Below are 122805 nucleotides of genomic sequence, written 5' to 3'. Positions count from 1 at the left end.
CACACATCACCATTTACCCACCTAGTAAATTCGGGGCAATTTTATCGTCACATACCAGGCAAAACCTGGGATAGTATACAAAACATATGCAATATAATAATCATGTTGTTGCAAGTTTGAAGTCATATATTCTCGTTTTTCATGCACACGTCTTGAACTATTAATCTATTTATTTTTCACAAAAGTTTATATATATAAGTTTATCGTCTCATATTCGCATAGTAGTTTTTTTTAATTTTATAGTAGTTAATTTTATCTTTTTATATGATTAAATAGCTATTAATAAATCAGATAATATTTTATCAGCTAAAAAACACCACCCTAGTATGCTCAGTTTTCCCGCTAGGAGCTGGATGAACATGTGGTATATATAGTGCACTATTATTAACGATAACTGCAAAAAATATTATACCTATGATTCAAATTAGGGAGATCATCAACTGGTCAGATGTGTCCAAAAGACACAGAATCATGTCTGGCTTTGCAAAAAAGGATGCCTTTTACATCAGGTCAGCCTTTGCCATCAAGGGCACTGTGTGGTGAGAATTATCCTAAAACATGTAAGATAATACACTGTTCCTAGGTCCAGCCTGCCACTTTTTAACTGTCACTGCGCCAGCTGAATGCCAACTATATATAAATATAATTAAATATATGCATAGACAAAAAGTGTCACAAACGTCAGCCTTCACCAAACCAAATTATCTGCACATATTGTGTGAACTGAATTAAATTAAACCTAGATTAGTATTCAACATAGTGTAACTTCTACCTATAGTTGTATTAAGTATACAACTGTATATCTAAATATGGTAGACATCAATTTCTACGGTTATATAAAATAGACGTGGTATGATTAAATCTATCTACCAGCTCGCTTATAAACCAAAATTTAAATTTTATAACTTAATTTTAGAGTTAATATTATGGTTTTTTATTACTCCATCCATTTCACATTATAAATCATTTTGGCTATTTTATATTCATCTTTATATATCCATGTATATTGTTTATATGTCTAGATTCACTAGCATTTACTGCTATATGATATAATAAATACTAAAAAGTCTCACGTTATGAATGAGGTAGTATAATTTATTTTACATCATTTATTTTAAATCATCAAGAAAATATCTATAAAAGTTTACCTGCAAGATTTTTTTGCTATTAACTGGTAAAACATAGACATAAGCAAATCAATAAAGCATTGTAATATTTTTTTCTCAGATTAATGTTGTAATTTTCTCTGTAACCAGTATGTGATGATATATATTTTTTTGCTTTTTTTCTCAGCATATATAACAATATAACTACAACCCCTCTCTCCCATCACATAGAAGCAAACAAAGAGAGCAAAAATAAGCACAGACGGAAGATAGAGAGATCGGGAGTGGAGAAGGAGAGATGTTCCCATCGCCAGGGAGGGCGGTGATGGCGCTAGGCCAACACGGCGCCATGGCGGCGGCCGTGGCGTCCTCGTCGACGACCTCCCCCGCCGCGGCCCCAGCCACCGTAGCCTTCACCTTCCAGCCCTCGCCGACGGCGCCTCACACGGGCGCTGCTGCTCCTGCTGCTGCTCTCCCCCATCACCACCACCACCATCACCATGGCATCCTAGGGTACAGCCCGCTCGTCCTAGACCACCCAACCACCGCCGCCACCTCCTCCTCCCCGCACGCGGCGCCCTGTCCCACCACCCTCCGCCACGGCCTCCACGCCGCTCCTCCTCCTCCCACCCTCCCTTCCCATCCTCCGAGATCGTCGCCGGCGACGCATCCATGGTAACAAGCCCCTCTCTCCCTCCCGGCCTCCCCGACACACCCGTGTATGTGCGATTGCGAGCGATACACATGACGCCGCCGCTGTTAATCTGTCATCCGTGTTGTGCGTGCGCTAGGTCTTGCGAGGAAGGCGATCGAGGGAGGCAGAGGGGGAAGGGTGCCGCCGCCGTGATGGGCACCGGGAGGATCATCGACGACGACGACCCCGGCGGGAGCTACGCGGCGGCGGCGGGGCCGCAGCAGCATCCTCCCCATCACCAGCTAGCGGTTGGCGCGGTGAGGATGAAGAAGGCGGCGGCCGGAGGGAAGGCGCGGCGGAAGGTGCGGGAGCCGAGGTTCTGCTTCAAGACGATGAGCGACGTCGACGTGCTCGACGACGGCTACAAGTGGCGCAAGTACGGCCAGAAGGTCGTCAAGAACACCCAGCACCCAAGGTATACTATACTACTAACACATCTGCATCATGGAATCCATCGCTGAATCATAGCATAGCATAGCATGCATCTGAATCTCGATCTCGTCATATGCAAATCGATCGATTGATTAACTTCGATTCTTCGCATATCAACAAAAAGATTAAGAAATTACGGTCGTTGCATGATCGTTCATTCGTTTGCCGGATGTTTTGTGAGGTCTTAAATGGCTTCAGCTAACTTCAAAGCTGTTCCCCAACATAATATACTAAACTTTTCGATTGAAATAAAAAAAATCCTCTTAGTTTTATTATCTTCCGAGCTAATAATATAAAGAGAGAACTGTATAGCTAGGGGTGAAGTGTCAAAGTATGTATATTGGAACTGTCATTCTTCACCCTGGAATGTGTGGTCTGTGTGTTTTGCTAGCTTGATCTACTAGTCCTGCGATCAACGGTTCATCTTAGGAATATCTCATGAGCTAGCTCCTTAATTACTACGATCGATATGGTTTGCCACACAAGAGTGTTCTAACGTGCATGTTAATAAAGTGCAAATAATGATTATGGCAATAGTCATTGTGCTCAAATGTGTTCTCTGCCAGTACTAGTAGGTTTTATTGGGTGGATTACTATATTGTTTTGAATATGTTACTGTTTAATTTTATCCAATAATCCTGCAGATTATCTGCATGCCAGTTTCACTTGTACGTTAGTATAATGAGCTTTTATTCAAGCTGAATATGTTTATTTATATATCATATAAACAAATCAAAGTAATATCCATTAATTTCTGCGGTTTTGTGGTTCAAAGTTTTGTGTGCAAACTAGAATCAGATTAATTTACTTTTGTCATGTGCATGTGATTCTCTAAGGGAAAAATAATGGAGTGAAACTAATTAAAAAGCCAAGCATATTCTCCCTTTGACTTTCATTGATCGAGGTGTTCAAGGTCGCTATTTTCTACTGAGGTGAATTCAATAGATATATTAATTCTTCTCTTGCAATATGCATGAACTGTCAGAGCTCTCAGAAGTATCGTATCTTTATGTCTTTTCACCCAAGCTGATTCAAATATGCACGTACATAGAAATTATTGTGATTCCCAATGATGATATCTCTAACATTTCTTGGAGTATAATGTGCATTGCGTTAGCTCATTGCGTTAGCTAGCTCTGCATGCTGCTAAAATAGATGCATGCATGTAGTTTAATCAAAACAACTATGCATATAGAGAACCGATAAAAAGAAGCAGCTAATTTGTACTCCGTTTTTTATGCAATGGAAATATAACGATTAGGCTGAATTGTTTGTTGCAAAACTACTAATTAATTAACAATAGCAGATCAGATCGACATGTGAAATTACTCATGGTTATTTTGCATAAAATTACATTAGTTAGAAGCAGTCATCCTCTTTGTTAACTTGTGTATTCTTGTGTTCTACTTCATTATTTAACAACCAAGGATATATCAAGCTTGGAATGGACTATTAAGTGTAATTTATACTCCTAGATGACGCTGTTAATTTTTTTATACATGTATGTTTAACCATTCGTCTTATTCAAAAATATTATGCAAATTTTAAAAAATATAAGTTATAATTAAAATATATGTTGTAATAAATCTAATCACAACAAAATAAATGATAATCATGTAATTTTTTGAATAAGACGAATGATCAAACATACGTTAAAAAGTCAACGACGTTATCTATTAAATTAAATTATGAAAGGAATATATATTAATAGTGAAAATTATATGCTAATAATAAGTAAACATATTCACGACATCATATCAAGTAGTTAATTAATTGTATTTTGTAGGTTACCTGCAATTCAACTGTTGAGGTCTTATTTTGTAACTTAGTAGTAACTGATAAACGTAAATTTCATAATTTCAATGCAGTTGATTAAACATGAACAAAGAATGAAATTCTGAGACTGGCATATCCTCTCTATAGACTCACTAGTTTTACAAAAGAGAATTTTATTATCATTAAAAATTATCTTGATGTAAACTTTCCGTATCAAATTTTGATACCTCGAGTTATATCCAGTGTTAATAATTTTTTATGCTATAAAATAAGATTACCTTAAAGTATCGGATATCAAAAGGCTCTCAAGGAAAACATTTGTGGTAGTGCGCTTTCGTCGTAAGTATATATAGCCAAGCAACCAGAGCTAAGTCTATCACAACCTTTCTACACTCCTACAGGTTACCTTTTCCTAAAGTGCTAGTCATTGGATCTCAAAAGGGTAAAGGGTTTGCAAAGCTGGTCCTGAGATGGCTTTGTTATGTTAATTTTGTCCCCTTGCTGTCTACACCTCTTAAATATAATCATAGAAACACTAGTTAATGTCATGTAATCTTGTCTATATCTACAGTACAAAACACATAAACAAGATATATATGTAGTTTGCTTAATTATGGATCTTGCTCGCCCAGATTTGTGGTTGTCAGTATATATCCATGCATGCTCCATTTTTTTCCTGTATATTTGCTAACTAGCTTCTTCTTTAGCTTTGGCATTGCCTGCTTGATTTTCTACAGTATGCAACTACACACAACAAATAATTATCTTTTATTGTGTGTGTGATTACTATTTTTCCCTCTAACCACTAGCAAATGATATTTCTTTTGCTTCAACTAAATGATTAGGTCGCTCCAGAAAAGCTAGATTGGGTGAGGGTTGCGCTAGGTTTGTTTTGTTCTGTTCGAGAATGAAATTGATCGACTAGTCCATTTCACGTAGGACCAACCGAGCTCCCATGTTAGAGAACGACGTGCATCCTAACCTAGTAGGTTGAATGCTCATTGCACCATCTAACAGTTCCACTAACGTCGTCCACTCATTCCATGTGTAGACAGCAACTGTCGCAAAAGAAGGAAAAAAAACAATTATCTTGATTTCTAACCTCAAGTAATACTACTGTCGAATAATTCTACAATCTTTGATAAGGTAAATACTGAGGCGACACTTGATCTTTTCCTAACTTTACTCCCTCGATTTTCGTCGGTACGCATTATTTTAAAAAACAATTAGAATGCTATTATAAAAATAATATTAATTTACTTTAAAGTTTTTTATTAATGCTCTTTCACTCCGCTTCGTGTGCATGTGGATGGGTTCCGAACTCGTAGTTTTTAATGTAGTCTAAGGAGTTGCGCTAATAAGATAGCAAAGCATTTCTTCGGAGTTTATGATACTCTCCATATCTACCTCTTCCCCGATATATCTTGTACATTTATTAGTGCATGTTAGATATTATTTATGCAATTGGATTTAAATTAAAGAGAAGTGTATCGTTGTACCGTTATATGTTATCATCATTTTCGTGTATATCTCCTCTTGATTGCTCCTTAGATTTCTCACAAGCATATAGGGCTTTGACGTTGTATTGTCATTTTTCCTTTCAAATAAATGGAGTTGGCGGAGTTTGGTTAACATGTGGACTCTATTGGTATTTTTCCTTAAAAAAAAAATGGGGAGTCACATGTAGATTGGTATTAGATTTATGGTTGACCAATATCACTGCTCTATTTTAAATGAGTATATATTTTGGTATCTCGTTGTAGCAATAATTTTTTTTTAAAAATACGGATACATATTTTTTTCTGCTGCTGCAATAGTTCGAATTTGAATGAAATAGAAAATTCATATAAATGACATGACAAGATCTATATCATCTCCTGGCAGACCACCTAGGAGCCTCTGCGTTTGTGTGAACATCTGTCTATGCGTGATGGCGATCATGACAGGTAGTGCCAAAGCATTGACCCACACAGCAGCAGACATGAGCCCAGCATCCAGTCCAATCTGATTAGCCCCCTTGCAATGATGCCACTCAGAAAAACCCTCTTCCTATCCGGTCCTCTGCTGGCTCACACCACTATAACAACACCCATGACTTTTCCAATCAATTTGCAATCTTGGCAATCATGCTCTTTTATTCTACAACTTTCTCTTAATTAGCAAACTAATTAATTAATATAGCAGGGTTTGAGCAAGTACAATATCAGACTATAAACTAACTATAAGCATATTTTAAAGAGATAAGAGGGGAGAGAGAAGAGCACACTGGCTACAAATTAGTAGCAGAAGATAGGTGTGCTACTAATTTGTAGCCAACTGCACATAGACTCAAAGACAAAATTATGTATGACAGGTGAGCTCTAAGAGCAAGTTCAATAGTATAGCCAACTACTAGCTCTAATTCATCTATAGTTAATCTAATAGCCAATTCATACCATATTTATCTACAAAACATCAATACATAGTCTCACATGTTATACATATATTTTGTCTTAGAGTCCATGTTCAGCTGGCTATAAATTAGTAGCTCACTTTTCTTCTCTCTTATCTTTTTAAAATATGAGGCTTACATTCTGCTATTGTACCTGCACTTATGGGTAATCAGGTGTGCCGTATCAAATTAGCGCATATAGGGTGTCAACATTGATAGTGAAAATAAAGAGGATGACTTCTTGTCTTGGCTGCGGCCGTACTATTACCAGTAGCTACAATGTAATGTGTTGGTTGTATCTAGCAAAGTCTCACAAATATATATGCCTATAGACAACTTGGCCGTGAAAATATATATTATCTACGTAGACGAGGGGCGGGGTTATGCATATTGTGGGTCAAGTTGGAATGAATGCAGATTTGGGAAATTAAAATAGTGTACGTCCATATATCGAATGCTGAAATTTATTCTTGAATTTTGCGAAATTCTACCCAAAAATATGAGTTTTTGTCGTGCAACCTAAAGGAGAGTCTCAACCAATTTACCAATAATTAATAGCTTTAAAAATAATTTTCCTGGAGCGTGATAATATATCTGCTTTTTGGTGGCTGTGGGAGCTAGCTGATGGGAGAATCTTTACTGTTGGGTAAAGGGCCATGAGATGATGAAAAGGTGGATTTGAGCTTTGCAAAGGGCCCAAGTTTTTTGTACCCTGTAATTATTACCACATCTTTCTCAATCTATGCCCCCATCCTTAGGTTTGAGATGAGGAATGATGCTACCAGCTGGGTAGCCTGGAATATTATCTTCCTAGTTGGTGTGTGTCAGGCCATGATTGAGAATTTCCAATATCTTTTTGTGTCTCTCCTTGTACTTTACCTACCAAAATTCCTAGAATACTTGAATATACTTCTGCCTCTCTATGACATGCCGGGAAAACTGAGTATAATTGAGCTATACATATACTATATGTGTACAATAGTGTAGCACGAGCAGGACTCGGTAGAAAGGTGTTTTAGAGCTTGTAGGATGTGGATAGAAAGGAGGGTAGCAAAGCATCGGTTACCATAAAGCTAAACTATCCTATATATGTAGCTGTCCTTTTTTGTTGACAAAAAATAAAAAAAATCTGATTTTTTATCTATTTAATGATATAAGTAATTAATTACTACTAAATTAAAATCAACTTTAAAAGGTTGAGATGATGTACTTATGTATAGAAAATAATTAAAAATATATTTTTAATAGTTCAGTAAACGTGCACATATAATAATATGAGAAAAATTGATGTAAAAAAAAACAACCATATATATGTTGAAAAAAGTAATTTGTCACCCAAACAACTAGTGATTGAGGCGGCATGCACGTACTAACAGAAGAGACTATAACAAAAGTCACTGCTTTATTCTAAATTCTAAAATGGAGGTAATATCCTCTATTAGTACGAGCATGTATCTTAACTTATATGTTGGGACACAGCTAGTCATAAACCGTTAGTATATATTACCACATATAAGCACTGATCAGTGTTGACAAATGGCATGCTAATTGTGCACTAATTATTTTGTATCATGTGGACGTGGACGTGGATGCAGGAGCTACTACCGGTGCACGCAGGACAACTGCCGCGTGAAGAAGCGGGTGGAGCGGCTGGCGGAGGACCCCCGCATGGTGATCACCACCTACGAGGGCCGCCACGTCCACTCCCCCTCCCGCGACGACGACGACGCCGCCCGCGCCACCGCCGAGATGACCTTCATCTGGTAGCCGCCTCCCTCCCGCCGCCGACCGTACGTCCGTCCCTCCTCCTCCTCCCTCCGCCGGCGGCGACCGGCCCCAGCCATGCGTGCATCCACGTACCTAGCTAGATCGATTAATTAAGCTCCTCTCGCTCCTTCAGCTAGTCATCACAGTTGCAGTACTGCCTTAATCAATCGATCCCCTTTGCGATCGATATCACATGCGTCTGTGTAGTGTGTAGTGTGCATTATTTGTTGTTACTGTTGGTTTTTGTCATCATAATCTGATAATCATACAGTTATTAATTAATTAGCTAGCTATCTAGGTTTGCTTGTGATATAACTACTACATATATATATCGATCGGTTGTTGTAACCGATCGCGCGATCGAGTAGTTAAGATCAAGTACAGTGTTGTGTAGTCCGGAGAGCAAGCAGCCTGGGATCCGGCGAAACAGTGACGAAAAGGGTTGGGCGCCTGCACCGAATGGAAGACGACAGTGCAGTGCAGGCGTCTCTCATGTCTCTTTCTCTCTCGATCCATGTCGATCTGTCTGTATGGAGTACTGGGTCTCTTTGCATCCAAACCCTTTATTCTTTTTTTTGCATGATAGATCGATCCCTTTATGTATGGTCACTCGATCATGCATGTGAGTATGTAATGTCAAAAGATAATCATTATACAGTACTTTAGTAATTTACCCGTGCGTTATATCGGGTTAGACATACGAGGCCAGGCTCATACAATTGGAAATGGACCGAGACAATGGATTGAGAACGAAAGATTAGTTACGGACGCTAAGTGGGACATTACGTGGGAACATGCTGACCATGGTGGGCGGGAGGAAGAATAAACGACTTCGTTTTTAAATAGCAGAGATGAGATAATATAGATAAATGTCATATTCTCTGAAGGTCAAAGATATTGTCGGTTCAAGCTTACAGCAAAGTTGAACAAACTTTTTTTTCTGGCTCATTTAGTTCGTAAAAACATCACATCAAATTTTTGGACACCTAAATAGAGCGTTAAATATCCATGATATTAAAACTAATTACGCAGTTATGCGGAAAATCGTGAGACGAATCTTTTAAGCCTAATTAGGACATGATTAGCCATAAGTGCTAAAGTAAACAATATGGACTAATGACGGATTAATTACACTCAAAAGATTCGTCTCGCAGTTTCCAGGCAAAATCTGAAATTTATTTTAAAATTAGAGTACGTTTAATACTTTAAATGAGTATCCAAAAATTTAATTTGATGTTTTTGCAAAAACTTTTTGCAAAGCCCTCTGTTTCACTCGGCTCCAACAAAGCATGTAGATTCTTGAATCGGGGAAAGGGAAATCCTTCTCAAAAAGAGAGAGAGAGGTGGAGAGTTTTGGGCTGGGCCCAATGGATGCACGCTGCAATCCGTATTTTGGGCCGAGCAATGCCAACTGGAATGTCAGCTCCAATATCTCATCCTACCGGGCCAGATAGCCGGCCCACTGACACCATACTAGAGCAAAATCTCACGCGTTGCTGCAGGAAACTTGTACTGTACCATGATATAAGTAAACAGGATACTTGCTTTGTTGCTAAATCATTCAACAGTATATCTTCATAAGTGATCAAAGGTACAAATAAGATGACTTGTTAAAAAAATGCTACGAGTAAACAAAATAACATGGCGTGCATGCGTGCATAACTAAATAATAGAGATAATTTGCACCCTAGATAAACGACCTAGAGGTTACAAGAAAGTAGGGGCATACCCCATTTTTTTCATTTTTGTTTGTGTTTATAAATCAAAAATTAATTTTTCAACCTTGAATTTTGAGTTAATTTTGGATTTTTTTTATTGAAATTTATTTTCTAGTCTTATCTTTTAGATCGCTAAGAATATATATATAAAAGTTTAACTCCCGAATTACTTTTCATTTGTAAATATGTCGTTTGGCTTCTTCTATAACAAAACTAAACAATCATCCATGTGGCGTCGTGAGAGAAGAGATAATTAATACTAGATACACTTAATAGTGATGAACTTTACATACACTCCCTCCATTTCTTTTACGAGGTTAACTTTTTTTAATCTATGCTTGACAGTTGTCTTGATTAATAATTTTGTGCAAAAATACAAAACTTATGTTATTTTTAAGTTTATTTAGTAATATATCAAATCAAAATAATTGATAATATATATTTTTAATAAGCTGAATAGTTAAACAAAAAAAATAATTGTGCTAGATAATGAAAATGGAGGGAGTAAACAGGTTTAGCCCAGCCAGTCAGCCGCAGGTCGTGAAACGAATAAGTTGGATAATGCAAGATCGATCGTGACATATGATTAGCATCATGGTGTCCAGCAGTTTGTGATTCATGTAATCATGCTGATCAACTTTTTTGTTGAGCTGACAGCTACACCTGTCTGTTCGTGCTGGCCAATCTGCAGCTGCTATCACTGACTGGATCGGTAATGACAGGGGTTCATATCCGTGTTTACCTTGGGAGTAATTCTACTCGGATTAACTGCATGGTTTAGAGCAGGTACAATAGAGATAAGAGAAGAGAGAGAAGAGAGATGAGCTACTAATTTGTAGCCAGCTGCACATGGGCTTCAAGACAAAATATGTGTATGATATGTGGGACCATGTATTGATATTTTGTAGGTAACTATTGTATGAGTTGGCTATTAAATTAGCTATAGTAAAATTGGAGCTAGTAGTTGGCTATACTATTGAACTTTGCTCTTAAAGTGTACTAGTAGTGCTCAGTAAATTTGTTGACAGGATTCATTCATCACTTCAGGGTGTGCTTGGTTCTCAGTTAAAGATGGATGGAATCTTATATTATCATGTTTTGTTGGATACGATAATCTTGCTTGATTGAATAGATGGGGTGGGTCAATTTTTTATTTGGTTGAATGTACAAGGGTTGATGGAATGAAATAATGAATTATTAATACATAGCAAAATATATTCATTATCAAATAAGCATAGAAGAATTAATATTAATTAACAACAAAATACTGACTATACCCACTCAACACTAATTTTAAAATGATAATCACTAATCAACAGTAAAATGCACCAATTATCGTTAATTATTTACTAATGATCCATGTTGACTAAGGTGGGTAGTCTCATCCGGTCATATTGGCCAGATTCATTCATCTAATATTCTTAGACGACCACTCCATATCCATCCCTGTACATGAAACAAATACTACTAAAAACCTGACAATAATCCCATATTTCCAATATTCCCTCGTCTTTCGAACCAAAGGTTCAGGATTAACTTCCATCCGAGCTCCACGGCTGGCACCCGGTACAATTCTGTCGTATTAGCACTACTGCAATAAAAGTAATTGAGGTATAGTTGGAAAGTCACCACTATTTTGGGTTTTGATTACCCTGTTTCTACTACACCAATTTAAGAATATAAATAACTAAATTAATTATTAAAGTATAAAATATTTATATATATATTTTTTATAAAATACATCGTACCTGGTTGAAAAATGTTCCAGCGCAAAGCCCAAAATCAACCTGAGTCGGTCAAGGCACCTGAGCCGAGCATACTGCTACTGTCTAGCGCCCACCCGGCAGCCCATGTCTTCTTTGCTGTGGTAGTACTAATCTGCTGGTTTTTCTCGCCGGCGCCCATGTTTTTTCTCCTCTTCTTTGGACTGTTCTTGCACGTCGGAGAAAAACATTTTTTTGTTCCATCGACAGTTCACTAGTACTGTAGTACAGAGGAGAGCATACCAATACTTTCCAGATGTCAAAAACCGAGACATGTTGACAAAATTTCGATTGAATTCAAACGGATTTACTGTATTAACTTTGAATTTCTTGAAAAAGACACTCGAATTCCTACTCAACGATGACTTTTGAGCCGGATTATTTTTACGGTTTTCAATAGAATTACAAACCCGACCTGCCAGTAGGGTAGCTAGGTGGAGTAGTTCTTTATGGGCACATTACTATCCTAAATTTTATCATAGAGACCTTAATCTCTATCAAGATAAATATATTCTCAACAAATTTTGTAAATGTGTGGTGATATAAATATTTTATAGTATAAATAGGCACAACTAACAAAATATTTGTACTTCTGAAATTTAAGGTGTGCTCATGAATTTTACAGCATTTTTTTGTGCAGGTGTGTTTTTTATGCAGCTCTGCTCATACGTGTGTCTGAAACAAAGTTAAAGCAATGCATATGGGTAATAATAAACTAAGAAAAACTTTTAGAGCAAGTTTAATAGTAAAGCCAACTTACTGGCTATAAGTTTATATAATAATCAATATATATAATAGATTGACTATAAGGTTGGCTATAATTTTTATCTTTTATCTCTTTCTATTACCTTTGCATTTAATGTATTTTTTTAAGTTGGTGTATAGCTGGCTCTTGCATGAGAGTCAACCTTACTCTTTTTTATTATCTCTTTCCTCCACATCAGCTTATAGCTAACTTATAGTCTACTATTATACTTGCTCTTATAGGGTAAAAGAAAATTGTACTGGATTAGTGATGCCAATTTGATAGGGTTAAAGAGATTGGATTTTTCACATTTTTGATTTTTTAATATTGTACTACCTCCGTCCTGAAATAGAACCATTCTTCAGTTTTTTGATACAATGTTTTGACTATTCATCTTATTTGAAATTTTTTTGCGATTAATATTTTTATTCTTACTAAATGATAAAATATGAATAGTACTTTATACGTGGCTATTTTTTTAAGTTTTTGTGCAAATCTTCCAAATAAGACGAATGATCAAACGTTGGACATGGAAAAACGAAAAATAAAATTATTATAGGACGGAGGTAGTACTAACTTACTTTAGAGAATCATCTCAGCACTGAAAACACATTATCGAAGAATCAATTTATAGAATAAGTCTTTTATAAGAGTGTATTTGGTTGGTGGGATATGCCTGGATGGGAGATGGTCGTTCAGGTTTTTGATGTGTTTGTTTTGTGGGCGAAACTGGATATGGTGGCCCAGAAAGGGAATATTTCACGAAGATGCTGGATGGGTGTATCCGGCCAAATTGGCCGGATTAGCTTATCCACCTTCGCGAACCATGATCATTAGTGATCGTTTAGTGATAATTAGCTTGTTTTGACATTAATCAGTAAAGTTCAAATTAGTGTTAATTAATGATGATAGATATTTTTAATTGATAATTTATATTAATTACGATAAAATCTATAATGATTAATTTATATTATTATTTATTAGTAATTCAATATGTCCATTCTATCCATCCAATCAAACAAAAAATTGGATCATCCTATCCATCTAACCAATCATAAAACTGGATCACCGTATCCCTAAAAATATGAATGGTCATATCTCATCCCACCTTGACCACCAACCAAACGCACCCTAAATAGATTCTTGGTCCGACCCTCTTTATGTTAGCGGTCATGGGAACGAAATGTATTGACACTAATAACGTTGACGCTGAGAAAAAATATATATATTTCTAAAATCCTATAATAAGTTTTTAGGGCTGTATTTACGAAATAAGTTTTTTTAAAAGAGCTAAAAAGTAAAGCAAACGTGGTATAGTCTCGCAGGGGCCAACATGACATGTTGACACCTCGTGGGCCGCACGCGCATGCCCCCAGGCGGCATCCGTAGTTCCATACCATCCATCCATCCATCCATGCATCCTTCCATCTGCGATGACAGATGGGGCCCGCCCCACTCTTGCTTGGCTTGATAAAAAAAAGGGGGGGAAATTATTCGCGCGGGCCCGTGTCGACACGTCGACACGCCCCGGGGTGGAGGGGAGAAAATATCCTTTGCTCCTCTCCCATTGGCCGGCCTTCCCCCCATCGAAGTGAAGGCGGTTTTGGTTTCCTCCAGACAGCAGCGTCGCCGGCCGCCGTGTCGCCCGCTCCGCTCGCTTCGCCGGCTGTGGCCACCTGGCCGGGGGACTTTGGATCTGCCTTTGAATAATGAATCGCCTCTTGCGTCTGGGCCTCACGGTGTGGCTGAGATTAGCCCTTGCTCGATCACCTCGGAGCAAGTACTGCTGGCACTAATTTATTTATATTTAATCTAATAATTAATTTATATAATAGGTAATTATAAAACATATGCTATCATGTCTCACCTGTCATATACACACTGCGTCTTGAAGTTTGTGCTACAACTGACTTTTATAGTCTACTGCTCTTCTCTCACATATCTCATCTAATTAAAATATATTTACAGCTGCCTTATATCCTACTACTATTGTACTTGCTCTCATGATATTAAAAGGGTTATTGTTTGTCTTTTAAGTTAAACATCATATTTGTAAAAGTAAATAACTAAATACAATTTTGCATATATGTGTTCCGGGTGATAAAAAGTAAAAGGTAAATAATAAATTATTATAAAATTAATTTCAGGATTCATAGTTTGACTTTGCCGGGGCAAGCCGCCAAGACCGTTGTCTCTTCTAGTAGTCCATTCTTATTGACAGATTGTTCTCGCCTTGTTCTCAGCCCCGGTCATTCCGTCATTCACTCATTCATCTTGCGTGTCGAAATTCAATTAAAGATATAAATATTCACTTATTTTCGATGAAGATTTAACAGTGTAATCAAATCCTAAATAAGTTGCCTCTTCTGTCGTTATATCGTCACACGTTGATTAACTGTTCGCTTGAGTTTAGTTTATCATAAACTTCATAATAAGATTGCGCTCATTACCTGAATTATTCCCAGTTTTTTCTTCATTTTCTGCATGCACTATTTCCAAAATACTAAACGGTGTTTTTTAAAAAATTTTGGAAATACATTATCCTAACTTTCTAAATTAAATTTATTTAAAACTGTATCGTTTATATCACTTAATAGCTATGGCATAAATCAAATAGTTTTCGTTTTTTTTATCTTTACCGGTCCCAGTTTCTACCGTAGTAAAGGTCCAATGATATCCATTGCCTCGAAAAGAAACTATTCTCACAGTATTGGCCGAATGGTATACGACATCAAGTGTGATGTCACCCCCTCCCACAGCGGCGACCTGGGCCATGCTTCTCGCGACACGTAGCACCGCCCGTGGGTCCCACTTCACCGGCCGTCGCCATCCCCGCCCAGCCCACTCCCGCCGCGCGCGAGGGTCAACTCGTGGACGCCTGTGGGCCGTCCGATGGGGATCGGACGCTGGGTTCTCGGGTCGGACGAGGTCCACGCCCACCGCCGCCACGCGAATCAGTCCCCCGGTTAAGTAGCTCCGCCGCGGTAATTAGGCTGCTAATTAAATACTGATTAGTTTTAATCACTTGGAGGGAGCAGGCTTAAGCTAGATGTTTCTGGAGAGTTCTAAAGCAGAGAAGGTGCTGGGATATTTGACCAGATCCAGAGATTCTTAGAGTCTAGTACGTAAGAGCAAGATCAATAGTAGCCTCCGTTGTCACTCCAATTTCATTTTACGTCATATACAATTAATTTTGTAGCTCACACATATACATATAATAAGAGACTCTAATTTTTAACTTATTCTATCATGACAATAATATTATGTTCTTTATGTACCGTATCATCTCTTTTTTTTATTTTGTAAATGGTACTTTTTCTTGGTTTGCGTGTACAAACTAGCTCTAAATTAAGCATCCACCCATCTCCTTTCTCCTTTTTTGTTTTTGCCAACTCAGCAATAGTTTTTTTAGTCGGCTTAGCACCTCTATTATACTGCTCTAAGTTAATTTGGTGTGATGCGTGTTTGTTTAATTTAATTGACTTGTCATTAGTGGAAGTGTTATTAATTAAGGTGCCTGCCAGTCAGTCATAAATGGGTGCAACTTTGGAATTTGGCGCTCTGCAGACGTGTGGAGAGGAGCGAGATGCATCGAACAAAAAGCTTGGAGTACTGCATGCATCTGTGAATTTATACGGCTTCTTCAGAGTGATTTAATTAGAACGAATTAGCTCAATTCGAAGATGTCAGCCATTTTTAAGCCATGTATGTTAGAGTGTAGCTTCGAATTTATCTCTTTATTTCAGCAAGTTTTGTACCTAAGTCGTGTATGTATTGTTTTTCCAAGCAGTGGGAAATCTTGCTCGGTGTAGTTACATATATGTGCAATATAGTCAATCTCTAAAAAAAGAACAAAACTGCTACAAAAGATATACTCTTGAAACGGTGTAGATTGATAATTGGTATCGAACCTGAAACAAATGTGCATCAGATATAATATTGTTATATATGACACTATGTTACTATGCATTAGTCATCCTCTAAACCGAAACATTACGTTATCATATACCGTTGAAACGGTATAATTAATCTGATACTTGGGTTCAAATTCATGTGTATCATACTTGATACCTAGGGATTAGATATATACCGTTGCGTAGTCCCATCTAAATAATAGTTAAATGTTATATCAGATACAAACTGCGTATTTTCATACAATTTACAGCTGTGTAGATGTAAAATAAATAACACATTTTTCTGCCTCTATGATTGAATGTCACGAGAAAAAAAAAATCAATTCCAGCGATCTGATGGATCTATCAGCCAGTAAAGTAGCCATTGCATTTCCACGGTAGCGTGGGGGCCTCACGAGAAAGAAGACACACACATGCATGCATATCAACCTTTTGTTAATTAATTACTCCATTATACTATACTAGTACTACTACTACGCTTCCCATTAAGACCTAATCGCACCAATCTAAAGCGCGATTAGCCAAAGGTGGCGTGGGGCCCACCACGATAAGAATGGACGAGGACGAGCGAACGATAGAATATCAAAAACGGCAACGTCGTCGCGCCACCGTCCATGATCGCCATGCCCGTGATCCACAGCCGTCCAGCTCGCCAGCGGTGACGTCAACCCCCACGATTGCCAGAATGTCAAGGCAGCGCACGCGGGCTCATGGGAGCCGTCGGGAATTTAGGATTTTACGAGTATATGATATGTAAGTGTAATAGTAAATCTGTTATCGGTGTATTTCCATCCGATGATTCGCAGGCTAGCCCGGTCAAATATCAGGCTGTCCTGTCATTAACGGTTATTACAACCAAGTCCTTGTTTTGCTAGGGGTTAGAGTAAGGTTATTAGTACCCCAGCTAATAACTTTACCGTATTACAATTTTGATACATCATTAATATAATAATCATTAATCAATAATAGTTGATCATATACATATATGCAACATTAGTGTATGACATCTTTCTCTTACACATAGTTTGTTGGAGTTTGCGGTACAACCGACGATAGATTTATAATATTTGTTTCTTTTATCCAGCTAAGCATCATAATTATATTTACGGTGATTTGGCTAGAATTACATGGTAGTGTAGTATTATGGACCTTGTCGGCTTTGCTTGTCGCTAACATTTATTAAGGACTACCTGTACAGTTGTACGCTTATACTCCACTAATTAGTGTGGAAACAGGACATAATCTTAGGACTCATTCTGATTTTAAAATTTTAGTCGTTTCGAATTTGAATAATAAACAATTTGGATTACCTTGTTGCTCTTCATTATACTAACTATAAAATATCAAATAATTTATCTGTGAGACGGGTGACATTTATTTGACAATACCATACATGAAAAAATATTGAAATGGATTTATAATTCAAATAGGAAGCAGTAACATTAATAAAATTCTCAAAAAGATAAAAAAGTCCAAATGTTGAAACTCAGAACTTGGAAAAATATCTCAAAACATCAACAAGTATATTGGTGTTACACTCGAAAGATAACACCATAAAAATGCCGATTATATTTTTGTTGAAGTACTCTATTACATTTTACAAAACAAAACAAGAAATTGAAAAGAACGTCGAGAATGTGTTTTGCGTGTCAGCCACACATTTATTTCCGTGACAAAATACTTGCGATATAATTTTTTACTAGCGGAGCTATAACAAAATACAAAGGGATGTCCTAACTTATTATTTTTTTAATGCTTTAAATAAAATTTAGACTATTACGGGTGACTTAATTTAGATTGAAGAAGTGTATATATGGTGAAAATAGATAAATTCTACCTAAAAAAATTTCTGAACCATGTGCTTGGGAACCCACCAGGTACCATATAGCTTCGCCCCTGTTTACGAGTCACAGTTTCGTTAAAACTAATTCAAACATCTTCAAATTTAACTTAACTTATATAAAAATATATAAACATTTACCCACAAAACAAGTGTGATATAAAAGTATATTCAACTGTGGAACTAATGAAACTGTCTTGGTTTTGCAAATGCTAGTGTATTTGTAGTCAAACTTGAAGGTGTTTGATATAATATAAACCTAGGGTGATTTATAATATGAAATAGGTAAATATAATACAATGATCTTCTTACTGCATACATGAATAATAGTGCACTCTTTCGGTTCCTTTTTACTTGTCACCGACCATTGTTCCTCCATCATCCATCTATTTCTAAAAATGAAATTCTAAATACATAATTAGTTGTCATATTATTGAAGTCTATCACATACCGAATATAAACATTAAACTTCCATTCATCATAATATAATAATCTACCACTATAATTATTTATTTGAAACCGTTGATTTTTGAATATTCGTTTGGTCATTCATTGTGTTAAAAAAAGACTTAATTATTAATTATTTTATTGTGATTTTTTTGCTATTAAAAATATTTAGGCATGACATATAATTCTACATCTATACTGTTCTTAGAAAAGTTAATGGTGTTGATGGTGAATTTGCTGTCCACTAGCTCTATTATGTATGCTGTCTTTACCAATTACTCATTTATATATAAAATAGTACAAAATAGTTGTTCTATACAATACAACACGCATACAATCCATATACATCCATAACAAATCATAAATAATTAGCTAGTATTCTTAAAAGTTGAATAAAATAAATGATCAAACATATATTTAAAATTTAATGGTATCAATGAAAAAACCAGAGAGAGTAAGACGTTGTTTAGATTGTAATTTTTTTTTTGCAAAAACATCACATCAAGTTTTTAAACACATATTTGAAGTATTAAACGTAGTCTAATTATAAAACAAATTTTAGATTCAGTCTTGAAACCGCGAGACGAATCTTTTGAGTCTAATTAATCTGCCATTCGCACATGTTGATTACTGTAGCACTTATGGCTAATCATGTCATAATTAGGCTCAAAAGATTTATCTCATGATTTCTCACATAACTGTGTAATTGTTTTTAATGTTCATGTATATTTAATGTTTCATTTAGATGTCCAAAGATTTGATGGGATGTTTTTTGGAAAAATTTTTGGAACTAACCAGGCCTAAATGTTACAAGCAGTCATAGTTGCAAGGGTATAAGTCAAATAGCTCTACAAAGAAAGGACTAAACTGAAAAAAACCCATGGCATGTATGTATGCATGCACGACGACCACCATACATACATGCCATGCGCCCACCCCCATGACCCCCGAAAATATCAAGGCCATGTCAGCAGCAGCTTGCCAGGAGGCGATCCCCTCCTCCCCCAACCCAACCCCGCGCGCCCACGGCGCCGTCTTCCCCACCCGCCCCCACCGACACGTGGGCCCCGCCTCCGCCTCCCCCCACGTGTCAGTGACCCAGCTCCTCCGCGTGGGCCGCCACCTGCGCGTGACAAGTGACGCGGCCCGCTGCGACTACCGGTCTACCACCACCACCACCACCCCCCTCCCGTCCCGGAAAAAATCTTTTTCTCGCCTCTCCTCGCTTCGAGCTCTATCTCTCTCTCTCTACTCCTCTCTCTCTCTCTCTTCCTCCCCTGCGCCTCCACCGCCGCCGCGTTAATCCCCCCGCCGCCGGCGAGCCGCGTGAGGCCCGGATTGGCTGAGCGGCTGATCGAGGTAATGCTCCGGTGATTTCTATCTCTGTTTTTTTTTTTGGGGGGGGGGGGGAGGGGGGGTGCGGTTTTGGGTTCTATGTGGTGCGTTTGTGTGGTGCTTTCCGGTTGCCTGCGAGCTGGGTCGGGAGGGGATTCGTGATGGTGTGTAGATGAGATTTTGTTTGGGAGATGGTTTGGCGGTAGATGCGCTGGGGATGGTGTGGATGGGAAGGGAGAATAGTTCGGAATTTGGCGGCGAGGTCGAGCTAATGAATTGTTGTAGTAATTCGTGACATCGGGGTAGATCAACGCGAGATGGTTGCTTGCTGCTGCGAATTTTAGGACGATTTTGTGGTTTTTTTGGCGAGTGGTGTTGATTTTGGGTTGGGTTTTCAGGTTTCATGGGGCGTTTAGATGTGGTGCATACGGCGGTGGAACCGTGGAAGTAATTGGAACGGAGATGATTTCTGAAAAGTAATTCGCAGTGAGCTAGCTATGCTTTTGTTTACATCGAAACAGTAACAAGGGATCGATTTCTCATTTCGTTAGCAGTACGAGCGAATACAAACACCAACCAAAGAGCTTAGTACGCCTGTTGAACACCGAAAGGCATATGTTTCGTTCTTATATGGTTTCCATTTCTCTGCTTTAGCTAATCTGGCTCGTGGTTCGCCGTCATAGTATCGGAAATAGAAGCTTTACTTGCCAAAAAAGAAAGAGGAACAAGAGGGAGCAACTTCATTTTATTCTGTCTTAGACAAATATGTGTATATTTATAGTTGACAAAAATGGGACCGGTGAGTGACATGGAACAATAACAAGTGAAGTATAAATGTTGCTTCATAACCCTTTCTTTTGGCTGGGCACAAAAAAAAACACATTCATTGATTTATATTGTGTGATAAGCCATATGAGCCTATCAGGATCCAAGTGAATGTCCTTAAACACATTAACATAAATTTGCCTGTTTGTATATTTATTGATGTGTGAGGATCCAAGTGATCTTGACTTTTACATGAGCTTGCATAGTAACTACAGGTTATGGTGAACTTTACCTTAATAAATGATAAGTGAGATGTGCCTTTTCATTGCGATACTTATGAAATGAGTAAATCCACCTTTTTCCTAGATATTTTATTTTTCTTTGATTATGCATTACTTTCCATTTTGATAATAAAACAATACGTTATTAAGATTATGCAATTTTTGTTCCATCACCTACCTCTGTTTTCATTTCTCAGTTTTTTTACTATATCTTTGTTGTTGCAATAATTAAAGCGTACATGTTTTCCTCCCTTTTGGCTTTCGTTGTGTGATATTCTACAGTGTAGAGACTCTGAAGCACATATGGTTGGCATTGGTTGATATGATAATCGGTCACGTTGTGAGATGCAAACCCCCGCTATGGGGGTTGATTGAATGAAGTGGATAGTACTCTTATAACTTTGTTGCTTGAAGATTCTTGAACCCAAGGCAAGTAGCTTATAAGAAGATTTGGACTTTGGTGGCATAAATGGATGAACTGACTGGCGGCTTCATCGTGGTGTTGATTACAGGTGCTTTTATTGCTAACTGGAGCAGTTTGTGTAGTTTCTTTCTTTCTCTTTGAGAATTCTTTCAGTTTCTTGGGCAGGCTCTTGAGCTACCAAGTATGTCAGCTTCAAATGAGAAGTGGATTGATGGGCTCCAGTTCTCATCACTGTTCTGGCCCCCACCACAGGATGTGCAACAAAAACAGGTAACTTTATTTCTATCTGCTTCTTGTTACAAATCCTATATATTGAAGATACCTGATGCTGAATGGCACACTTGGTTGCATGTCCTCTCCAAAGGCACAAATTCTGGCCTATGTTGAATATTTTGGCCAGTTTACAGCTGACAGTGAGCAGTTCCCTGAAGATATAGCTCAGGTATTGTATCTCTAAGCATATTTTAGTATCTTTGGTGATAATATCTTTCTCCAGTATGTTAACTTTGGCAACCTTTTTCTGGCTTGCTTGCAGCTAATTCAAAGTTGCTACCCATCAAAAGAAAAGCGCCTGGTAGATGAAGTATTAGGTAAATTTTATATAGTGATAAATGCATGTTCCACAACAGCAATTAAAGAAAGAGTTTGACTCACTTTTCTTATATTTCCAGCAACTTTTGTTCTTCATCATCCTGAACATGGCCACGCAGTTGTGCATCCAATTCTCTCACGCATCATAGATGGGACAATGAGTTATGATAGAAATGGTTTCCCGTTCAAGTCCTTCATCTCTTTATTTAGTCATACTTCTGAGGTAAGGCTCCTACTGCAATGGTTAACTTTATTTTGTTCATGTCTCTCTCTTTTTTCTGAACTGATGTTCATTTCTCTGTGTTGACAAGATTCTGCCACTGCTGTGCATTTCAATATTATTTCCAACTGTGCTGCTTATAGCTGATCAAAGTACTCTTGCTCATAAAGATGCAACTTTTATGCAGAAAGAATACTCGGAGCAGTGGGCCTTGGCCTGTGGAGAAATTCTTAGAGTCCTAACTCACTACAACAGGCCAATCTTCAAAGCTGAACACCAACATTGTGAGGCAGAATGTAGCAGCACATCTGATCAGGCCTCATCATGTGAGTCTATAGAGAAAAGGGCTAATGGTTCTCCAAGAAATGAACCTGACCGGAAGCCATTGAGGCCACTATCTCCTTGGATCACAGACATATTGCTCGCTGCACCTTTGGGTATCAGAAGTGACTATTTTAGATGGTGAGTGATAATAAATATTAGCATCTGATTATTCTATGAACTGAAAATCTGAAATTCCCCCTTTTCTTTAAGAAATTCGATTTTATTGTGATATTGACAAGAAGGAAGAGTACATATAATTTATTAAGTTAAAAAATGGAATGGAATAGAAGTCTGTGAGCAAATCAGAGGAGCAAGGGAAGACACTCATAATAAGTTCAAACTGAATGCATGTTCAATGTCCCACAATGCAAGGTGGTGGTGGAGGCACCATTGTAACTTTTGCAAATTACCCCTTGAACGTCTTAATATTAAGTAACAACCAAATCTAAATGGATATCCATATATAGAATCAAATTATGGTGAATATTCCCTATAGAGAAAAAACGGGTAACACATTACATTGAAAATATATTTTATTTATTTAGGCAATATTATAATATTTTTTCTATCCGTGGCAAAACATGGGCATTCAGCTAGTGGCAGGAATAAAATGCTAGTACTTTTATAATGCAGTATGCTAATGGGATTGCATATATTGTGTACGCTTGCTTTTGTTAAGCTTGTTGGAACATATACATTTACTGATGATGATGAAAAGTGTGCTGGAATGCTCTTCTATTGCTAATAGATGCTGACTACTACCTGTTTTGTTTACAATCATATCAGGTGTGGTGGAGTCATGGGAAAATACGCAGCTGGTGGAGAATTGAAGCCTCCAACAACTGGTTGGTAAAATCTGCAATAAAGTTTTCTTTCCTGAAAATTGCATAATTACTGTAACATTAATTGTGTCTTTTTATTCTGTTGAGATGCCTTGTGAGAATGTCTGCAATTGCATATTTTGGATTCTATTGTAGATCTGGTTCCTTCTTAAAATCCCCAAAAGGAAACTGGAGTATTGAAACTTCTTCAAATAAAGCATGGAAAAATTATATAGTGAAGAATGTACTTTCTGGGACAAATATACTCGTCCTTTTTGTATTGTTGATCTAAATGCTCATAGAGATATTGATCAGACCAAAAATTTGTTTTTGACAGTTGGGAGTATAGATTATAATAGGCAATTATTTGATTGCAAATGCTATTAAAGTGAACATTTTGAATTTGTTTATTAGCATTTGGTGATGTAGTAAATGATTGTCAAAGTATAACATGTCCCGTGGCAACAAACATAACCTACAAAGTAAAATTATCCCTGAGTCCCTGACCGGTATATTTTCCTGGGAGCACATGTTTACCGTATTCTAAAGTACAGATTATTAGAAAAGAAGGTGACATGTTTACAAATTTCTGTCTGAATGGAAGTTTGTAAATTAACTTGAAACTTGCATCCAACTCTTTGCCTCCATGTTACAAGATAAAACAAAATGCATATGGGTTTTCTGAGCTTGACATACTGTACAAGTTTTTCTGCGTTGAGTGTGGGATACTTTCCTTTTTTCTTAGGACAGATTGTAATGCTTATTATAAACACAAGTTACTAACACATTCTTTGGTCATTCAGCTTACAGCCGAGGATCTGGGAAGCACCCACAACTTATGCCATCCACACCAAGATGGGCTGTTGCCAATGGAGCTGGAGTTATATTAAGTGTCTGTGATGAGGAAGTGACTCGTTATGAGACAGCAAATTTGACCGCGGCAGCTGTTCCTGCACTTTTATTACCGCCACCGACCACACCCTTGGATGAACATTTGGTTGCAGGGCTCCCTCCTCTTGAACCATATGCTCGCTTATTTCATAGGTAAGCCATAAGCTCCTATGATCCTGTCCATAATTATACTATGTTTACTTTCCAAATGTTTGCCAATGTGGTATCTCCTGTCAGATACTATGCAATTGCCACTCCAAGTGCTACACAAAGGTTGCTTTTTGGTCTTCTTGAAGCACCACCATCATGGGCCCCAGATGCACTTGATGCAGCAGTACAGCTTGTTGAACTCCTTAGAGCAGCTGAAGATTATGACTCTGGCATGCGGGTATAACATACTACTCTCTGGCTGTTGTTTCAGTGCTATCAGATGGCAAATCATGCAAGATAATTATAACAGAATGTTGTGGATTTTTAATATTTTATTGATTATTGACTGTCATAGCTTTGTTTTATGTTTTAGCTTCCAAAGAATTGGATGCATCTCCATTTCCTGCGTGCTATTGGAACTGCGATGTCAATGAGAGCTGGTATCGCTGCTGATACGGCTGCTGCTTTACTTTTCCGAATACTCTCTCAACCGACTTTACTTTTTCCTCCACTGAGACATGCTGAAGGAGTTGAACTCCATCATGAACCACTAGGTGGCTATGTATCATCATACAAAAGACAGGTATGGAATGTTTCTTGCACCTACCTTGCTATCTGTTGTGTATTTGATGTATTTGATTTCCTTCCAAGGTTTGTCTAGCGAAGTCCTTCCCATTCCTACATTTTCCAGAGATTGTTCTGGAGCTAAATCCAGGAAGCCATATTTTATTTTATTAAGCACTGGTAGCTGCCAGATCGCATGATCATGACTAATGTAGTTTAGCTACAAAATTGCAACATATAGATAATATTTTTAGCATCTGTGTTCTTTTGAATAGAAAATTTATCCTTTTTGTCATTTTTTTATCCTTTTAAGGGGAGTCTTAGCATGCCTGTCACTAACATGCTATGATAAGTTTATATCATTTCTTTTGAAACCTATGTTGTATTCTCGTATATTCTTGACTGCTAGAATATTGCATCAAAACTGCTTCAAGATTATCATCAAACAATTTAAATATTGACACTGCTACTTACCAAAGTTGGAATTTGATTCCATTAAAATATATGCACCCTACCACGCAGGACTACATGTTTTAGCTTCACATGAACTAGTTGCTGCCTTTTCTCTGCGTAACTTGTTTTCTAATGCATGCTTCTTCAACTGCACAAAGCTTGAAGTTCCTGCATCTGAAGCCACTATTGATGCCACTGCACAAGGCATTGCTTCCATGCTATGTGCTCATGGTCCTGATGTTGAGTGGAGAATATGTACCATCTGGGAGGCTGCCTATGGCTTGCTACCTCTGAGTTCATCAGCAGTTGATTTGCCTGAAATTGTTGTAGCTGCTCCACTTCAGCCACCTACTTTGTCATGGAGCCTATACTTGCCATTGTTGAAAGTGTTCGAGTACCTACCTCGTGGGAGTCCATCTGAAGCATGTCTTATGAGAATTTTTGTGGCAACAGTTGAAGCTATACTAAGAAGAACTTTTCCTTCAGAAACCTCTGAACAATCCAGGAAACCAAGAAGTCAATCTAAGAACCTTGCTGTTGCTGAACTCCGAACAATGATACATTCACTCTTTGTGGAGTCATGTGCTTCAATGGACCTTGCCTCCAGATTGCTATTTGTAGTGTTAACTGTTTGTGTCAGTCATCAAGCTTTGCCTGGGGGTAGTAAAAGACCAACTGGTAGTGATAATCATTCCACTGAAGAGGTCACAGATGATTCGAGATTAACCAATGGAAGAAACAGATGTAAGAAGAAACAAGGACCAGTTGCTACATTTGACTCGTATGTTCTAGCAGCCGTTTGTGCCTTATCTTGTGAGCTCCAGCTGTTCCCTTTTATTTCCAAGAATGGGAATCATTCAAATTTGAAGGACAGCATAAAGATAGTCATACCTGGAAAAACTAATGGTATCAGTAATGAGCTACACAATAGCATTAGCTCAGCGATTCTTCATACTCGCAGAATACTTGGCATCTTGGAAGCTCTGTTCTCGTTGAAGCCATCATCTGTTGGTACGTCATGGAGTTATAGTTCAAATGAGATTGTTGCGGCAGCTATGGTTGCTGCTCATGTTTCTGAGTTATTTCGCCGATCCAGGCCATGCTTAAATGCACTATCTGCACTGAAGCAATGCAAATGGGATGCTGAGATTTCTACCAGGGCATCATCCCTTTACCATTTGATTGACTTGCATGGTAAAACAGTGACCTCCATTGTGAACAAAGCTGAGCCTCTAGAAGCTCACTTGACCCTTACACCAGTAAAAAAGGATGAACCTCCCATTGAGGAAAATAACACCAGCTCATCAGATGGTGGTGCGCTGGAAAAAAAGGACGCATCAAGATCACATAGGAAGAATGATTTTGCAAGACCGCTCTTGAAATGTGCAGAAGATGCTCTACTAAATGGTGATGTCGCAAGTACTTCTGGGAAAGTCATTGCAAGTTTACAGGTGGAAGCTTCTGACTTGGCAAACTTCCTCACCATGGATCGAAATGGGGGTTACAGAGGTTCTCAAACTCTACTAAGATCTGTACTGTCAGAGAAGCAGGAGCTATGTTTCTCTGTTGTCTCATTGCTCTGGCAGAAGCTCATTGCATCTCCCGAAATGCAGATGTCTGCAGAAAGTACATCAGCTCATCAGGGTTGGAGAAAGGTACAGAAATGCTGGCCTGTAGGATTTAGCACAGTAGTGCTATGTTGACCGTTCTTTGTTGTCAGCGTTCTCATAGACTGCAACTGACAATGTTTTTCATGTGTAGGTTGTGGATGCTCTTTGTGACGTTGTTTCAGCCTCACCAACCAAGGCTTCAGCTGCTATTGTTCTGCAGGTCAAGATATTGTTATTGTTGTATCTGCGCATTTTCATATTTTAGAAGTTTCATATTGCAACTTTTTTTCTTCTCATCATCATTGCTTTGTTTGATACCATCAACATCATTACCTATATAAAATATACCCATTTCCTCAGTCATCTTCCTGGACTTTTGTATCTTTCACAGGCTGATAAGGACTTGCAGCCCTGGATTGCTCGAGATGATGAGCAAGGTCAGAAGATGTGGAGAGTCAACCAGCGAATAGTTAAGCTGATAGCTGAGCTTATGAGGAATCACGACAGCCCAGAAGCATTGGTGATTCTTGCTAGTGCTTCGGACCTCCTCCTTCGGGCAACTGATGGAATGCTCGTTGACGGTGAAGCTTGTACTTTGCCACAATTAGAGGTAACATCTCCTCCGTTCATGACGTTCCTTTGTGCAATGCCAGTAACGATTAATCAGTTCTACTTTGTACGATTCATCTCGCTTACTGACCGATTCATCCTGCAATCCAATATAAAAAGCTTTTGGAAGTAACCGCCAGAGCAGTCCATCTCATCGTCGAATGGGGAGATTCAGGTGTAGCAGTTGCTGATGGCCTCTCCAATCTGCTGAAGGCATGCCCTCCTCTCTGACCTCAACTCTCATTCCACACACTTCATCATCCGTAATGCTAACTGAATCTTGATATGCAGTGCCGTCTATCAACCACCATCCGCTGCCTTTCGCACCCCAGCGCGCATGTCCGTGCACTCAGCATGTCGGTCCTTCGTGACATCTTGAACAGCGGACAAATACACTCCAGTAAGCTCATCCAGATCCAAGGGGAGCACCGGAACGGCATCCAGAGCCCAACCTACCAATGCCTGGCAGCAAGCATCATCAACTGGCAAGCCGATGTGGAGAGATGCATAGAGTGGGAAGCCCGCAGCCGCCGCGCCACCGGGCTGACGCTCGCCTTCCTCACCGCGGCGGCGAAGGAGCTCGGCTGCCCACTCACTTGCTGACGGAAGGCCACACCATGACTGTCACTGCAGGCAACTGCTGTAGTAGGGTCACCGAGTAGGAATGCTAATCTCTGGCTCAGGGATGACCCTGCCGGTCTGTTTATTCCCAAAGATATGTGATTTAAGACTGATAAATTAGCTGATGTTCCCAATCATACGGGGCTTGCTCCCAAGATGTGATTTTTTACTTTTGGTTAAATGTGCTACTGCTGACAATTAGATGTTCAAGCATATGAAAACTGCTTGTGCTGTAACTTGTATGTCTGTAACGTAAAAAATCTTTCCATACCGGAGAAGCAGAGGTATCCTTTTCTTCTGCTGTTGTATCTACTTCGGTTTCATCCTGAATCCACAAATTACTATGCGTAATCCTACGGTGGATTGTGATTTTCAGAAATGGTTGGTCAGGCACTTACTCCTATCCTAGAAAGCACAACTTCCGAGTTTGAATCTGGACATCTAACCCAGAACTTTTATTCTCCGGGATAGATGGATAATGCCCCTTGCATGTAGATGCTGCATTTTATTCGTCAAGTTCGTATCTCACCAACTTGATCGTACAAATTGTAAGGCACTCATTTATTGTCGTGTCATGTCACAAAGTTTAAAGGTTTCGATGACAAGAATGCCTTTGGACCACTGTCAAATTTCACGCGGTAATCCTAGGCCTTGGAGAGCAATAATTTTATCAATATTTTATTCAAAGCCATTTCCTTTTTTTCTCTGGAAAGTAGGTTATAAATATTTTTTCTGGATCATTACAGAAATTAATCTGTTTACATAAAAAAATCGGTAAAATTCCTATGAAATTGACGTATTCTAGATGGGGGCAGTTTTTATCTTGCTTAATAACTAACATCATATTTTGGCTTCACAAAGAACTACTGTCATCTTTTGCATGTTCTGAAGCTACCAAGGCTTGTTCAGATTTGGGGTTCGAGGTGTTCAATTCTTGAGAATTTGATTGAAAAACTCACTGTAGCAGGCAAGGACCAAAGATACAAGACTTTTCTGTTTACATTACATATCTATTGAAGAAAAATACAATTTCCTGCTAACCAATGTATGTTTTGAATCTTTAAGGCTACAACATTCAAACAACAAAAAAGAGAGTGCAAAAATGGTGAAACAATGCTCTCAGGCTGTCTGAACCAATGCAGCTTTTAACAGATGCATATGTAGAACATAGCAGTAAATTCATCAACAACTATGCACCATCCTCATCTCCTAATCTCGTTGATCCATGTTAACCAGAACATGGTTTTGCAAGCAGCAGAAAAGAACTAATATTGCAAGAACTATTATGCTGAAGCAGAATGCAGCTTCCAATCTTTTAATCAACACAAGCGACCTGAAGCGGAGTTTGGCTATAATGTACAAGATGTCAGACGAGTGAATATGATATCCACGTTGCAGAAGCTTTGCACTGTGATACTCAGATGGAGACATGGGGAAGCACATCTGTCACCAATTGATGGGGGCTTCTCCAGCAAATAAGGATCATATCTTGAAGGCTCCGATGAAACTAAGCAAACAACTTATTGTTTTTTATGGCTTGCACCCTCAAGAAGCATCATGATTCATATCCATGGAGGGCTCATATGAGTTGCATTGCATGAAATTCTGGTTTTGGGGAGAATGGTTGCTCTGAGCTGCATTTCCATTTGGTATGGAGTTGACAGGGCCAAATGCCGAAGAATGAACCGGATGATTTGAGTACAAATTTTGCCTCGATGGGTTGGGCAGAGCATTTAGCATGCCCACAATTTGTGTTTGCTCAGTTTGCGCTGTATGGGAGTTAAGTGCAGCCGTGACATTCCCAAAAGAGAACGGATTATTTTGAACATTTGCAGAAGGAAAATGGTGTGCTGGCTGTGCACTTGTATGCTGAGGCCCTGGTATGCCCCCTTCTCGGTGCTCAATCTCAGTCTGTGTGCAAAAGGGAGGCATCATGAAGGATTTGCCCAATATACGCATACTGAAATAACAAAAGAAGCAGCAAAAAGGAAAATAAATAGAAGGGAGTACTTTGGTCTGTTTTACTGAATGAAGCCTAAATGCAATGCGGTTTTGATCTCAACACCTTTGGTGCTTCATTGAACATTTTCATGGCTTTTATGTCTGTACTGAACTACTACCGCTTTTCATATTGTAAGACTTTCTAGTCTTGCCTAGATTCATCTATTGATAAATGTATATAATTTATATATATGTCTAAATTTATTAGCATCCATATGAATTTAGTCAAGGCTAAAAGGTCTTATATTATGAAACGGAGGAAGTAACATTTAGTAGTATAATGGTTTCACAGTACAATCTCCTAGGACTCCATCTATACAATGAATCATCATTGAACATAAAGGTTCTGCTCATCATACAATTCTATTAGAGTAACATTTGGTAGTATTGGTTAGCCAGCAATGTGAGGCATGATCCACACATAATAGTTCTTTCAAGTTCAACTAACGTTTCCTAGCACTCATTCTATAAATTGGATGATGGAAAGCCAGCCTGACCACCAATCTTTGCATATTACAGATTCATCATTATACAAACTGTAAAGGTTATACCCATTCTACAAACTGTTGAAATCGGATCATCATTACACATTCATAAAGATTATACCCATTATACAGTTCACAGCTGTAGTACAGTCAGTTAACAGTTGTAGTAGAGTTGCATCTGATACTAGTATCTGTTAGCCAGCAATGAATGACATGATCCACATATCATAGTTCTTCCAAGTTCAAGTCACGTTTTCTAGCAACCATTCTAAAAATTTACAAAAGGTATTAAATTAAACAAAAGAAGAAAAAGAAGATTATTCATGATACCTGCAGGAAAGCAAGTAGATCAGCAACAGACACCTCCAAACCTTCATCACGCTTGCCGCAAATCCATCGATAGACATTCTCCTGCCAAAATTCCAGGAACAGGATTGAATCAAATCAATAAAATCATTAGCTCGTAATATGTAAGCACATCCAAGAACTCAAATGGATGATTCCCAACAGTTTACCAACTACGGAAGCTGATTTCAAGATCAGGTGGCGCATTTCGCGCAAGAAACTCTCCATCACACAACACCAGCACACCCATAATTCTCAGCTAAAATCCGTCTAGATTTCCCTATCCTAACGCAACAGCAACTCGAAAGAAGTTGAAACAGGATCGTATCTCGCTCGCATGATCGCATCCCCAAAACTAACCGGACTCAAAGACTCAGGCCAAGAACGCAGTCCACTGATCGGGGGAAAGGAAAGGAAAGGAGAGGAAGGAGCAGGACGTACCATGGCGTGGCGCTCGCCGGAGAGGAGCGACGCCTCCTGCGCAGCCACGGCCTGCGCGTACACCTGCGACAGCGCGTTGGCGGCGCCCCTGAACGCCAGGTGCATCTCCTCCTCCTCCTCCTCCTCCGGCCTCCGCTTCTTCGCCGCCATCCGCCCCCCGTGGTGCCCCCCAGAGGAGTCCACCCTGTCTCCAGAAGAAGCTTCCACCCCCTCCCCTCCCCACGGCGGCGCGTGGCGCGGCGACGGGGAGGGCGAGGAAGCAGCTCGCGTGCCCCGCGTGCGAGGCGTCTCGTCGTCCATATGGCGCCGCGGGGTGCACGAGGCCTCCGTGGACCGGGTGCAGGTACGCCGGTGAAGCCGTACGTGGGCCGAGTTGGGCATCCAAATGTCGGCCCAAATACTTCTGGCCTCGTAGGAGTCGCAGCCCGGCCCAGCCCAGCCCAGCACGTCTGTACCGTATACGGGTATAAATATCGCGTACCATTTGGGAGGCGGCGGCAGCGTTCAAAATTTCCCCCAAATTTTTCTTCCCTTCCGCGCGTCGTCTCCTCCTCCTCCGCCGGCGATTCGCGCGCCTCTTCCTTCGCCGCCGCGGCGCTGCGAAGCCTGCCGGTGATCTCCGGAGACGGACGGGTGGGGTGGTTTCGCGGCCTGAAGGGTTCGGGCTCGGTTCTGACTCCTCTCTCTCTCTCTCTCTCTCGGCGCCTGCGGAGGTCGGGGGCTTTGCCGGCGGTGGGCTAGGGTTTCGCCGCCTCGAGCTCCGGGGTACATGAGATCTAGGGTTCTGAGATCAGGTATGCCTCTTACAGACGCTAGTGGTGGGAACTTGCGGTGTGCGGCGTGATTGTTTCGTTTCGTGTGAAATGTTAGGCTACGGGATAATTCGGGGATTAGGTTTAGGGTGGGGGGCGACTCGAGAAACTCAAACTGGGTGGGTCGGTTTCTGAAAGTAACTCTTTACATCTGAACGAATGCTAGAAATAATAAGGTGTATCCGTTGAATTCCATTAGGAAATGACCGTGCGTAAGAGTGAATTTGTTACATTTCACGATTTGGGACCAGAAGAATTATGGCCTAGAAACATCAGAACTTCTCTTCAATGCCGAATTGAGCTTTGTAATTTGAGCTAGAAATTTGTTTCATTGAAATCCATAGCTCATTTTCATCGTAAGAGTATCGGTGGGATTTTCCATTGTGTATAAGAACTTTAGCGGTGCTTCACTATAGTAATGCTTGCATGATATGTATAGAACTTTTTCTAATTGGATAAAAGGTTTTAGTTCTGTTGCTTGAATTATACTATTTTTATGTGTTGTCCGATTAGCTATTGCTGCAAACTAAGGAATAATCTCAGAGCTGTAGAAGCTTGGTGCTAACTCTTCCCATTCGTCTCGTGCCCTTTTTAGACAACTAGTGGAATAATCTAATGTTGCTTACCACTTTTCAGGAGGAGGGTTAAATTTTTCTGGAGAAAATCAATACTGTACACCAGATAGATATTGCTGCTGAATATTAAAAAAAAACATGAAGCCTCCTCAGCAGCGCTATGAACCAGCTGATACAGGAACTATTGCAAAATTTGGCTGCAGCAAGATGCAAAGCCTGAAGCCTGGCAAATATATCAATAAATCATCAGGTAATGTGTTGGAATCTTATTCCCGACTTTCTATAGTGCAGGGCATACCTGCTGCACTAGCCGAGACAGTTGCATCGTCTTGTTAGATGCTTGGCCATAAGCCATAACGTAAAGTATATTTATGAGTAAACCTGTCAAACACATTCTTCCATTTTCAGGCAATGCTAGCACAAAACACAGAAGAGCTGGTATCTCAGCACCTCAATTGTGTACTGAAAAACAAATTGCACTTAAGGATGGCAACTTTATGGAAGCACCGTTCCATGTTTCTATCTCTTCTCGACCACCCACCCATTCTGGAAAGATCAAGCTTCAACTGTTCCCAATAGATGAGGAAATTCAGAAGGTTTTACAGCAGGTAAATACCTCAGCTTTTGCACGATTTCCATATGAGTATTATATATAGTCTTGCTTATTGCTCCATATCATTAACAGGAAAACCGCAATCCTTACCTGGAATTGATTCTGGCTCCTCGAAAGAAAATATCCTCAGTTGTGCAGCATCTGAACGCAAAATGGGGCAATTCTCAGTGTGCAAGAGGCGAACTCATGCTATTCCCTAATGATGCTAAACTGGATAACATAACTGTTAGTGAAAAATGGACTCATAGTGATTCTTGCACGGCTGCTGATGTGCATGCTGCTGTCGGCAGCCCTTCAATATTTCGCTTAAGGTTCAGTTTTTTCTCCAGACCTGGTTACTTTACTTCTGTTTGCACCTAAGCATATTGTATTCTAAGCTAAATATCACTTTCCGTTTCTTAAGGTATGGTTGGTTTGAAACCAATTTTGGGCAACGAAGCAGTGCACCATCTTTAGGATCAGTGCATTCGGCAGGCAAGATAATCAGAAATGAGCCTTTAGATCCTGTTTTCAGGGAGCAGAAACAGATGGCTTGTTTGAGTGAGTTCCCGAGTAACTTTGCTGCACCGTCCATTGAGGCCAGTACCGTAAATACTCTGGTAAGTATCTAATGTTATCTGTTTCTTCCAGAATCATCAATTGTATTTGAACCAAGTCCTGACTTTTTACATGCTTTCAGAAACAGGATAATCAAAGCAAAGGGACACCTCTTTCATGGATTGATTGCATATCTAATATAAGTTTTGGAGCACTATTAGCTGAATCAGCACCTTCTCGAGACAGCAAGCAGTTACTTTCACAAAATAACTCAAGTCTCCAACAGATACCTCCTACTGCTGATTCATTTGATGCTGCTATTGCTTCCCTGATTGCTCGCCAACAAGCAAGTAGCCAGCCGAAGGTGTCAAATCCATCCCTTTGGGACGCAGAAGAAACGTGCCATGCATTTCCTTCCCAGAATCGATTGAGATCCTGATTCATTAAGAGATCTAATTACTTTGAGATCCTGAAGGCTCTCGTGTAAATACGTAAGAGAAATGACCGCCTTTGTTATCTAAACCTTTGGACTAACAATAAACATAATCATCATACTGTCTGTTATTATTATGATTACTGTACTATGACTCTTTGGGCCGCTGCTATGATTCTTTTCAATGAAGCCCTTTTCCTTTGATTGTTACTCTTACTACATTTATTTCCTTTTTTAAAATTTGAACTAGAAAGATAAAGATGTTTTGGTATGTAAATGAATTAGAAAGATAAAATTGTTTGGGATAGAGGAAATAGTTGTTAATGTTGACTGAAACGCCTAAAATTGTTTCAACTTTAACAACTAATTATTAATTAGCCTATATAATGAATAAGAACGTCATGTTTACATTATTAGCCATAAATTAACACAAGATGCCATCCTTAGTATTCGTAATTTATTTTTGTAAAAAGACAAATGGTTAAATTTTGGAAGGAATAGTGCCTTATTTGAAAACTGAGGTACTAGTTTTTTAATCTCCAAATCCAACCTATTTTAGTATTTCCATTTTATTCCTTTGCTCAATCGCTCTTTTCATCTGCACCTACGTCCATCTGACCTTAGTTAAGGGTGGAGCTGCGCACGGTGCGGAGGGAACTTAAAACTGAACCTTAAGCGAAATACAATTTAAGATTAAAAAATTGTTTTGCCTAGTTTTGTAGGATTATAGCTATACAAGATCGTTTATCTTGATAATAATTATTTTTTAATTGTTAATTTGAATTTAAAATTTTATAATTATATTTTTACATGGAAACCATTTACCTATATTCTAAATTGTACTTGTTCATAAACTCTTTTCTACATAATATTTAATTTATAATCAAATTCCAGATACTTCTAAATTGTATTTATATATTAAAAATTATTACAAATAAAACAATTGATATTAAAATTGATATTGAGGAAAGAGTCTATCTATAAATACAATTTGTAAACAACTAAAATTTTAGTGAATCAGATTAGAAATACAATTTAAGATTAAAAAATAAAAAAGGGTCCATGTGTAAATTAAGAGAAAAGGTCAATATATAAATACAATTTAGAAGTATCTGGAATTTGAATTATAAATTAAATATTATGTAGAAAAGAGTTTATGAACAAGTAATATAGGTAAATGGTTTTCATGTAAAAATATAATTATAAAATTTTAAATTCAAATTAACAATTAGAAAATAATTATTATCAAGATAAGAGATCTTATATAGCTATAATCCTACAAAAACTACGCAAAGGTGACACTGAATCAATAAACCTATAGGACGAGTAGCAAATAGTTAAAGTTCACGAAGAGAACTGCATTTAGGAATGCACCATCTGGGAGGATGGCAAATCATCCAAAGACCCATTCCCAACATGCATTGCTAATTTTTGTGTACATGGTATAATTTATCATTTCATTCTGTCAACTAAACTCGACCGAAGTTCTATGGAGTTGGAGATATGCGTGTGCTGATCTGTGCACTTCTGCAGAAGTCGCGATCTGGAATTAACGTCTTGATGTCGTCAAGATCAGAGCTTTTCTGGTTGGATATTAATGGATATTGCTCGAAGTTGCAGATTCTTTTCAAGTTTTTCTTTAGAAAGGAGAACTCAACAGAAAATGCATTGAAAGGTTAGTGCCACCAGTTTAGCAGTTTAGCCTTTCCTGTTTGACAAAGGAATTCTTCTGACTATGAAGTCTGAACAACCACATGAACTCGGCAATACTTTAATTTTTTTTTTGTTCTTCTCTTGTGAATCCATGAGTTATGAGATCCTGGAAACTTGAAATTTCAAGTCAGAGAAGTTTGAAAGGCTTTGTGCAGATCCATGGACCTGGTTTGCTTTGTTTGACCATCTGATTCTTTCATTTATTGGATATATGCATGCAGACAGAACTAACTTCAAAGAGGGAGAGGTGCACTGCACACAGCAACCTGCCTGGAGATCTGCATGCAACATGCTGATATCAATAGTCAAATTTGGTGTTCTCAACAACATGCTGATATCAATACTCCATCTCCTGCAGCTGCTGATGCCCTTCACACACTCACACATGCCCTCATTCAGCTCATCAAACTCCAAATCAAGAGCCATCACAAACTCAGTAAGCAATCCTTGACAGATTAACAGAGTTGCTGAACAGATTAATTTCACAAAGAAAGTTCATTTCGTATAAAAAAATATTCTTTTATGCATAATTTGTGCTTGTATGGCTCCAGCTACGTGAGTAGCTCGGCTAAACTGCCAAATGGTAGGCATAACAGAAGGGCTTATACTAAGCCATTTGGCAATAGGAAGATTAGCTAGAGAATTAAGAACTGCCGGCACATATATAAACAAACATGTATGTTAACGGACGAGGCTTTGGTTTTATGATCAACAGCACTTTTGGTAGGATTGGTGTTAGCTAGCAATCATGATCAATGTCTTGATTCCAAAGTAATGGAACTCGATTAGCAATGATGAACATCAAGACAAACCGCCAATCGTGCCTAAGCATGCGCCAAAATGTGTTTTTTGTTGTTTAACAAAAGAGTAATGAGCACCATAGTAATAAACTTATTTTCAAGAAAAGCCTACTAATTTGACCCATTGATCCATCTCAATTCTCAACACTGGAGTTTAAGCATATGGCTACATTACTTGATACGATTTATTTCAATTCGATTTTATTTCATTTATGCAACTAAATCCAAATATTTTCTCAAGAAAAAAATGTGAATGCAATTTTTTGGCCTTGAAATTGACTAGCTCTTTAATTTGTTCCCACAGTTTTTTTAGATGGTTTTGATACAGTTGGTGGCACCTCCACATCGACTATGTAGGGTCTTCGACATTTCATCATGTCAACTTCCAACATATGGCCGTCGTACCAAATCAACTCATAGTATTTTCTTTTTAAAATTTATTCATAATGTAATGGAAAAAAGGCTACATAATTTGTATTGGATTCTGTTTGATTATACATGGCTCCAAGCCTTCAACCATAAGTGATCGGCTCTCTATAATGTTTTTAAAGTTCTTCTTACAGGGAAATTTTCTTGCTTGGAGACTAGAAATTTCAACAGAGCAACCAAGATTAGGAAATTTGGCATATGAAGCAGATAAAATAAATAAATAAAGACAGATTGAATTGTACATGTGCGTTTGCTGCAACTTTAGAATTGGACTCTCCACTTTGTGAATTTGCGATTCACTTTACACGACGACATGAAACCATTACCTACCCTACTTCTTCACGCGCTTACATCTAGAAGCACTAAGGGATTTTGATCCAGACATCCAGCAGCACTGGAAGGTGTTCCATTCGTTTTAAAATATAAACACATCTGTTTGGTAGCTCTAACTATTTTATATTTTGGAATGGATGATTAATTAGATAATAGTTGGGTAAAGAAAAGATTGATTGAGGTGAGAGGGTAGGATGAAGAAAATTCTAAAAGAGAAATGATTAATTAGGCAAAATAGCCTTTAATACTTATATTGTGTAACAAGAATCCTAGCTGTATTTATATTTTGGAACAAAACAGGGGACTTTATAAATCATAATTTCTTTATGAGGAAATCAATTTTTTGGCGGTGATTAAAGCTTGCTAAACATAACTTAAGGTCTCAAAAAGTGGGAAACTTGTTGAGCAAAAAAAGTATTTCTAAAATGTCTAATGGGCGTACTAAGTCAACGAGAGTACGTAGCTGTGTACAGGTGACAACTGTATCCTTAAAGATCAGGATCAGTACAGACTACGGAGATGCTTTTTTTTCAGGTACAACCGGCCCACAATATGTATCATCATTTACTTTAAAATATTATTTCGAGGATCGCAAAAGGTAAACTCATGTTTCATTAGAAAATAAAGACACCTTTATAACCTTTTAGCTGGTGCTCATTATTTGGATAATTACGGTTTTGTTCCCTCACTTATCTATTTATTTTATTCAATAGAGTATATTTCAGAAACTCTAATTATTTTGTCAAACTATCACTTTAATTGATATTTCGCAAATCTAAAATAATAACAAATAATTTTATCATAAATCTACAATAAAGTTATACAAGCATGTGTGTTGACATATGAGCCTAAGCTTTTCAAACAAATAAAGTTACAATTATAAATCACAAATCATTTTTGTAGTTTTTTAAATGTCTAGCTAAAGTTATAGCAAAACGATAATTTTGAAAAAAAAAGTTGGATCAGTCTGAAATATACTCTAGTCAAATAATGTTACAGTACAAACCGAGGCTTATATTGTTTCGCTTTTTGGATGAAAAAATGTTGATTAACAACTGAAAAATAATTTATGAGTAAAACTTGTATACACATATTCATAGCAATTTAAAAGAAAATGATATAAATAATTTTTGATGAACTATAAAATCAACTTTAAAATTAAGTTTTGCAATTCAAATTTTGGGTTACAAGCGTAACCATACGTGAAACAATGAGTTAGAGAATGTGTACCATTTTTATTATCTTAAAAAGTTAATAAAAATCATGTTTTGGTGTGAGGGAATACACTCAAATTATCCACTCAACTTGAAGAAAAAACTATTAGAAAAGCGAATGGGGCACCAGGTGTTAATCCCTTGGCTTATTTTCTCTAACAAAAAATAAAATATTTTTTCTTGAGAAAAGAAAAAAGAGACACCCACTCGCCGCTTCGTCTCGCTCGCCTACAAATACGCGACCGCGACGCCGCGACGCCACTCCTCCCTTCTTCCTCCACACCCCTCTCCGCTCACTCCGATCGCTCTCGCCATGGACGGCGGCGGCGGCTACAGCCCGCGCTTCCAGCGGCAGGCGTCCTGCTCCTGCGCGCCATCCATCTCCATGTCCCGCCGATACGTGCGCGGCGGCTTCGACCTCGCGGGCGACGGCGACGACGACGACGAGTACGACTACGACTACCTCGGCGGCGCCGGCGCGTTCGACAAGTCCGACCGGTACGGCGCCGGCGCCGGCGCCTCGGACGCGTCCCGCGGCGCGAGGGCGCCGCCGGCGTCGGCGTCGGCGGGGCGCGGGTGCGGGACGAGGCTGAGGGGCCTGTGGCGGCGGATCATGCGGGAGAACAAGAAGCGGATCCTGCTCTGCGCCACCGGCTGCGTTCCGGCGTCGGCCGCGGCGGCGGCGGCGGCGCGGGTGCCGTACGACGCCTACAGCTACGCGCAGAACTTCGACGACGGCGCGGCGTGGGTAGAGCCGGAGAACCTCTCGCGCTCCTTCTCCGCGCGCTTCGCCGTCCCGTCGAGGGTGCTGCAGCGGGTCGCCGTGTAGACGACGACGGCGACCATCCAAGAGAAAACCGGTGGCTTTCTCTTCTTCATTTTTTTTCCTCAATTTCTCTCTCTTTTTTTGTTTCTCCCTTTCTCCTCCCAATTTTGGAGTCAAAAACTGTGAAAAGAGAAATTGTCCTCATCTGTAAATGTCAACTCTTCATGCGTGATCAGTAATTGCAGCAAAATTTATGAACGCCTGCCAAATTTATCTCACATACCAGCTATCAAAGCATCTGTGTAGATATGATCAGAAGCAATCTTCAATAAAATTTGCCTGCAGCGGATAGCATTTCTTACACATTGTCTAAAAAAGATTCCTTTTTTTTTTGTAAAACATGATGATTAGTTTGCTAATATCATCTGATTACTTTGCTGTGACAATTACCAGAAGATGGCTATCATTTTTGTGTCTTCTTTAGTGTTTTTTTCAACTAGATCGTCCAATTCAAAGTGAACACATAATAGTTGTGCAATAAATAATGCAATTATTAGGTATAAGAGGCCAGCATGGTCAACACATGTTTCTTAAAGATTAGGAGATGTGCCCTTGCATGTGAAGTTGATTGGAGTTCTCCCCTTTTCATTTTTCAATTGTACCAAATGCTTGTGAATTTGACCTCAGAAAGTAATATTTCACAAAGAGAGTGACAGTGAGAGATCCAAAATTTTCAGAAGTAACTTTTATAGAGACTATCTAAGCTATTGATTTAAAATGGGAAAAAAAACATGCTTTTCAATTGTCAAAACCTAGTTTTCCTAGAAATCAAGGCATAAAATGGAAAAGGAGGCAATTGTAAAACAAATTATGCGGAAATGGATAACAAAAATGATATGAACTTGCGTGTGAAACATGAGGCTGATATCACACACTCACACTATAATTGCTGCCTAACCAATTGTTTTGGATGAAAGGGAAAGGTCCCAAAAATATATTCTTGAAGAAGCAATCTTGGTGTGCCCAAATGCCTGTCACCTTAAAAAAAAGGCAAGAGGAAGGAATCTTCAGCCTTGTGGTCTTTTGTGGTTCTTTTCGTATGCTCATCATCTTGGTACCGTTTACTCTTTTTTATTTTTTTTGTTCTTGAAGAGTTATTATTTGTTCTTGTTTCTTTGCAAGTTGGTCAATAATTCGTTGAGCAGATAATTGATGAGCAAATTTCTCTTATTCAAAACTATGGAGGTCATGCTTGGTGATGTCAATAATCGCATGGTCAATTGTGCATATCCAATGCCTCTTCATCTTCGTCCTGTGCTGTGTTCATCTGTCAGTAATCATCCTTTTATCCTGGCCTTTTATCCTGGAGCAAACGAACGGAGTGACAGAGCTCTACATGGATAAGTTCACCGTCACATCAACATATGTGTTCTTCAGGAAATTTGTTCTTATTACAGTTTCATTCACTAGGATAATGTAATCTTGTACAATGAACAACAATCAATAACATGTCATGTAATCTTGTCGCTAGAAAATTTGGTTTTTTTTTTAAAGTTTTTTTCAGTCTTATCTTTTATTACATCACTAGAAATATATACATAAAAATATTATTTATAAATTATTTTATATTTATAAATATATCAACAATCACCCCCTCAACCCTCACCATATAATTATATGAATAATCAATTTTATCCTAACTATAACAACAATAATATACTAATAGCTCGAGACTCGCGAGCTACTCGAGTTCTCGTTCACATGAATACCAACTACCCAAGCGCTCCTCTTCCATCATATTTATCTATACTATTTTTCTCCCTCTCAAGTTTATTTTATCGGATATTTGCAGGTTTCGGAAAAAAAATATTTTGTCCCTACCAGAATTCTACCTATCCTATCGTTTTATTTCTACTCGTACTTATTGCCAAAACTTAACTTTTTTAACTTTGAAATTAAAGTTAATTTCAAATTTTTTTATCATAGTTTACATTTTAATTTTTATTTTTAGATAATTAAAAACACATATAGAAAATTTCTATTTATAAATTATTTTTTATCAATAAATATGCTTTTTTTTTCCTCAGACACCCGAAAGATGATCACATGTGAGCCTGTGACTCGAGCCTGGACTCTCGTAGGCTCGAGCCGATGAGTTCTTTTCTTTTCGATGAAATGATAAGCACGAAAGCTTGGGTAGTTTTTATCTCTTTTAATTTATTTTTTAACTGAAAAAGGGGTAGGTTGTTAGCACTGTGGCGCGATAGATAGAGAGGGGCGGAGCGCGTGCTCCTCCTCCTCCTCCAATCCAATCCACTCCAATCCGAATCGGCGGCGATGGCGGTCGCGGCGGCGGTGCGGGCGGCGGCGGCGGACCTGGCGGTGACGTTCCTGTGGGTGCTGTGCGTGTCGACGCTGGGGGCGTCCACGGCGGCGGTGACCTCCTACCTGAGCATCCAGGAGGGGTTCCACTACGCGCTCCTCGTCACCGTCTCCCTCCTCTCCGTCCTCCTCTTCGCCTTCAACCTCCTCTGCGACGCGCTCGGCGGCGCCAGCTTCAACCCCACCGCCGTCGCCGCCTTCCACGCCGCCGGCCTCACCGGCCCCCGCGACTCCTCCCTCCTCACCGTCGCCCTCCGCTTCCCGGCCCAGGTTATCACCCCCTCTCTCCCCTTGCTTTTCTTCCTTCCTCGACCGTTCGTCCGATGTGCGGAACGGAGCTAAATCGCCTTCCCGGTTATGGGCGGCAGGCCGCCGGCGCGGTGGGTGGAGCGCTCGCGATATCGGAGCTGATGCCGGCGCAGTACAAGCACATGCTCGGGGGCCCCTCGCTCAAGGTGGATCTCCACACCGGCGCCGCCGCCGAAGGGGTGCTCACCTTCGTCATCACCTTGGCTGTCCTGTGGATCATCGTCAAGGGCCCGCGTAACCCCATCATCAAGACCTGGATGCTCTCCATCTCCACTGTCTGCCTCGTGCTCACCGGCGCTGCCTACACTGGCCCTTCCATGAACCCTGCCAATGTAACATTTCTTACTTTTTACTCTCTCTCTCTCCTCTGTCTCTATCTGTTTACCAATCTTGTTATCAAATCGCACTTTCAGGATGCTAGCATGCTACTGTAGTACTATGCAATTGGATTCTCAGAACAGCATTTAATTAGGAACAATTCAGGAGCACACACGATAGTTTGGCAGTTAAATGGATTGAACTAATGGAACAGTAACCGAGTTATTTGCGCCATATGAAACAGTTAAATATGCTGATTATGTATTATCCCATTAATGTGTTCATCTGCATTGCAGAGATCTGACCATCAAGCTAAGTTTTTTTTTTCTTCTGTCTTAAATTATTTAACAGCAAGCCATATGAAATAACTAAAATATGTTGCTTTTCAAAAAGTTACATTCTTCCCTAAATTCTGATACGATGGGAAGAGGCAGTATTACTATTTGACATCCATAATTTTGGTTGGAGTGTACAGAGTAAGGATAAAACCCTAACAGAGTCATTGCTTTGCTTGCTTTTTTTTATGGGGGGAAAACTATGGAAAAATAGTGCTTGTTTATGCTTCATATGCGAGTGGAAGGTAACTCAGTTAATTTCGTTCTGGTCACTCTTATGCACTTCAATGAGCTATTTCTTTATTGAAATCCCTTGTACACGTCTCAAATACAGATATTTGTGGAGTTGAGAATGCATCCTAAACTATTAGTTTAATTTGACTTCATTCTTCTGTATCCCATTAGATGATCCAACAAGTTCTGATATTAAGTTGCTGCGCCTTTTGATTACCATGGAAGTATTTTTCTTTGTTTTTGCCCTTTTTGGCTACAGTTCCTTGTTTTTGGTAGCTAATCTTTGTAAATATCATCCACTATCCTACAGGCATTTGGCTGGGCATATGTCAACAATCGCCACAACACATGGGAGCAGTTCTACGTCTACTGGATATGCCCTTTTGTTGGTGCTGTTCTTGCTGCCTGGGTCTTCAGGGCTGTGTTCCCACCACCGGCACCTAAGCCCAAGGCCAAGAAAGCATGATGAAACCAAGCACAAAACTCATCACCAGCAATTGGTTATAGATGTTGGATTTGAAGAACCCAACACTATTAGCCACAAGCAATAATGCATTACTGCTTTCCACCATAGTTAATTTGTACTTAGAGTAATTTAGGTCATTAGATTGGAACACCGACAACCCCAAGGGCATATATTTGATTGGAAATTCTTAGAACCTCAATGTAATTTCAATCATTTATTGGTGTTATTTACTCTTGAACCGGTGGATGGAATGAATGAATGTCATATATTGTCAGTAATTTAGGCTGTGTGCTCTTGTATCATCTACTCCAAGTGTCAGTACCGCTCAACGTCTACGCTTGCTCCGGGCTTGCTTTCCTTTTCCAGGTATAAGAAAGCAGGTTCTTCTTCTTATGAAGTTTTAGCCAGAGACAGCAAGTGTCAGTAATATGCTTCTCTTCTAGAATATCTAAAATCCGAATGGGGAATGATTATATTACTAAGGAAAGTTGTCCTGTAATTTACTGATTATCATAATGCCTGAGCACTAACAGAGTAACAGTACGCTGTTCAAATTTCAGACCAGCTACAGTATACAGGAGTAGTACCATCATGAGATTTTAAAATCAGTTGATTGTGTTAACCTGCAAGTAGAAGTATGCAAGTACTACATTATTGAAATGATACGTATGATGCATGTTTATAACCACTTCTATTAGAAGCTAAACAAAAGACTTGCATACTTGCTGGGAAGCTAGATTGAAGCACCATGTCACTAGCTAAGCACTTGCACTGCTGCCAGTTGACTGGCATGCATGTGGCACCAGTGATTAGAAAGGAAGAAACAGGAAATGCAGTGCATCTCTGTGTCACTAGGGAGGCATTGATTTGAACTTTGAGGAGGATAATGTGCATGATTAGTTTAGTGGTTGGTCACTGGTCAGTCAGGCTGTCACATGGGGGCCACTTTCTGCTATTATGCTGTTGATTGTTTTGCATCAGAGTATTGCTGGTGCTGGTACCACCCATGATACCCTTGGGTCCAAGTATCCATGTCATTTCCAACTTTCTGCTCCTTTTTTTTCTTTTGTTTATGTGGATATTTTTCTTCAACTGGCTAGCTAATGCACCATAATGATCAGAATTGCTAGCTTGATCTAGCAAGTAGAAGCATAGAAAAGACCAGGCACATTCAAGGTTATTATTTCCTGGAAGGTCTAGATGTATTTGGTGAAAATAGCAGAAAAAATCCGTTCCAGGATTGCTCTAAGATTCGTGCGACTTTCCGTATCTTCGAATTGTACATTGATCCACGATGCATCATGTATTGGCTAAAATTATTTATTCCCTCCGTTTCACAGTGTAAGACTTTCTAACCTTGTCTAGATTCATATGGATGCTAATGAATCTAAATATATATATAAATTATATACATTCATCAATTGATGAATTTAGATAATGCTAAAAATTCTTAGCATATGAAACGGAGGTAATATCATATATTCATATGGTGCAGTTCTGATCCAAAAGCCTCTAATCAGGTTGTTCTGTGTGGCCGGCTAAACTTTTGATGAATTGTCTGTCGTCAAACCAGCGAGGAGATGCAATTTGCATTAAAATTTCTGAAGGCGATGTTGCTGGAAGTGGTGCTCACAGGTTGTGATCTTAGCTTCTCATGTGATCATGTGAGAAGGCTTGTAATTAGTGGATCTCTGAATCATCATGATCATCTGCTGCTGCTGCTGCTGACGCTGCTTTGGATACCTTAAAATTGGCTGGCTTTGCTTACTCGTGGTCAAGTTGCCTCTCTTGATCTCTTCTCTGCACGTTAATTCGCAATCATTGGGCAGCTGCCTGTACACTTTGATTTGATTAGTTACAATCTAGTCTTCATAAATGAGTACTTTTTTTGTTGAATCAATCAGCACCTCTCCTGAAAAACTACACACAAATGAAAAAATATTTTCTTTGACTGATGAGCTGAACCACTCTTGCATGTACTCTGTTCTTTTTTTTTCCTTTTTTTTTCTCAAGAAAAGCAATCTGTTCATTTTTACCAGTACTCATGTGACAGCTGAACTGAAACTAATCTTCAACCTTTATACCACGACTTATAGTTTCTGAATTTTCCGACAAAACGTGTTTAGGCAGCAGCAGATTTCAGTTCTTCTGCATTGTTCAGAGATCGGGTACAGAATACAGATAGGAGATAATCCAATCACTAACTTTCAAATCAAATCAAATCCAAATAGTGAAATCTAAATCTGATGTTATGGCTGAACAGTTCTGAAAGCTGGACCAGTCGAAGAGTTTGTGTGATAGGAGTTCATAGATGCAGAGCTCTGATCTGAATCAGATCACAGTTGGCGAGGTTAGCCAGCTTAAGCTGCATCATTTGCATGCATTGCCGGGTCCAAACGCATCTGACAGGCCATGGCAGATGCATTTGTCCGTGGCATCTGAATCTCCTCGAGCCGACAAGGAGGTCGGCGACCTGCTACTGAACAGATAACTCATCGGATTATTATCACTGATTATTTTCTCCACGGTTCTAAAGATGTGATCTCTCTGAAAATTCTTTTCTTCTACTGCATTGTTTAGATCGTTTATTCCAAATTATTTTGTTACGTTTATGATATATAACATTATTTCGATAAACAAGTAGGATCATCCATCGGCTTTCATCCGAATTTCATCTAATTCAAACGCTATCTAACAGCTCATGGAGGCGACCTGGGAACAGGCGTGAAATGGCTGGCTGCCGCCATTAAATGCAGCCTTGTCAGCAGAAGCCGTCTGTTGGCTTGATGAGCAGGTTGTCAAAAAGAACAAAACTAATGAAAGGTTGTGTTTGGTCCATTTTCATAATTTGCCGCCACTTGGTTTGATCGAGCTCTACCTTTGAAAATTAATATTTGGTTTGATGTCAAACTTCTGGCGCAATTCTACCTCAAGTGCTTAGAACATTTCATGTTCTCGTTTTGAAAAAAAAAACAAAACTTTTTTTTTTTGGCGCACTACGAAGTCTTAGCATGGAGACCCAGTGGTCCACCCATAAGCACAAGTTCATGGCACCTTTTTTCTTTTGCATTGTCATGTGTGACATTTTTATTAGGGACAATTGTAAATTTACCACTGATTTGAAACTGCATTACAAAACTGCTACTAGAAAATTATAAAAATATCACTAGAACTATCATTCTAGCGGCATCATTGCAACTTAAAAAAACTAATGATAAATTTGCAAAAGCCCCTTTTTTTTTTACCAACAGAGACAATCGTCACGAGTTTTGCATGGAAGGTCTGGTGAATCATGGCTTACAATCCAAAATAGTGAAGGTGAAGCTGTGAAAGGTCCATTGTTGTTATTTTGAAGATAAAGGCTCAATTCAAAATTTTGATTTAAATCGAACTGGAAAGGTCAACAATCGAAGAACTACAAGATAATACTTGTAACCAGATAAAACAACAGGCCCATTAAATATATTATCAAGTATAACCAAAAAGCCCAATAAGAAAGCCCTTCCATTTTAATAGTATTGAACAAGCCCATTAGGGCCCAAGAAAATGTTTTCATAGAAAAGCCCACTTCCATCTCCACCCAAATCTGAGTCGCCCCGATTCCAATCCAAACCCACCTCTCGCCGCCGCCATGGCGGCCACCGACGATTCCGCAGCCGCCGCCGGCGAGGTCCGGCGCCTCCTCGCCCACCTCGACTCCCAGCAGCAGCTCCTCTCCGCCTGCCACGACGCCTGGTCGCGCTCGCTCGCGCACTTCGCCTCGCTCGACGAGGGCCTCGCCGCCCGCTCCGCGTCGCTCGACGAGGCCCTAGCCGCCGCGGACGCCTCCACCTCCGAGTCCCTCGCGGCGCTCGAGGCCCGCGAGGCGGCCGTCCCCGCGCGCCTCACCGAGGCCGAGGCGGCGCTTGCCGCGGCCGTGGCCGAGGCCGAGTCCGCGGAGCCGCCGCCCGCCGACGTCCGGGGCGCGCTCCGGTGGATGTGCGGCCGCATGGACGCCGCCGCGCTCTGGCGCTTCATGTCGGCGCGCAGGCGGGAGCTCGCCACCGTCCGGAAGGAGGTCGGCCCAGCCGTCGCCGCGTCGGTCGACCCGCCCCGCCTCGTGCTCGACGTCCTCAGCGACTTCCTGGGCGCGGAAGAAGGTGCCGGTGAGGACCAGTGCTGGGTGCTCGGCATACTGCTTCGCTCGTTGTTCGATTCCGATGACCGGAAGCCACCGGAGATAGGAGATACATTGGTTGAGAGGGCAGCCGCAGTCGCCAAGGATTGGTCAGAGCGGTTTGGGATCAAGATGGAATTGTTGGCACCGGATAGCCAGGAGGTGGAGATGACAGAAGCGCCTTGCGAGGAGAACCCCGCAGCAACAGAGAAGAGAGAAGAACATGCAGATGAGGAAGAAGAGGAGGAAGAGGAGGACCCGGAGGAAATTGTGCCTGCATCGGAGGATGAGGAAGAGGTAGATGAGGTAGAGAAGGAGGCAGAGGACCCCGAGGAAGTAGAGAAGGAAGGAGGAGAAGCGGAAGCCAAGGTGGATGATGCAGCGAAGGCCGGAGAAGTAGAAAAGAGAAAAGTCGAGGGAGATAAGAAGGCATCAGGAGGAGAGGCGAAGGAGGGGGAGAAGGGAAATGGAGGTGAGAAGGGTGAATTGGGGAAGGCGGAGGCGCAGATATTCCTGCAGATAGTTGCTGCATTTGGATTAAAAGATAGGTATGATGTAGATTTCTTGAGGAGGCTGTTTGTTGATAATGGACGGAGGAGGGAACTTGCCAGGATTGCTTGCATCCTTGGGTTCGAGGATAGCCTCAGAGGTAATCTGTTCCTTTTGTTTTCATTGATCTGATTTAAGAACCTACCTTAGATTCATTGAACTGAGATCATAGGGCAATTGCTGAATCATATCAATATGAATTAAAAAAGACTACTGCATATGAGGGTTATAGTAATCTTGAGTCATTTTTCTAAATTTAGAGAGGAACATTTGGGATATTCATTCGAATTGGCAACTTTAGTTGCAATTTCTTTCTATTTATATAGTATTTGTTCTGGTGATACTTCGGTGGGTTCTGCAATATGAACCTTGCTTATTTGTAGTGGCATAGTCAGAATATATTAGGACTTGAGGCGGGCATGGTTGTTCTTTTATGAGTTGCCATTTCAAGTATGGGTCCTATTGGTCTTCTTATGGGAGGATATAGTTCAAATAATAGGTACTCTTTCAGGTGGTGTACAATCTGTTGCTCGATCAATTAGTTATGAAACACCATTAACTTTTTCTGTGCCCGCATTATCTGTGTGTGGTTCATTAAATAGTAATTTGTTTCCTCTAAAATATGCCTTCATTCACCTACCATTCTCCTATGAAAGAATATGGACATATAAAAGACATCAACTCACCATGGTCTTGCTGAAACTACTCTTGTTTTGTGTTTCAGATGTTATTGAGGAATTGATAAAGTCAGGAAATGTGATAGAGGCTATATATATCATCCATGAGGCTGGTTTGCTTGAGCAATTTCCACCCGTACCTCTTCTTAAGTCTTATATAAGGACCTTAACTAACAAGGCTCAGGTTGCACTGAGAAGTGGAAGACATTCAACCTCTGTTATGGTAAGTCTCTCCATTTTTTTCCGTCCCAATATATCTGTCTTCCTACTGTTTTGTGCATGATTCTGTTTAGGCAGGGGCCTTTTTCCTTATTATTTATTACGCGATTCTATTTAATCAGTGATCTAATTTATTATTGTTCTGCACTTTTCTTTTTCAGTTGACATAACACACAACTCATTTAGGAAGGTCCCTTTTTCTCTGCTTGAATGCCTCCACCTTGACGAACAGTCACTTTTCATTTGGTCTATGAGTAATTTAATATTACTACCATCATTGTCAAGCCACCTGTGATTCTGTCACTTTGCGACTTACCATCAGCGGTTTAGCGTGCTAGCAATATCTGCCTAGAAAGTGTTGGGAAGCCAGTAGCCCAGTATACCTTCAGTTCTTAACAGCTTATTCAAAATGTATTTTTATCTGAGTCACCAGTCTTACAAGACTGTTGAGAATTTCGGAGAGCTGTTGGGCCATCTAGTCTACCCTGATCTCTAGTGTTTGATTTACTTGGCATTTCTTTTGCTGTACTTTCACTGTATTCTATCTCTTGCACCAAGTCTTTATTGTTCTTTGTTCTGCCCTACATCAGTAATTTTCTCATGCTAAAGAAGGGCTCATATTTTCTTTCTCAGGAAGAGGCAAACAACTCCGAGTGCAATGCCTACAAGTCCATCATCAGGTGCGTCGAGGCGTGCCAACTGACCTCGGTGTTTAACCTCGACGGCATAAGGAAGAAGGTTGCGAGGATGGAGAAAGAGAAGGCCGACAGGAGGAAACCAGGCATGAACAGATTCCAGAACAAGCGAGCACGGGCCACATCCGGGCCTCAGCCCTTCCCTCCCTCCAAGTACGCAAGGGGCTCGAGCTCGAGCTATGCATCGTCTTTCCGGAACCCAGCTTCCCATTCCTTCCCTTACACAGACCGTGCCGGGTTTGTCGGACCAGCGCCAGGAGCGCGGCCGCACTTCACACCGGGAAGCTCCATGGGAATGCGGCGGGGCAGGGGTAGGGGCGGGGGAGGGGGCGGGGTGCTGTATGGTGGACCTGGAGCGACATTTGGAGGCGGCCATGGTTATGGCGCTGGTGCTGCTGCTGGGCAGCAATCTTACCATCACTAAGATGTTTCTTTTAGACTGGATGTTGATGTTACTGAATGCTTACTCTTCCTGGCTAATGCAATGGATTACATGAAGTCACGGACTAGTAAATTTTGTAGAACACATGTCCTGTGTTATGGATTTGTCTGAATTTGCATGAACTGTGGTGATCGAGATGATGAGGGCCGAGTAGTGTAGCGTAATACTGTAATATGGTATGGTTAGTCTGGGTTCTGCATTACGTTATACGTATTGTCTAATGATCCGCTATCGCCTCAAATTTACCCCTCAATTATCTCAGCTCTATCGTTCTGCTTACATTTGTGCTTATTCACTCAGCTTATAACTGCTCAATTATCTCGGATTCAAAAGCAGTTGTTGTAAAACAAATTACGGTGAAAAAAAAATCGCAAACTCAACTTTAAAAATAAAGTTTTGAAACTCAACTTTTAGGCTTATAAGCATAAGCATAAAACAACGAGGTATACACGTTTCTATGACATTGTCCACAACCATAACATGGCAAATCAATGAACTAGATATATTAGTACAGCATTTTCCATTCAGTAAAAGGTATCATGTTCGTTTTATTGAAAACACGGTAGCAACTTCAATTAATTGTATAATACACCTAGTACATCTCCAATATACGGCGGCCGCCGGTACGTATGTAGTATCTGATTTGTTTGCGTTGTCAAAAGATTTCACATCATTATTACCTCCACCCCAAAAAAAAAATCTAGTAATCTTTATATAAAAAAAGTTTACATAGCGAAAAATCATGGTAAAATTAAAAAGGTTTGCATAAAAAAGGTTTCCTAAGAGATTTCTATAGAGAGTTTATGTACAAAACTTTAACAAGAACCAAATGTGTACTTAAGATGGAAGAGTTACTTAAATTAACTCCAAATCAAATAGATAAAAAAAAATATAGCACACCTAGGCATGTTCTCATGCAGGCCAAGCCAAGAAAAAATAGTGCTAAAAATCAAAATTACGCCCATGCCCGTGCAACTGCTGCTTGGTGCATGAGTGTGTGCACAATCTTTATGCCATGCATTGTTAACCAAATCACTACATATAACAAGGAAAAGGTAGGCTTATTTGGTTTGGAGGAATTTCAATCCTAAGGAATAGGAAAAGTGGAGTAATAGGGATGAATGCCAACACCAATACATAGAAATTTTTCTAAGAGATTTGAGTGGATAGAAATTTTCATATATTTTCTCTCTATGTCTTATAGGAAGGAAAATTTTATTTTGATTTTCCTATGGTGCATTCCTACAAACCAAATGGTTTTTAATGGAATTCAATCATGTTTTTCCTTCAAAACGAATAGGCCTAGTGCCTAAATGGCAAAGTGAAATATTTGTGCTAAAACGAAACGACGAATATTCGTGTATCAGATATTTTGTATAATTAGGTTATTGTGTTTGTTTTTTCTATCGAAAGATCGTATCATTTATTATTTGTCACTTATAAGTTATATAAGACATGCGACTTCTTTATATAGAGATATTAGTATCACGATATAACTATCTCATAAATATATATCCTCGATATATCCATAAATCAATAAGACGACAAAACCAACCCATAAATATGCGCCTTGTTTGTTTGTGCCATCAAAAAATTGCACCTACTTTTTGCCGCTTATAATTTAGGGCTCATATCATTTCTTGTAGCTGCAAAACTTTCAATAAACTATTATCCCTTCTCAAGATGGAAGGGGTTGCAGGGTTTCAGCCTCTCCAACTAAAACTAACCCATGAGAAATCAGATCAACAGCCTGAAAATTAGCCAAACACTGGTCTGTTTATTCCTAGCTAGCTAGTAGTTGCAAACCAAGCAGGTTTTCATGAACCAAATTAAACGCTTGTAAATTCGGTATTACATATCATACAATATATAACGACATGTTCCTGTATTTATTATTCATAATTCAGAAACTAACGAAGAGACAAGCAGGTGACAGTCAGGCCGGCTCTGTTAGAAAGATATTAAGGGGCCTCGTCCTCCTGTGCATTGATAGAGATACGAGCCTGCAAATTCAAGTGATCATAAACGATGTTAGAGCAAACACAACAGATCATTTATTTCATCATCTATCTTAAATATAGATAATGTGAGAGAAAAAAAGGTTCTAACCGATCATCTATCCCACTATTCAAAAATAGAGCAACATCCATATTGAAAAGAGAAACTCAAAATATAAATGTTCTCTCTCCTGCATTCATATCTCACCATCCAATCATAAGATTAAGGAGCAATATTAATATGAGAGTAGGTGGTTATAAAATATTAATAAAATATATATAGATGATGTATGATATAATATAGATATTCTGTTAGAGTGATAAATAGACAATGTATTTTGAATGGTCATACAAATAATAATATGGATGATGAACTTTGGATGAGCCGTTCAGTTTGCTCTAAGTCCAAGAAATAGCAATTTCGGAATGGTAGTCAAGCTGGCTAGCTATAGCTACATGTAACAGTCTCATGTGAGAAGTAAAATACTTCAAGAGAGAAGCATGAGTGAGATTTTTCTTTTTTATTTGTTGACATTGAGAAGGAAAATATTGTGCTAGCTTTATGCGTTATGACCTTATATTAATGGAAATGGAAATCAAAGTGATGATGTTACAAAAACTCCTATCAGGCTAATTTGAAGTAAGGATAATAAGATTAAACTGTTTCCAGTGTATCCTGATTAAATATTTTCAGTGTATGCACTCCTATTGGTTTTCCAACTTCAGGAGAATTAATTAGCAGAAAATGCCATATGCATGCGTGTGATTTCCTGAACATTCATGTAAGTATCATTTCTAATTTTCTATTGGAATAGGGTTAAGTAACACACCGTCAATTCCTGAAGATGTTGCACCTGTCTTGCCGTCCTTTCAAACTGGCACTCACCACAAAACCCAGAAAAATCATTCATGCATTTCTTCATGTCCCTGAACAGTGAGCTGCATATATACAAGAAACACCACTTTAGCTACAGATCAACAAATTAAGGTGATATATACTTCTACAATCTTTCTTGTATGTATGACTCTAGATAAACACAGAAACAACAGCAATTCCAGGTTGGATCATTTGACATGCAAGTCGGTATTAATTTCTCATAGGATTTCATAACCCTTTAATTTATTGTAGTGTAGGAAACTAAGAAAGGGAACATGCTTTTACATGAATATATATATATATATATATATATATATATATATATATATATACACTACTATATGAAGTCCAATAGTGATTACTTCACCTAAAATAGAGTAATAACAACCAATTAAAATCTGAAAATAGGTAAACCTGTTATATTGAGTGTTAATTACCTTCTGCACCACATGACCATGTTAACCCTCTGTCCAGATGTTACTGGAAAGACACCATGTCTGTGGCTACCATGATGCAGCATAACTTGTCCGGGCACATTGGGATGCACAAAATGCTCCTGAATATAGGTATCGAAGGGAAATAAACAAAATGTCAAATGCTTTTTTTTGTTGGATACTGAAACCAGTAGAACAACTGTCATTTCTATTTCATATAAGCATATGAAAAAAAAAACCAGGAAGGCTTACAAGACAAAATGCCAAATGTTAGTATTTTGCATAGACATGCACTAACAGTAACAAAATTAAAGGAAAACACATCTGCAAACTATAATGCAATTTTTGAAACCTGCAAGATGTAGATATTTTAACCAGTTGTTTCCGACCGAAGATGTAAAATTGCACATTATGAATAAACAAAAAAGAAACAATAATGCTATGGTGGATTTGAGTATGGGTTTTTCCTTCACTAGTCTGATGCAGATTTAAGGAAATATTTCTTAATTATAGAAATACAAAAAAAACGATGTTCGGACAATGAAATTCCATATATAGCAAATTTCTATCAGCTTCTGGTGATTTAGTGCTTCGATATTATTAACACGTATACATTAGTACCTTACATACCTTAACCAGATATCAATGTCATACAACATTTCTTATAATTTGCACATAAATTCTAGCTATATATCTATTACAGATTTGTTTATCGGTTTATAGGGCTCCTACTACACCCCTAAACAAAGAACATAGTGTTTAACCATCATCCTTTATTTGTGTTATGGAAATCATTAATCTATACACATTATGGATTGTCCCAATGAACGAGTGGGGGAAATAATATCATCATGACCTGTGTGGTATAATGACAAACCACTCTTGGTTGATCTCGGATTCTTGACTAAACCAAGAATCATGTTTGGGAAGCGGCTCACCCCATGATCCTGTGTAGTTTCGTAATGAAACCACACATGACTTTTCGAAGGTGCACAATCATTTACATTACATATTTACCATGATCAGAGTCACTTTTCCGCTCCTTTTGGATCCACTGTCGAATCTCTCAGTGTCGCCTTAAAGGGCAATTTTACCATATTTAAAAAAAGGCTTATCACATGTGCCACTTATTAATAGGACCGTCTGCGATGAAGCGGCATCATCGTAGGCAGTCGTCTTAAGCGGCCGCCTACGATTAGTTTTTCTGTGGTAGACGGTCATCTTACGTGATTGCCTGCGCACGGGATGAATGTACATCACTTTTAACTACTCTCTCAAGGCCGACCTATGTCATTTCACCCAAAGTGTCTCTCTTCAAAAAACAACAGCATATGGGGGAAAGATTTGTAAATTATTAGGAACCATTATAGACTGCCTGTAACGATTTCAATATTTTGAACCGTTAGAGATATCTCCTTAATTTATAACAGGTCTTACTTATGCATTGATTAATTTGTAATGTTTTAAAACCTAGTAAAAATCGTTAGATATAAGTGCATATTAGTAAGGGTTGAAGTTTTCAAGCCGTATCTCGAACGGAGGCGGTAGGCTGCACCGAGCGGGGCCCTCTTCCCAACTGGCGGATGAGAAGGCAGGGACTTGAGGTGAGGGGAAGCGTGGATGGGGAGTCGGCGACGGCGTCGCTGTTTCGCGAGACCATGGCTGGCGCCACTAGACGATGATGGCGCACAACGGCGGTTGGCGGCACCCTTGCTTCTCCCTTGCCACCGCCACTCCGTCTCGCCATTGGGCCGCCCCGTCGCCCTTGCGATGCCGCTAATGGCCGACGCTGAAGAAGGACCCCGCTCATGGTGGCCGTCACGGCAAACGTCACGGGGACCGCGTGTGTGCATGCCATCATGGCGTTGGCCCTGGTTCCGACGGTGTTCCTACGCGAGCGGTTGCCACTGGCACTGGTGCTCGTCTGCGTCGTCTACACCGCACACTGTTGCATCGACTTCTTTTGCGCCATGGGCGTCGTGGTGGCGGCGGAGGAGCCCAAGCACGACGGCGTGGCAGCTTGCGGCGATGGGAGAAGGTGGTGTCTGCTTGGGGTGTTTGATGCTTGATGTTGTGTTTGGCTAGCCAAACTGGCTGGCTAGATTTGGCCACCTCAACTGGTCATTTAGCCAACTAGATGACTTAGCCATCCAAATGGAGAGTATGTTGGACCTCAATTTTTTTTTTTTGCTATGTTTGCTATTTTTTAGCTTGGAGGGTTGGATGGCTAAGCTATTAGAGATGCTCTTAGAGATTAGGTGTTGGGGATATCTGTATTGATCGGCATTTCTACTTGCCGCAAGTATCTTCCAATCATTACTAACCATTATGGCCGTCAATATCATTAAGATTTAGGAAACTTTGTCCATGGACCATTTCATAGACATGAATCCTCTCATTCAAGTGTTATTAATCTTACAAATGATTTAGGAAACAAAGTTAAACCCAAAGGAAGGTGAGGATGCAGATGATTTATGGGTTTCAAAAACCCTGAAGCAATACCAAGCACTAGCTAGCTGCTTAGATAAGCTAAACACCAAAGGAGAATTAATGCTCAGGGGAAAAAGGGATTAATGGATGTTGATCAACACTACCACTAACAGAAAATAGTTTTTTAATTTACTAAAAACTTGCATTGCTCCTAAGCAATGGGTGTCTAGATAAAATGGGTGAAATTATTACACTTTATACATCGATCAGTACCTCATCATGCATTCCTGAATTAATATGATTCCCACAACGTATACCACGGAAGTACATGTCAGCACCAGTGAAGTGCTTGCCAAGGCAGATATTGAGTGTCACCTCACTATCATCCACATGCAAACCTGCAATCTCCATCAATTATTGTTTAGAATGTATAATAAAAGAACTAATCATGTTTGTTACACCATGCGACCAGTTTTAATTTCTATCATGCATAGCTTGATAGCAACAGGACTACTGTGAAAATGGTAAAACATTATGCTTGCATCAAAAGTGTGTGTAGCATATGTCATACTATGTCAAGTACACAAATGGCTGAGTAATACGTATAAACATCTTTATATGCACATATATATGTAGGGTACTCATACATATACACCAAATACTTAAAATATCATTAAGTTTATTTCGTACCTTAAATATATATGATGATCGAAGTATGACAACACATTATAAAACTTAAATATATGGAAAATGAACTAATTAATAGAGTAATATATTGTGTAGTGCAATTATATTTCTAGACAGTCATGGTAATGTAGTTGCATGTTTATATATATACAACATACCTCTAGCAGGATCAGTTTCATCATACTCAACAACGTAGGAATGGTGGGAGTCCAGTGTAGAACCACCAACCTCAGGGTAAAGAACTGCATGAATCAATTGAGTAGTTAGGTCAAGCATAAGCTTAATCTACTGGTATTTCCTATATATTATACAAGGAAATTAAGTTGTCAGAAGACAAATAACCTGTTGCAATGGGTGAGATGAAATTCTTCATGAGGTTGTCTAACATTCCTTGCAAACCAAAATCAAAAAGGCAAGCGCCTCTGCCTGCAGCTGGCATATCTAGGGTTATTGGGCTCATTATCCTTTGATCCGCTGTTCGTGCCCACGTAAAAAAATGGTTGGCCTGCAACAACAAATATGATCAGCTATATCGCTTTAACTTGATATTAATATAGATGTGTTTGCAAGATAATGTCCACAATCAGCAGCAGAACAATATATATCCAATATATCCAAATGATATATCTAATTAATGGCAATGACATATGTACCTCTGCCATTAACATCTCGCAAAATGAGGGTTTCAGCATATGAAATGCATACACCCCCGGTGAAACCTCCATCATCAAGCTCGTGATGCTTTCTTCAGTGTTGACAGTTATGGCTTGAAGAAATGTTGGTGTGAGGAAAATTGATGGATCATCTGTGTAAAGCTCCTGATGTAGAGGCTGAAAAAATATATATATCCAGTGGGAAGAAAAATGTGTAAGTGTGTATTTGTGTGCTCTGTGATAAATAACTATATATATGAAATATGTGTGTACTTATAAAATGTATAGATAGTGTGGCTTACATTTTGAAAGGTCTTTTTTTTTCGAAAAAAAGTCAAGTTTGACTTGCATTTTGATAGATGTGTGTATATATGTCATATGGCAATAAAGTAGTTAGCTAGGAAAAGAGCATATGCACGTATATTTTTTACATATATTAGAAGAGTTGTTATCTACATATTCATAATATAAGAAATTTAGTATTGAAATGCATGAGTACTTAAGAAAAAGACGAATAGGAACAATTAATTATCACGGTGATAAATTAAGGTGCATTATATATTAATATAGCAAAGCTAGCTAGTAGTTAAAATTAACCGTACGTACCTGATATGCTGACAGGATCCTTTCCCTGTACTCTCTCTGATTCTGTGTCTGCATCAAGATAAAATTTAGTGAGAACAATTAATTTGATCGGTGTACTGTATATATCTTTTGTGGCGTGACTAATTCATTATAATTAATTAATAACTCACACTAACACTATCCAACTCATCACACACATTCATGGTTAATTAATCTCTCAGCTATACTTTTTTACCATCCTCGAGAAGTAACTTGAGGCACCAAATATTTTAGAGCATAATTCAGATATATTATACTTCAAAATACTAAATTTTTATATTAAAAAAATATAGTATCTTATTTTTAAGGATGATAAAAAAACGCATATCTTATACTCCAGTGAATTAATAAGTGTGACTAAGCAAATGATTAATGAAGCTAATAAATTAAAATGCATTTATGTGTAGCTGCCATGGAGCTTGACGCGATGAAATTGCGTGTATGCTTACCCTGGTCCTCTGCGCCGGCGAGGGCACGTAATTCTGGAGGATGCTGCGCATGAAGTAGCGCTTCACCTCGGCGGGGGCGCCGACGAGGCCGCTCGGCAGGTGGCACTCCAGCGCCTGGTACACCTCCGGCGCGATCCCGAGCTCGTCGGGCGCCGCGCCGTAGGAGTCCGGCACGTGCTCCTCGTTGGGGAGCTGACGCACGCGCACCATCGGCGCCCGGTACCTCGGCTCCCCCTGCGGCGGCTGCGGCGGCGCCGGCGCCGGTGCCGGTGCTGGTGCTGGTGCTGGTGTCGGCGGGTTATGCACCTCCGGCTCCGGCTCCGGCTGCTGCTGGCCCTGGCCCTGGCCGCCCCCGGCGCGGCGGATCTGGCGGCGGCCGGGCAGCTGGACCCTCACGGTGGCGGCGCGGCGGGGCAGAGGCATCTCGCGATCGAGCTAGGGGACGGGACGGGACGGCGCGGGCCGGCGGAGAGGGGATCGATCGAGCGAGCGAGGCCCAGGCAGGAAGGAAGGAAGGACGAGGGCGCGGACTGCGGTTGCAGCCAGCGGGCGGGCGCGCGGCGTGGTTTTGGAGGCGAGCGCGCGCGCGGCGGAGTACCGTGACGTACGCGCGCTGCCAGCAGTACAAGCAAGCTGCGTGTGGGGTGGATGCCAGTGGAGCGCGCGCGCGGCCGGGGTCACGTTGATCATGAGGCGCGCGCGCGCCGACGAGAGGAGGGGGAGGGATGCGCGGCGGGGGGTGACACTTGGCATCCGAGCGAGCGGGAGAGCGGCGAGGGCGCGGTGGTGGAGTGTAACCGGCGTACGTTGGAGTGGACTGATCGGTGAGGGTGAGGGTGACGACGCCATGCAGATGGGAACAGCGCGTACGTAACGCGTGCAGTGACCATGGCTCATGTGCGTGGTGTGTGTGTGGGTGGGGGATGGAATCACTGACACGTGACCCCATACGCCGACCTCGTATGTTGGCAGGTGATACGGTAGATGATTTAAAATTTTAAACTTTAGTTGAGTGGGAAAAAGGGGTGGACATATACAAGGGAGGAGGTTTTCACTTCTCCATCGATGGTAAAAATGCACAGTGTCTTTTATGTATTAGTAACATGACCTCTATTAATAAGCTCGTGAATTGGTTGAGATTGTAGATTAAGCACAAACATTGAATTCTAATGTAGTTACGCACAATGTGGAATGAGCAGACATGCTGTTGCGCACGATGAGAGGGAAGGTAAGAAGAACGATTTTGGTTTCTCGTAGGGGGGATTTTTGTTTTTTGGACTGAACATGAGAAACCAAAGAAAAATAAAGGGGGGATTGAGTAGGGAAAATGTGCATGCCTTTTTTTTAGTTTTGGAGTTGTTAAAAATGTAGGTGAAAAACCTGAAATGTATGCAGAGTGCAGACTTCATATTGTGAGTTGGTATAGGTTTCACACTAATACACTTTTGTTTGAAATATCTATAAACATCTACAATTTTAGTTGTGTTCTCCACATCTTAAAAAATTAATTTCCACATAAGCCCCTCTTGTCGCCACGAATCGCTCGTAAAAAAACATTTTCTACAAACGATTAGATTTTAGATATGACTAACTTAAACAACCATCTCTAAAATTCCACGTACTTATAGTGGATTTTGTTATAAAGGACCACCTCTACAATGGTCAGCTAGATCTCTTCACTTCGAAGGCCCTAGATCAACTTCCTCCTCTCCTTGCCATTCCCCACTTTCTATGTGGTCTTTCCTTCTCCCTCGTGTGTCATCATTATTGTTGTTGCAACACCAGTATCACGGTGACCACTAGATGACTTGCCCTCTCTAGGCGGGTTGAGGCCAAGTTGGTCAAGAATGGTCCTGACCCCGGTGGGTCCCCATCCTTAATTGGGGGGCGCAGGTGGACAACACATGGTGTGGAGCCGGAGCCGAGGACACGTGATGGCGGCCGACATGTGATGGCGGCCAGCGAGGACGGGGAGACAATGGCCAGCGTGAGGACGGCTGTGGTGGCAGGCACAAGGTAGAGACAAGGGGCAGTTGTTGCACAAGGCATGGAGGCGGCGATGGGCTCATGCGTGGAGCCGAGGGGCGGCGGCGACGAAAGTGGTGAGTTGAGGAGGATGATGGGGAAAACTAGGGTTTGAGGGTTTATATATGATGCCCTAACAATTAGGTTATTGGGCCTATTGGGCTTAAAAAACGGAAATAGAAGTGGGCTCATGTATTTTGGGGCACTGCAAGGAACCTAGTAGGGAAAAATATTTCCTGTCCCCAGCCCCGTAAAGACAGATACCCAGCCCAGACTAGAAATTTGCCAGCCCTAGTTTCTACCTTGCAAGTGTCGCATCGAACAGTGAGAAGGTCGAGTTCACCCGATCTTGGGATCACAACCTCCTAAGGAGTGGTTCTAACTAGCCAAAGCAAGGTCCTAGGTTGCTATTGTCTTATTATTCTCTCCCTCTTCACCGTCACCTTCTTGCTCAATATTAGTGTCAAATCCGGTGTCCCACACCTCTAGGAGGCTAGATTCACCATTCTTTCTGCTAGCTACACCTCTGATTCTCTTCTAGCCGCAATACTGAGTGGGAGCTTGTACGAAGTAACGAAGGTGTGGAATGTTTGGATTTGATGGACTCGGTGACCTATCCACACATGGACCATCTGCCGAGTGGCCTACTCAATTGTTGGCTCAAAAGCATGTGTGGAGGTTGAGGATGCTAATGACACGGGTTGTCATGTACCGAGTGACATGCTCATCCATGTGATGAATTCCCACTGCATATGAATTAACCATCCGTTATACCGGTGTACGCCAGCGTGTCATATGATTAAATATTTGTCTGAATTAAGCATCCGTTATACCGGTGTACACCCGCGTGTTATATGATTAAATATTTGTCTGGCACCATCATACGCTATTAGTATTGTTCTTGTTTTACTTCTACATGCATTATCTACTTCTTGTTCATGTGGATCCATATTTCAAATAGGGGATTATTGGGCAAATTGTGTGGATCAGCTAGGAGTCTCTCTTTTATTCATGTTCTTTGCCCTTCTTTTATGCGAGGCCACAGTGCCACTCCGGCCCAATTTCGATCAGCTGGCCGCTACGGATTGCTTTCTGTTAACCCGTTTCCAGAAGATGAAACCGGAGCCAAACAGTGTTAACCCCATTCCAGAAGATGAAACCAGATGATCACCTTATGTTAACTGGAAACCTTCCAGCTCTAAGCACACCTGCCAAACAGGCACAACACAGCCACAGCAAGCACATGCACAATCGCACACAGGCACGAGAAATTTCTCATTCCTGCCCATCAACGAGATGAAATGAACATGCAGGACTAAGGTGAATTCAGAAGCGTGCAATTTCCATGCAACAAGAATCAGTTGATACACTGGACTTGAAAGTTTGAGTTCCATTGTAAGCCCCGCTATAACACCCACCCCGGTAGGACACCAAATCTGAAACGTGCCCTTATACCTCGAATTGAAAGGAAACCCCCCTTGGCAGAAAAAGAAAAATGGAAAGCCGATTTTAACAACACATTGGTACATTAGGATAAACCTAAACGTACGTCCACGCAGATGACCCTCGCATAAGTATGGTGAATCATTAATCCATCCCTAGGGAAACCTCTACTGAACTTCGCTATCGGAAACTGGCAACGAAGACAAGCCCAGCAGCAGCAGCTAGTGAGGAAACTGAAAAACGTTTCCCCAGCTTCAGTCTAGGCAGCTTCAGTTCCCTCCGGTTTGTCCGTCTCCATTTGCTCACCGGCGGATTCAGTGGCGCCACCCTCGCTGCCCGGCTCAGCGGCTGCCTCGGCACCCTGGGGTTGCTGCTCTGGTGTCTGGGCTCCACCGGTCTCGGTCGGAGGCGTTTGTGGGGGTGTCTGCGGCTTAGGAGCTGGTTTTGGCTTCGTCATTATCGGCTTACAAAACCTGTAGAAAGGGAAGATCATCGATTAGTGTGGGACACAAAGACACATGACTGACACAAAGAGATATTCATCTACAGACCTGTCGACCGTTTCAGCCTTTTTCTTTATGTCAGATGAAAGTAGAACAGGATTAGCATGCTTCGGCAATGCATCTTGCTGCTGCTTTTTCTCTCTCAGCCAGACCTCTGCTTCAGAACACTCGTTAATGACCTGCATGACAGGCAAACGAATTTAACATGATCAACAAAGTAAAAAAAAAGTCTCCGAAAATCTGTTCAAAGTTCAGAATCCAAAATCAGTATGAATTACGTTCCAATGTAGGTGCCAGCCAGGGCATATTATAATAGTTAATAATCCTAGTAACAGGATTTATCTAACCATTCGACAGCAAAACATAGTGATCAGCGTATATGGAAAAAAGAAACTGTGTTAAATTTGTAGCTGATGCATTGAATACCTTCTGTTTCTCCTCTATGTCAATGTGATCAAACTTCGGGTCTTTGGACAAGGCAGCCTCTCTGAAACTGTTGATACAGTAAGCAAGTTGGTCGATTGCAGGACCTCTGTCCATCCATTCCTTGTGCCTTGCCTCAATGGGATCCCCCACCTGCGACCAAAAACCATCAAGACTTCTCAATATAGAAGCTAACAAGATGTAAGTAGAATAAACAATAAATGAAAGAAGATGGATAAAGAGATGGACCTTTTTAAGTTCTTCAAGCTTAGCAACATACACTCCCTTGGTCTCATCCTCACCATCTTCATACAACCAATCCTCAACCTCTTGAAGCTTGGCAATTAATGCTTCCTTGTCTTCAGATGTCACAAAATCATTGTACTTGTCGTAAAGCTGAAAAACAACATACTATCAGATTCTGTTTCTACCAAAAGATAAGTCACGAAAGAGTGGAATCGATCAAACCTTGTTGCGCATGTCATAAACATAAGACTCCACGGCATTCTTCTTATCTTTTGTCTCTTCCATCACCCGGTCCTGAAGAGCCATTTCAAACTCTTTTTCCACAGCCTTGTCCAACTCTTTTGTTCCCAAGGCACCATAAACCAACTCAGCAACTGGAACATTAATTTTCTTTACTTTCTTCTTTGATGGCTCGACCTAGAGTGTTTTCATCAAAATATGACACCTGTTAGTTCATCTGATAAAGTTTTCCCTGCAAGTCTCATGAATTCATTTGTTCCTTGAGGGCAAACTGAAACAGACCAAGGAATAGAGGATAACAAAAGAGCTTAATATTGCACCAAGGTAGGATAGCATCCAGTGAAGATGATCGGTTGTATTGAATTTATAGTTTTAGCAATAGAGAAGTACCAGAAAATAGCAATTTCAACAAATGCCTGTATTATAAGCCACGTACTGGCATGTAGCCATTGGCATGAAAAATTATGATAAGAATCAATGCACAAGTTTTCAATGCACAAGTTTCCCCCATTTTTTTGCTATATTTTTCACACTACACACCAATCTACTACAAGATATTCACTTAAAATGGCCATATGTTCCTAATATTCACAGCTGTGTTTTCACCCAAAAAATTTTGCATGCGTTTGTTTAAGTTGCTGATGCCCTCTCACATCTATGAACTTGGTATATGAAAGAACTAAGTTGCGGTTATGCCCTATTTCCGCAGCTTTCGGACAGTGTGTGGGTTTTTGCAAGTAGAGAGTAAGATCCAGGGTATAACAGTGGTGGACAAAACTCCAAATGCAACTACGAACCCAGCCAAGCAATAAACTGCAATATATATGTTGGCTCTGAATAGAAGACATGTCCAGGATACTGTTTCCTCGTCCAGGATACTGTTTCCTCAACTTCCAATTTGTGCGGCTGATACTTAAAAATGTAGTTCTCAAATTAAAAGGCTTCAGGCATCCAATGGCATGATCATGTCTATTCAAGAATTTCAGTAATGAAATTTACCTTGGCATCAGTTTCCATAGGAACTGATTTTTCCTCAGAATTTGTTGTGCCATTTTCAGCACCCTCGGCAGCAGCATCTGCAGAGGTTTTGGCTTCCTGCATGTTTACATCAGTTCCAGCAGCAGCCTCGTTGGGTGCCTCATCTGTCTCCATCTTGGTAGAATCTTTCGCCTCAGTTGTAGCCACTACTGGTATTTCCACTTCCTCCTCCTCCAACATCTGCATACATAGTAATACTCTCAGATTGATTTTGGCGAAAATCATTTAGGCAAAAAGGACTACAAAATATAACAGGCTGCATTATCACTCACCGTTGCTGATTCAACTGAGACTACCCCATGGATGTTAAGGCGGACTTTCACTTTCAATTTTGCTTTGTCACCTTTGCTGGGATGGAAAGGGCCAATCTACCAAAAAAAATGCACACAGAAAAAGAACATGATCAATACACAATGGTTGGACTAAAAAGATTGTGGACTAAAAAGTTCATTAAAAGTCATAAAAAAAAGGTAATACTAAGTTACCGTGTAAGTGCTGATCTTTGGTGATATTTGCAAATCACCAGTATCAACATATGTGACATCTATGGTAAATGTATTGGACCTATAGAAGGTCAATGCTTTAACGCTTGGCATTGGGTTACCCTTGGGGAATACAACAGTCTGCTGGTAGTCACCATTCTGGGAATCCGGTTTCCAGGACATTGCAATTGAGAAAGGGAAGCCATCGTTAACCTGCAAGGTTAACCAAGTGTTATAACTGGAAAATTAGAGTTGCACGAGCAAGAATTTGAATGATTTCTTACATGAACTTTCAAAAAAAAAAAGGTGCCCTGTTGTATCCTAAAATGACATTAAGTAACAAACCAGGTTTTTTATTTTAAGACTTCTAGGAAATAAAATAAATAATAGAAACTAATATTCCTCATTCAAAGCAGGCCTTCAGAGTGGATTTTACCTTTAAACAGTGAGAATATGCTGACAGCTTTATGCTATAGCTTCAAAGAGCTAGCCCTAGCACTATCCCAGTAACATATTAGGTGAATTATTAAACTAGAGAGTAAATCCAGATTCAGCCTATTTGCATGACTTTAATAGGAGTTATATTAGAAACAATCTTATTGGAGTATCGGATTAAATTACAAGGAAAATTATGACTAAGCATTCTGAATAATCCTATTGGTCATAACTAGAGGTTGCACAATATTAATGGAATCATGTTAGGACTTAGTAAACAATCTTATTTTGGAGAAAAAAGATTAAATTGTCATGAAAATTATGACAAAAACATTCTGCATAAGCCTATTGGTGGTGGTTGCACGATCGTAAGAGATTTAAGGAAATTATCTCATCAACTATCATGAAAATCGTTACAATGAAGTGAATGATCCTTGAAGTTTTCCTATCAGAGATTTCAACATTCCATATATTTAGACAAATTCAAGTTGTGAAGCGGCAAGATTTCTATTGATGTATTATGTATATAACAAGAATGCAGGAGGGTGCAAGGAGCCGCATACCTGAAACTCTCGCACTTTGAAAGTGGGACTAAGAATAGCGCACTCCAGAGCGCATCCCCTGGCAACACACTCGCTGGCATTCATTGTCCTCCTTGGTTCTTTCCCAAAGAATTCCGTGAGTATCTTAATTATCGCCGGGACACGAGAACCCGACCCAACAACTTCAACAAAATGGACATTCTCTGTTGTTAGACCAGCTTCTGCTAAAGCCTTCTCCAGTGGCCCCTTAACACGTTCCAGTATTGGTGCACTGATTTGTTCAAACTCATCCCTCTTGATAAAACCTCTCACGTCCTTCTCGTCCATCAAGCACTCAATGTTCATTGGTGCCTCAGGGTTAGCACTCAGAACCTTCTTGAGTTTCTCACAGGCCACGCGGAGCCTAGTGCACGCACGAGCATTCTGGTAAACATCTATCTTGTACTCATCCTTGAACTTGGCTGCAAAGTACTTAAACAGGACTTCATCGAAGTCCCTCCCACCAAGGGACCGGTCATATGCATGTGACAAGACCTTAAGCTGCCCCTTCTTGTAACCAGCAATGCAAACCTGCATGCTGGCATGTCCAACATCCACAAAAGCAACATTTAATTGGTCACTCTCCGGAAGATCAGTCTTGTAAATACCATATGCCAAAGCTGTTGAGGTGGTCTCATGAAACAACCGCAATGGGCGGAGGCCAGCAATGGTGGCAGCATCAAGCACAGCCCTACGCTGAAGGTCTGTGAAGTACACCGGAATGCCTATGCAGCAATCAGCAACAGCAGCATTCAGGTTGCTCTCTGCGATGGCCTTCAAATTTGAAAGAACCATCGCCATTAGCTGTGTGGGAGTGAAGACCCTCTCTTCGCCAAGGTAACGAGCATGAACAAGAGGGAAACCGTCCGGGCCTTCCGACACGCGGAAGGGGAAGGCCGCTAGATCACTCTGCAGTTCAGGATCGGAGAACTTCCGCCCAATGAGCCGCTTGATCTGAGAGATAGAATTCTTTGGGTTCATTGTGGAAGAAGCTGCGCCAGCCGTCCCAATGAAACGCTGCTTGTCGCCGAAGCACACAATCGCGGGAGTCTCCCGCTTTGACTCCTCGTTGAGGACCACGTCAATGCCGCGCTGCCGCGCGACCGCCACAATGCAGCTCTCATTCCCTAGATCAAAGCCCACCACGCTCATCTTCTCTCGCTGCTTCAATCCTCCTATTCAGATCTACTCCAGCAGCTCCTATGCTCGAAAACAAAAACGAATCAGGATCTGAAAATTAAATCATAGCGGATCCATATCTATAAACACCTAAACATGAACACTAAAATCGAATGAATCTCGATCTGTAAACTGAAAAAACAACACCCACGAGCTCTACCATTCAAACCCGAAAGCCGCAAAAAAAAATCATATAAGACTCTACTCGTCGCCACAAGCGATCTAAAACCCTAGCCACTCAAAATCCCGAGCACCATCGGAGAAAAAAGAAACAATAAAAACGAAAAACACCACTGCGCCCCCCGACCTATAGCCCCTAACCCAGAACAAAAATCGAACCACTCGCAGCGAACAAACCGCCGGAACACGCACTCCACGATCAGATCCACGCGCGGGCGCGGGGGGCGGGGGCGGATCCAACCCCGCGGCGCGACCTGGGCGGCAGGCCAGGGAGAAGCGGGCCGTACCTACGGTGTGGAGAGCTCGCTCGCTCGGTCGCGCCGAAGGCTCTGGAAGCTTCTAGAACTCTCGTCCAAAGTTGCCAAGGGGAGCGAGCCGGGGCCGGAGGCTGCCGCTGATATAAGAGGGAGAGGCGGCGTGGCTCGGGCGATTTCTAGAACCATCCATCCCCCTGCCGTGGGGCGGTCGAGGACGCATCCCCGCCGTCGGATCGAGCGAGCGGACGGCTCAGATCCGGTCCCCGGGTGGGGTTAGAGAGAGAGAGGAGAGAGACGACGCCAGGGGGTTCTCCCCTGACGGGTGGGCCCCACCCCCCGCCAGGCGGAACGGAACGGAACGTTCGTCAGAGGAAGAGAAAAAAGGGGTGCGCGGGCGGCGACCGGCGAGGAGAGGCCGAGAGCTCTCTCGGTCGGTCCTTTTTTTTTTTTTTTTTGGTTTTTCGACGGCGCGAGCGGGTTCGAGAAGGATCCGTTGGGCTTGGGCGGGGCGGTTGGGGGTACGGAGAGTCCGACGTGCACACGTTTTGGTGTCGAGTGGTTCGCCACGTTTGACGTCTCAGGACGCAAAAATGGTCTCGGCACGTCTATCATATCATACGTATATACAGTATATGTATTGGCATTCCAACAGGCGCCGACGATGGTTTGATGGATGATGATGATGGTTTTCTTTTTCATCTCCGGATAACGATCGTGTATTGGTACATGACTGAACTGAGAAAATTAAATCATAAACGTCACCGAGTTCGAATACCCTGCTCTTACGTAATACGGAGAGTATATAATATTGTATTTAGACAAGTTTTCCCTTGGAAAATGTTAAGCTAACCGACCTCGACAGAAGTAATAGGCTAGAAATATAATATTTGTAATTTAGGGGTTGAGTATATGGTAAAAATATATAGTGTGAAATATGATTTGGGAGAGATTTAATAGCTACGTGTAAATTGGTGTTTAAGTACGGTAATTCTGACTATAATGAACGATAGCTATTGCAATGCTCCGTAGATATCTTTAGTTCATAGCTTCAATAGAGTCTAGAGCCGCTTCATCGAGACAATTGAAAATCTACTGTGTTGATTTAAGCAGGTAAAGTATTCTTTCCATAAAGATCAACAAAACCACGGGCTATGTCTATCTATTTATAAAACATCAAGGAGACTATAAGTACAATGATATAAGTAGTCCGTTTAAACCCGGGACATGATCTAAACTAAATAATATATTGTTAACACCACTTTCACTTTCCCTATCTCCTTTTTGCTAACCCTGTGTTTCTTTATTGTTTATTGTCATGGAGCTTTTCATTCATCGCTACCCTCTCTCTTTCATGTTTTGGTTCCATCTAATTTCATTTTTATCAATCCATATACTTTATATATATGTGTGTAAAAAAATAATAACTATCATATAAATATAATGGGATCAGAATATGTTGGAGTATAATATAAAGTAGTGGTAATATATTCAAATATGCCTTGCCTCGATCCCCTCGCCAACACCAAATCCTTTTTTACTGGCATGCTATGTGTAATCGTAGTGTTACGCAGATTTTACACTATACCCGTGTTTCATAGACATATATGGATCCATATGTTATCCACTCCGAATATTAAATTTACAAATACTACATATTTGGAGTTTTATTTTTGCAAATCTCCATGTGTTTTTAGGGTCTTGTGCAAACTTAATACTATGGCTTCGTTAGGCTAAATATTTTTTTCCTCGTAAAATTTATTGTATAAACCATTTATCATATAAAATGATATATATAAAGACCAGTAACATAATGTGCACTAAATAGTATCCTTGTCCCAAAATATAAGCATTTATAAGCTATTTGTTAGATATTACGGTTCAAGAAGAAAAAATGTTTGTGTTCGTTAATAAATGAGGGTAAATGGTAAAAATTTTAAAGGAGGGTGATTCATGGGACAACTAGTTTTACAAATAATACAAAAAATATTTATAATTAAGTAAAATATTCAAAATATATATATTTATATTTTGAAACGGAGGGGTAACTCTCTGTGGTGGACGACAAATATGATATTAGGTATCTCACATGCCTAGGTTTACACTACTAAGTGCATGAGTAAAATCTTTCCATCACATGATAATACTGGGCTATATTTAGGCCAATAAGTCATCATTTAACTTGTAAATATAAAAACAAGCATTGAAATTTGAAATGTACCTCGATTAAATGTCGGAGAAGCGTATGGGTATATGAATACCACTACCCATTGCCAAACAAAAAACAACAATATATTAGTAGTTTCTCATCACGATCTAGCTTTCGGAGACCGCTGAACACTCGGGTAATATTTCCACTTCTTCATCTGAAATAAATTAACGTTAATCAATCAATAATCATTTAGTTTTCAGCTAAAAAGACAAATTTTAAATTCTCCAATCTACCTCTTTTTGTGATGCCTTTTTTTGTTCCTTTTCATACATATCATCTCAAAAACCCAAATCCAAGTCCCTCGGCTCACTTGCTTTGGTCTATGTTCTATGATTGAGCCGAGTTACTAAGAGCAAAGCAGATTATTGGTCATCATCGTAGCCTGCAGCACCTTATGTCTCTACACCCACCTTATGCTAAGGAGGCAGCTAGGCGTGATGGCGCTCCTACCCCTTAGGATCGGGGGTGATGACCCTGCCTTGTTGGATGTGTTGCTTGCCTTCACCATGGACCTAGATGCCTGGAGGGCATAGGTCGAATGTGATGTCATCGCCCATCGACGGTCGACACTGTATTGCCTCATTGCGACCTACCATTCGCAGCTTGCCTGCCCACTTGATGCCATGACGTGCCGACGCCCACCACTCACTGTAGCGCTGCCCACCTTGCACTCGTCGACTATGCGCCTACATGCTCGATGCAGCGTTATCACCTCCTATTCAAGCCTGGCACAAACGCCACCGCTTGCTCAAGCCCTAGGGTTTTTCTTCCACTGACTAGGTAGTATAGCATTTGCTGAAAGGCCAAAAGTGAGAAAAACCAAAGAAGCCCATGGGGCCTTGCACGGTGCTATCATGCTCCATCGGCCGGTGCCTCGACAAAGAGTGCGAGCATGTCTGCCTACCCGCTTCGATTGCTTGATGTCGTATCTCACCTACGTACCATGTACATGGAGCGGGAGAAGATCCAAGAGAAGGGTACTCACGCCGAGATCAAGGTATGGCGAGCGCTATACCTCACCACACTAAGTCCTCCACCCTGACAACTCTCAAAAGGTGTTAGCTATTAATACTAATATATGACTATGATGCTGCAACTGGAAAATAAAAAAGAAAAATAAAAAATAATCAAAAACAATTTAGGACAAAAAATTAAATTATGTTCATGATTATTTAAAAATATTTCTAAAAAATAAACTACAATAAAAAGCACCCTGGAATCAACTTAAAACCAGTTTCCAATTTTAGTTACAAAAATAAACCACATAACTACTACGGTCCGGACCGGACATCAGAGTTGGGCCGGACACATGCAAACGCACCATTCCAGCCCATCACAGAGGGCCCAAATGGTAGCCAAGGCCCACTCATCCACGACCCTCCGCACGGCCGCGCCGTCCATAAACCGTCGCGTCGCTCCACCGACGAAGCGCAGCGCCGTCTCCTCCCACCACCCGCCGCTTAAGCTTTCTTCCCCCACACGCTCCCGCCTCCCGCACCGAAAATTTCCCCCCACTTTCCCGCCCATCCGCGGCCCGCGCCGCGGTTCCATGGCCTCGCCGGCGAAGCGCGCGAGGCCCTCGACTCCGGCGAAGCCCCTCGCCGCGCCGGACGCGGAGGACGCCGCCGCCGCCGCCGAGGATCCCCGCGCCGTGCTTCGCCGCCGCTGGGAGCTCGCGTCCGTCCTCCACTTTCTGCGGGTGAGCCGTTTCGGCTAGGGTTTTTTTTTTCTTCCTCTCTCCCCCTTTTGCCTAGTTTTGCTTCGTGGCTTCGGCCCGTTGCTTGGAGTGAGAGTATCATCGGCATAGGCGTGTTGGGCTTACCGGGTTTTGGTTGGGGATTTGTTTCTGATTTTCAGGTGTTTGAGCCAGTGATCGAGGGTAAGCTGGGGCTATCCGCGGAGGAGATCGAGACGGCGCTCATCTCCAACGAGCACGACCTTGCCCGCATCCATATTGCGCTTTTAAAGGTAGGTTGTTTTTCGGCTGCCCATATGCTCAATGTTTGTGCTGGATCGAGTGGACTCTGTATTGCAAAATACGTAGATTCTAGACAGTTTGGTGATATGATCTGTTCCATACTTCCAGGCACTAGATACTGCGCATGTAAGTTTGTATTTGTTTTGCAATCAAATGATCAAATGCATAGTCATCATTATATCTAGAGGCAGGATTTGAACTGTGAGTCCTCAGGTTTATATAACTTTTACCACGACAGGTTTTCCGCAAAAGAAGATTTAAAAAACTTATGTTATTCTCCTTTCTGTTTGCAAGTACAAGTTCAATCATTCATTATATTTTTGTTAAAGGAAAGACACAGTGTCCGATCGACTTCATTAGCCTGTTTGAGATTTATAAAACTAACGGTCATGCAAATAAAACATGACTGTGCTGTCTGCAATGTTGTTGGAGGCATCTTCTTCTTTTTGTATAGAAGATGTTTGCCTCAGTTACTCTTATCGTGCATTACTACCCTGTATTAGTTGGACTGAATTTTATGGCACTTTTCCTTTTTATTCTCCATATGCTAGTTTCGTTCAATTTTTTGGGTGCTGATGTAATGAATAAACTTTGTTGTTTCTTGCTATGTTCACCTAAAATGACTTTTTTGCTAAGCGTAATAGTCATGTATCAGGGAATACCACCAGCTAACAAAAATCTGAAGGTTGATGATGGATGGATAACTGTAACTGCCAAGAAATTATCAGAGTGGTGGGCATGGGTACGTTTTAGTATTTTGCACCACCTTTTCACTAATGTAAATATAAGTAGCCGCTCCAGACTTTAATACCATGTTGGTTTTCAGGTTGCTGAAGGTGCAAACCCGTTCAAAAATAATCCAGGGTATGCATGAATGCTTTGAATAAGTTATTTCTTGGTCTATATCTCGTTGACAACTTTATGTGCAACTTATTCATATGTCCAGGAACGAAATTAACACGTATAAGCAGCAAGATCCAACTAAACGGCTGTTGATACTTAAAGCACTCTGTGAAGTTCGTTCGGAGGTAACACTTATATGAAAAGGCAATATCTTTTTGTCATAATTTCAGTATCTTTCAGGTTTGCTAATTTAACTAGTCAAATAGCTCAGGTTTTTGCAGCTGTTTTACAGCATGTCAGGCTGATAGAAATTATATTTCCTGCAGCAAAATGATGCAGTATGGTATGTTAACGATGAAATGAAAAAAGGAGTCAGTATTTCCAACTTCCGAAAAGAAAAGTTAGGAAGCAGTAGCAATGGAAGTGTATATTGGTAAGAAATTTTCTGTTCATTTTCATGCCATCATCTGCAGTCAACAAGTCACTGTTTGCCTGCCTTTGCGTCCTTTATTTTCTTGCTGACACTGTAATATGAAATATTTCTGCCTGTTAGGTATGATGGTGACTCAACTATTGGCCATAGATTGTACAAAGAACATGTAACAACTGATTTTAAGCAGAACTGGAAGGGAAAGAATGGGCGTTTGACAAAGCCAATTATCAATATCCAGTGGGAAACAGTAGCAACCAACCTCGATGAGTTTGTTGAGATATCAGTAAGAGTCCTGCCTGTTTTCTTTTCTTGTGCACCTTGTGTTAGTACCAGTATTTGACACATGCTATTGACAGGAGAAGTTATGCAGTAAAGGTCGACCTGAATCTGCCATTGGGGAGCATATTAAGGCAGAAATAATTCCAGCTGTGGAGAAGATTCAAAAGGTATCTTTCACGAAACATGCTTTCTACTCTTCTGTGTATCACAAGAGGTGTCCAATACATGAAGCATTTACATTTTCAGATTTATGCTTGGTGGCAATATATGAAGCTCATACTTAACTGTTCTGCTGATTTATCATCACATTTTTTTCGCTGTTTAATTTGCAGAAGAAAGAGAGGGATTTAAAACGTCAGCAGAAGAAGGATGAACTTTTAGCTTTTGCTGCTAGCTTCCAAACCCGTTCACTGCGTGAACGTAGGCCTGTCAACTACAATTACTGTAAGGGGTTTTCTGTTTAGCATCCTTAAGTACACAAGACCCATGGAACTTTGAGACTATTAATTTTATTTTATCAGCAATAGTTTGGACGCATAACCAATGATTTGCTAATTACATTGAATTTTATGCTGCATTTCTCATTTCTTCTGTTCGTCTCTCACTCTGTAGTCTGTACTAGTGTAGGTACTCACTTTGACCATCTCCGATCCTTCTAAATGCAAATATAGTGTATCAGTGTCAATAGTTGACAATTTCACTAATAACACAAGTTCAAAGATACTCTACAGATGTTTTCAGCTTTTGACAGGCTCTTATTCTATTTTTTTAGTCGGTGAAACTGATCAAACAATATTTATGTTTTGTGACCACTTTCTATGCCTTAACATTGATATCCTTAATCTGCTTTGTGTGCAGCTGATTATGATCGTTCTATAAAGGAGGCAATAAAAGCTGCAGCGTAAGTTTGAGCTATTCTTTCCCTTCCTGTTTTCCTCCAAGTTCCTTGGAAATTAACGTGGGCAGCACTACGACAAATTAAGTAAGCACCTTTTTCTTTTTGGGGGCGGGGGGCACTGTTGTTCTCGAGATAACTGATACTAGCTAGTCTATTTGGTTCCCGGAATTGAAACACCAACCTTGAATTGTAGATCTCATTCTCAATGCTTATTGAGCGATGGAATTTTAGGAGTTTTTTTCTTAAGTAATCACAAAATCATTATTTTTGAGAAGAATTCAATTTACCTGAATGCAGGAAAACAAAAGAATCTGATCCAAATGTGGCAGCCAAAAAAGAGAAGAGTGCGTTACATCAGGGTAACAAAGATGCCAATGGAGGATCTGACACCAGTTCAGAGCATAACAAAGTTGGAGAACAGGAGGATGCTGGAAAGTCTGACATTAATATGGAGCAGAAGAAAGATGGAGAACAGGAGGATGCGGAGTCCCTTGATGACCTGAGCTCCGATGAGGATGATGATAGAGACTACAGTGATAAGGGTGATGGCTTGTCAGGCAGTGATGGAGACAATCATGCTTATGATCCCAACAAGGGCGACACCAAAGAGGAGGAAGTGGCTGTCCCACGTAAGAGGACTCGTCTTGCCGCCCGTGGGTTCAATGGCAAGCCTCCGCAAGGGCTTCGCCGGAGTCAGAGAAACGTGAAGAACGATGGTAACATCATGCGCCCAGGAAAGCTTACTCCTAGATCCATGACAAAGAAAACAATGAGGCAAAGGCCAACATCTATCTCAAAGCAGTTCTCTCTGTCGGGCTCGGAAGATGATCGTGAAATGGTAGTTGCAGACTCCGAGGAGGAATCTGATTAAGTTTAGATAAATTTATGCCCCCGTTTTTGCATTTTGTTTGTTGGATGTTGGTGAAAAATTCGGTAGTTCAGTCCTCTCACCAGCTTCCAATTGTACCAGGTAGGGGGGAAGCAGGCAACACCGGTGCTTGTACTTTACCGGTTGCTGACTTGCTGTGGTGAATGTACATACGCATCAGCTGCGACGCATCACCACTTAGCTCAAGTAATGAAAACTTTTAGTAGTAGTATTTGTCATGATGTCGCGGCTTGCTGTGAAATATTTTGTGCCTATGTTTTGGGCATTGGAGGGAGTTGAATTTCTTGTTTCTGCTGTTTCGATCTTGTGCCAGAGGTGGATTATCTGGTGGGATTTGATTATATATCCTACTTTAGGTTAAAAATAACAAATGAGGATTCAGGCTCTGGTTTCTATAACTTCGGGTCTGTGATTAATTCGAGGCGGATATTTCTATCTCACACAAATTTTAATGAAATATAAATTTTTTAAACCACTTTAGTTAACTTACAAACTTGAAATCCCCGTGTACTTGATATAAATCCTTAGTTCCAATATAAAGGATACTACATGATCAACTTAAGCTCAATAAGTTAATCACTGTATGGTTTACGTGTGTGCGGTTTTAAGGCTTCAAGTTTGAGGTTTTATATGTACTTTTAAAAAGGACAATCCTATAAATCTACCAGAGTGATTTATGGCATCATAAAAATTCAATAAATAAACCTTATGCTTTTCTGCTATATATAAGTCAGTTCCTCGCAGCTTTGGGCCCAGGCCCAGCTCGAGTGCACTATAGTGGAAAAGCGCTAAGCCCAGCGGCCCATCCATCCATCCACCCGCCTCTTCTTCTTCCTCCTACCGAAATCCGTGTCCCGCAAAAAGCGTCGTCGCGCGGCTTCTTTGCCGCTTTGCAATAACATTTCCCGCTCGGAAACCCACCGAAAAAAATCCATTTCCGATTTCCCTCCTCCGCCTCGCCTCCATTCTCAAACATCCCGAGGCAGAAGGAAGAGAGAGGGCTTTGGCATCGGGAGAGCTCGCCGGCCGCGCGCGATGCAGCAGCCGCGTCGGCAGCAGTCCATCCTCGCCTTCCTTCAGAGGAAGCCGCCGGCGGCGAAGGAGGATGGCGCGACGCCCGAGAAGCCCCCGCGGCCCCCCGCCGCGTCGGTCGCCGGGATCATGGAGAGGCTCGTGCGGCCGCCGCAGCAGGGGAGGTACGGGCGTTTTGGCTTCTCTGCGATGCGGCCGTGCTAGCGGTGCGGCAGGCTGGCGGGAGGCTAGGGTTTTGGGTCCTGGGGATGGTTCAGGACCACCGTCTAGTCGGGCCTGGGTTGCGGCAGAACTTGCTCGGGCTTAGGGTCTCAAGGGCGGCGCGTTCGATTTGGTCGCTACTTGGTAGTAGTTGGAAAAGGATTCGATCGATGTGATGTTGGTTTGGTTCCAATGCGCACTGCTCGGATTGTTCTAGTTGCAAATCGCACACGGGATTTTATTGTGGGACTATAACTAATAAGGGTGGCATCCATGTGGGTTTGCCATTGCTCCTACTTTGGCGCCCTTTCAACTAGCTTAGCTATGGATTGTTAATACTGTGTGGTTTAATTGTTTTGGCTGCTTAGGTGTGTGGTTCCTGATAGTTTGGGGGCTCCAATGCGTTATCCTCGTCATGTTTTATCAGTTCATCTATCCAAGTATATTAACTTTGTTTCTATGGGCTTTCAGATAGGTATTGCTGTACTCTTGCAATTAGTTTCCCTTTTTTCCAGCACGGAAGGACCCACCCAAAATATTAATTTATTTAAACCAAAATGAAGTTCAAGTTTGGATTGGTCTAACTCAAAATGCCATCAATTATAAATTTGATAATTTGCATATATCCTTACCATTCTGTTTTACTGCGGTAGTCAGTAGTCACCCTAAATCTTAGTATCAGGCTTGGATGCATTACTGATTTTATGTGGCCGCCTTTAGTTCTCTTGGTTTATATGAGGTGCTATTTTTTAGGCCGCCAAAGTTATTTGTTTGCTGATTTTCGTTAGCTTGTTTGTCATTTTTCTATGGACAAAAAAATCAGGCACTTGCTTTTAAAATAGTTTTGTGTTTTGTTGCATTATCATGACAATGATCTTTGTGCTTTTTTCAGAGACCAGGATGCTTCCCAGGTTAGACATGTGGAGCAAAAAGTCTTACCTGTGAAAAATCAAACTCCTTCAAATGAGTGCTCAAGTGCATTGTTCTCAGGATCTTGCAATGGTGTAGATAACAGAGCAACCAAGCTGGTTGCAGGAAAAGGTTCAAGTATGCCCCCTTTGCAGGAGCCCCTGAAGTCCTTAAGGTCTCCCACGGATGAATTTGTTAGAGCAAGCATGCTGTTCCAAGAACTTGGTTCAGATCAGACTCTTCTGCCGGAGTGTCCAAAGAAGTTCCCCTTTGAGTCTTCCAACAATAAATGCATTCAGGATAATTCATCATTTGAAGAGTTTGATGTGCAAACTCCTTCTCAGGATCCTTCAAAAGGAGTCTTGTGGAGATCTTCTAGTGGAGCTTCTACGCCTTTAACAGAATCTGATTCAGATAAAACTCCTTTGCAGCATCCATCAAAGAAGTTCTCATTAGTATCTTCTAATGGTGAATATGTTCGGGCCACTACACTGTTTCAACTTGATTCCAATTGTACTCCTTCACGAGAACCCTCAGAGAAGCTGCCCTCTGGGCCTTCAGACCTTCAATACATTAAAGCAACAAATTTGTTTGCAGAACTGGATTCAAATGGAACTCCTTCGCAGAATCATTTGAAAAAAATATCCTCAGTGTTTATGAATGATAAACGCATTGGAGCAGGTGCCACACTATTTTCAGAATTTAATTCTAGTCCACTGAAACCAGAAACACCATTGATGCGAGCGGTAACTCCTCGTCTGAAGAGAGTTCAAGAAGATCAACGTGCGAGTAGCAATGACCAATGCTCTCCTTTATGGGTTCCAAATAAGAAGGTGAAATCAGCTCAATGTTCTCCAGCTGAGAAGAAAGTCCATTCTGAAATGGCTGAAAGTGCACGCAGCAAGTTTGAGTGGCTGAATCCTTCGAATGTCAAAGATGCAAATGGAAGGCGGCCAACAGATCCACTTTATGACAAGACAACTATTTTTATTCCACCTGATGCATTGAGAAAGATGTCAACATCTCAAAAGCAATACTGGAATATTAAGTGCAAGTATATGGATATTGTTTTGTTTTTCAAAGTGGTAAGTTTCAATGTTTAGTTGACTACACTAAAGCCTGATGCTTCTGTATGTTTTGCATTGTTTCTCTTATAATGCTTGTAGTGAAAATGATCTAAAACTAAAATTCAGAAAATTACTGCTGTGGATAATAAGTATCTCGCATACCTAGGTGTCATACTGAGCTATTGCCTCACCCCATAAATAGGGGGTTGATGCATTTTACTCATGGGAGTTTTCCTCAATTTTTTTTGTTTGATGGCCATAATTCTGAGCTTCTTTGCTCTATGCGTACTGGCAGATATGCAACAGAAATTACAATTATAGACAATGTTTGTTCTGCTTGGTAATCAACACCACTGTCTTAAATCTTTTCCAACGTTATGTACATCGACCAATATTTTGTACAACTCGAGATTGTAGAACCTATGTCAATGATTTCTTCCCTTATTGCCAGGGAAAGTTCTATGAACTCTATGAGTTGGATGCTGAGATTGGCCAAAAGGAACTTGACTGGAAAATGACTATCAGCGGGGTGGGAAAATGCCGGCAGGTATGAAGACTGTTGTCTTCTGTTGTTTTGTAATTGAAATGCATTGGTTCTGAAAGTCTGCTATACTGTTGACACTAAATCTAAATGATGTCATGTTACAGCTTGGTTATTGTGTTGAGTTAAGAAGGCACTATTAATCACCTGTCTTATGATTCTGGAACTTATGCTATATTGTTCTGTAGTATTTTGTGAAAACACCTCAATATTTCATTCTCTGGCATGACAGAAACAACTGTGTTAAATAAATCAGGCTTACAGAAATACTGTTCAATTTTTTCTTTGTTATCTTGATTCCATTATAATCACTTTGTGCTATTTGTGTTTCTGTCGTCACCAAAGCATTTTCCGTGTTCTGTTAATCTGCTTTACTAATTCCTTCGTACTGTGTCTTCTTGAAGAAAAACAGCTCTGACTATGTAGCATCAGTATCACCTTATGGTACAAGATAATAACCTTCTTCTAATCTTATGTAAAGGTTGGAATTTCAGAAAGTGGGATAGACGTTGCTGTCGAAAAGCTTTTAGCTCGAGGGTAAATTCCTTCCCCCCTTAATTGTATTTTTTTTTTTGGTAAAAGTAGTGTGTCATGTCTTGAGCTTCAGCAGGTTCTTTCGTATTGTTCTTTATGATGTTTTTTTTAGATAATGGGAATTACAGTGGAGGGATAATTTTTGGTCTTTGTAGCAACTAGGGATGCAAACAGCTGTTTAATTGTGAACACTTGGATTTGAACCCAAATAGGTGGATTCATATACCAACAACTCGACCTCCACATGAATGCCCCATTTCTATTGATAGGATAATGATATGATAATTTGAAAGTAATTGCAAGATTGGCACTTACTCCCTCCATTCCATAATGTAAGACATAACCGCTTTTTTCTTTGTGCCATAATATAAGGCGTGCATGCAAGTATGCATTAACTAGCACATTTTTTATCATCAAAACATCTAACTATGTTACATGCATGCATACATGCACCTAGGTAATCTAAACGATATAACTCTTTCTTGGTCTTTGGGTTAGTGGTGGTTGTGTCTTATATTATGGAACGCAGGGAGTAATTGTTTAGCAGGCTGACATCATTGATTTCCAAAAACTTAGTCTCTTCAACCATTAATTTTTCTGATGTAATTATTTTCCTTTTGAGGGCAACTGTATGATTCTTGAGTTGTGATACATCCATCATAGTGTTAGATATAACTTTCCTCTCCTTTGTTTCTTTTGGTGAATTAATTGCTTATAAATCCAGTATTTCTTTCAGGTATAAAGTTGGCAGAATTGAACAAATGGAATCTGCAGACCAGGCCAAAGCCAGAGGGTCAAATTCAGTAAGCCATCATTATTCTCATCAATCCATTTTTATTCTTCCTGGGTATTGTACTGATTTATTCATCTAAATAGCTAGTGGTGAAGGTGTGATATTTATCAATTTATGCAATTCCAATGCTTATCTTTTCAAAATTTTGACATATCTTTTTCTCTCTTTTTGTGAAGGGAACACTCTTTTCCCTCTCCAGTACCATTCTTTGTTTGAGTGTTTACGCACATGTTTGTAACTTTGTGATAAGTATTTTTATCTAAAATAACATTTTGGAGGAATTCAATTGCTAACTTGCTATGCTTTATGCAACTTAAAGATTTCACACCTTATGTAATCATGTTTAAAGAGCAAGGGAAACTTTCCTTTTGAAATCACAAGAGACTGATGACATACAACATTCTTTTTCTTTTGCAAGGTTATTCAAAGAAAACTGGTTCATGTATCCACACCATCAACAGTAGGGGACAGCAACATTGGGGCTGATGCTGTTCACCTTCTTTCACTCAAAGAGGTTTGCTTCAATAGTTCCATTAACAATGTATCAGGTTGATTTTATTTTATATATATAGGTTGAGTGGTGGTCAAGCTGTGGTGGCGCCTTGTGTTCTTTTATTTCACTTTTCTGTTTTGTGTTGTTTTTGACTTCATTCTGAATAAATGGAGCTGGTGCTGTTTGCATATGATGAACTGGTCTGTGTTAGCATTCTTCATAGGTGCTCTTGATCTAATGCCCTTTGTTTAACATGCAGATTGCTCTAACTTCAAACGGTTCTCGGGTTTATGGATTTGCTTTTCTAGATTATGCCGCGCTTAAAATCTGGGTGGGCTCCTTTCATGACGACGATACATTTGCAGCTTTGGGGGCTCTGTTGGTGCAGGTAGGCTTTGTGATCTGTTTTCATTGGTTTCTGTTCTCTTTCCATTGGCTCAACAAATAAGAAACAATCATCATTAATTTACCTTCCCAGGTCTCTCCAAAAGAAATAATCTACGAAACCTCAGGTCAGGAGTCAGAACTTTATTAATCTTCAACTTACATATATATAGGAATCTTCAGTCTTCCACTTACTTGTTTTCTTTCCTCAGGCCTTTCAAAAGAAACTCATAGATCAATTAGAAAGTATGCTTCAGCTGGTAAGTTTAAAAAAAAAAGATGTATATCTCTGTTTATATATAATGCATGGACTCCTACTTTATTCCCTAAAAAGGGTAACTGCAGGTTAACCAGAGGAGTTTGAAAGGTTAAAACTATTTTTTCTTTAAATTTCAGGTTCTGTGAAAATGCAGATGACCCCATTGTATGGGATAGATTTATCTGAGGCTTCAGAAATTCAAATGTTAGTACAATCTAGAGGATATTTTAAAGCGTCAACAAGTTCATGGTTATCTGCATTGGATTCTTCAGTGAATAAAGATGCAGTTATTTGCGCACTCGGAGGACTTATTAGTCATTTAACTAGGCTTATGGTACACTTATCTTCAATCTTTTCCTTCATGATATGCCAGTCAATTGTGTCATTACTTGTTAGTAACTGCTATTCCGTTTACACAATACTCCCTCCAGACATAATTAGATGATGTTTCAGACAAGCAATTAACAAAGAAAATAAGCTAAAATGTTTGTCTCAAGTGGCAATTAAAAATGACCTGAGGTAGTATCACATTATGATGGTCATTACTCATTAGTATTTCTCATTTGTTTATGTAGTCTTCAAACTGGCAAGTCTGCAATGGTTTATGAAATGTCTCAACTATATATGTGCAAAGGTCTTTTGGTTTCAAAATTATTCAAATTAGTGCGTATGTCAAAAATAAAAACCCAACGTCCATGAACCATATAATATTTTTTATGCTTATCAATGGATTATCTGTTACAAAGCATGAAATATATTTCAAATTCTTATAGTTACAACCTGAAACAGCTAGAGGATGTTCTGAGAAATGGGGAGGTGTTACCATACCATGTGTACACAACATGTCTAAGAATGGATGGCCAGACTCTTGTGAACCTTGAGATTTTCAGCAACAATTTTGACGGTGGTTCATCAGGTAGGAGCGCAGCTTTCTCCTATGTTCCATTCCTCTTGTTTTCACTCTCCACTTTGATAGTTCTGTAAACACGAGTCAAATCATATAACAAAATAATCTCCCTGTACTCTTTACTTTCTTGCAGGTACCTTGTATAAGCACCTCAATCACTGCATAACTCCATCTGGCAAGCGGCTTCTAAGAAGATGGATTTGCCATCCACTAAAAGATATCAATGCTATCAATGAAAGGCTTGACATTGTTGAGGGCTTCATTCAAAATTGTGGGCTAGGATCTGTTACACTTGAGCATCTCCGTAAAGTTCCTGATCTTGAGAGATTACTAGGACGAGTTAAATCCACTGTTGGTTTATCATCTACAGTCCTGTTGCCCTTTGTTGGAGAAAAGATATTAAAAAGACGGGTTAGTTGGTAACTTTCAACTCTTCTATAAACCAGTTTTGATTCTGTCAATCCATTTAACAATGTATAGATGAAGTTTGCCCTTTTATGTATTTATTCTATATTTGCTGTTGATGAGTGAAATGCAATTTTTTACAATATTTTCAGATAAAAACATTTGGCATGCTTGTCAAGGGCTTCCGTATTGGATTTGACTTACTGGATGTCCTACGAAGACAAGATCATGGTATCTCAGCACTGTCAAAGGTTGCAGATGTTCCAACATTGAGCACCCTTAATGAATTAATTCATCAATTTGAAGAAGCAATAGACAATGATTTTCCAAGATACCAGGTACAAATATGCTGCAATGTGCAGTATCTATCAACGAAGTAGTAGCTTTTTTTATGTATTATTTATTGTTATCAGCTGTTTAATTGTACATATTGTTTGATCTTGTGAGCTGTAGGATCATAATGTCAGAGATGATGACGCAAACACTTTGGCTATACTAGTGGAGCTTTTTGTTGGAAAAGCTTCTGAATGGTCTCTAGTGATCAATGCTCTCAGCACTATCGATGTGCTTAGGTCCTTTGCAGCCATGACATTGTCGTCATTTGGCACAATGTGCAGACCGAATATTCTGCTGAAAGAAAAAGCGCCTATACTTAAGATGAAGGGTCTATGGCATCCTTATGCTTTTGCAGAAAGTGTGAATGGGCTAGTACCAAATGATCTATCTCTTGGTCATGATTTATCTGGTCAAAATCGCTTTGCGTTGTTGTTGACTGGTCCAAACATGGGCGGGAAATCTACAATAATGCGTGCCACCTGTCTGGCTATCGTGCTTGCCCAGGTATGCTGTATAACACTATTAGATTATGCTTCTATGTTTGGCCGGTTAGAGGCTTCCCTATTTGAGTGTATAACTGAAGTTGCTTCTGATCTGCAGCTAGGCTGTTATGTTCCCTGCCAATCATGTGAATTGACCCTTGCAGATGCCATATTTACAAGAATTGGTGCAATGGACCGGATCATGTCTGGAGAGAGTAAGTACACATTACTGAACAAATTTGATGATTTCTAGCCTGTCCTATTGCTTTGAGCACAAATTTTTGTTGAAAACAGATGCACTTTTATTGACTTGTACTGCCCACTTAATCTGAATTATCTGACAACAAGAAGTTACTTGTAGGTTTCCTGACTAAATAGTACATGTACATGCATGGACAACCAAACACTACCTTATACTACTAAATAGGATTGATGTCATCATCAATTTTACTGAAATGTTGCTTGTATAGTCAAGAAATAGTTTGGTTCAAGTACATGTATTTTTTTTGGCATCATATGGAATTTCTTCTGTAAATCTGTAGATTCTCAGAAGAGAGCATTCTGCCAATTTATTGTGCTGTTTGATGAACCACGAACCTGCACAGTCAAATATCTTGATTTCTTTACATTGTGTTATGTACTCTCTGATCTAACTTGAACTGTTACTACAGGTACTTTTCTTGTTGAATGCACTGAGACTGCATCTATTCTTGAGAAATCAACTGAGGATTCTCTTGTCTTGCTTGATGAACTTGGCCGAGGAACTAGTACATTTGATGGATATGCAATTGCATATGCAGTAAGTATTCTTCTACTTAGGGCCTGTTTAGTCCTAATTTTTTTCCCAAAAACATCACATCAAATCTTTGTACACCCAAATAGAGCATTAAAAATAGATAAAAAAGAAAACTAATTGCACAGTTAGGGAGGAAATCGTGAGACGAATCTTTTGAGCCTAATTAGTCCATAATTAGCCATAAGTGCTATAGTAACCCACATGTACTAACGACGGATTAATTATGCTCAAAAAATTCATCTCGCTGTTTATAGGCGAGCTATGGAATTCGTTTTTTCATTAGTGTCCAAAAACCTCTTATAACATCTGGTCAAACGTCTGACGTGACACTCAAAAATTTTCTTTTCGCGAACTAAAGAGGGCCTTACACAGTTACAGTAGGTACCATGCACTTCCGTGGTAGTTGATGTTACTATGGCCTAAATTTACTGCAGCGCATGGTATCAGCTAATATGGCTAATGCAAAAATCAATATAATAATTAGTAAATTGATTGATTTCTCACATACATTGTGTCTTTGTGAAACCATTTTGAATTTTTGTTCTAGACATGTTATAATGTGCTTTATTGCTTCGATAAGCTGCAATTTACAAGTATGCTAGATAATATGAACTCTTGTGACAGCTGTGAATTTATTCATGCTTCATACGTCCTGCTTCTCTATTGGTTTAGTTATGAAATCTGAGAGATTTTTTATATGCCACTGAAATTAGACCGGTTTTCTTATATACTTCTAGAAAGTGGCTCTTCTCTTCCGTGTCATTATTTAAATTTGTCCACCCCATTATGCTACTACCGTCAATTAATCATTCGTTATCGTTAAGTCAATGGAAAAGACATACTTGTCCTTAAAGGAAAATTCATGTGATTGTCAAAATTTTATTTCTCATATGTTATATCCAACAGCTCTATTAGTAATATTGTTTCATACATATACACATTGCTGCTATATTTCACCAAATTTGGTATCTGTTGTTGTATAACACAATTTATTGCTAATAGATTTGTTGGATATAACTTGAGTAATAAAATTTTGACAGTCACATATACATTTTTCCTTAAGGGCAAATGTGCATTTTTCCATCGTCCTAACAGTTTATTGAAGTAAGTGGTATTATGGTGTGGATAAACTTGAAACAATGGCATTAACGTGAAGAGTCAATTTCAAGTGACATAAGAAAACCGGTCGATTTCTTTTGGCATACAAAGAATTGTCTCATGAAGTTTCCTTGTTACGGGATCTAGGCATAATACCAACCCATTGTATCTTTCTATATGGAATTATTTCCATTCCTTCACAAAATACCATTAAGGAAACAACTCCAAGATGAATCGATTAGATTGATACATGCAAGGAATTGTTTGTTGTCTTCACATTTCTCATCGTCCATGTATCCAAATTACCTGACACGGTAACACCTTATAATTCATGTGCTCCAAATTACATGACATGGTAACATCTTGTTTCTTTGGTTACTGGATCCCAGGTATTCCGACACCTCGTGGAAGTGGTCCGGTGCCGTCTTCTCTTCGCCACTCACTACCATTCCCTCACCAAGGAGTTCGCCTCTCACCCCCATGTGACCCTTCAGCACATGTCCTGCGTGCTGAAGCCAAGGGGCGGCGGCCATGGCGACGAGGAGCTCACCTTCCTCTACCGGCTCACGTCGGGCGCCTGCCCGGAGAGCTACGGCCTGCAGGTCGCCACGAAGGCAGGGCTCCCGAGGTCGATCCTGGAGAGGGCGGCGGTCGCTGGCCAGATGATGAGGACGAAGATCGCCGGGAATTTCAGGTCGAGCGAAGAGCGGGCCGAGTTCTCGACGCTCCATGAGGAGTGGCTGAGGACGATCCTGGCGATCGGAGGCGTGAAGGACGCGGACCTGGACGAGGACACCATGGACACGCTGTTCTGCGTCTTCCATGAGCTCAAGGCTCACTTCAGGAAAGGGGAATGAGCGTTGAGCCGTCAGCAGCAGCCACTAATTATCGATGTTTTTATTCATAAGTGCTCTTCACGTCTTTTGTGTCTGAAAAGCCACCATTTGTTATAGGTAATCAGTGGTTTTAATTAATGGCTCTAGTTCTGTATATATATACGGTATGTCAGTATGTGCTACTCTGTCAGAGCAATAGCAATCTGGCCTGTTTGTCTTAGCCTCAGTGTTTCGTTTTGGAGGGAAACCCAAAATGATCTGGATCTGCCCTGTTTACCAGAACGACCCCCTTGGAAGCTTTTTAAGCAGGGGTTTACAATTCTTAAGTGGATACTAGCTAAATGCATGTGTTTTGCTATAAATAAAAACATACTATTAGCTAAATAAATAGATAAATATTTTTCATGAAACATGTCCTCTGCCTTTTTGCTATGGAAAATATTAACCTTAGTTTAATTTTATGTGACTATTCAAATAGTTTAGTTGTTATGTTGTGTTAATAAGTTTTAAGGGGCTAATACATAAAAAGCTATAATAAATAAAAGCATGTGGAGTGACATTCATTGTCACCACTATTAATCATTTTTTAAGAGTATAGATATGCACGACTTGAAATTTCTCCTAAAATCGAGTACTCAGGACTCATGAGACTGTTGGGACAAATTCTTGAACATGTCAGTTTCAAACCTCTGCTCCATCAATCTCAAAATAATTTGTTATCTATATCATATATAAGCAATTTTATATAGTCCTTTAGAAGGTATCATGATGTATTATTTTTTAATGTAAATTTTAGTAACTCTTAGTATCTTATATATTATATTAAGAGATTATATTAAGAGGTATAAATTTTACAACACAGCTCACAGAAATGGAAATGTAGCCGGGGCATAATGAATGCCGAGCTGGGATATAGCGTCCCCATGCAGGGCGAGCTGTCGCTCTGCACTGCTCCCCTCCTCTCACCGCTCACTCCCTCACCCACATCCATCCATCCATCCATCCATCCATCCATTGCTTCTTCCCAATCCCCCAACGCACACGAGCTCGCCATCAATGCACGGGCGTATCCATGCATGCGTGCACGAGTGAGCTCACATGCCAAAAGAAGACGGTGCTAAGTGCTAACTGCCACAACCAAAAACCAAAAGCTGGCAGTTCCTTTTATGACTTTTTTTTTGCATGCTTACTTGCTAACAACTAAAATGATACTCTCTATTTGATATCGTGAGTTTTTATAGGTTTATCTATATTTATCCATTGATAAAATATATATAATAATAATTTATATATATGTCTAGATTTATTAGCATTTATATGTACCTAATTAAGACCAAAAAATTACTCCCACCGTTTCATAATGTAAGATATTTTAGCCTTGTTTGATGCTAATGAATCTAGACATACATATATATATATATATATTTATAAATCGATAAATTTAAACAAATCTAGAAAGATTTACAAAATAAAACGGAGCAGTACATTAGGAAGTACATTTTTATCATCATCTTACATTTTAAATAGCCTTTTAATCTCATAGTATTTAATTCAATAATTTATAACATTAAACAGTTCTCATAAACAATCAAAAAAAATATTTGCCTTCCGTACCGAAACAACACGGGGCCCAGCCTGAGCTGCATCCATCCATGCACGCACGCACGCACGCCCAGCCCAGCTAGAGCATGCATGGGAAATCCACCTCAAAAAGTCAAAAGCGGTCAACCCTACACTCCTCACCCGCCATCAGATCAACCAAAAAAGCAGGAGCGCCCTGTGGATTTCTGCTGCTTAAATACCCCCGCGTCCTCCTCGCTTCCGCTGCACTCGACGCACGCAGCAACCGATCGATCGCGATTTGAATCGATCATGGCGCACAGGGCGCGGCCAGTGGCGGTGCTCTCGCTGACCCTCGCCGCCGTGTGGGCGGCCGCCGGCGTTGTGCACGCTCGGCATGATCCGTACTGGAGCCAGAACTTGGTCGGCGGCGATGGCTGCGACGGCAAACGTAGTAAAGAAACTGTCAGCGGTGGCGGACTGGGAGGTGGTGGTGGTGGTGGTCTTGGAGTTGGAGGTGGAGGTGGTGTGGGTGGAGGCGTGGGGGGTGGTGCTGGTGGAGGAGGTGGCATGGGCGGCGGTGGCGGGTTTGGCGGTGGAGGTGGAGTTGGCGGTGGCGCGGGGGCAGGATTCGGAAGCGGAGGTGGTGTAGGTGCCGGTCTTGGGGGTGGCGGCGGCGGGTTTGGAGGCGGTGCAGGAGGTGGTGGTGGCATTGGTGCTGGTGGCGGCGCTGGTTTCGGAGGAGGCGCCGGTGCAGGTGGTGGACTGGGCGGTGGGGGTGGTGCCGGCGGTGGAGGTGGCGGTGGGTTCGGAGGCGGTGCAGGTGGCGGGTTCGGTGCCGGAGGCGGCATGGGCGGCGGCGCGGGAGTTGGTGGTGGGCTGGGAGGTGGCGCAGGAGGCGGTGCTGGTGGAGGTATGGGTGGTGGCGCAGGCCTCGGCGGCGGCGGCCTAGGAGGTGGTGGTGGTGGCGGCATGGGTGGTGGAGGTGGTTTTGGAGGCGGCGGCGGTGCAGGTGGAGGTTTCGGTGGAGGCAAGGGCGGTGGCTTCGGTGGCGGTGCAGGGGACGGTCTAGGCTTCGGTGGGGGAAAGGGCGACGGCTTCGGTGGTGGCGCTGGCGCCGGTGGCGGACTCGGCGGTGGGTTTGGAGGTGGCGGAGGGATCGGTGGCGGCGCCGGCAGTGGCTTTGGCGATGGGCTTGGAGCGGGCGCCGGCTTGGGCGGAGGCTTTGGCGCCGGGATGGGGATGGGCATGGGCATGGGCGGCGGCGTCGGTGCCGGAGCCGGAGCTGGAGCAGGTGGCGGCGGGCACAAGAAAGGTGGCGGGAAGCACCATGGCGGGCTCCCGGTCCCAGGACGTTTGATTTGAACTTTATTTCGATCGCTAAGCAATCCAACAAGTAGCTAATAAGAATGGGATGCCCTCGCTCTAATCTGGTCCGCCACTTAGTTTCTTCTCTCTCTATCTTTGTATTTCCTATTTGTAATTTATTATTTCCCCCGCCTCTTTTATTTTCTTCTCTCTCTATCTTTATCTTTGTATTTCCTATTTGTAATTTATTATTTCCCCCGTCTCTTTTATTTACAAGCAATTTTATCATCTTTAAGAATACAGAAGGTACCACTGTTTTCTATATAAATTTTAGTACCTTCTAATACCAATCTTTACATAGAAAAAATTTGTTCTTTATTTAATGTTATTGATCTTTTACCATTCGTCTTATAAAAAAATTACATAATTATTAATTACTTTGTTATGATATAATTTATTGTTATAAACATTTTAAGCAAACTTATAATTTTATATGAACATCAATAAATATATATATCACATAAAAAATAAAGAGAGTATTATTTGTGCTCACTTTCTTATACTCCCTCTATTCCAAATCACGAGTTTTTATAATTCAAATAAGAAATTATAGTATTATCCATAGTACTACAGGTTATTTCATCTGTCACTTTTTATTTAAATTTCTTCCATCTTAACTCTATATTTTTTCACCTTTATTTATTTTATGTTTCTTGAGTCATATAAAAGTATTTTTCTTCTTAGTTTTAATATCTGTAAAAAATTTATATTTTAGAACCGACTGTGATCCAAATTCTTGTGGTTTCGGGTTTGGACAGTTGGGCGGCCCATGTTTCTGGCCCACATAGCACGCGTAGTCACGTAGGCCCATGTGAAGGCCCATTTTACTCGTCAGTACTTCTCGAGTAGTCCATCTGGGCTCTAAATGGGCTGTATCAAGAATCAACCAATACTGTCGACCTAAGAGCCCTATCACCGGGCTTTAATCCATTATCCACTACATTTGACACAAATCTTAATTATTTTATCCCTTGATTGATTTTTTTCTTTTTTTAGTGCATAAATCCTTTTTTTTCTCCACTACATTTGACACATCCAACGCAAAGAAACACTGTAACCCTGTAAACCCTATGTTTTCGGTTTTTTTATCCTTATAAACCAAAATTTGAATTTCCAACCTTAAATTTATAGTTGATTTTAGAGGGTTTTTCACTGAAATTTATTTTTCGGCTTTGGCTTTTAGATCGCTAAAAATATATATATACAATTTTATTCATAAAATAATTTCCATTTGCAAATATTCCAACAATCACCCATGTCAGAGTGCAGCTCTAACTGTACGCTGAAACCGAAACAGACGGATGAACAGAAGGGAACAGAGCAGTTTAATTATGGAGTTGTTGCGATCTCCCAAGATTAAATTCGGATTAGGTTAATTAGGCACATACCCCACATTTGTTTTCTTTTTTGCCTTGTCTCTCTCCCTATCTTGCAACCTATATCTGCATCCAATCATGGAGCCATGCATGCACATATGCTGCTACTAACCATGATCAGCTGGAGATGAATGATAGGATGGAATGATATGATTAGACCAGAGTAGCTAAGCTACTGTCTCCCTGATGATCCCACAAACTAATTAAAGGCAAACACACACTTGGAAAGCAGCTAGTAATAAAAAGGGGTGCTAATTGAGTGGGCAGGCAAGCATGCCATGCCCACCGTTTTGACCAGCCAATCACTGTTGATGCTGGTAATCATCTCAACAGAAGCAATGGGGGCTAAGGTACTCCTTGTTTTCATATGTCTTAGTACTAAAACATAAAACATAAGTTCATTTTAGTCCTATCTTATTTGTTTGGAGAAACTAAAATCTCATTAAATGACCTACTACTCAATAGTGCACAGCGCACATATATATATAGTTGTAGGTCTAGAGTAGTAGAGCAGTTATATTATATGCTTTCAGTCCCTTTTAACACATCACCTAGAAACTTATGGAACTAGATAGTTTTAGTAAAGTGAAGGGATTTATGAATTAATTCCTACAAAAAAATTGCCCCTAAGTTAATTGTTAGTGTGGTTGATTGTCTCCTACTTTTAACCACGATCTTTTTTTATTTGGACATTTTACTTTTTAAATTTAAAGCTGAACCATTTTAGAACTTATTTTTTAATCTAAACATTTTTTTGTCCCACCAACCTGCTTAGTGTGGCAAACAACACTGTCGTGTTCTTTTACCACATTATTATAGTTGCCATGGACAAAAAAATATTTAAAAAATAATTTTTATAAGTGTTTACTTTCAAGATTAAAAAACAAAAAGTTTGAAATAATTAAAAAAATTCCCTAGCACCTCTCCTTTTTTTTCCTTACTATTGACACAATTTTACAACTATGTAACTATGACGAGGGAAATGCTACGAACAATAAAAATACTGCACTAATAATTTGGATGAATGATATATTATACTACTAATTTATTAAGTTTTATTTGTCTTGTCAGAGTACCCTAACACTGTGTTTCCATCAAAATCTTGCAAAGATGTACTACTACTACAAACTGCCAAAATATATAATTTTTGGTCTAGGTGTACCACGAGCCCCAACACTAACAATTATTCGGGGTCACATAACCTGGCCCAGCGCCATGAGTGAAACGTGGACCATGCTTTGCTCCAGTAGAAAGTTCAAACGAATCAAATTGGGTTTTTGGCTGCATTGTCTTCACCCATGCAGAAAAAGGCACTGAATAATGCATGGACCATTGTCACAAAAACAAAATTTGGAGTGGATTTGGTGTTCTTTCATGATCGAACTAATCAAGTTAATTTACTCTTGCGTCAGACATTAATTTCAAGACCTTGTTTATATTGGGATCCAAAGAATCTTCTATTAATGCAGTATTATTATTTTTTGGAGGTGACATAATAGTATTGCAAACAATGATAAGTCGTAGGAGTATATTTTATTTTACAAAGACAGCTTCGAATCCACAATGGCCACATGAATTTCCTGTTTTTGTAATAAAATATCTCAAATAAATCCAAACCCCAAAGAATATACCCTTTCTAAAATCTTCCAAAATGAACAATAAAATAGAACTGTGACACCTAATTAAGCATGCTGAGAAACAAAGATGCATGTTGCTAGTCAAATCGACACAGGTGCACACTTCAAATCAGAGCAGTAAAATAATACTACAACACAGTTGCAAATCAATCACACTAATTAACCGACTAATTAGTTTTTATTATTAACAACCGTACCTGGTAGTTGGCAATGCAAACCACCCCAGGTTCAGAGACAAAAGTATGTGAGCACAGACACTGTCAGCTCAGAGGGCCCACCTGCAGACACATCACCATTGTTTACTTGGAACCTTGCACAGTGACTCGTGGGTTGGAGAATAAAGGTGGTGTTTAGTTGCCAAATTTTTTTGGCAAAAATATCATATCGAACGTTTGACCGAATGTCGAAAGAGATTTTTGGACATGAATGAAAAAACAAATTTTAGATTCCGCTTGGAAACCGTGAGACAAATCTTTTGAATCTAATTAATCTATTATTAGCACATGTTGGTTACTGTAGCACTTAGGGCTAATCATGTCCTAATTAGGTTTAAAAGATTCGTCTCACGATTTTCTGCATAATTGTGTAATTAGTTTTAATGTTCATGTATATTTAATGTCTCATTTAGGTGTTCAAGGATTTAATGTGATGTTTTTGGGAAAAAAAATTGGAGAACTAAACAGGGCCAAAAGCAGAGAGCTGCTTGTCTGATTCCCAGGAGAAATAAGATATGAAAATTTCTAGAGGATTTCTTAAATGGTAACTAATGGCTATGTTCTAAAATAATAACTATTTTAGACAATATTAATTAAACATTAAATTTTAACTCTTAATAGAAATAACCAAAAAGTTCAATCATGTTACTAGACTTATTATTTTAATAAATATAGGATAATATATATATTATTGTTATTAAAATAACGTGTTTTATAAAGTAGCACCTCAAAGACAATAACAAGATTTATACTCTATCCTACAATGCATACGGTTAAATCTTAAACGCCTAAGTTATTACTTAATTAAACTGATTGAAATGTACCATGCAAAACACTTTGTTACTACTACAGAGAGTAGTAATAAAATTTATGGAAATATAATTGAAAAAGGTAATGTTAAAATAAGAGCATTGAAGATTGTGTTGACGTCATCACAGAGGAAAAAAAACAAAGACAGAGAGTACTGTTGGGGAATAAATAAGTATAAGAATTAATTATATGTGTGTGCCACTGTGAAGTGCAACCACCCCCACGGGGTAAAATAATAGCCGCAATAAACCTCTGCAGATGTGGGCCCACGATCTGGAGGAATTTTTAGTTTCTCGTGAAGTGCCTCTCTTTCGTGCGTACTGTACCAAGTTACTTTGGACCCACTCATTCATCAAGCAAATTTTACTCATCAGTTCAAAAAAGACAAAGAAAGAAATATAGGTCATTTGTTCCGAGCGATTTAAAAGAGCCTTTTGTTCATGCTGAGAATGTAAAAAGATATTGTGACGCAATATTCCCGTACACGTACTTAATGTTATGGCATAACAAAGCATCATAGACATGGCATGTACTAATGGTGGTGGTAGTAGTGTATTAAAATTTATATCTAACTATATATTTTTATAAGTATTAGATATTTTATTCTAAACTTTGGTAAGATATATTTATCTATTTAAAATGATATATGCCATAATTTTATTGCATAGTTATATATTTTAATTCTAATTTTATTTATATAGAATTTCTACTACCTATATTAGGGATATAATATAACAAAATTAGATCTGTTGAATCCAAATCATTGAATGGCTCACAATCATTCGATAGTATCTTAAAAAAATCCCTTCACATAACATCTGATGCCAATGCATAATACAAAATACATATTTTTCTAAAAATAAGATATACATGATTTTGTTTTGTTCCTCTAACATTTCTATAGAAATATTATTGTGAAATAATACCTGCAAAATCATAATTTATATTGTCCACCAGTACTGAGACAGAGAAGGCATTATGTGCATGCTGATGCAGTAAAATAATTTACTCCTACCCTGCACTAATGCAGTCTGTGCCAACATCAGGGAGGACATGAAAACCTGTTGCAATACTGAAACCTGTGGATTGGCATAGCTTATACCTTCATTCATGGTCCCACAAGTAGACAGTACTAGTAGTTCTACATTCTGGTGACCTGTCCATACATGCATGCATGCCACAGAGGCTGTTTTCTATACCTAAAATTCTAAATACATTATAGTATTATACTACTATTAACTACTACCACTACTTGGTTTTAGTTAATTGGGTGTTTCTCTTTACATGCATATGGGGCCAAAGCATGTAACTTTGACCATCCTTAGTTGCATCATCCACTTGGGTTAATTTGCTAGTAAATTCACTTTGGGCCCATCAGTTGTTACCATGCTTTGGAAAGATCCTGGGAGAACCAGTGTGAACTGTGAAGATGACCACAATCTTGCAAGCAGTCTTTGGCCTATTGCCTAAATCAACAAAACAAATATATGCATTCATTTGTTTCTACTAGAACATTAATTGTGCATTTTTGTATTCATAAAAAGACCACAATGCAAATATGCTATAAATCATAATAGTATCTTTTCGATATTTCATCATATATTTTAGTCATCGCTTCAGCAATATTTAACACGTATTTATCTTATATATCCCGCGGAAAAGCGACGGACATCGCCTCATATTTATAGCGGTGGCACCCCAGCGATTCTGTAATGTTGTATGACGACGGCATTGGCACGTGAAAGATCTCAACCTTTATCCTCAGCTAAAGCGTCAGTCAGTTGTTTCCTGGTCGTCTGAATCAACTGATGGCAAAAGTGTGTACATGATCTAACACACAACTTACTGCTGCTAATGCGCCATCATTACAGAGTCAAAAGTCCTATTTTTTTTAATTCCAGATTTGCGTGGCATCTGGGGTATGTATCTGACAATTCAGATGATCTATGCCCAAGTGCAGACAAAAGAAGTGAGAGCTTGTCATGTGCCATTTCTTTTTACTGTTTGTATTCAATTTTTTTTGACTGAATGTAGATGGAACACAGCTGATTAAATTCAGAAAAAGCAGTGGAAATGACTAGGTTTAAGTCGGTTATGTTTGTTTCTGCTGAGATTTTTTTTATAAGAGAGTAATAGATAAAATACAGCCTATGCTTTAATAATCGATTAATCACTTATTACAAAATTATTGTTACGAAAACCAATCATAACAAGTCTGAAAATGATGAAATGAGGGCACATGAAAGAACCACCAAATATAAGAAAGCACTAAAATAGCAATTCTTTTACTACGGAGACAAAAATAATACGTGAAATAAAATGAAATAGTACTACTAGATTTTGCACGTATTTTTCTTATGTGAGAAATTGTTACAAAAGGCAAATACTATCTGACATCGAAACGACTTTTTTGTTTTTATAAATATAAGCAAAATAACTTATTAACAATTAAAAAATAATTTATAGTTAAAACTTTTATATACGTATCCTACAATGATTCACAAATAAATACTAAAAATCAATTAGGATGAAAAAGCCTAAATTAACTTTAGTTTACGCTTTAAATTTTAAATTTAGCTTTAAAAATTGGAGCTTAAGAGTAAGGCTCGCTCAACCGGAGTCTGTCGATAAAGAATAAAAACGGGGTCCATGAGCGAGTATAAATGAAATGCTCAAAAGCAAGCGGAAAAAAAATATAGGTTGCTTGTCACGTGCCGTCGGCACGTGCGGTGGGGTCCACTCCGCTCCCTCGGGCCGTACGATGGCAGGCGGATCTTCCTGCTGGGCCGTGAGATGGTTGCCTCGAGATGCGTGCGCGCCCGGAAGACGACAAAAAGGGCCTCGAGTGCTCACTCCGAGGACACGGCTCACTCTCTCTCTCTCTCCCTTTTGCTTTTTTTTTTCCTTTTGCCTTCTCTTTTTACTAGTACACCTTGATTTCCATGAAACTTCTCAAATGGCTCGTTAATTTTTTCTGCAAAGTGATCATAATATCGGAGTACCTTTGGAGCGAAGGCTAATAATAGCAAGTTCAATAGTTAGCCAACTATTAGCTCTAATTTATCTATAGTCAATCTAATAGTTAATTCATACAATAGTTATCTACAAAACATCAATACATGATCTTATATGTCATACACATATTTTTTTCTTGAAGCCCGTGTGTAGCTGTCTACAAATTAATAGCTCACCTCTCTTCTTTCCTCTCTTATCTCTATAAAATATGCTTATAGCCTGCTATTGTACATGCTCTAATATAGCCAATAAGCTGGCTATAAGACTTTTTATAGTCTTCTCTTAGTCCACTCATATAGTAGTTAGCTCTTTATCATTAATGCAGGATTCATATGTCTTTCTCACATAATTTTTTGGTTCGGTTATAAGATTACAGTCCACTACTCCCCTCTCTCTTCCACATAAGCATATAGCCAGTTTGTAGTCTGCTATTATACTTACTTTTAGAGCAAGTTCAATAGTATAGCCAACTACTAGGTTCAATTCATCTATAGTCAATCTAATAGCCAATTCATATGATAGTTACATACAAAACATTAATACATGGTCTCACATGTCATACACACTGTGTGTTGGAGCCCGTGCTGCAGCTGACTACAAATTAGTAGCCCACTTTTCTTTTCTCTGCTCTCTTATCTCTTTAAAATATGCTTATAGTTATCTTAGAGCCTTGTATTATACCTGCTCTTAGAGCAAAATACACGAAGAAATCACATGATCCGATTTACGACAGAAACAAACCTCAGCCGTCTTTAAGAGCAAAATAAACCAAACGAGCTTTGATCGTAACCTTAGAAACACGTACCAAGATTTTGTAACTTTGGGATATTGTACTCATAAGACCACAATAAAATTTAATAAGATATCAAACAAAAAAACACCCGGTAGTATTTATAACCATATCAAATTTTAGCAACACTTTCAAGTTTTGAACCTTATCAAATTTTCAATAACAACTGAAAAATATTTTAGCGGATTGATTTTCCCAACAAAACAAAAAACATACTCTAAATTTATTCGACGAAGAGACATATGTCCACTGCGAACAAAAAAAGAGACGTGGTACAATATCTCCAAATTTTACCGCACCGTGGTTACTGATACTGAGCAAGGTTAATAAGATAGCCAACAAGTTAGGCTATAAGACTTTTTATAGTTTTTTTATAGCTCATTCATACAGTGGTTAGCTCTTCATACAAAATCCACATATTTCTCTCACATGGTATCTTGGTTCTTGTGTATAAGTTGGCTACCAGCTTATAGCCAGCTTCTCCTCTCTCTTCTCCTCTCTCTTCTATATCAGTATTTAGCTAATTTAAAGCCTGCTATTATTATACTTAGCTCTTACAGCGAGGGTAAAAACCTGAGAAAATTCCGAAAAAAATGAACAGTGAAAAGGGAGTAGTGGGGCGTGGCCCCACCTGTCAGTTCCGGGCCATCGCTGACCCCGTAAAAGTGGACGACTGCTACTCTATACATCGTACCCCACGCTCGCTGCTCTGCGGGCCCCGCTGCACAGGGCCATACGGGGTATCTATAGGAATCTATGGTTTGATGGAATTTTAACCGATTAAAACAGAAAAGGTGGAGAAATAAAAATGATTATATGATTAGGAGGAATTTTAATCGGTTGAAATAGAAAAGGTGGAGAAATAAAAATGCAGGCACACATCAATCTTTAAGAGGTTAGTGTGGATACATATATTTTTTGTTTTTACAACGTGTATGAAGAAAGTATTTTCTTTGATTTTTCAATATTTCGTTTCAGCAAACCGAATCACCTTGATAGGAGTTATTCCTTATAAATAAGAATTATCTGTTTTTTCTCGAAACGAATGTGTCATTTTAAAGATTTTTCTTCAATTACACAACACAGCAAAGTGAAAAGCGAAACAAACTTATGTAAGATTTTATTTCAAACACGAGTTTCTTTTTTCCCCTCTCGTTCCTTTAAAAAAACAAGCTACTAGATGTAAAATTAGGTGAAACCCTTGCGTAAAAAAAAAGACGGGGTGGTGTAGAGAATCCAGCAGGGGGCAACGGGGTTTTAAGCGTCCAAGCATCGGATATCGCGCCCCGCGTTGGTTCAGAGAGTTTCGTCTTGGGACTTTGCAGAGCATCTACTGAAAATTTGCGCGATTTGTCGGGTTTTGCATCCGCTGCGTCCTGCCTAAACACAATCATGCTCACGATTTGTTTCTACTGGTACTCCTCTACTACGTGGATTGGGATTTTTCACTCACCTCGGTTCCATCTCATCCTATGGAGTGCCGCTACAATTTTTTTTAATCTCCTTGGTTATGGTTAGACTAGCAGCTCCAAATTAACAATTATCAATCTAATAACCAATTCATACCATAATTATTTATAAAACATATACTACACTATTAATACATGTCTCACGTATCATACACACATTACATCTTCGAGTCTTTGCTACAGCTGGCTATAAATTTATAGCTCACTGTTCTTCTTCTTCCTTTCTTATCTTCTTAAAATAAGTTTATAGTCTTCTATTGTACCTGCTCTTAGGTTGTCAATACTTGTAATCTATTCTATCATAGGTATTTGATGGTCATAACAAGGTCTAGGTAAACTTTTAAAACTTTTATCACCAATTGTATATTAAGATATATTAGTAGGGTATTACTTTAAAGATAAATTTCGTATAAGAGCAATTTTACAGTCCTTGAGCAGGTACTGAGAGGTACCAAAATTTTAGTGTAAAATTTGGTATTTCCTAGTATCTAGGTACCAAAAGGTACCAAAATTTTATTGAAAGTTTGGTACCTCGTGGTACATTTTTACGGATTGTAAAATTGCTTTTAATATAATGTTGTTGTTTCTAAACTTGTTGAGTAATTAGTGATGGCTAAAAATTTAAAAGTCCGATAAAATCTTTTCATGAATTTTAAGTGTGTGTTATAGAGAAATCGAGCTGTTTCCTATTAAAGTACTACAATTTTGTTGTGTTTAGAGAAGACCCTATTGTTGGACCCCTTTTACCCATAACTTGATAATTACGTCTCTAAGCGATTCATAAAATGAATTCATATATATAGTGTGGTCCTTGATAGTAGATGAGAAAAAGAGTTTGAACCCGGTTAAGTATCGAGGGACACAATCCAACTTTGTCAAGTGTAAACTTATGGAAGTTGCACAACTAATAGCAAGGACCTACATACATAATGATGATGATGTTGTATGGTATCATAGTACCCACTAGATTGATGTCAGTCAGGTAAACAGTGAAAAAACAAAAGGAGTGGCATGGTTTCAGTACTGTTATTTAGAAAGCCACTCTCTCACTAGTCACCCTCCTAAAGGCCAAAGCCACTCTGCTTTAAGAAAGCTATAGCTCACAAGATGAACAGATAGACCCAGAGAAGGAGAGAGATGAGATGAGAAGAAAAAAAAATAAAGATGAATTTGCCAGGAGAGTGTATGGCTTGCTAAATCACTTTATGCCTTTACAAACAGTGGTAATAATTCAGAAACAGCTTGGAAATTAGAGAAGGAAAGGAAAGCTTACACGCTGGGGTTTTTCTCTTTTCTTTATCAGATCAGCACCAGAAAAGAAGAGAAAAAAGCAAAACCTTCTAAAGTCCAATGATTGTGCATACATACATGCCTAGCCTAATGCAATGGTCTAATAAGTGATATTTTTTCACCAAGAGAGTTTGATAATAAGACTTTCTAGCCTCATATAAATTCATCAATTGATGAATGTATATAATTTATATATACGTCTAAATTTATTAGTAGTCATATAAATTTATACAAGACTAAAAAAATCTTACATTGTGAAATGCAGGGAGTATCTGATTTTACAATAGCCGTTACAGATATTCACAACTAAATTAACTACTTACAAAATTCCTTAAAAAATATTACAAAGTTGAAAATTTGTTTTAGAAATATCAGACAAGAAACTATTGTTTTAAACAATTATTTTTGCAAAATATATAATGTAATAATTTGAGAGACGAGTCTGCGATAATATATGATCGAGAAAAGAACAGTGCCTAGGAAATCAGTGATCTTTCACTGGGAGCTGCGAGATGATGCACATCATTATGTTGTGGTGGTAGTATTAGGTAGGATGATAATGATGATTGATTGAATCTTGATGCGGAATTAATTTTTATTTTATCTTTTTGGTCCCAAACTTGTTCTTAGGTTAGACTGGTGGAACCGCTCATGTGCAAGGCAGTAATTATGCCAATTAATGAGTTTGAATGGGTTGCAAAGATGTAATCACCGGACAGAAACACAAGTTTGCATCAATGTACAGTGAGCTTACTGATGAGCGATGACTGCACGCGTGCATGGCCGTGCTACTGTTTCGTTTCTTGTCATTCGCCACTTTAAAAACTGGAGCAGTTTCTCAGCTCTGGTGCGGCTTTATGGCTCGCTGCCTGAAAACCGTCCAGATTCATCGAACGGCTCAGCCCACTCCAATTCCAAGCCGCTCCAGTGGGAGAGTGGTTGTAGAGAAACCCAAGCGAAATGGCATAAATACAAAGAAATTTGAGAAAATACGTCTAGATTCAATGAATCTATTACTCCAGCAATTCTGGACGGTCAGGTGGATCGGCGAAATGCTACACGAAATCGGAAACAGCGTCGTGCACAGAAATTACTCTACTCCACTGTTGCTGCTGCTGCTGTAGCGAAGTGACAGGGCAAAGCTACGGCCTACGCCTACGCGTATACTACTACACCGTATTTTATACGCCTAGTGTACCGTAGGTCGAGGAGTACGGTGCAGTGTATGGTACAGTCGCAGGGTTTGCCTGCGTCTGTCCCTTTCTCTGACATCCATGAATGGGCTCGAGCTGAGCTCGAGCTCAAGGAGAGAGAGGAGGAAGAAGAAGAGGGTGGGTGGGTGGTGGTGTACGAGTATTTCAGAAGCCCACTCTCTCTCTCTCCCTGCTGCGTCTCTGATTTTGATGCATGCAAAGGACACGCACAAGTGCACGAGAGAGATAGAGAGAGCTCGCGTCAGTGGTACGAGTAGGACTAGTACAGTGTGTGATTTCACTGAAACTGTGTTCCCCTCTCCGCTCTCTCTCCTTGCAGAGCGCGTGAGAGAGTGAGAGAGAGAGAGAGAGGGGGGAGAGATTCTTGGAGCTGAGAGCACCGGCGGCGGCAGCGGAGGAGGAAAGGTGAGGTGGGTGTTCTTCGTCTTCTTCTTGCGTTGCGGTGGCGGTGGTGGTGGGTGGCGGAACGGAAGGTTGTTGGGGGGAGGCGAGGGGGATGCGGGGGTAAAGTCGTGATCTTTTTTGTGAGTTTGTTTGGTGGCGGTTGCAGGGTTGATCGGATTGCATTGGATTGGCGGCGATGCTGCGGAGGATGGTGTCCGACCAGGCGGCGGACTCCGCCGGCGGGGGAGAGGCGGGGAGGGTTCGTGGTGGTGGGGCGCTGTTCGCCGTGCCGCGGCTGTTGGTTGGGCTGGCGGCGAAGTGCGGGGCGCAGGACGGCGGGGAGCCGGCGTCGCGGAGCCCGACGTCGCCGCTGGACCCCAAGGCGCTCCTGCTCCGGTCGCCGCGGTCGCCGAGGACGTGGGACGCCGAGCCGGTCGGGCTCGGCCTCGTCGACGCCCTCGCCGCCGCCGACGACGATGCCAAGAACTGCCTCCTCAGCCCGCGCGTCGGGCTCCTCAAGTCGTACGCCTCGCTGCCCAAGGACTGCGGCGGCGGCGGCGGGGGACGTTTGCGCCCGGAGCTCGCCAAGGCGATGTCCTGCGCCGCGGCGCCCGGCGCGTCCGCCACCACCGCCGGCACGTCCGTGCCGTGCAGCGTCTTCTTCCACGGGGATCTGAAGTCTGGTCCGGAGGCGGCCACTCGATCGGATGATGGCGCCGCCCACCCCAATGCCAAGCGGCGCTCCTTCGACCTCGGCGGCGGCAAGATCCCCGGGCCGGGGTCTCTGCCGGCGTCGATCGCCGCCGCCGCCGGCGTCCGCCGGTTCATCGGTTCGGTCTCGGCGAGTGAGATCGAGCAGTCGGAGGACTACACCTGCATCATCGCTCGCGGCCCGAATCCCAAGACGACCCACATATTCGGGGGCTGCATTTTGGAGCCGCAGACGGTCGACGCCGGCGCCGCCACCGCCATGGAAGTGACGGAAGCAGCCGCCGAGTCCTACTGGGTGGTGAAGTGCGCCACCGGCGCCGGCGCCGGCGATGACTTCTTGAGCTCCTGCTTCACTTGCAAGAAGAAGCTGGAGGGAAATGACATTTACATCTACCGGTATGTCGATGCATTCATCGTCTTCCATGATTGATTCTACTGGAATTGATCTATTCCTTCGTATGCATTGATTGGAAATGCAATTTTAGATACAAGACATATTTTTCTGTGGGGGTGAGCCCTGATCCGTGAGAACTTAAAAATCACTGAACAAATTGCTGCATTGTTCATCATGAATCTTTTGAACTGAACTGAACATGTGAACAACATGCCGAATTATTTGCTATGGTACCCTTAATTTTATTGTTGCAGATTGATGCTAAAAAGAATGACAAGGGAATCCGGGTGCATTGTTATTGTTATGTTTTGTAGATGATCTGCCTGTGCATTACCATCTGAAAGAGGAACACACACTGAACAATTCTGCTTGTGCTCTTGCAGTGGGGAGAAAGCATTCTGCAGCGCCACCTGCCGGGATCAAGAAATCCTGATCGAAGAGGAAGCCGAGAACACCACCACCACCACCACCACCATGGGATCCCCTCGATCCTCCTGGTCCTCTCTCCACGACGAAATCTTCATGGCGGGCATGATCGTCGCGACATGACCTTCTTCCCCCGAGTGACCGAGACCCAACCGATGCGCCGTTTTCGCACAAGCAGTTCCAATTTTTCCCCCTGGTGTTCTACCAGGAGATGAAATGATCGATGATCACCGGCTCTCACATTTTCTGTGATCAGTGTGCTGTTTTTGATTCAGCAAACTGAAGAAGAAGAAGAAGCGGTGTGTTCTTGGTGGGTCAATTGTCACTTGAGGTGATGAGCTTTTTTTTTTACTGGACCTGGAAACTTGCAGAGATCTGGGCTTTTTAGAGAGGAAAAAAAGAGAGGTCGCCTGCCTGCCTTTAGTGATTTTAGTCGTGTAGTTTTGATCCTAAGGCTGCTGGCCAGTGCCCCCCATCCTTCCTTTTTCTTTCTTTCTTTCTTCTTCGTTTCTTCATCTTTGCAGCAGTGACAATGTCTGCATGTTGCTTACACTACTCTGTTGTGTTGTGAGATGAATGACATTGAGCTGCTTTAGGTCATTTCCATTCTCCTTTTTAATCTGAGCAGTATTGATGAAATGACATAATGAAAGGTGATGATGATGGTGATGATCTAACTGACCCTGATTTGGTCCTTGCACTTTAGGAATTAAAGGCATCTTTTACCTTGGCCTACCATGGCATAGATCGGGGTATCAAGAAAGGTGTGGTCATACAAACTAGAGACAGGGCAAAGCTGACCATCATGGCGCAAGTAGAAAAGAAATATGCAGTGAGCATTGCATGCCAAAGTGAAACATAATCCCTGTCTCTTCAAGGCGCTTAACTGGCTGATTTGCTGCTAATGTCAAGTTGCTAATGATGATTTTGGATGCTGGAGATCTCATCTTGGAGACTGAAGGTCATAGAACAATGATGCAGAGGGTGCACAATTAAAGAAAGTATTAGTAATTTCTTTTTTGCTGAAATCTATTGTCAGATCAGATTCAGATGATTTGCTGTAATTCCACCTGTTTCCACAAATGGGGCTCTGTTGGTCAGGGAAGCAAACATTGCAGAGCAGAACAGTGGTTGCATTTGGGAGTAGCTCAGCTCCTTGTATTGAATTCAGAGCCAGCCATACATTGCACCAAACTTTTTTATGGACACTGCACTGCAACGTTTTGCATCGTTTATTTTGGTCGGCAGAGGCAGTTGGATCCATCTGTGTGGTTCTGCAGAACTTGTGATTGTCATTTTCCACCCAACCAGTTTCAAAATGAACCAGAATTTTCAGACATTTTGCAACTACAAGAAAACAGCTCTCTTCTTCTTCTTCTTTTTTTTTTTTTGCTGGGACGGCTAGAATTCCAGAAAGAAAGCATGGATCTCCAGAAGTTTCTAGAGTTTGTTGGTAAAACCAGAGAAAAAGGCCATTTAGAACGGCCCATATGCATTCGGCCTGCATACAGCTTTTGTTACGTCCGGCCCATTTAGACTTAAATCTTACCGGGCCGGGCCCACACTGACACGTGGCGTGATCCTCTTCTCACGCTCCGGATGAGCTCTCGCTTCCTCGGATCCAAACCAATCAAAGGCGGCCTGCTTCACTGGTCCCACCAGTGGGGTCCACAACGGCGTGGTCAACGGCTCGGATGGCCCCGGCGCGCCGAGATTCGTGCCGGTTCGGGGGGCAAAGGCGTAATTTCGTGGGCCCCGAAAAGGTTTTTGCCTTTTTCCCCTGCCAGCTCGGACTCGCCGTGACGCCGTCTCCGCCTCCGCCTTCGCCTTCGCCTAATCCCTTCGCCACCACCACCACCGCCTCCGCCATTTCCGCTGCGGCTTCTCCTTCGCTTCGGAGCTCCAGAGGGCGAGCGCCACCGCGCCGAGGGGAGGAGGGGGCTAGGGCGGGGAGGGGACGGGATGGGGTACCACCTCCTGGTCGCGCTGTCGCCGCCGCTCGCGTTCCGGTGCCAGCCTTCCAACGGCTGCTGCCGCCGTGGACGGGGGAGGCGGGGCGCGGCCGCAGTCGTCGCGTCGTCGTACGGGGATGCCGGCCCGTCCCCGTCGTCGGCGGCGGCGTACGTTATGGCGCGGCGGGCCGTGCTCCTCGGCGTCTCGGCGCTCCCGCTCCTCCGCGCCCGGGAAGCCGCGGCCGCCGCGGTGGCCACGCGAAGCAGCGGGGATCTCGCCACGGGTGATTGCCATTCTACCCTTTTTAGGATTTGGTTGGAATTCCTTGCTCGTTTTGTGTTTCCCCTAGCCTCGATTACTATCCCGCTCTTACATTGTGGAGTACCATATGAAATCCCTGTGCGATTTGAAGGATTTAAGGTTGAGCTTTAAGTTATTCTGTAACGTCTAATTGTGTAGAGTGATCCATGGATTCTGAGATTACTGCTAACTTACATGGTACAACGTTGCATCATAATATCATATAGACGCGTTAGCTGTCGGATGAACTCTTGTTATTTGTACTCCCTTCCCATCCGATTCACGATGTAAGATATACAAATTATATACATGGGTCAATGGATGAATCTAGGCAAGGGTAGAAGGTCTTACAATATGAAATAGAGGGAATAGTTTGTAGGTGTATGATAGAGGTGCACATTAGAAATCTGGACTTAACTTTAGATCGTAAATGCTTGCAAATGCTGTTCGTCAATTCTGAATGCTATGGCACATGCATGGTCGCTTTTTTAGAACAGGGTAATCCCTGATATTCATGGTTTTAAAGGAATTAGGAGGTGGGAATAGCAGCCCCCCACAATCAAAAACCATTTCTGCAGAAGTGCACATGTTATATGTGATTCGGTGTGAACTTCTACACACTAATACCTCATTTAACATTGTATTGGAACTATCTGATGGAAGGTGGGCCTAGGTTGTCCCAGTACATTGTTTGTGCTGTTGTAAAAGGTAGAAATATTTTGTAAATGTAAAATCACCTGCCACTTGTACTCCTTTTGTGTAGTCATGTATGTGAGGTGTAGCGGATGATTTATTGTTGCCATTCCATGTGTTGGGCATCCTTGGTATACCACGTGGGTTCCCTATGCATTTTGAAATTTGGGATAAGGGAAGTTTTAGTAAATTCATAAGCTGAATTTCTGGCTTTGCATGGAAGTGTGTTGTTTTTAATAAGAATTAATTGCACATTCTGATGACAAGGTCTCAAACTGGAATCACACATGCTCATTATTCACAACTTATCCCAGTGAATTTTGAGTTTGATCATGGCATGTGACCAGATGTCATTTTTTTCTCCATTTTCCCGCAGTTTATGGCATATCATTATCCCAAGGATTTATTAGAAGAAAGGGAGTCAATTTCCCAAGGATAGATCATCAAGCTCAGACTTGCTACAAAACTTTCAAGATTGGACGTAATACTGTCATATGTAGACCTAATGAGGCTATGGTTGATGGTCAGAATTCCCCCCTCATACAAGTAGCTCATACTAACTATGAGGTGTATGTCTATTTTAGCAAACCATGTTGAGGTCTACTATCATATGCTGCATTATTTTTGTTGTCTGTCATAAATATTTTCACGTGTACCTACAAAGTTCTCTTGGCCTATCTTAACCTCTGGAATGTGTTAGATTTACTATATATGGCTCTGTTGTAAACTGGTACAGTGACCTAGGCACGTGATATTGTTTGGATTCTTTTTGTTGGTGGTGCCTTCTTGCTACCACCATGAGTTACTGTGTTGCTATGTTGGTGCTTGCATACTATGGCCAGTTTAGAAATATTCTGTACAAACTTGGAGTAATTAGTTTATATTGTTTTTCTCTGTAGAAAAGCAGGATATCCCAAAGCCTGATGAACCTCAGCCTGGGGAAACTCAACCTGAAATTTCTCTACCTGAAGCTCTGCAACCAGAATCATCCCTGCCCGTCACACAAGAACAAACTCCTGGGAATCCACTTGCTGGTCTTTTGAATGCAATTGCAGTTGTTGCCTCTGGCGTTCTTGCTGGACTGTATGGCACTTCTCAACAGGAAAAGAAGGCCCTGGAATCCGTCATCTCATCTGTAAATCATCTGCAAACCTGTAAATAGTGTCCATTACTACTGTTTCCAATTTACCGCTGTTAAAGTGCCCCTTGAAATCCTTGTCTGGTCAAAATTTCCACAAAATAGCAATCCTTGCATATATATATATACACACACACACACATACATTATAGGGTACCACCCTTCTTGACTGCATACACGTGTTTGTGTGTTTTGTTTATTTTCTTTTGTCTTTCACCCTCAAGTGTATAACCTGATAACTAACCAAAGAACATTTTTCACTAAGTTGGAAATATATAACTCATGAAGAACTTTAAAAGCCTTAACTCACCGTCATGATGCTTTCACTTTGGAAAATAAACATTGCTTAATTTCTCGCTGCACAATATTATGCAAGAAGCTACCAAATAATTTGATCTACCTCTCATACCTGAAAGCGCGCGCACACACATACACATAATTGATGTGCTAAGATAAGACAGTACCTCACATCTATTTTGTTAATTCTTTCAGATGGAGAGTAAATTGGCAGAAAATGAGGTAGCGATCTCTTCGATGAGGGAAACCTACGAGAAAAGATTGCTGGATCAACAAACAACACAAAAGAAGCAAGCAATGAAGTTTCAGGAGCAGGAAGCCTCTCTTTTAGATCAGTTGTCTTCAACAAAAAAGGCAGTAACTTCCCTAAGTGAAGAATTCAGAAGGGAGAAGACACTGGCTGAGGAGCTTAAGGAAGAAATACATCAACTAGAGAGTAGTCTGGCACAAGCTGGGGATGACAAAGATGTTCTTGAAGCCAAACTGAAAGAAAAGTTGGATGCTGTCAACATTTTGCAGGAAAAGACAAGTTTGCTTAGCCAAGAAATTGATAATAAGGACATACGCATCAGGGAACTCAGCTCATTACTTTCGTCAAAGGAAGCAGACTACCATAATCTGTGCTCTCTCTTGGGCCAAACTAAGGAGAGCCTAGAACTTGCAGAAGCTAAAATACAGCAACTGGAGGAAGAGGTTCATAGAACTAGAAATGATCTTGCATCTAAGATATCTTCAATTGATTTACTGAATGAGGAACTTCAAGCATTGAACTCTGCAAAGAATGAAGCTGAGGGAAAACTAAGCAAGTTAACAAAAGATTATACAGACCTGAAGGCTTCTTCTGAAGCAAGAGAAAGTCGTGATTCTGAGCTGCTATTAGAAAAAGATAATATGATCAAACAGCTTGACGGAAAACTCTCTGATGCTTTAAGTGATTCTAGCAAAGACCGTGAAACCATCGCTGTGTTGAACAAGGAATTGGATGCCACCAAAGCAATGCTAGAGAATGAAGTTGCTGCAGTTAAAAGTTTAAGAGAATCGCTTCAATCCAAAGAAGAGTCACTGACAGATTCCAGAAGTGAGGTATCCAAACTTTCGGAGGAACTTGATGAAGCAAATAGAATGAATCAGGAACTAGTTCTGCAGATTTCTAAACTACAGGATGAGTTCAATAAAATGCAAGAGGATCTTACTAATAAACTAGGAGAGGTAGAGTCAGTATCGAAAGCTCTGTCTGATGAACTTGTCTCTGTTAAGGAGATGGTTCAGAAGGGACAGGAAGAACTTGAAGCCACTTCTAATGAGCTTGCATCCATTGTCGAAGCTCGTGACAACCTGAAGAAGGAATTGCTTGATGCGTACAAGAAGTTGGAATCCACCTCACAGGAGCTTGTCGATGAAAGGAAAACTGTCACTACTTTGAATAGGGAGCTTGAGGCTTTGGTGAAACAGCTACAGATGGATTCTGAAGCACGAAAAGCCCTTGAAGCAGACCTGGACGAAGCAACGAAATCACTAGATGAGATGAATAGGAGTGCATTATCACTATCAAAGGAGCTAGAAGAAACTAATTCTAGGAAGGACACTCTTGAAGCAGAGAAAGAAATGTTATCAAAAGCTCTTGCTGAGCAACAGAAAATCACAACTGAAGCTCATGAAAACACTGAGGATGCTCAGAATCTTATCTCTAGGCTTCAGACTGAGAAGGAGAGTTTTGAAATGAGGGCTAGACATCTTGAAGAGGAGTTGGCGTTAGCAAAGGGTGAGATATTGCGCCTAAGGAGACAGATTAGTACAAGCAGATCGCAGAAAGCACAAACTGTTCCAAGAACAAATGCATCTCCAGAGGTCAGTCAGGCTCCAAAGGACGAGCCAGTGAATGATAATCAGAATACCAGCAAAGTTGCTGCTGGTTCCCAATATACTGCAAAGAGGACGAGTAGGACAAGAAAAGGCGGGGCTTCAACATGAACGTGCTTGGGAGATTGATAGGAAAGGGATCAAGCTTTCATCGCTTCCTGTTTAGTCATCAATGATAACTTCATTTTTATACTGTCATCCTTTGCAACTATTATAGTATTATTTCCATTTGCTTCCTTGTCGCGGTGGATACTTCCAATTCATTAGTTATTCCTATATTATGAGTTTTGGAAGTTGAGGATCGATGTCAAATGCGTGTACAGATAAAATTTTGAGGGTCAACATGATGAAATATTTTTCCTATATGTGTTCATGCTGATTCTTTACTCATCATATTATGTGCTTGTTATCTACTTGACTAAATCAAATTTGTCATTAATTCTAGCAAATTTGCTTATGTTGAAGTACAGTAGAATTACCAACATTTTCGGTGCACACATCTTGATATGCTGGAAGTAAATCTCTTGGATTCTAGGAAGATCAGATTCTGGGGTCCACGTCATCAAGTGGTAACTCTCTCTCTCTCTCCAAGAATTGATGCAGAGTCATGGTATCCTATGCATTTTAATTTTACTCATAATGGTTGTTAAGTTACTCCGTCCTAGAGCAATATAAGGATTTTTAGAGCTGGACACTTGTATTAGTAAAGTTGGTAGAATCAAATGGGGGGAGGTTGTTGTTGGTTGAAAAGAGAAAGTATGTGAAAAACTTTAGCGGTGGAGGTTTCTTGTTGGTTGAAAAGAGAATGTAAGCGTAGAAGTTATATTTTGGGAAAAATTTTGAATACTGGAACTGTTTGCTCAGCCATTTTGTTTCTGGGAAATATGGTGAAAACAGAGTGCCTAGCAGGACTTCATTGTTTGCTGGCAATTTTCCTGTTTTGCTTCAGTCACCTGAACAGAGCATGATCTGCACTGTTTTCTTGTTATTTCTTGTTTCCTCTTGCCAGATACCCTGCATGTTCCAGTTTTATTTGCCCTTTTGCTTCAGTTTAATGTTGGAAGTGCGATAATGATTTGACATAATATCCATGTGCTGCTGCATTTCTCGATTTCAACACATTCGTAGTACATCACACAAAGCCACAAATGATTTTGTATTCCTTCTCTATCTCTTCATAATTTTTTTACATATTCAATTACTCATATGGATTGTCTTATTTATATAGCTCAATAGACTTGCACTAGGATCCCCAACCAAAAGGAAAGAGATGACTCACTTCTTAGTGGTATATTCAATGTGTCAATGCTTCCTAGTTCCTTTGTTATCAAGTCCTGTTGGAAACAAATCATCATCCTACATTTATTTCCATTTGCATGAATTGTATTTATGTTCCTTTGACTAGTAATCAATTTTGAAAAAAATGGAAAAATTATATATATATATATATATATATATATATATATATTCTGCTTTAGAAAGTTCAGTCAAACTTCTCCAACTTGGGCTACTAATATATGGACTGCTTAGATTTCATGTGCAGATATTATCATTAGATTTTTAATGCTAAATATTTAATATAATAATTTTATTTGCTATTATGTTCATATCAAATGAGTTGAAATAATATTAGTATGATATGTAATGGTGAAATTTTGATATTGTCCATGCCATAATGATTTTAAAGAGGTTATATACATACTCATATATCGGCATTCACCCATTGCTATGCATGGTTGTGATATGATACTATGATACACTTATCTAAAAACATGTATCAAACGAATGAAGAGGACTGAATCATTTGATAGGCTATTTGTGTTATAACATTTGTGATATACCAAAACACAGTACAGTTGGTTGTGACTAGACTGAAGAGGCATACAAGCAAAGTACATTGCATTGGTGCTGGTCTGGCTTCGAAAATAGCTGGTACGATGGGCCACCTTGCCAGGTTAGGTTGGATTCCTTCCCAAAATTAATCCATTTCCCTTGATCTCATGCCTTGGCCTACTTTTGTTGCTTCTAATAATTGAGCTTTTGGCTTATTGCTTCCATGCATAAAAACCATTCCATGCATGAACATTCAGCTAATGCTTTACTCTAGTAATAGAAAATGACTAATGGAATCTTCTCAGTTGTGGTCTTGTGGATAACAAGGATATGATAATATCTCACTCTCACCTTTCTGGATAAACCTGTACAAACTGAGATTGTTTATTTTTGGCAGAACTTAACTGCCAAGCAGGGAAACCTGCTTAAAATAGGTATTTAGGCAACCTTAAAAGATTATTTGCACAGCCACGCGAGTTAAACTGTTACGCAGATAGAAAATCGTTTCAATTGCTCTGTAGGTATCCCCTTGTTCCTGAATCTATAAAAGTTGGCGCGCTTCATGTTTTCAATAGGCATGTTTTGTTTGCTCATAGTTCATCTGATGCACAGACCAATCCATTGAGATATTTTGCATGTTCAGCACGTCAAAGTAGATTTACACTCAGCATTGTTGCCTTGGCCTTCCCTACCACACTTGATTCACATAACTATTTGGTGTTTTGCATCTATGCACCATAGTGGGGCCTCATTGATGTTGAATTCAAGTTTGATGTAGTTATCCTTATTGAAAGCGCCGACCTTCCTGTACTGCGTTGTTTTGGCAACAGAGTTATCTGATTTTGGCATCAATCTTCAATGCTATGATCATACGCAGTTGGCACCAATAACAGAGATCTTATATTTACTTTCCCTTGCATGTTCTAGGTTTGGTTTTATTGATCTGTTGCATGAAAGCATTCGAATTCCTGAGGTCTTCATGTCCCTTTCTACTACTATATTTCCACTGCTGAATTTCTGAACAAGCTTCTCGTCAGATACGCTTCTCATCAGGAGATGGCGAAGATGCAAAAGAGGAGAGTAAACTCTCCCTATTTCATATTATAAGTTTTCTCTCTATTTCATATTATAAGTTTTTCTCATATTGTATGGTACAGGTAACATCCATATCATAGGGATTCTGTATAATTTGTACTTCCTCTATTTCATATTACAAGTTTTTAACCATACCTACATTTATCCGTTGATCAACGTATATGTTTTATATATATGTCTAAATTTATTAGTATTTGTATGAATTTAAAGAGTATCAAAATATCTTATATAAAACGAAGATAATACTGCTTATTATTACTGCAAAATCCACAACTGGTATCCAGTTTATCAGCTGAGCACAATGCGATGGAGAACAGCCGTGGGCATCATCAGATTGTAACGCGAGGTGGACGACCGTGCCTGCTCGCGTAAATGGCACTACTCTGGCGCGTCTGCGGCCTCAATTACTGCGGGTCTTGCGGCGGCCGGGGGGGGGGGGGGGGGGGGGGGGACAAATGCTGTTGCTACTACTACGAACGGCACAGGTACCACCACTCTGCTCCACTACTTGTTACGTCCTCTTGTCACAGATAAGTCAGATAAGTCGTCTTGGGCATGTGACTGCCTTTCAAGATAAACGTCGGCCACTAATTTTACACACTAATATACCTATAAATCCGAGGCAATAGTTTTCGAGGCAAATGTTTGGGAATTTCTAAGTGTCCATGCAGTGTTGCTTGGTCGGGCCACTTGGGAATTTCGAAGTGTCCCATTAAATGTTTGGACGTTTATTATAACAGTAGACATAGGCTATTAATAAAACTCATCCATAATCTTGGACTAATTCAGGAGACAAATCTATTAAGTATAATTAATCTATAATTAGCCTATATGATACCTAGTAAACATGCTGTAATTATAGATTAATTAGACTTAAAAATCCGTCTCGCGGATTACCACTCATTTATGAAATTAGTTTTTTTATTAGTTTATGTTTAATCCTTCAAATTAATGTCTAAACATCCGATGTGACCTGAGGCTAAAAAATTTAGCCCCATCTGAACAACCCTAGCAAACTGGCTGGGCTCCTTTTCACCTGGATGAGCCCGGCCTGCTTGCTCTGCATTTCGCCTCCGCCCTGGCCCCTGCTAGAGCAACTGCATACAGTATCCCTCTCGCCATCGAAGAACTGAACGAAGCTTTCAAAAGAAAAGAACAACATATTTCTTCAAGTCTTTTCACCAGGCTCACACTTATAAACCAAAATTTAATTTTTATTTTAAGATTTGAAATTAAATTTAAAAAATTTATTTTAGTTTATTTTACAACATCGAACCTTTTAGTTCACTAGAAATACATATATAAAAATTGTATTCTTAACTTACAAATATACCGTCAATCAACACCCTTCCCCCTGTCTTGATCCGGCTCCACCAACCGTGAAACACCGCCGTGCCGTCCCGGCCACGGCTCGATCGCCGCCGTGTTCCGTGGCCGATGGCGGAGAGACCGAGCCAAAGGCGAGTGCGACGTACACGTAGGGGCCATGGGCCATGGCCCTAACCTAACTACCGTGATCCACATGTCCGCTAACTCCTCCGCACCGCGTGTGCGCCTGCATGTGCAGCCCGCGCCTCCGCCCGACGCGTGCCGGCCCGTCGGTTGGGCCGTCGCCGTCGCCCGTCGTCACCGCGCCGCCGCCGTTGCATGCAGCCACCGTGCCGCCGCTCGCTGGCACCGCCGGATCGTCACTTGTGTTGTTCGTACTGGCATCGGATGACAAATGTTCGCCACAATTTCGTAGTAATTTTGTTAGGATCCTGATGGACCATGTGAAAGAAAAAAAATCTATGAATAAGTGGGACGGCTGTATAAACTCTAGGTTTTGATCGATTGATCATGGGTAAATTTGTATACACGTATTATTTGCGGTTCAAAAGACAAGTTTGTAAATTTGACTAAAGGGCAAACCCTATCAACTCTGAAAGTTTTAATTAAGCTGATAATATAACCCACCAAACAAACCGTTAAGTTATAACAGTTGACATGATCGGAAGAGCAGAACATCAGAATTTATCTTAATTAGGTAATAATGTATATATATCTCGTCTGAACGAGTGCAACACAAAAGAAAATTTTAAGAAAAAGGCAGGGAATTTCTCTCATTTTAGCTATTCCGTAAAAAAAAAATTCCCTGTGGATGAATCTAGAGTGATTTTTTATTTACTGAGTGTGTACACCTACCAGATTGAAGTATCCTTTGTGCAAGTCCAATAGCTGTCCCTTTTTTTTTGCATCGTGTATAGTGATCGTAACCGTGACCCACCTAGTGGGCCCCACGTAAATACGTTGGTCAGCAGTTAGCACTGTTACAGCCGGCTAGTGTACAGAAGCATACACCATGAGCAGTATGGTATACCAGCTCTGTTACCTTGCATCATAAATGCAAAGCTGCATTTTTCCGACCCATTTTTCGCTTGTACTTAGGTCTACTTTAGTTTCTAAAAACTTTTCTAAAAAATATCGCATCAAATCTTTAGACAACTAAATAAAGCATTAATATATATATATAAACATTAAAACTAATTCCATAGTTATAACGAAAATCATGAGACGATTTTGCCTAATTAATGTATAATTAGCCATAAGTGCTACAGTAACCAACATGTGCCAATGACAGATTAATTAGACTCAAAAGATTCGTCTCATGGTTTTCAGGTAGAATCTGAAATTTGTTTTGTAATTAAACTACGTTTAATACTTAAATATAGGACTATATGCGTTGATATGACATCTCTCCTAAAAAAATTTAAGAACTAAACGTAGCTCTATGCTTATAAGTCAAAATTTTAATTTTAAATTTAAGTTGATTTTAGATTATTTCTACTAAAGTTTATTTTTCAGCCTTGAATTTTAGATCACTAAAAGTACATATATATAAATTTTATTTATAAATTATTTTTTATTTGTAAATACATCGTTTGTCCTTTTGCATGAAACACACAAATAATCCTCCGGAGGAAAATGCATTTTTTTACTTAGAGGAAGATGCTACATGCACTTGTCGTCGTCTTCTTCTCCATCCTTGCCATGCATGCCAAATTGCCAACCATTTGGAGCTGACACGGCGAGACAGTGATAACCCAGAACAAAAATAATTTAGGATTCTATACATATCATAACACATATAATATTTTTATTTTAACTAATAATATAATTAATATAGATAAACAATTAAACAGTAAAATTCTACCCGGACCAGGGTACAACGCCCCTGCGACCAGGCACACAGCTTAATACTTTGCCCTTGGCTTTGGCTACACGCAAACGGAAGCCAGCGAAACAGCAAGCAATGCTTCATCGCCTGCTTTCGTCTAGCTCCAAAGCGACAACGCGCACACGGCAAAAGATAGACACACAACGCGTGCGTGCCTTTGACTGCTTTGGCCTTTGCCGGGACGAGCAGAGCAGGGATATTTATAAACGAACAATTATTTATGAATGAAATTTTTATATATGTATTTTAGAATATAAAAGTTAAGGTTGAAAAATAAATTTAGGTGATTTTTTTTAAAAAATAACTCTAAATTTAAAATTTAAAATTTAAATGTTACCTTATACTTAGCGAAAAGATTGGTTGAAAATTCATAAGAAGAACTAAAATGCCAGCTAAAAATAAAATTACGTGTGGGTGAATGAAAATATATAGTGCGCGCGCGCATATATATATATATATATATATATATATATATATATATATATATATATAGCTAGCTAGAGCTAGGCGTACGTGATACATCAAATATATACGTGCGTGCATGCATGTAACTGATAAGAGAGCGACGGCCAGCCGAAAGACGCAAAAAAGAAAATGGGTGAAAGGGAGAGATTCGATATGCTAAGGGCATTTCCAACCTATAATTCTATAAATTTTTCATCATCAAAAACTAGTACTAGACATTATTCTTCCAATGCAAACACCACTATTTCACACTTAAATTTAATGTCACTTATCTCACATGAAATCTTAGATGTTGTGTAGAAACCATGTCTCATATAAGATATGGTTTCATTTTATTTCTTTATTTATTCAATTGCCACATTATTTTTTATTCAATGTGACAACATTAAGACATCGTCCTATTATTAGGTTAGGTTAGGAATGTCCAAAGTGCATTAATGTAGGGCTCCAGCTAATGGCTCACTGGCTATGTGTACGTGTACGCGTGCCCGCCTTTGCCATTTGTTTTCTTTCCTTCCGTCTCTCCATTTTGGATTTTTTTTCGATTTTAATTCCGATTAGATTTTTTTAATTATCTGGTTTCAGATATTAATCCAGTGTAGCTACATATATTACACACTAAAGATATATTGTTAGATTAAATATTACTCTGTCTATAAGATGTTTTAGTCCTCTAGGTTTCATTTGTAGGTATATGTTTTATAAATACGATTAAATTTATCAGCATTCATATAAATATTGGGTGAGCAAAAATATTTTATAGTGTGGAACATAGTCAAAATTTTAAACAGTATTGCTATTGAGAATAAGAATCGTCTATATTTTCAACGAAAAATTATAAAAACGTAGCATGAGATTCCACTTATAAGTTAATTGCAAACACTCCTAATTAATTTTTGGTTTGAGATTGCCTTTTTAACACCACTGCCCAGGTATTCTCGTGGTTTTTTTATAGTAGTTTCTATGTGAACTAGCACATCTTATAATCAACATGGTTACAAAGCTTATTACATCAGTCGACTTTTGACAAGCACATGTCGTTCTTGCTGCTACAAGAGTTGGATGTGGTTGCCACATCTGTCTAGCTGTTCGCAGGTGATGTTCAAACTATCGAGCTCTATCCACGTTGCGACTCATTGATTGAGTTCATGTTCTACACCCAACGACACTCGCATGAGTGCACTCGACTCGCAGATCTAGTATTCAGCTATGACACTGAGATAGAGATCATATTCATCGACCTATCAGCGCTAGAGTAGGAGTTACCTAACTCACTTGTGCGAAGCTCATAAAAAATAATTATGATCTTCTACTGCTTTAATATTGTTTTTATTCTTGTTGTGAAACGCAAAATGAATAACCGGTTCAACCCATTTACCCAACCCATTCTATACTAGCTATTGCAGGTTCAATTGGGTTACGTTTAGAAACCATCTCAAATCTGAATGACTATATCTAGCCATAAAAGTATGTGAGTGATCGCAATAGAGGGCCAATTTCAAACAAAATGAATTAAGAGGAAGGTATTTACAACAAATTAATTTATAAGATTAGATGATATTTGGGGTTTTGTAATTTTCACACCGCAAGTTATTTTTTATGGCATGGAGGGATACTCTCTCTCTCTAGAATTGAAGAATTAAAGAGCCGGAGGAGGGAGAGAAACGAACCAAATTGGGCACACGCAAGTTTGTACTAGCTAGCAAGCTAGAGAGTAGAGAGTAGTTTGGCACGTCGTTAAAAATCAGCGAGGGCGTCGTCATATATGGTTGACCCATGAGTTGTGGCCGCTGGTCTGGAGGACGTAAATACGCAAGCTAAATTAATTAATTATGCCTGGTTAGCCAGATTAAATGAGATGACGTGATTAACGACTCTACCTAGATTAGTTCGATCAATCGAGTCAGCATATATGTCCACGCGTGAACGTCCACACTGTTGCGCATGTGCATGTGCTACAGCTAACAGAAATTCAATGAAACCAGCGACTTAATTGGACACCCCAAATCCAACTGGCTAAATTTAATTAAATATACTTATCATCAACCCCACAATTAAAACACCCCTCACCGAGTCGTCAAATATAGCTACTATGTAGTTATTTGTTTCTTGTCGTTTTTAACATAGAGTAATGTACATTATTAGCTGAACCTATTCATTGATATGGGAACAAATATGATGACATAGATAAGAGATACATGGAGATGGAGAAAGAGAAAACTGATTGTTATGAATGACAACGGTTTAGAGTCGAGTCTTAACATTTATTTAAGACAATTATGCTACATGAGATAGATTAAAAGAAAATAAGAATAATATAAAAAATATTTTAGCGTATTAATGAAAAAACAATATCTGATTTTATCTTTATAATTTTCAGTACTACTAAAGTGGATAAGAAAATAGATAATACTAGTCTCCAGGCCCTAAGAGAGAATGATTTTTAATTTTATGTCACTTTTGCCTGGGTGGCAAGACAAATGGATGGTGAAAAAACAATTATTATTATTATCGAACCGAATAAATAGTTAAATTCCCCACACGTGTAAATCAAGCGGTCTGGAGCCACGGCCAAGCGGCGAGGCGTACGTCGCGACGGGAAATCCGGTCGTGGGCCCACCTGACAGGTGCAGCGCCAGTGCAGCAGCGGCGGTGCACGAGATAGAAGATCCGACGCCGACCGCGTTATGTGGGCCCACCTCTCTCACTCACTCTCGCTGCCTTGTGGGGCCCAGAAAGAACGTGCCTTGGAAAGAGGAAAAAAAATCCGGAATTACCGCGCCACCCTAATCTTGCATGGCAAAATTGACATCACCGAATTACCATAATGCCCCTACCAATTGCTATACGTGTGGTTTATACCAAAAATAAATGCCTAGAAAAAGAAAATACGGTTTGCTGTAGTGCTCCTTAGTTTGCACCGTACAAACAGCAAATGCAAATTCTCCATTTGCCTTTTGATGTCTCATCAAGCATTTTCTAGCATGGGGCAAGAGGAATTTCATAGGATTTGCATTATGAGAATTGAACTGTCTTCCCATTTGAAACCCGGGTTATGAAAACGTAGAAAGAAAAGTTACGCAGAACTATGACAGAAATATAACTGTACGATGAATATAATCAGTATAAAAATATAAATATAAATTTGATTGGACCATAGAAAAACACACATATTATAGAATACACAAAATAATTTATTTTTAGCATGCCTCACATATACCTGTACAAAGCTAAAAAAACCATAATGTTCCTCGTCTTTTTTAAACCTCAATACATTTATCCTTTACCTTTTTTATATCACGTTGCATTTGTCACTTGCTTTATCAATTTTAATAATAACTATTTTTAAAAATAAATATTTGTGTTACAAAAAATATGAGCTGAATATAGTCTTTATGCAAGGAGGTAAATATGTCCTACGATTGGGCGCTAAATTTTATGTGGCCCACAACTTACAATTTTTTTTTAATTCAAGACAAGAGAACAAACGTACAGGTACAGGTCAAACTAATTGCACATGAGCAAATCCAATGGATATAGGGATAGGTTAGTTTAATCTTGTGATACAATTAGAGTATGTGGATGGTTGGTACTTTGGGCAGATAATCTCCCATCTTTAGTTTATGATTCCCCGTGACCCTCTCTTAATTCCTCTTTTGACCAATGCAGCGGCAGCAGCAGCAGTGTCGTTGTGTCAGACAGGGCCAGTGTACAGTACACAACCATGTAGTAGTACAAGTATACAAATGTGCATGCATCATGTACTGTTATTATTTAATTCCTCCTATTTTTTTACCCTTCAGCTTTTGTTCTGTATTTTGTGTTGCTTTAGGCCCTGGTCTAAATTTTTTCCACTAACATCGCATCGAATTTTAGACATCTAAATAAAGCATTAAATATAGATGAACCAAAAAACTAATTATACAGTTATGGAAGAAATCTTGAGACGAATCTTTTGAGCCTAATTAGCCTAATATGTGCTAATGGTGAATTGATTAGGCTCAAAAGATTCATCTCGCGGTTTCTAGGCTAGACGTGAAATTCGTTTTTTCATTCATGTCCGAAAACCTCTTCCAATATCCGATCAAACATTTGACGTGACACTTCTCCAAAAAAATTTTCTCAATCCAAACACCACCTTACTTCAAAGGCATTCTGCTGTATTTTCAGATGCTCCCCGTGGTTCATACCGGCGATTTTTTTTTTGATTCCAAGTTTGAATTCACGGCCATATCTTTGCGACTCATTTCGATTCACCTTCGTGCGAAAAACAAAGTAGTAATTCAGTTTAGAGTTAAAAAATTCATAACCGACATTTTTAGATTACAAATTGCTTAACAGAAATTTCATAGGATAAACCATCATTTACTCCACATTTTTGAACTTAATGTAACAAGTGTCTTTTAGATATATCCGGCCGTAGTGAGACATCTATCAATTTTAAGACACACATCTTATCTTAGGTCTATTTAGTTTAGAGAAATAAACTAATTATTAGATTCCTAAGGATTAATTTCTACAAAAGAAGTTCGGTTTGTAGGAAGCAAGGGCAGGAAAAACAAAGAAAACTTTTCTTTAAACATAGAAAATTCGCATCCACTTAAACCTCTTTTTTTTTTTGAATTGATATCAATCTACATTCATATTATTTTACTTTTTATATTTTTATGTGACAAAATTCCATAACGTGCCTATAGAGATTGGATTCAATCGGCATAAAGATGCTCTGTATGAACACTTGAGCCATATTTTTTTCTTCTATGTAAAATTTAATTTTTCAACCTTTATTTTGGAGTAGATTTTAGAGATTTTTATCATAGTTATTTTTTAGTCTTAATTTTTAGATCGCTTAAAACAAGTATATGTAAATTTTATTTATAAATTATTTTTTATTTATAAATATGTCGTTCGGAGCAATTGTTCACTAATACTTGTACTCACAAACACAAATTAACAAGGAATATTCTGTGTTAAACACCCTTTTCACTTTTCTGGTGTTCTCTTCTACTACCAGTATTTACCTTTTTTCCCACGCTCCATGGGCCGTAATTTTTTCTTCCACACATATAATTTTTTAATCTCGTAGTCGTGGAGTTTGAACTGGACAAGCGGACACCGAAACCGTACACGCGTCTCGCCTCGCAGCGACTGTCGGTCGCAAACCCGGAGACGAACGCGGGGGACCCGTAGTGCCATCCAGCCGCGTAATTGCCCACTGACACCCCTACCCCACCTCCTCTCCCGCTCCCGCTCACGCTACGAGTACCCCGTCCCCGCACAAGGGAGGAGGAAAACAGTCCCCGACAGGTGGGCCCCACTCCCCCTCCCCCTCTCCCTGTCCGCGTGTGCATGCGTGCGCGTGTTTATAGCCGCGCGCCTCCTCCTCCTCCTCCTCCTCTCCTTTCTCTCTCTAAACCTCACTCCTCTCTCTCTCTCTCTTTCTCTCTCTCTTCTCCGAGCAGCTCCGGGAGATCGATCTCGCGGCTTCGGCATTGCGCGGCGGAGCGTAGTGGAGGTGAGATGAGATGAGGGTTGTTGTTGTTGTTGTGCTGCTCGTTGCCTGCTCGGCCGTCGCTGGCATCGGCGGGGGGGCGGCGGCGTTGGATTTCTCCGGCGATGGCGGAGGCTTCGGCGGGGAGGGGGTGAGGACGGCGGCGGTGGCGGTGGACCCGGGGTGGCGGTTCCCGAGCTCCCGGATGCGGGACGCGTACGTGGCGCTGCAGACGTGGAAGCAGGAGGCCATCTTCTCCGACCCCAACAACCTCACCGCCGACTGGGTGGGGCCTGAGGTGTGCAACTACACCGGCGTGTTCTGCGCGCCGCTGCCGTCGGATAAGCGGGTGGTCGCCGTCGCCGGGGTGGATCTTAACCACGGGGACATCGCCGGGTACCTCCCGCCGGAGCTCGGCCTGCTCGGTGACCTCGCGCTGCTGCACCTCAACTCGAATCGCTTCTGCGGCGTGCTCCCGCACACGCTCCGCCGCCTCCGCCTCCTCCACGAGCTCGATCTCAGCAACAACCGCTTCGTCGGCCCGTTCCCCAGGGTCGTGCTCGACATGCCAGCGCTCCGGTTCCTCGACCTCCGGTTCAACGACTTCGAGGGCGGCGTGCCGAGCCAGCTGTTCGACAAGCCGCTCGACGCCATCTTCCTAAACCACAACCGCTTCCGCTTCGACCTCCCGGACAACTTCGGCAACTCGCCGGTCTCCGTCATCGTCCTCGCGCACAACAGCTTCGGCGGCTGCCTCCCGGCGAGCCTCGGCAACATGTCCGGGACGCTCAACGAGATCTTGCTCATCAACACCGGGCTCAGCTCCTGCCTGCCGCCGGAGATCGGGATGCTGCGGGAGGTGACGGTGTTCGACGTGAGCTTCAACCAGCTCGCCGGCCCGCTGCCGTCGGCGGTGGCTGGGATGAGGAAGGTCGAACAGCTGGACGTCGCGCACAACCTGCTCACCGGCACGATACCGCAGGCGGTGTGCGAGCTGCCGCGACTCAAGAACTTCACCTTCGCGTACAACTTCTTCACCGGCGAGCCGCCGTCCTGCGCGCGCGTCGTGCCGCGGGACGGTGACCGGACCAACTGCCTCCCGAACCGCCCCGCCCAGCGGACGCCGCAGCAGTGCGCCGCGTTCTACGCCCGTCCTCCCGTCAACTGCGCCGCGTTCCAGTGCAAACCCTTCGCCCCGGCCCCTCCTCCACCTTCGCCACCGCCGCCTTCCCCTCCTCCACTTTCGCCACCACCGCCATCCCCTCCTCCACCTACGCCTTCACCGCCCCCGCCATCCCCACCGCCACCATCCCCTCCGCCACCATCGCCACCCCCGCCATCACCACCGCCGCCTTCACCACCTCCGCCGTCACCGCCTCCACATTCACCACCTCCGCCATCGCCTCCACCGCCTGCGCCAATCTACCACCCACCGCCACCACCGGCCT

At 40.5% G+C, this 122805-nt stretch overlaps 15 protein-coding genes across 19 annotated transcripts in view; 12 read left to right on the top strand and 3 right to left on the bottom strand.

Annotated features, from left to right (window-relative positions):
• The first annotated feature begins 1347 nt into the window (after nucleotides 1-1347).
• Nucleotides 1348-8861, top strand: LOC102715161 (probable WRKY transcription factor 13). Its single transcript, XM_040528685.1, has 3 exons — nucleotides 1348-1781; nucleotides 1898-2215; nucleotides 8035-8861. Exons 1-3 carry the CDS (start codon nucleotides 1405-1407, stop codon nucleotides 8204-8206), a joined length of 867 nt encoding a protein of 288 aa, XP_040384619.1. The 5' UTR covers nucleotides 1348-1404; the 3' UTR covers nucleotides 8207-8861.
• Nucleotides 8862-19859: 10998 nt separating this feature from the next.
• Nucleotides 19860-28622, top strand: LOC102716816 (protein GIGANTEA). 2 transcript variants are annotated; one of them, XM_015841704.2, is made up of 16 exons: nucleotides 19860-19992; nucleotides 21297-21526; nucleotides 21604-21708; nucleotides 21803-21880; nucleotides 21974-22028; nucleotides 22110-22252; nucleotides 22437-22711; nucleotides 23360-23418; nucleotides 24198-24438; nucleotides 24523-24673; nucleotides 24809-25018; nucleotides 25611-27107; nucleotides 27214-27282; nucleotides 27454-27672; nucleotides 27792-27884; nucleotides 27963-28622. In XM_015841704.2, the coding sequence occupies exons 3-16, from the start codon at nucleotides 21622-21624 to the stop codon at nucleotides 28272-28274; spliced, it is 3489 nt and encodes a 1162-aa protein (XP_015697190.1). In that variant the 5' UTR covers nucleotides 19860-19992; nucleotides 21297-21526; nucleotides 21604-21621; the 3' UTR covers nucleotides 28275-28622. The 2 variants fall into 2 exon arrangements, with proteins under 2 accessions (XP_015697190.1, XP_006643836.1); XM_006643773.3 differs by lacking the exon at nucleotides 19860-19992 and adding an exon at nucleotides 20422-20444.
• Nucleotides 28623-29395: 773 nt separating this feature from the next.
• LOC102714874 lies at nucleotides 29396-31868 on the bottom strand. The gene is made up of 3 exons (XM_015838141.1): nucleotides 31565-31868; nucleotides 31109-31189; nucleotides 29396-30203 (listed from the first exon to the last, which is right to left on the bottom strand). The coding sequence occupies exons 1-3, from the start codon at nucleotides 31862-31864 to the stop codon at nucleotides 29838-29840; spliced, it is 747 nt and encodes a 248-aa protein (XP_015693627.1). The 5' UTR covers nucleotides 31865-31868; the 3' UTR covers nucleotides 29396-29837.
• Nucleotides 31869-32079: 211 nt separating this feature from the next.
• LOC102716537 (TSL-kinase interacting protein 1) lies at nucleotides 32080-34721 on the top strand. The gene is made up of 6 exons (XM_006643772.3): nucleotides 32080-32358; nucleotides 33013-33201; nucleotides 33360-33559; nucleotides 33637-33875; nucleotides 33968-34163; nucleotides 34244-34721. The coding sequence occupies exons 2-6, from the start codon at nucleotides 33090-33092 to the stop codon at nucleotides 34538-34540; spliced, it is 1044 nt and encodes a 347-aa protein (XP_006643835.1). The 5' UTR covers nucleotides 32080-32358; nucleotides 33013-33089; the 3' UTR covers nucleotides 34541-34721.
• A 4576-nt stretch (nucleotides 34722-39297) lies between these two features.
• Nucleotides 39298-40224, top strand: LOC102714599. Its single transcript, XM_040519983.1, has one exon. It carries the CDS (start codon nucleotides 39337-39339, stop codon nucleotides 39850-39852), a length of 516 nt encoding a protein of 171 aa, XP_040375917.1. The 5' UTR covers nucleotides 39298-39336; the 3' UTR covers nucleotides 39853-40224.
• Nucleotides 40225-42006: 1782 nt separating this feature from the next.
• LOC102716255 (aquaporin SIP1-1) lies at nucleotides 42007-44115 on the top strand. The gene is made up of 3 exons (XM_006643771.3): nucleotides 42007-42441; nucleotides 42540-42812; nucleotides 43678-44115. The coding sequence occupies exons 1-3, from the start codon at nucleotides 42127-42129 to the stop codon at nucleotides 43831-43833; spliced, it is 744 nt and encodes a 247-aa protein (XP_006643834.1). The 5' UTR covers nucleotides 42007-42126; the 3' UTR covers nucleotides 43834-44115.
• A 3317-nt stretch (nucleotides 44116-47432) lies between these two features.
• On the top strand, nucleotides 47433-50693 carry LOC102714330 (FRIGIDA-like protein 4a). The gene is made up of 3 exons (XM_040520230.1): nucleotides 47433-48638; nucleotides 49263-49438; nucleotides 50068-50693. Exons 1-3 carry the CDS (start codon nucleotides 47465-47467, stop codon nucleotides 50551-50553), a joined length of 1836 nt encoding a protein of 611 aa, XP_040376164.1. The 5' UTR covers nucleotides 47433-47464; the 3' UTR covers nucleotides 50554-50693.
• A 1806-nt stretch (nucleotides 50694-52499) lies between these two features.
• LOC102714054 (2-oxoglutarate and iron-dependent oxygenase domain-containing protein ICU11-like) lies at nucleotides 52500-59145 on the bottom strand. The gene is made up of 9 exons (XM_006645505.3): nucleotides 58723-59145; nucleotides 58256-58303; nucleotides 57650-57826; nucleotides 57339-57501; nucleotides 57155-57238; nucleotides 56583-56707; nucleotides 53883-54001; nucleotides 53399-53507; nucleotides 52500-52574 (listed from the first exon to the last, which is right to left on the bottom strand). Exons 1-9 carry the CDS (start codon nucleotides 59143-59145, stop codon nucleotides 52533-52535), a joined length of 1290 nt encoding a protein of 429 aa, XP_006645568.2. The 3' UTR covers nucleotides 52500-52532.
• Nucleotides 59146-62063: 2918 nt separating this feature from the next.
• LOC102715979 (heat shock 70 kDa protein 15-like) lies at nucleotides 62064-67885 on the bottom strand. Of its 2 annotated transcripts, XM_006643770.2 has the most exons (10): nucleotides 67785-67885; nucleotides 66121-67338; nucleotides 65126-65335; nucleotides 64913-65008; nucleotides 64602-64820; nucleotides 63585-63779; nucleotides 63366-63512; nucleotides 63120-63269; nucleotides 62742-62872; nucleotides 62064-62663 (listed from the first exon to the last, which is right to left on the bottom strand). In XM_006643770.2, the coding sequence occupies exons 2-10, from the start codon at nucleotides 67288-67290 to the stop codon at nucleotides 62450-62452; spliced, it is 2532 nt and encodes an 843-aa protein (XP_006643833.1). In that variant the 5' UTR covers nucleotides 67291-67338; nucleotides 67785-67885; the 3' UTR covers nucleotides 62064-62449. The 2 variants fall into 2 exon arrangements, with proteins under 2 accessions (XP_006643833.1, XP_015697963.1); XM_015842477.1 differs by having other exon boundaries at nucleotides 63120-63512.
• Nucleotides 67886-71456: 3571 nt separating this feature from the next.
• On the top strand, nucleotides 71457-75586 carry LOC102713781 (DDT domain-containing protein DDR4-like). Its single transcript, XM_015840631.2, has 11 exons — nucleotides 71457-71662; nucleotides 71821-71931; nucleotides 72597-72683; nucleotides 72768-72805; nucleotides 72888-72969; nucleotides 73111-73217; nucleotides 73338-73500; nucleotides 73574-73663; nucleotides 73829-73940; nucleotides 74355-74397; nucleotides 74692-75586. Exons 1-11 carry the CDS (start codon nucleotides 71513-71515, stop codon nucleotides 75263-75265), a joined length of 1557 nt encoding a protein of 518 aa, XP_015696117.2. The 5' UTR covers nucleotides 71457-71512; the 3' UTR covers nucleotides 75266-75586.
• Nucleotides 75587-76282: 696 nt separating this feature from the next.
• Nucleotides 76283-86687, top strand: LOC102713228 (DNA mismatch repair protein MSH7). The gene is made up of 17 exons (XM_040521569.1): nucleotides 76283-76479; nucleotides 77409-78510; nucleotides 78944-79039; nucleotides 79515-79570; nucleotides 80304-80370; nucleotides 80779-80874; nucleotides 81113-81241; nucleotides 81332-81365; nucleotides 81450-81497; nucleotides 81634-81830; nucleotides 82286-82412; nucleotides 82537-82814; nucleotides 82961-83146; nucleotides 83262-83648; nucleotides 83745-83841; nucleotides 84298-84425; nucleotides 85910-86687. The coding sequence occupies exons 1-17, from the start codon at nucleotides 76319-76321 to the stop codon at nucleotides 86375-86377; spliced, it is 3657 nt and encodes a 1218-aa protein (XP_040377503.1). The 5' UTR covers nucleotides 76283-76318; the 3' UTR covers nucleotides 86378-86687.
• A 1520-nt stretch (nucleotides 86688-88207) lies between these two features.
• LOC121053278 (glycine-rich cell wall structural protein-like) lies at nucleotides 88208-89521 on the top strand. The gene has a single exon (XM_040519985.1). The coding sequence runs from the start codon at nucleotides 88229-88231 to the stop codon at nucleotides 89279-89281; it is 1053 nt and encodes a 350-aa protein (XP_040375919.1). The 5' UTR covers nucleotides 88208-88228; the 3' UTR covers nucleotides 89282-89521.
• An 11711-nt stretch (nucleotides 89522-101232) lies between these two features.
• On the top strand, nucleotides 101233-103619 carry LOC102712952 (FCS-Like Zinc finger 11-like). 2 transcript variants are annotated; one of them, XM_040526166.1, is made up of 3 exons: nucleotides 101233-101505; nucleotides 101651-102591; nucleotides 102973-103619. In XM_040526166.1, the coding sequence occupies exons 2-3, from the start codon at nucleotides 101681-101683 to the stop codon at nucleotides 103136-103138; spliced, it is 1077 nt and encodes a 358-aa protein (XP_040382100.1). In that variant the 5' UTR covers nucleotides 101233-101505; nucleotides 101651-101680; the 3' UTR covers nucleotides 103139-103619. The 2 variants fall into 2 exon arrangements, with proteins under 2 accessions (XP_040382100.1, XP_040382095.1); XM_040526161.1 differs by having other exon boundaries at nucleotides 101233-101510.
• Nucleotides 103620-104870: 1251 nt separating this feature from the next.
• LOC102712682 (MAR-binding filament-like protein 1) lies at nucleotides 104871-109625 on the top strand. 2 transcript variants are annotated; one of them, XM_015832700.2, is made up of 4 exons: nucleotides 104871-105251; nucleotides 106338-106484; nucleotides 106861-107096; nucleotides 107592-109625. In XM_015832700.2, the coding sequence occupies exons 1-4, from the start codon at nucleotides 104978-104980 to the stop codon at nucleotides 109365-109367; spliced, it is 2433 nt and encodes an 810-aa protein (XP_015688186.2). In that variant the 5' UTR covers nucleotides 104871-104977; the 3' UTR covers nucleotides 109368-109625. The 2 variants fall into 2 exon arrangements, with proteins under 2 accessions (XP_015688186.2, XP_040380656.1); XM_040524722.1 differs by lacking the exon at nucleotides 106338-106484 and having other exon boundaries at nucleotides 104873-105251; nucleotides 107592-109624.
• An 11548-nt stretch (nucleotides 109626-121173) lies between these two features.
• The window catches only part of LOC102712408 (leucine-rich repeat extensin-like protein 3), a 2376-nt gene continuing 744 nt past the window's right edge, over nucleotides 121174-122805 (top strand). Inside the window, exon 1 of the mRNA XM_040521575.1 lies at nucleotides 121174-122805. This exon is cut by the window's right edge and continues 744 nt beyond it. Coding sequence (XP_040377509.1) covers nucleotides 121392-122805 — 1414 coding nt within the window. The 5' untranslated portion in view covers nucleotides 121174-121391.

This window comes from Oryza brachyantha, chromosome 1 (genome assembly GCF_000231095.2).
Source record: "Oryza brachyantha chromosome 1, ObraRS2, whole genome shotgun sequence".
Taxonomy (NCBI): Eukaryota; Viridiplantae; Streptophyta; class Magnoliopsida; order Poales; family Poaceae; genus Oryza; species Oryza brachyantha.
This window is presented reverse-complemented; position numbering and strand designations above follow the sequence as displayed.

Bases quoted from the DNA above. Each gene is read 5' to 3' on its own strand.
- LOC102713781 (XM_015840631.2), top strand. From the start codon at position 71,513: ATGGCCTCGCCGGCGAAGCGCGCGAGGCCCTCGACTCCGGCGAAGCCC. The intron at 73,218-73,337 runs GTAAGAAATTTT...TCTGCCTGTTAG, and splicing joins AGCAATGGAAGTGTATATTG to GTATGATGGTGACTCAACTA. The intron at 73,664-73,828 runs GTATCTTTCACG...TTTAATTTGCAG, and splicing joins CTGTGGAGAAGATTCAAAAG to AAGAAAGAGAGGGATTTAAA.
- LOC121053278 (XM_040519985.1), top strand. From the start codon at position 88,229: ATGGCGCACAGGGCGCGGCCAGTGGCGGTGCTCTCGCTGACCCTCGCC.
- LOC102716537 (XM_006643772.3), top strand. From the start codon at position 33,090: ATGAAGCCTCCTCAGCAGCGCTATGAACCAGCTGATACAGGAACTATT. The intron at 33,202-33,359 runs GTAATGTGTTGG...TTCCATTTTCAG, and splicing joins ATATATCAATAAATCATCAG to GCAATGCTAGCACAAAACAC. The intron at 33,876-33,967 runs GTTCAGTTTTTT...CCGTTTCTTAAG, and splicing joins CCTTCAATATTTCGCTTAAG to GTATGGTTGGTTTGAAACCA.
- LOC102715979 (XM_015842477.1), bottom strand. From the start codon at position 67,290: ATGAGCGTGGTGGGCTTTGATCTAGGGAATGAGAGCTGCATTGTGGCG. The intron at 65,009-65,125 runs GTAACTTAGTAT...TTTTTTTGGTAG, and splicing joins CAAAGATCAGCACTTACACG to ATTGGCCCTTTCCATCCCAG. The intron at 63,780-64,601 runs GTAAATTTCATT...AAAACACTCTAG, and splicing joins CTATGGAAACTGATGCCAAG to GTCGAGCCATCAAAGAAGAA.
- LOC102716255 (XM_006643771.3), top strand. From the start codon at position 42,127: ATGGCGGTCGCGGCGGCGGTGCGGGCGGCGGCGGCGGACCTGGCGGTG. The intron at 42,442-42,539 runs GTTATCACCCCC...TATGGGCGGCAG, and splicing joins CCCTCCGCTTCCCGGCCCAG to GCCGCCGGCGCGGTGGGTGG. The intron at 42,813-43,677 runs GTAACATTTCTT...ACTATCCTACAG, and splicing joins CTTCCATGAACCCTGCCAAT to GCATTTGGCTGGGCATATGT.
- LOC102714330 (XM_040520230.1), top strand. From the start codon at position 47,465: ATGGCGGCCACCGACGATTCCGCAGCCGCCGCCGGCGAGGTCCGGCGC. The intron at 48,639-49,262 runs GTAATCTGTTCC...TTTGTGTTTCAG, and splicing joins GTTCGAGGATAGCCTCAGAG to ATGTTATTGAGGAATTGATA. The intron at 49,439-50,067 runs GTAAGTCTCTCC...TTTCTTTCTCAG, and splicing joins GACATTCAACCTCTGTTATG to GAAGAGGCAAACAACTCCGA.
- LOC102716816 (XM_015841704.2), top strand. From the start codon at position 21,622: ATGTCAGCTTCAAATGAGAAGTGGATTGATGGGCTCCAGTTCTCATCA. The intron at 22,029-22,109 runs GTAAATTTTATA...TTATATTTCCAG, and splicing joins CCTGGTAGATGAAGTATTAG to CAACTTTTGTTCTTCATCAT. The intron at 24,439-24,522 runs GTAAGCCATAAG...ATCTCCTGTCAG, and splicing joins TATGCTCGCTTATTTCATAG to ATACTATGCAATTGCCACTC.
- LOC102712952 (XM_040526166.1), top strand. From the start codon at position 101,681: ATGCTGCGGAGGATGGTGTCCGACCAGGCGGCGGACTCCGCCGGCGGG. The intron at 102,592-102,972 runs GTATGTCGATGC...GTGCTCTTGCAG, and splicing joins AATGACATTTACATCTACCG to TGGGGAGAAAGCATTCTGCA.
- LOC102714054 (XM_006645505.3), bottom strand. From the start codon at position 59,145: ATGCCTCTGCCCCGCCGCGCCGCCACCGTGAGGGTCCAGCTGCCCGGC. The intron at 57,502-57,649 runs GTACATATGTCA...TTGTTGTTGCAG, and splicing joins GCGAGATGTTAATGGCAGAG to GCCAACCATTTTTTTACGTG. The intron at 52,575-53,398 runs GTGTGTTACTTA...TTGAATTTGCAG, and splicing joins AACATCTTCAGGAATTGACG to GCTCGTATCTCTATCAATGC.
- LOC102715161 (XM_040528685.1), top strand. From the start codon at position 1,405: ATGTTCCCATCGCCAGGGAGGGCGGTGATGGCGCTAGGCCAACACGGC. The intron at 1,782-1,897 runs GTAACAAGCCCC...TGCGTGCGCTAG, and splicing joins TCGCCGGCGACGCATCCATG to GTCTTGCGAGGAAGGCGATC. The intron at 2,216-8,034 runs GTATACTATACT...ACGTGGATGCAG, and splicing joins AAGAACACCCAGCACCCAAG to GAGCTACTACCGGTGCACGC.
- LOC102713228 (XM_040521569.1), top strand. From the start codon at position 76,319: ATGCAGCAGCCGCGTCGGCAGCAGTCCATCCTCGCCTTCCTTCAGAGG. The intron at 81,366-81,449 runs GTCAGGAGTCAG...TTCTTTCCTCAG, and splicing joins AATAATCTACGAAACCTCAG to GCCTTTCAAAAGAAACTCAT. The intron at 81,831-82,285 runs GTACACTTATCT...AACCTGAAACAG, and splicing joins GTCATTTAACTAGGCTTATG to CTAGAGGATGTTCTGAGAAA.
- LOC102714874 (XM_015838141.1), bottom strand. From the start codon at position 31,864: ATGGACGACGAGACGCCTCGCACGCGGGGCACGCGAGCTGCTTCCTCG. The intron at 31,190-31,564 runs GTACGTCCTGCT...GAATTTTGGCAG, and splicing joins CCGGCGAGCGCCACGCCATG to GAGAATGTCTATCGATGGAT. The intron at 30,204-31,108 runs GTATCATGAATA...TTTTGCACACAG, and splicing joins ATCTACTTGCTTTCCTGCAG to ACTGAGATTGAGCACCGAGA.
- LOC102712682 (XM_015832700.2), top strand. From the start codon at position 104,978: ATGGGGTACCACCTCCTGGTCGCGCTGTCGCCGCCGCTCGCGTTCCGG. The intron at 106,485-106,860 runs GTCAGAATTCCC...TTTTCTCTGTAG, and splicing joins TAATGAGGCTATGGTTGATG to AAAAGCAGGATATCCCAAAG. The intron at 107,097-107,591 runs GTAAATCATCTG...TAATTCTTTCAG, and splicing joins TGGAATCCGTCATCTCATCT to ATGGAGAGTAAATTGGCAGA.
- LOC102714599 (XM_040519983.1), top strand. From the start codon at position 39,337: ATGGACGGCGGCGGCGGCTACAGCCCGCGCTTCCAGCGGCAGGCGTCC.